Here is a 121896-nt window from a genome sequence, read left to right on the forward strand (position 1 = left end):
TACGTTCGTTCATATTGTCATTGAGGCTGCAAATATATCATATTGCGTTATGCTTTCCCATTCTTCTTTAAGGACCAAGCGAAGTTCATTTAATGAAGGTGGTACTGCTTCGCGACCTCTAACCCTTCTACCAAGCATGTCCCAAACGTCGAACATGATGGGCAGTTCATAGTAGCATATAGTTTACAATAATCACAAAAGCCGGCTTGTCATATTGAAAAATATTTCAAAAAGAAGTGACTGAAAAATTGGCAAATTGTTGGTGTAGTTCATTTCGCTCTTAAAAATTAACCAAGGCATATAATGACATGATCCAAAACAAAATTCTCTCAGGAGACATATGGTTCTGACCTTATTTATATTTTAAGCAAATTTACACACGAAATTATTGCGAAGGGTGGTTTAAAAGTAAAGGTTAAAAACAACTCCTCGATTAACCCTGTATAATATACCAAATACTAAAGTTTATAAAAACTGAGTTTACTAAATTAAAGTTGATATAATTATTACAGGTTGCTAAAAAACATGAAAATATAGCTAAAAATAACAAAAATATACCACTTTAAATTTGGCCAAAAATTTCTCCGTTGCGTTTTTTTGGCATCTGATATGTCTATCGTAGTCACATAGTGTATTCCGTCTTTTCATGAAGATCCTAGGTCACTTCATGAAGCGTCGCCGCGTCGGTTAGGTTAGCAGTTTAGTTATGTTATTAGGGTAGTTTTTTTCATTAAGTGACTAGGCTCTTCATGAAAAGACGGAATATACTATGAGACTACGACATATACATACATACATACCATTCAAAATACACACTTTTATGCAAATGACTAATAATGTTAACGCTTAAATTTATTTAAGAAGAACAAAAATTTTTAACCCAACCAACAATTTGTATTTAAATGGTTTACAGTAATTTTGTTAAATTATACGAATATTCTCGATGATTATCGGTTTGAAATAAATATAACGATGTCCTCCAATGAAAATGCGAGTTGCTGAACTATCAAGTTTTTATTAGAATACTTTTCTTAGCTTTAAATCAAATGTTTTTTGGTGTTTGCGCGATCCTTACCACTTTTTTTTCACTCGGGCGTCAAGACATGGTCAAGGTCAGTCATGTCGTGTCACGGCCTTGAACTTTTACTCCCATCGCGCGTAAAGAAGTTTCATTTCAAAAATCCTCTTGTAAAAACAATCCGGGGACATACTGCATAGTATGTAGGGATTTTTCATAACAAATAACTATGAAAAAAACCTTCTTCTTGTCCTTAGTTCTTGTTATCAGAAACACGCAGACGTTTAAAAAATGTTGACTTTATACTTCGTTGACGTATTAACTAGTATCAACACCCCTTTCACCGTATTAAAAAAAACGATTACAAAAAATTCCTCCATGTTTTTCGGTGGCATTTTTGACGAACGACGGCTCCGTCTACGACTTCTTAGAAACTGTCATCGAGTTATTCCGGGCACTCAACACCATGTTTCGTGTACCTAACAGTTTATTTAATGTGTTTTATGGCGTGCGGGGTTGTTCGTATCTATGTTCCCATGCCAAGGCTCCCGATTTGTTATTTTTACTTGTTTCTTTTTTCTATGTTAGACTATGGTAAGAAGATTAAATGAATCAAGTTGTTAACGTGTTAAGGAATATATGACAATATAGAGGGGGTCCCTTAAATAAATGCAGCTAGTATAAGTATAATAAAACACGATAATGATTTTTTAAAAAAACTGAAAATTTTCTGAGAAATTTAATAATGCTTTTTTCTATAAACGTCAGTAAAAATGTAATTTTTAACGCATGCTGTCAGTACCTTTTTTTTTGAAGGTGTAAAATACCTTACGTACGGAGTGTGGGACTCAATTTCTCCATAAGCTGCCTGGAGGACACTACCCACTAAACATCACCCCTCGCTCCTGCCACGTCTACCTGGACCCGCTGGACGCATCTCCTCAAGTAGACGCCGGACTGTTCCTTTTTCTTTTTCATTACCCCTGCTCTTCGCTGTATTTTGCCTCTAGTATATTTTGGGCCAGTTTTGAGATGGCTTCAAAGTTTTCTCTTCTTTCTGTTACCGATTTTAAGAAGGTATCTGCGGAGATGTTGTCACCAATCGTCATGCGTGCCTCACATCTTTCCTGTTCCCATCTTGGACAAGCAAACATTGTGTGGATGAGACGAGTATTGGCCTAAGATCAGATAACCATCGAATTCGGTTTCTCAGAGCTCCAGGAAGACGAACAAGACTTTAGGCTTGCGAATCTATAAAGATATAAAAGAGGAACTCTAATGTTCTGGGGTGGTATTATACTGGGAGCAAAAACTCCATTGTTACCACTTCAACAAACTTTTAACGGGTCGGAGATATGTTGATTTGGTGCTAGAACCAATTGTTAGTCTTTGGAGAGCTGCAATTGGGTATAATTTTAACTTCTTGTACGATATTGCACCTCCCCATACCAGCAGAGTGACTAGAGAATATCTTGAAACGGAAGGTGTCATAGTTTTGGACTGGCCTGCATGTTCACCAGATCTAAACCCTATCGAACACTTGTGGGACTAGCTCAAAAGAAGGAAAACTTTGTAGAGCTCGTCGAAACAATCCAGGAAGTCTTGCACAGCTTATTGATGCAGCATTAGCAGAATGGGAAAACATATCCCAAAAACAACATTGATAATTTAAAAAGAAGCATGCCAGCGCGGATAGAAGCTTGCATAACGGCTAGAGGTGGCAACAAGGAATATTAAAATTATCAATTTTCTTTTTGTTTTTGCTTTTTGGCCATTCAAAAACTCAGTCTTGATGCCTCAAGCGGCTTTATATAAAAAATTATCTACTATACTAATAAATACAAAACAGAAATAGGTAATTAAATTATGCCGTACCCTGACATCGAGCAGTACACAATAGATATCTAATATCTCTGATGAATCCAATAAATTCCTCGAAACGTAATACGAGACGTATTTTGGTGGTGGCTTTCCTCTCAAATGTATATTCGGCAAACAAGAGAAATCGTGTATTTGCATAGGATCGATGGCCGGCCCAAAGCAAGGCATTCCCGCTGGTTCCGAAGACGTTCGAAAAATTAAACAGATTCAAATGTATGCGTGTTCGGGGGCAGGGCTCTTAATTGTTTTAGGTGCCGATTCTGTTGAAGGTGTCGTTCGAGTGTTGGGACTGGATTTTTTGTTTAATCAGCCATATTAACTGACTGACTGTTTATTAACGAGGACGCTTATGGCGACGATAAAGTACCCACTTTGACTTCTGTGCTTTTAGGTGCGGTTTAAAGGCGGAATTACAGGATTCAGTTTGGTTGAATCATATACACTATGTCGCCGGATTGTCTTTACAAGAGGAAACCCTATTTTATTATTGACATTTTGAGAAAAATGTCTTCTTAAAAATAAATGCATTTATTGTCAAAAAAATTTACAAATTGTACACAAAGGTAAAGTAAACAAACAAAAGAGAATACAAAACAAGTATACAAATTACATTTTCAGTCTTATTGTTTAAAATAAACATTTATAAATGTCAAAGAATAAAAAAATTAAAATAAGATTCAAAAATATTTAAAAAAAAATATATTCAAAAATATTTAAAAAAAAATATATTCAAAAATATTTAAAAAAAAATATATTCAAAAATATATTTAGTAAGTTTATAGTAAATATAGTAATAGCAAAATATTAGACCAGTGTTTACAAGATCAAATTCGATAATCAAAATATAAGTCATTTACGGCGTAGAAAGCCTTGTCTAGTAAATAAGATGTCAATGCTTTGCGAAATGAATAAAATGATGTTATGGATTTGATTTCAAATGGCAGGTGATTGTGCATTTTTTTCGAGTTATATACTACTGAACTTTTAACTAACTCTGAGCGTGGTAAAGATCTTGCTCCGCGTTCCTGAGTGGATAAGTGTGAGATGGCCTTTCTTGAGAAGCTGATACAAATATAAATAAGGAAGGAAGAGTTAATATTTTTAATTTTTTAAAAAAAGTCCTGGCAATGAGTTCTGCTGTTTAGTCCCAGTGAATATCGAACAGCTCTCTTCTGAAGCTTGAAAATGCGGTCAAATTGAGTCGAACAACACGTACCCCAGAACGGAAGGGCATACCTGAGGTGTGCCTGAGGTGCGACTCAAAAAGTGCATAATAAACAGTTCTAGCCACTGACAAGTTAATCTCCTTAGAGACAGATCTTAATGCAAAACAGACAGAGCTCAATTTTTTCGACAAAACGTCGACATGCACGTCCCATTTTAGAGAATTGTCTACAACAAGCCCTAAGAATTTTACAGATTTTTTCGACGCCAATGGTGGTGTTGTTAAGTACAAAAGGCCGCAGCGAGTTTTATACGACAAAGCTTTAGTTTTAGAAATGTTGAGACTCAGGAGGTTCAAATCGCATCAAGATTTAATGTTGTCATTTGATATAATCCTATGAAGTGCCGTGACGTCCTTGTTGCTCCAAGCGAAGCTAGTGTCGTCCGCAAAAAGACATATTTTACCACTGATGTTTATGTTAGCAATGTCGTTAATAAAAAGAAGAAACAAAATAGGGCCTATATAGTACTGAGCCTTGAGGTACTCCACATTCTATTAGCTTGCTAGATTTTATTTTGCTATTTTTGGCGAAAATTGCCCGGCGAAAATTTCCCGCAGAATGTCTAAGTGACAATGACAAATCTCTGAATTCTGATAGTAAAGTATTAAATATTTGTTTTTTTAAATTACCAGAATTATTTAATGCTTTACTATCAGAATATAAACGAAAATAAAATTAAAAAAAAGTCTTTTCCCTGACCCGGATTCGAACTCTGAATCATCGGTTCGTGGTCGGAAACTCTACGCGCTGCGCTATGGAGACATGTTCGATTTATATTCAATACTAGAATTTATAGGACTAAATTAATAAAAAATATAGGATCTTCTTCCGATGCGCAGTAGTGAACGCAACGGGTATCGGCAGCCAGACGGGCCGCATGCTGTTCCAGAGAGCATAGTAAAAATTATATCAAAGAGCAGCCATATTAACTGACTGACTGTTTATTAACGAGGACGCTTATGGCGACGATAAAGTACCCACTTTGACTTCTGTGCTTTTAGGTGCGGTTTAAAGGCGGAATTACAGGATTCAGTTTGGTTGAATCATATACACTATGTCGCCGGATTGTCTTTACAAGAGGAAACCCTATTTTATTACTGACATTTTGAGGAAAATGTCTTCTTAAAAATAAATGCATTGATTGTCAAAAATGTTTACAAATTGTAGACAAAGGTAAAGTAAACAAACAAAAGAGAATACAAAACAAGTATACAAATTACATTTTCAGTCGTATTGTTTAAAATAAACATTTATAAATGTTTACAATGTCAAAGAATAAAAAAATAAAAATAAGATTCAAAAATATTTAAAAAAATATATATTCAAAAATATATTTGGTAAGTTTATAGTAAATATAGTAATAGCAAATATTAGACCAGTGTTTACAAGATCAAATTCGATAATCAAAATATAAGTCATTTACGGCGTAGAAAGCCTTGTCTAGTAAATAAGATGTCAATGCTTTGCGAAATGAATAAAATGATGTTATGGATTTGATTTCAAATGGCAGGTGATTGTGCATTTTTTTCGAGTTGTATACTACTTCTTGAGAAGCTGATACAAATATAAATAAGGAAGGAAGAGTTAATATTTTTAATTTTTTAAAAAAAGTCCTGGCAATGAGTTCTGCTGTTTAGTCCAAGTGAATATCGAACAGCTCTCTTCTGGAGCTTGAAAATGCGGTCAAATTGAGTCGAACAACACGTACCCCAGAATGGAAGGGCATACCTGATGTGTGCCTGAGGTGCGACTCAAAAAGTGCATAATAAACAGTTCTAGCCACTGACAAGTTAATCTCCTTAGAGACAGATCTTAATGCAAAACAGACAGAGCTCAATTTTTTCGACAAAACGTCGATATGCACGTCCCATTTTAGAGAATTGTCTACAACAAGCCCTAAGAATTTTACAGATTTTTTCGACGCCAATGGTGGTGTTGTTAAGTACAAAAGGCTGCAGCGAGTTTTTATACGACAAAGCTTTAGTTTTAGAAATGTTGAGACTCAGGAGGTTCGAATCGCACCAAGATTTAATGTTGTCATTTGATATAATCCTGACAGACAGAGAAATGTAGACATAAGAGAAAAGTGCCAAACAAACGACGTTGTCAGATGGATAAGGTAGAGAAGAAGAGAATGGAACCAGCATGTCAATAGAATGGGCCCCGACAGAATGGCCATAATAATTCGCAACAACGTACCCCATGGCAGAAGACCTACTGGACGATCCCCTAAACGTTGGCAAGACAGTTGGCAGTCAACCTCGCAAGAGTTGCTTAGACGAGGAGGAAACCGGAACTAAACAGGCGATACGCCTTCTAAAAGAAGAAGAAGAAGAAGAAGAAGAAACATTGTGAATGATCGTAAACTAAAAAGTATAAAGTGTAATTGAAACCACTAATTGCGAAGTTCTAAATGAAGCTCTGAATCCCAAGTACGTCTAATTTTTCAAAATGGAGAAAACTTATATTTAAAATTGAATAAATATACAAAAAACAAACTAAACAGACAAAAATAAATGCCAAAACATAAAAAAATATTTTTTTTTAATTTCCCCGACGCGAAAATACAACAATCCTATCGAAAATCTCTCTCTCGCCAGCCAGCCAGACCGATCTTTGCCGACATTTTCCAACATAGTTTCCCGCATTTTCCTCGTCGGGTTGCGACGCGATGTTTTCCGGCCCCGTTAATTTTCAATATGGCGGCGTCGCCCGTTTCACCGTCATTGCCCAGCGAGGTGTGAAGCGCCGATAGAAATATATAATAATTGACGTGAATAGTTTCGGGGGAGGCCAGTGTCGCCTCCGTCCCCTTTATAGTGTACCCCGAATGCCCCTGCTTTCCCTTCGAGCTCATTTTGTATAAGTCTTTAGACGGTTATGAGGATTAAACGCTATCGGGAGTATATAGGGTGATGCTTTGAAAAGTGGCAATCTGTAATGTTTCTCTAATACTGTCAAAAATCAGTAATGGGCAAACACCCAGTATACAGGATAGCGGCTCTCATATCTCATACGACGAGGAAGCTCCAAGGAGAACGGAAGTTTATACTGAAATTAAATTTTGGGGGCATATCTAGGTTAATTGAAAGCATTTTATAAAATTGTATAGAGTTATACAGGGTATCTTTATCATACAGAGAATTTTGACATATTTCACATTTTGTGAAAATGAAGAGTAAATTTGAAATTTCAATAACTGCTACCTAAATCTTAATTTACCCTGTATAGCCTGATATTTAATTACAGTAACCATTGTATGTTAAACCAAGTTAAAATTTGACCCAAAAAGTTATACAGGGTGAGACAAAATGAATATGGAACATTGGTCACTTTTAAAAGCAAGTTACTCCTTTATTTTAAATGGAACACCCAGTATATTATTCCGGTGTTCAATGCGGAATTAATATATCTTCAAAATATTATTAAGGTTGCCTGCTCCTCAGACAAAGATTCTCCTAGATATTTTAATTTTTATGATATGATTCTCTTTTTAAAAGATATTTTCATTTTAAAAGGTATAATATGTGGAGTTCTACTTCGAAAATCAGCTACAATTATTTCTCTCATATTGTCAACAATAGTTAGTCAAGTTTTGTAAACATTGTCTTTAACATATCCCCATAAAAAAACAAACTAGAAAAAAAAAATCAGGAACAGTTAAGTGTTCTATTAACTGGTGAATGCACAGTGCATTCACCAACTAATAGAATCATGTGAATTCTCTCTGATGTAGGATAAGCTTGCATTTTCGGCAAATTATCGAGATTTGTTTTCTTTTAACTGACACAAAATGATAACTAGTTATTAAAGTTGGACAAATTAAACAGCTATGTTGAAGTAACGTCAGACATATCACAGCCACCTATATTTTATCAAATAATAAAAATCCACTGACAATAAATGACAAAAATGAAAATATATTTGAAAATCTTTGTTTGAAGGGTAGGCAACCTTGATAGTACTTTGAAGAGATATGAATTCCCTGTTGAATATCGGAATAATATACTTGGGTGTTCCAGAGTAACTTGCTTTTAGGTGTGACCAATGTTCAATATTAATTTTGTCTCACCCTGTATAATTTTTTGGGTCAAGTTTTAATTTGATTTAAAGTACAATAGTTATTTTAACTACATATTAGGCTATACCGGGTACTAACTCCAATTTAGGTTAGTGATGACGCTTTGGAACAGGATCTGTTATTTTCGAAACAGGTTTGTTTTGGAACTGGCTTGGGACAGGTTTATGTGCTATCCTATACCGGTTCCAGTTCCAACTGTTCCAGCTGTTTCAAAACACTGCAACTTATATTAAATACTTAAAGAAATAAATTGTTGGAATTGTTTAAATTATGTTATCTACTATATTTGTGATACTAGATTCTTAATAGTGTATTTTTCAAAATGAGATAATTATATATTATATTGCATTTGGCAACATCGCCAGTACGTTTTTTTGATGGTAAGAAATTCTCTACACCTATTCTGTTTACATTAAAAAAAACTCGGCGTAAAAAATGTATACATACCGACAAAGGAACCGCTTGTTATGATAAAGGCGACGACCTTTTTTATAGGCATGATAATTTTCGAAATAGGTATAAGGAATTTACTTTAAATTTTTTTGTTTTGGCTAATTCGTGTTACCGAATTATTATCTAGAGTTACTTGGTGCAGTACACAACAATCATCAAAATTAAGCGAGAATTGTTTTAACCGATCGCCGAAGAAGACTTGTGCAAACAAATTAAAACAATTGTTATTTATAAACGTTAACAATTCCTTCCAAGATTCTTCGTGTTAATTTATAATTAGATGTTATAATACTATTTTGCTTGTCGGTACTCTTTGAGCAAACCAAAATATTTTAGTCTATCTCTGTTATTTGTTTAGTTGTTTAATTTAGAGTATAAATATTTATAGGTCTCTTGAATTTTTATTATTACAAGAATAGATTTTGATTTGTGTACTATCTAGGACTTTAAGTTTAATATCTAGGAATGTAAGTTGTTTTTATTTTATATATGTATTTTACTATTTTACATATAAAATAGTAAATATTAGATATTCTTTTTTTTCTGTATTTTTAAATAATGATTTCCTATTTAAAATTTATAATTTCGGCAGCATATTCTGCAGATAATTTTTTCTGCGAAAAAACAATGATTAAACAGTTTCTGTTGAACTTTTGGCACAAAAAGATTTCAAATTTATGATTTCAATCTAATAACGATTTTAGTTAACATGTTTAAATAATGTCAATGATGACAGGTATTGATAATTTCAATTCCAAATATCTCGAGAACCATTACTCATAGCGATTTTTACCAAGAGACCTTTCTTATGCAGAAAAAGTTGTAAATGTATATTTTTTTACTCACTAGTTTTATACAGGTATGGACGAAAAGTTATTACTCTTCAAACCAGTTAAAACATATGCAGGTGGCGCCCTCTACAAGTAGGAGTCACATTGACATGAAAATCAAATTTCTCATGTTAAAAAACTCCCATACACCAACTTCATCCAAATATTGACAATCAAAAAAATCTAAAGTTATTCTTTTAAATGTGGGTTTTAGTGCTCTTCAATAAACCTAAATAGAATTATTCTCTAAAATAATTAGGGAAGCCAATAATTGACCCCATTAAAATTTACATGGGATTTCCTATGTCCCGTCCGACGATGCAACACCCGGTATACACTCAGATGCAAAAAAAAACGCAACGGAGAAATTTTTGATCAAATTTAAAGTGTTATATTTTTGTTATTTTTAGCCCTATTTTCATGATTTTTTTAGAAAACTGTATATAATTATATCAACATTAATTTGTAAACTAAGTTTTTTATAATCTTTAGTATTTGGCATATTATACAGGGTTAATCGAGGGGTTGTTTTTTTACCTTAACTTTAAAACACCCTGTGCAATAATTTCGTGGGTAAATATTCCTAAAATATCATTTTACGGTCAGAACCATGACTCCTGAGCATTTTGTTTTTGGATTAATGTCAATACATCCTTTGGTTAATTTTTAAGAACGAAATAAACTGATCACGATCAATTTCCATTTTTTTCAGTTATCATTACTTTTTGATGTAATTTTTTAATATGACGAGATGGTTTTGGTTACTATTGTCGTAATATCATATTACGCTGCATTGGATATTTTATACTAAATAAAAAAACGTTTAAGACCAACGATATACTGCTAGTTTTAATAAACATTAATAACGATAACAGAACTAAAAAAAACTAAAGAAAACATCTGTAATACTTAAGTATACAAACAGAAAAGAAAATTGTAAAAAATACCCTAATACTTTGCATTGCTTCCCCTGGGTGCTATAACTGCCTGTATACTGTATACGTTCGTTCATATTGTCATTGAGGCTGCAAATATATCATATTGCGTTATGCTTTCCAATTCTTCTTTAAGGACCAAGAGAAGTTCATTTAATGAAGCTGGTACTGCTTCGCGACCTCTAACCCTTCTACCAAGCATGTCCCAAACGTCGAACATGATGGGCAGTTCATAGTAGCATATAGTTTACAATAATCACCAAAGCCGGCTTGTCATATTGAAAAATAATTTCAAAAAGAAGTGATAATTGAAAAAATTGCAAATTGTTGGTGTGAAGTTGATTTCGCTCTTAAAAATTAACCAAGGCATATATTGACATGATCCAAAAAACAAAATTCTCAGGAGACATATGGTTCTGACCTTATATTTATATTTTAAGAAAATTTACACACGAAATTATTGCGAGGGTGGTTTAAAGTAAAGGTTAAAAAACAACTCCTCGATTAACCCTGTATAATATACCAAATACTAAAGTTTATAAAAAAACTGAGTTTACAAATTAAAGTTGATATAATTATTTACAGGTTGCTAAAAAAATCATGAAAATATAGCTAAAAATAACAAAAATATACCACTTTAAATTTGGCCAAAAATTTCTCCGTTGCGTTTTTTTGGCATCTGATATGTCTATCGTAGTCACATAGTGTATTCCGTCTTTTCATGAAGATCCTAGGTCACTTCATGAAGCGTCGCCGCGTCGGTTAGGTTAGCAGTTTAGTTATGTTATTAGGGTAGTTTTTTTCATTAAGTGACTAGGCTCTTCATGAAAAGACGGAATACACTATGAGACTACGACATATACGTACAATTCAATAATACATACCATTCAAAATACACACTTTTATGCAAATGACTAATAATGTTAACGCTTAAATTTATTTAAGAAGAACAAAAATTTTGAACCCAACCATTTGTATTTAAATGGTTTACAGTAATTTTGTTAAATTATACGAATATTCTCGATGATTATCGGTTTGAAATAAATATAACGATGTCCTCCAATGAAAATGCGAGTTGCTGAACTATCAAGTTTTTTTATTATAATACTTTTCTTAGCTTTAAATCAAATGTTTTTTGGTGTTTGCGCGATCCTTACCACTTTTTTTTCACTCGGGCGTCAAGACATGGTCAAGGTTTGTCATGTCGTGTCAAGGCCTTGAACTTTTACTCCCATCGCGCATAAAGAAGTTTCATTTCAAAAATCCTCTTGTAAAAACAATCCGGGGACATACTGCATAGTATGTAGGGATTTTTCATAACAAATAACTATGAAAAAAATCTTCTTCTTGTCTTTATAAATCAGAAACACGCAGACGTTTAAAAAATGTTGACTTTATACTTCGTTGACGTATTAACTAGTATCAAACACCTCCTCACCGCATTAAAAAACGATTACAAAAATTCCTCCATACTTTTCGGTGGGATTTTGACGAACGACAGCTCCGTCTACGACTTCTTAGAAACTGTCATCGAGTTATTCCGGGCACTCAACACCATGTTTCGTGTACCTAACAGTTTATTTAATGTGTTTTATGGCGTGCGGGGTTGTTCGTATCTATGTTCCCATGCCAAGGCTCCCGATTTGTTATTTTTACTTGTTTCTTTTTTCTATGTTAGACTATGGTAAGAAGATTAAATGAATCAAGTTGTTAACGTGTTAAGGAATATATGACAATATAGAGGAGGTCCCTTAAATAAATGCAGGTAGTAGGTATAATAAAACGCGCCAATGATTTTTTTAAAAAACTGAACATTTTCTGAGAAATCTAATAATGCTTTTTTCTACAAACGTCAGTAAAAATGTAATTTTTAACGCATGCTGTCAGTACCTTTTTACCTTTTTTTTTTGAAGGTGTAAAATACCTTTACGTACGGAGTGTGGGACTCAATTTCTCCTTAAGCTGCCTGGAGGACACTACCCACTAAACATCACCCCCTCGCTCCTGCCACGTCTACCTGGACCCGCTGGACGCATCTCCTCAAGTAGACGCCGGACTCTTCCTTTTTCTTTTTCATTACCCCTGCTCTTCGCTGTATTTTGCCTCTAGTATATTTTGGGCCAGTTTTGAGATGGCTTCAAAGTTTTCTCTTCTTTCTGTTACCGATTTTAAGAAGGTATCTGCGGAGATGTTGTCACCAATCGTCATGCGTGCCTCACATCTTTCCTGTTCCCACTTGAGACAAGCAAACATTGTGTGGATGAGACGAGTATTGGCCTAAGATCAGATAAACCATCGAATTCCGTTTCTCAAGAGGCTTCAGGAAGATGAACAAGACTTTAGGCTTGCCGAATCTATAAGATATAAAGAGGAACTCTAATGTTCTGGGGTGTATTATACTGGAGACAAAAAACTCCATTGTTACCACTTCAACAAACTTTTAACGGGTCGGAGATATGTTGATTTGGTGCTAGAACCAATTGTTAGTCTTTGGAGAGCTGCAATTGGGTATAATTTTAACTTCTTGTACGATATTGCACCTCCCATACCAGCAGAGTGACTAGAGAATATCTTGAAACGGAAGGTGGTCATAGTTTTGGACTGGCCTGCATGTTCACCAAGATCTAAAACCCTATCGAACACTTGTGGGACTAGCTCAAAGAAGGAAAACTTTGTAGAAGCTCGTCAGAAACAATCCAGGAAGTCTTGCACACGCTTATTGATGCAGCATTAGCAGAATGGGAAAAACATATCCCAAAAACAACATTGATAATTTAAAAGAAGCGTGCCAGCGCGGATAGAAGCTTGCATAAGGGCTAAAGGTGGCAACAAAGGAATATTAAAATTATCAATTTTCTTTTGTTTTTGCTTTTTGGCCATTCAAAAATTCAGTCTTGATACCTCAAAGCGGCTTTATATAAAAAATTATCTACTATACTAATAAATACAAAACAGAAATAGGTAATTAAATTATGCAGTACCCTGATATCGAGCAGTTACACAATGAGATATCTAATATCTCTGATGAATCAATAAATTCCTCGAAACGTAATACGAGACGTATTTTGGTGGTGGCTTTCCTCTCAAATGTATATTCGGCAAACAAGAGAAATCGTGTATTTGCATAGGATCGATGGCCGGCCCAAAGCAAGGCATTCCCGCTGGTTCCGGAGACGTTCGAAAAATTAAACAGATTCAAATGTAATGCGTGTTCAGGGGGCAGGGCTCTTAATTGTTTTTAGGTGCCGATTCTGTTGAAGGTCGTTCGAGTGTTGGGACTGGATTTTTGTTTAATCAGCCATATTAACTGACGGACTGTTTATTAACGAGGACGCTTATGGCGACGATAAAGTACCCACTTTGACTTCTGTGCTTTTAGGTGCGGTTTAAAGGCGGAATTACGGGATTCAGTTTGGTTGAATCATATACACTATGGTCGCGGAGTTGTCTTCACAAGGAAACCCTATTTTATTACTGACATTTTTAGGGAAAATGTCTTCTTAAAAATAAATGCATTGATTGTCAAAAATGTTTACAAATTGTAGACAAGGTAAAGTAAACAAACAAAGAGAATACAAAACAAGTATACAAATTACATTTCCAGTCGTATTGTTTAAAATAAACATTTATAAATGTTTACAATGTCAAACAATAAAAAAATAAAAATAAGATTCAAAATATTTAAAAAAAATATATATTCAAAAATATATTTGGTAAGTTTATAGTAAATATAGTAATAGCAAATATTAGACCCAAAGTGTTTACAAGATCAAATTCGATAATCAAAATATAAGTCATTTACGGCGTAGAAAGCCTTGTCTAGTAAATAAGATGTCAATGCTTTGCGAGAAATGAATAAAATGATGTTATGGATTTGATTTCAAATGGCAGGTGATTGTGCATTTTTCGAGTTGTATACTACTTCTTGAGAAGCTGATACAAATATAAATAAGGAAGGAAGAGTTAATACATTTTAATTTTTAAAAAAGTCCACAGCAATGAGTTCTGCTGTTTAGTCCAAGTGAATATCGAACAGCTCTTCTGGAGCTTGAAAATGCAGTCAAATTGAGTCGAACAACACGTACCCCAGAATGGAAGGGCATACCTGATGTGTGCCTGAGGTGCGACTCAAAAAGTGCATAATAAAACAGTTCTAGCCACTGACAAGTTAATCTCCTTAGAGAGACAGATCTTAATGCAAAACAGACAGAGCTCAATTTTTTTTTTCGACAAAACGTCGATATGCACGTCCCATTTTAGAGAATTGTCTACAACAAGCCCTAAGAATTTACAAAGATTTTTTCGACGCCAATGGTGGTGTTGTTAAGTACAAAAGGCTGCAGCGAGTTTTATACGACAAAGCTTTAGTTTTAGAAATGTTGAGACTCAGGAGGTTCAGATCGCACCAAGATTTATGTTGTCATTTGATATAATCCTGACCAGACAGAAATGTAGACATAAGAGAAAAGTGCTGAAACAAACGACGTTTGTCAGATGGATAAGGTAGAGAAGAAAGAATGGAACCAGCATGTCAATAGAATGGGCCCCGACAAGAATGAAATGCATAATAATTCGCAACAACGTACCCCATGGCAGAAGACCTACTGGACGATCCCTAAACGTTGGCAAGACAGGTTGGCAGTCAACCTCGCAAGAGTTGCTTAGACGAGGAGAAACCGGAACTAAACAGGCGATACGCCTTCTAAAGAAAAGAAGAAGAAGAAGAAGAAGAAACATTGTGAATGATCGTAAACTAAAAAGTATAAAGTGTAATTGAAACCACTAATTGCGAAGTTCTAAATGGAAGCTCTCTGAATCCCAAGTACGTCTAATTTTTTCAAAATGGAGAAAACTTATATTTAAAATTGAATAAATATACAAAAACAAACTAAACAGACAAAATAAATGCCAAACATAAAAAAAATATTTTTTTAATTTCCCCGACGCGAAAATACAACAATCCTATCGAAAATCTCTCTCTCGCCAGCCAGCCAGACCGATCTTTGCCGACATTTTCCAACATAGTTTCCCGCATTTTCCTCGTCGGGTTGCGACGCGATGTTTTCCGGCCCCGTTAATTTTCAATATGGCGGCGTCGCCCGTTTCACCGTCATTGCCCAGCGAGGTGTGAAGCGCCGATAGAAATATATAATAATTGACGTGAATAGTTTCGGGGGAGGCCAATGTCGCCTCCGTCCCCTTTATAGTGTACCCCGAATGCCCCTGCTTTCCCTTCGAGCTCATTTTGTATAAGTCTTTAGACGGTTATGAGGATTAAACGGTATCGGGAGTATATAGGGTGATGCTTCGAAAAGTGGCAATCTGTAATGTTTCTCTAATACTGTCAAAAATCAGTAATGGGCAAACACCCAGTATACACGATAGCGGCTCTAATATCTCATACGACGCGGAAGCTCCAAGGAGAACGGAAGTTTACACTGAAATTAAATTTTGGGGGCATATCTAGGTTAATTGAAAGCATTTTATAAAAATGTATAGAGTTATACAGGGTATCTTTGTTATACAGGGGATTTTGACATATTTCACATTTTGTGAAAATGAAGAGTAAATTTGAAATTTCAATAACAGCTACCTAAATCTTAATTTACCCTGTATAGCCTGATATTTAATTACAATAACCATTGTATGTTAAACCAAGTTAAAATTTGACCCAAAAAGATATACAGGGTGAGACAAAATGAATATGGAACATTGGTCACTTTTAAAAGCAAGTTACTCCTTTATTTTAAATGGAACACTCAGTATATTATTCCGGTGTTCAATGGGGAATTAATATATCTTCAAAATATTATTAAGGTTGTGCTCAGACAAAGATTCTCGATATATTTTAATTTTTATGATATGTGATTCTCTTTTTAAAAGATATTTTCATTTTAAAAGGCATAATATGTGGAGTTCTACTTCGCAAATCAGCTACAATTATTTCTCTCATATTGTCGACAATAGTTAGTCAAGTTTTGTAAACATTGTCTTTAACATAACCCCATAAAAAACAGACTAGATAAAATAAGGAACAGTTAATAAGTGTTCTATTAATTGGTGAATGCACAGTGCATTCACCAACTAATAGAATCATGTGAATTCTCTCTGATGTAGGATAAGCTTGCATTTTCGGCAAATTTTTGAGATTTTTTTTTCTTTTAACTGACACAAAATGATAACTAGTTGTTCAAGTTGCACAAATTAAACAGCTATGTTGAAGTAACGTCAGACATATCACAGCCACCTATATTTTATCAAATAATGAATATCCACTGAAAATAAATAATAAAAATGAAAATATATAGGAAAATCTTTGTTTGAGGGGTACGCAAGCTTGATAGTAATCTGAAAAGATATGAATTCCCCATTGAATATCGGAATAATATACTGGGTTTTCCATTTAAAAAAGAGTAACTTGCTTTTAGGTGTGATCAATGTTCAATATTAATTTTGTCTCACCCTGTATAATTTTTTGGGTCAAGTTTTAATTTGATTTAAGGTACAATAGTTATTTTAACTACATATTAGGCTATACCGGGTACTAACTCCAATTTAGGTTAGTGATGACGCTTTGGAACAGGATCTGTTATTTTCGAAACAGGTTTGTTTTGAAACTGGCTTGGAACAGGTTTATGTGCTATCCTATACCGGTTCCAGTTCCAACTGTTCCAGCTGTTTCAAAACACTGCAACTTAAATTAAATACTTAAAGAAATAAATTGTTGGAATTGTTTAAATTATGTTATCTACTATATTTGTGATACTAGATTCTTAATAGTGTATTTTTCAAAATGAGATAATTATATATTATATTGCATTTGGCAACATCGCCAGTACGTTTTTTTGATGGTAAGAAATTCTCTACACCTATTCTGTTTACATTAAAAAAAACTCGGCGTAAAAATGTATGCTACATACCGACAAAGGAACCGCTTGTTATGATAAAGGCGACGACCTTTTATAGGCATGATAATTTTCGAAATAGGTATAAGGAATTTACTTTAAATTTTTTTGTTTTGGCTAATTCGTGCCACCGAATTATTATCTAGAGTTACTTGGTGCAGTACACAACAATCATAATTAAGTGAGAATTGTTTTAACTGATCGCCGAAGAAGACTTAGTGCAAACAAATTAAAAATCAATTGTTATTTATAAACGTTAACAATTCCTTCCAAGATTCTTCTTTGTTAATTTATAATTAGATGTTATAATACTCATTTTGCTTGTCGGTACTCTTTGAGCAAAACCAAAAAAAAAAACCAAAATTTTAGTCTATCTCTGTTATTATTTGTTTAGTTGTTTAATTTAGAGTATAAATATTTATAGGTCTGTTGAATTTTCTATTATTACAAGAATAGATTTTGATTTGTGTACTATCTAGGACTTTAAGTTTAATATCTAGGAATGTAAGTTGTTTTTATTTTATATATGTATTTTACTATTTTACATATAAAATAGTAAATATTAGATATTCTTTTCTTTCTGTATTTTTAAATAATGATTTCCTATTTAAAATTTATAATAAAAATTTAGTTGAATTTTAATTAAATATATCAAATATCGGCAACGCTGCGAAAACCGTCACCCATGTTTTTTTACGTCTATGCACTATATTAGTGCACTCGCACTCAATCTCGATAATATAACGCCAAGCGACCGCGTCGCTAAAGCGATATACTACCTCGTTTCTCAACTGGAACTAGTTCTTTTTACTTAACTGTTCCAACTCCCAAACTGTTCCACTAGCACTAGCGAAACCGATATACGACCTGGATTATCAACTCAAACCAGTTCGCGCTAAACTGTTCCAAGCCCTAAACTGTTTCGAGTCCCAACCTTAACAGTGGGACTTGGAACAGTTTGAGACTTGGAACAGTTTGAGACTTGGAACAGTTTAGGGCTTGGAACAGAAGTGTTTGAAAATTTAGGTAGCTTTTATTGAAATTTATAAATTGTTCTTTATTTTTAGAAAAAGTTAAATATGTCAAAAACCTTACATTTTAGTCATATCTCTCTCTTTCATATGCTCACAAAATTTAATTTCAACACAAACTGTCGTTCTCCCTGGAGCCTCCGCGTCGTATGAGAGACGCAAAACGCAAACCCTGTATATACATTTAAGTAAACGTAAACACCCAAGGTCTTACACACTCGGTATATACCTAATGAGTATATTAAAATCCGTAAATACCCGGTATATACCCAAGTCCTACTTTGTTAATTTAAGGTACTCTAACAATAATTTGTCACAAATAAAACACGACAATTTTGAATTTTCTTTTATTTTTTACACAAACTTGTAATAGGGATAAATAAGGATATTGGATATAAGGATAAATAAGTACAAAATATACAGGGTGGTCCGAACTGTATTCCGGAAACTTCGGCAGCATATTCTGCAGATAATTTTTTCTGCGAAAAAACAATGATTAAACAGTTTCTGTTGAACTTTTGGCACAAAAAGATTTCAAATTTATTATTTCAATCTAATAACGATTTTAGTTAACATGTTTAAATAATGTCAATGATGACAGGTATTGATAATTTCAATTGCTAATATCTCGAGAACCATTACTCGTAGCGATTTTTACCAAGAGACCTTTCTTATGTCGAAAAAGTTGTAAATGTATATTTTTTTACTCACTAGTTTTATACAGGTATGGACGAAAAGTTATTACTCTTCAAACCAGTTAAAACATATGCAGGTGGCGCCCTCTACAAGTAGGAGTCACATTGACATGAAAATCAAATTTCTCATGTTAAAAAACTCCCATACACCAACTTCATCCAAATATTGACGTTACTTCATAAATTATTTGGAAAATATCGAAATAAATATGAAACCTCTACACCCTGTATCTCCGAAACTAAGCATTTTAGAACACACATTTATACGAACTTTTTTACTTATTTTAATCTGCAGAATATGCTGCCAAAGTTTCTGGAATACAGTTCGGACCACACTGTATAATAATAATAATTATCTAATAGTTCCCAAAATTGTTTTTATTCAAATAAAACACGAAAATTTTGAAAATTCATTTAATTTACAGCCAAAATTACATCGTTTGAAATATAAAAAGAAATCAAAAATCGTGGCAGTACCAGGTCTCAGGTAAGCGATTCAGCTTGGTTTTCGCGTGTCGCTCGCGACAGGTTATGGTACAACCCCGGTACCAGGTAGGATTTCAGCGTGTTTTCGGCGCGACACAATAAAAATAAGCAAAGAATAAAAGGACCTCTTTTAGGTAGTACGAATTATACATCTTCAGAACGGTACCCGAGTTCACACTTCCCGTACGAACACTGCAAGAAAATAAAAAGAAAAAAATGAGAAAAAATATCCGGATTAAAGATGTTAAATGCTCTGGCGTATATATAAACGTCAATTTATAGTAGAATAAATATACAGGGTTTTCAGATATACACTCAGATGCAAAAAAAAATTTGTCAAGTTTGTAGTGTTATATTTTTTTACTTTTAGCCCTATTTTCATGATTTTTTTAGCAAACTATATATAAATCTATCAACTTTAATTCATACAGGGTCAGTTTTCTATGGGTATCTCGGAAACTAAGAGATAGAGAGTCGGTTTTATTGAATTCTACTCTAAAATAATTAAATTTGATTATTAAATCTTATTTTTTACACAAATTCAACAATACTAATAACAAGTATCGTTGTGAGGTGTAAAAAATAAGATTTAACAGTATAATTTATACAATAATTATTAAATAAAATTAAGTTTTTATTTATAAGTCAAATATTTAAACATCGTTTATTAAAATAAAACCAGACCAACGTAATACGCCCAAAGTTTTGTAAATGGAGTAAATATAAATAGGTACTTAAATGATGGCAAAAATAAAAGACTTACATTATAGTTTTAGGGCCACAAACAAAAGGAATTGTCTAATTAAAACACATATAACAAATTATAGTTAGAAAAACATTTTGATAATCATTTATTTGATAATATTATGATTGGCGCTATGACAACGACAATATTTTTTGAGAATTTGACAAGAATATGACAATGGCCGTTGGGAACTATGGAAACTACAAAAAAATTCTGATTTAACGCCATCTGGCAATAACTAGTAGCAACTTCTTAACCTAAAAATTAATTGCATTACCACCTAGTGGCTAGGGCTGGAACTATTTTATTTGAGATTTCCGTGGAAACGGTGGAACCGCTTTTACTATTTCACTTTCCCGCCCCTGAGCTGTCTCTTTAGTTGTCAGTTTTGAGTCAATATTTTTTAATTCTCTTTCGTGTCGATTGAATTGGAGCCAGAAATGGCTCAAAACGAAATAAGTAAATTACCAACAGATATTCGGGCTGAGGCGACAAACGCCATATCCAAACTACTTCCATTTAAATCCCGAATAACTTATGAAAAGGAATACAAAAATTTTCAAAAATCGAAGCTATTAAAAAACGTGGGAGAAAAAATAAAGTATTTAACCTATCCTCGCTGTTAAAGTATCATTTAATCTACCCTTGCGGTTAAAGTACTATTTTATCTACTATCTTTGATAGATATAAGGCAATTTTTACAGTTGCTATGGAAAATAATAAATGTAATGGATTGGTATATTTATTTAATCATCTATGGTATCTCTAGACCAAAACAGAAAAAAAACATGGTTGGGTTTGGTTATGGTAGACGACAAACACCGTCCATGTGATACTCGAGACTTGAAGTACCTACTGGGTGTTTAGCGCGGCCGTACCACAAGTACCCATCTCTCTAGTTAATTTATGCTGGCACCGAGTGCGGAATACGGGTACTCCCGAGCAAAATGCTTTTACTTTGGCACTTCGCTCGTGTTTGTTTAGGCAGATTTGCACTTTTTCCGTTAAAAATCGAATCGTTCAAGTGTGTTTTGATTGCTAATGGCGATGACAGCAAATAGAATCATTTTTCTTTTCGTATAAATAAGTGTAGAGTACCTTGGTACTTACTTCATATTATATTAAATATATATAGGTGGTTTCACAGACATATTTATGATGTTAAAAGGTGATGAATAATAATAAGTATGTTGGGTGTTTTTTTATAGTTAATGTTGATTTATTTTCGGCTAAATAAAAGATCTTGTATGTTATATTATATATAAAAAGTTATGCTTCAAACATTCAGCATGCAAAGATCGACAAATTTCTTGCAGAGGCTATTAATTATTGAAAAAAGTTACCGTAATTTTCGGCATATTTGGAGCGTGCCGTCGCGTCGTGAAGCACTATATGCAACTTGACATTAAATAATATCGAGGATGTAGGAACTTCATTAATCGTGCATATTCCAGATACAAAAACTAATGCGGAACGAACATTTGTTATTATTGGTACATTATATTTTAATTATTACAAAAAGTACATAGCTCTCCGTCCAGCGACCATCAACCATTCAAGAATATTTATAAAATATATTAAGAATAAATGTGCCACGACTAGTGATGTTGGTAGCGAATATTTCCATTCGAATTTTGCAGGAAATTTCAGAAATTTCCGAAATATTCGGTCCCAAAATCGCGAATATTCGCAAAAATCCGAATTTTGCAAAAATTCTCTTACAAATTCAAGACATTGAGCAAAAATTTAAATGAAAGTGTATTAGTATGCCTATTCTTAAATCAGAAGAAAATGAATGCCCGCCTTACAAAATAGAAAACGTATGGCTCTTAAACCAATGCATTTTGCAGCGAATTTCTTGGACCCCTCTGTTTCCTGGGAGCACCTTTAGGAAGAACACATGCTGTGAATTTATCAACAATATCACCAGCAAACATCCCTCAGTTTGTCAATAATAAAGATGCCATTTTACAGATGTAACAAATTATTGCGCCAAATCGGGTTTAAGGGCTCTCGACTACGCTTGGATGTCAGTTAAAAATGTAGACTGTCTAAGTTGGTGGCAAGCAATGTATAAAAATACTCAGTTGAAATATTTAGCTGTAGCTCTACTGTCTTTACCAACGTCATCTGCAGCCACTGAGAGAAGTTTCAGTACTTACAGTTTTATCCATACTAAAAAAAGGAATCGCTTAACTGCACAAAGGGCCGGCAAAATAATGTTCGTAGCTCATAACAATAAATTATTACTACAAAAGCAACAAGTGGATAGATATGGAGCATGATAGTCAACAACATAAAACTCCTTGAGAACCACTAGAGGTAGAGGTCCATCCTTCAGAATCAGAAGCAGATGATACATCAAATATATCTGATTTGGAAATAGAAACTGACGAAGACAGTGCTACTACTACCATAATATCTTATGAGATGGGACCAGCTCGGCGCCTGAAAGTATTCCGGAATAGAATAATTAAGTTATTATTTTTTACTTATTTGGGACACTCTGTATCTTGTAAAATTATTTTTAAATTGTACCTCTAATAGTCCTTCATCGAACCCAAAACTTACAATTTGTAAAAATCTCATCGTTTAACTACAATACTCCGTGTCGTATGTGGTGAACAACCCTGTATATGGTTTTTTTCGTTTTTTGTTTTATAAAAATTTCATTGTTCATAGATATTTGTTTAATGTTTTTTTTTCCAATTCACATCCTCAATGAACCCATGCTTACGTAATTTACTGGCAGTCTCGTTGTGAAAGGGATCATTAGAAGCCTTTTATATTTGATCTTTTACAGGTTACATGATTGGAAAACTCCAATTCCCCAATTCCCGATTTCCAGTAATCAAAACGAAATTTGCTGTATTTCAAAAACGGCAAGAGTGGCTGGTATAGGATTTGAAGCAGGATGAGGCAGGATTATAGCAAAGGCAGGAACTTGTCTCAGCTATCCTGCTTTTATTGTGTTGCTATGTGTGACGTCACCAATCAGACTTAAACTTGCTGTATCTTAAGAACAGCAAGTGTTGCTGGGATGAAATTTAGAACAAAATGCAACAGGGGTATAGCAGCGGTATATGGCGATCCTGCTTCTCATGTGTTGCCAACTGGGAAGTCAGCAACCAAAATAAAAGTAACTAGAGCTCAAAATTGGCAGGTGTGGCTGGGTTGGGATTTGAAGCAGGATAAAGCAGGATTGTAGCAGCCCAAGCAGGATCGTATTTTATAATTCCTGCTTTCAATGAGTTGCTAACTTTCCCGATCTCTCAATAATATGTATATTCGAGATAAACTGCTTTTGTTCGTCTTTCGGGCTACATAACGTAGTCGGGGATTCACTTGAAAGACAGACTCACTACGCACGCGTAACACGACAAATAATTAAAACCGGTTCCGAAAAACTATTATTTTATTTGCTAGTGGTATTGAATATTGAACATTGTTTTCTTTTCTTCTGCTGCTTGGCTGCCGCAACAGTTTAACAAAAAGAAATGCTTCTGTTAAAAATTTAAAATCAAAAATGACTTAAGTCATTAAAATGATTTAAATAAAAAAAGACTTACGCTTTCTATGAGCTTGCATCTCTGGAAACGCGTTTTGATTTTTGAGACTTCAGAAAAAATTCAACTATATTTTCATGTTTTTTATTTAATTTTCTCTAAAAGATTTTAGAACAAGCAAACATTTTTATGAAGAATGCATTTTTTTCAAAATGTCAATAATAAAAAAGTTGTTCCTCTTATAAAAACAATCCGGGGATATACTGTATGTATCCAGTCCCACATTAGACTTTTTATTCAAAAAAATATATTAAAAACAAGCAATATTGTCGTAACAAAATCCCTTAAGAAATCTCAATGAAATAGAAAAAAATAAATTAATTCCATTTCCAATAAGTACTAAAGTTGTATTTTAATAGTATTTGCTATTTTAAAATACCTACCTACTATATAGATATAGTTTCTTGTAAAATAATTTTGTGTCACATTATGCTGTCAAAGAATCATAACAAATCTGGGATTAGAATAAAAACAAAACACAAAGAACGAAAAAATTGTGCTAAATGAACACCGCAACTTGCGGCACAATTTACATATAGGTGAGAGCGTTTTGTTTGACCGCTTCATTTTTTACATCGATCCCCATCGCGTTCTTTTGTTCTCGTCGCGAATTTTCCACGGAAAACCTGACCCTTTTCATCGCTCCGCTAAAACTGCCGCCTAGCTAGGTACATTCAAAACACCAACCTTTCTTTTATGTACCCACATATAGCGCGCTCACAAAACAAACCCCCTAAAGGGGGCGAAACTCGCCCCCGCATCCCCTGAGTTTTCCGACAAATCAATAACAACCCCCCCGGGGGTGCAACTAATAAAAATAATGCATAAAGGTGACCGTAAAGTTCTCGTCTTTTACAACTTACCTATTGTGGCAGGTTGCGGACGCGCATTTTCACAAATTGGACACTGATAATGAGTGGAAAACACTAGCACAAGCGGCGTGACACGTCGGGAAGGGATTCACGCGTCGGCACGCACCATTTTCATTCAAAAACACGGCGATTTTCCGTTTCAAAACATCAGAAAATCGGAGCGCGAATTTACTCGGTAACCGAACATCCCAATGCCATTTTGTCACTGAATTGCGCCGTTGCCAAGTCGGGCGCACGTAATTCTTTATCGACACATCGCTTAACACTTTGACATCTCAATTATCACTAATGTGGCTATTAAACAATAATTTCTGACATAATTCAAGCAAAAATCATTTAAAATCAGTACCGCCTATACAAAAATACAGTAATTTTAATTTTTTTTTAAGAATTTTACAATGTAAAATACTATTTATTTTTAAAATAATAAATGTAATGCCATAGAATTATTAACATATCATTATTTAGGCAATAAATAGTCTATATTTTTAATGAAACCGTTTAAAAATGATTTTAAGTATCAGATAAACTTGACATTTAATAACATTTAATTTGAAATAATTTAAAAACAACCTGTCATCATTTTTATTGCAGACCAGTTTATTTATTATTTATTTAACACAGATTATATAATCAACACAAAAATTTGTAAGTGCTAGATTAATAACTATTTCAAATTTTTCACAGATAAAATTATGAAAAATAAATTTGGCAACAGGCGCAGAGCGATTCTGAGAGTTGCCTGACTTACTCGCCATCTATGATGAGGTGAATTAACCCTATTCCCTATTCTATTTTTAATTTTTCATGTAATAAATATTGATATTGATTCTTTGTAATCCAAAATTATTTTTTTCAATAAAAATAATCGATAAAAAAGAATGTGTTTATGATGATGGATGTGTTTATTTAGCGATATTTAAAAAAATAGAAGTAAAATAAACAGCTGTGTTGTGTTTTTGGATTTTTCTTCTGAAAATTTACCGATGTTTGTTTAATAATAAAATAAACAAGGGAGTTTGGATTTGTTAGTGTTTTAAATAAAGCGCGAGCATGTGTGGACTTTTAAACTAACACTGAAGCTTTTATTACTCATATTTTGCAAAGAAATGGTGCGATAATTCTTGTTGAAATGATCCTTGACTTTGCTGCAAGCTTACATTAATAAATAAAGAATTCTTTGAATGTAAACATCCAAGAATACTTCATTAAAATTTAAAATATTTAAAACGAGGGTAGACAACCAAACATACACAATAATTTTTAACATTTTATTAAAGATATTATTATTACTGAAGTAAAAAAAAACAATTAATTTTGATTGCAAATCATTTACTTTTTAATTTTTCCTTACAATGATGTATAAAAAGTCGTAATTTTAAATAAATTATAAAAATGTTTCGGTAATGATTCGAATGATTGATTAGAGATGCCGCTGAAGTACAAATTTCCATGAAATTCCTAATATAATATAGTAAAATAATATTTCTCTTTTTATTTTCACAGGAAAATAGTATATTGGTGTTTGGAAAAATACAATTAATATTATTTCAGATGTATATTTTCTCAATTCGATAAATATCGTAAATATATTTTAAAATGTTTCTGAAGAGCGCCATTTTACAAATGTCAAATTTGGCATTGACTGTGACATTAGATAAGACGTGTTTTCATCTGTTTTCATGTTTGTTGTGAAAAAAATGTGGATAGTTTGCGAATTTTAAGCTTGTTCTGATTTAAATCGCATTAAAACTGAAGAAAAACCCTTCCTTTATAATATACAATATTATTTCGCTTGTTCGTATATTGAAATATGCCGAGAAGAGGACGTGTTAAAAAGGAAGGACCCGAATCTGGCGAAGATTCAGACGAATATCGAAAAAGACGTGATCGCAACAACTTAGTAAGTTTAAATCTTTGCTTTATTCCTTCCCACATCGAATAGCAACCAACTACTTACCTTTTCTAGGCTGTCAAACGCAGCAGAGTCAAATCCAAACAGAAAACAATGGAGACAGTGTCCAGAGTGAATGAGCTTCGCAACGAGAATTCAGTATTAGAGGAAAAAGTAAAGACTTTAACTAAGGAGCTCAGTTTCCTCAAGGAATTGTTCTTGGCACACGCCTCGAATAACGTCGATCCCTCAAAATTTGAGGGAGTGAATTTACAAAAACTTTTTGAGGAAGATTCTACAGCAAGTACGAGCAGTGCTAAAAAGTAATTTTTTATGATTCTGTGCAAGAAGTTTACTATATTATAGAGACAGTGATATGGCCTGTTAGTTTGTAAGAAGTGTCTTTATTTTTGATAGCATCACACAAAGGGATTCCTTATGTTGATAGTATAGAGAAAAAAACATATTTACTTTTATTAAAGAAAAGAAATACTAGTAGAGAGGGTTTGAGGAATGGAATCCCTTTTTTATAAAAGTATTTTAGTTATTTTTGAAGAATATTACTGTTATATTATGTTTAAGTCTGTTTCAAGTGATCTTTTTTCATATAGGTTTATGTAGTCCAAATATTCTTAATGTTTAGGACCCTTCAATTCAAATGTTTATGTATTATGTTTAATGTTAAAAATAAAGAGCTTTATTTCCAAAAAAAAATAAATATATTAACTCTTAAAAAGTTTAGAATACCTAAAAATAAACAACATTCTCATTAAATAAAGGTTACTTAAACATGTTATTGATTTAACTCAATTCATTTTGTACAACTCGATGTAAACCTATGAACAATTACATCATAAAAAACTTTTTTATACAGTATAAACTATATAAACATACTCAATCAAGTTATACTGTATTTTTAGAAGTATTATCTTCAGTTTTATCAAAGTTATTCTTAATATACTGTAATATTTGATGTAAATATTCTCTGTTACTCTCTTCATCTAAAGTATTTAACTCTATATACACCTTATTTTTATCACAGTTTATGGCAAACAAGAATTTATAAAATACAGCTTCCTGATTCGAGTCACTTTCGGTACTCAATCTCAATTTTTTAGTTGTTGATTCACAAATATCATCTATGGTTCTCTTTCCTGGAGATTTTGGTGTGTTTTCAATTTCACATTCACTGTTATTATTTATAGTAAGTTTTTCTTCAGTTGACTGTCTCAATTTCTGTCGTCTTTTCCGTCTTTGATGCGACCAAGTATTAGAATATGCACTCACAAAAAATCTTTGATGAAGTTTGTTTCTTGTCACTTCCTCAATAGTCATTTGAAGTTTTTTGAATAATTCCAACATATTTTTAGTCATTTCAAGCACATTTTCAGGTGTGGATTCGGTATCTGATAGTTCAAAAATTAGAGGAGCCTTGTTTTTGATCGGTGACTTTGAAGCTAATTTTGCTATATCTGGTGCTTTCCTTAGGTCACAGTCTAAAAATGTCCATGCCAAACCCCAGCGTGTGGTATTTCCTTGACAAAATTCGGCTTCTTTAAAGCTATGAATGTTTATGTCACGCAAACTTTTCTTCAATGCAGGTAAATCACTTTTTTGACCTACCATAGTTGTGTAGAGTTTAACTCTGTCACCCAATACTTTGCTTTCAGCAATAAGTTTCTGTATAAATTCTACTTCACCACCCTTAGCAACAACTTCATTAACGCTGGCAACAAAAGCGTTCTTGGGATGAGGTCTATTTCTGGTTCTCGATTTAAAAAAAGGATGTAACTCTTGTGTGCTTGAAAAAAATGGAGGATTGCACATACAGAAATCGTATTCTTCGTCTTCCTTAATTATATCAGTAAGCAATGTGTCTCCTGTGGTTTCTAAAACTTTTATAAAAGAAGAAAGATTGTTTTTATCTACATTGCTTCGAGCACATGCAATACTGTCTTTATCAGTCTCTGTAGCCAACAGAAACCATTTATTCTTCTTCGCAGCCATTAAAGGATACACGCAAGAAGCCCCAGTACCAATATCAATACCTTTAATATCATTTTCACGTTCAACAAACTCTAATAAATCCTCAATCCATAAAATATAGTTCAGCCTCAAAGGAATGGTAGGAATTAGCTTCGTTTTCGGTATTTCCACGTCCAAATCGAAATCTTTCTTTAACAGAGCCCGTGAAAGGGCTCGAAGTGCTTCGGGGTCTTTAAAATCAAAAACTGTTTTACCCGCGATATCTAACTTCACGTGATTTTTAAACTCGGAAAATTCAACTGCCAAGGCTTTGAAGTCCGGGGGACTTTTATAAATATTACGGGGATGCATAAATTTATTCATAGACATTCTGTTGGAAATTAAACGCAAAAAATTGAAAAGAAAAACCGCTAAAAATTGAATTCAAAAATTTGGGTTATGTTTCTTTCTTCTTCTTGACGATAAGATGTACTTAGAAGTAGTTTGGTTTAACGGCCACAGCTCTAGGGCTATCCGGCTGCTAAGAAGTACTTTAATTTTTATGGCTTGAGCTGCCAGGGTTATTCGGCCAAACGGAGGTACTTTAGGTCATGGAGTCAACTCTATTTAATAGGAATGGGCCAGATAGAATGGAATTTGTTCAAAAGAACTATCATGGTTAGTAGGAATGGGTTTTTACTCGTGTCATAAAATAAATAAGTAATATAGCAAAATATTTATTTAAGGCAGTAAATTACAGTGTATATACAGAAAAAATGGTGATTTAATCTAAATATATCTCTACCACCGATTTAAATAGAAAAAGAAATATCTGAACACTCTGTTACAGAGTTGACCGATTTTCAAAATACTGGTTAACTTAAAACTATATTTACGAAGATGGCGAATAATATCGAATATAGTAAGTACTAGCATAAAATTTGCACATTTAAACAACAAGCAATAATATATAAACACATCATACTTTACAATAAACAGGAAAAACTAAAAATATAGTCGCCGAGTACGAGTAAATGTTAATATTGCAATTATAAAAATAAGTTAGTTTTAAAAAATATAAAAATAGTTAAAAATATGTCAAAATTAAATAAAAAAAATAAAGGTACCTAGTTCTAGAATAAAAGTTTTAAGTTTGTCTTGCAGGCGCTCAATTTGGTGTTGGGATCCTGTCTGGAGGGGCTATGGCTGGTGATCCGTAATAGTGGTGTTCTGAGGTTGGTCGGCGTTCTTTTGGGTGTTCTTAATCTGGAGGACGTAGCTGCCGGAGTTCTCAAGAGAATTTCATCGTGGATTATCGTGCTGCGGCACCCATCCCTACTCGACAAATCGTTCTGTAAAGAATTAACGCGGATATTATACCAGGGTGGATGAAAAAATAGTTTTTATCGAAAAAAATATACATACATGTTACAGGCAAAGTTTTAATTCCGGCATTGTATATAATTCCTAAGAACTATATAAAATTACTAAAACTATCATCAGGCATTGTATAAAATAAATATATTATACAGGGTGGCACACCTCATTCGCCTCGGTTAATTATGTAAAAACGGGAAGACTTAGAAATAAAATATTTTTTATATATTCTCTTATACTATATTAGAAACAAAATATTTTTTATATATTCTTCTATATTTTTTTTTCTTATAATAACACCCAGTATTTTATTCGATTTTTGGATCCTTGGAAACAAAATAAGGCATTTATTATAAGGGTTAAGTATGTTTAAACGCTCTGGTTTTTGAGATATTTAAAGATATTTTTGTCAACACCCTGTACATTTTACTTTTCAGAATTAATTCTTGTGCTGACATTCAAGCCAGAGAAATAAACTTTATAAAAAAATTTGATTGCTTCCTTAAATGTATACAGGGGTGCCAAAAATTGCTGGTTTATTTTAAATATTTATTTTACATAAAAACTTCGTTATTTCAAATGCAACACTTTCTATTTTTTAAAATCAATCGAAGCAGTTCAAACTATATTAGGGTTTCTTATACCTGACTGGCTCAGATTTTGAATAAAGAGCGATTTTTCAATAAAATGGCAACCAAGAGGGCTAGTGTCGTCATGGCAATTATGTAGTGACAATTAGTAGCTATTTTCAAAATCGAAATTAGCTTATGTACATTATTAATACCTAAGTTTTATACAGAATGCCTTAATTTAATACTTTGCCAGTAACATACATACAAGGAAGGTTTGAAATGTTATTAACTATCAACAGCGAAAGGAATGCAGACAAAAAAAATCTCGTTTAACAACACAAAAGCAAAATTTGCTAGATATTACCTATAAATTTAATATATTTTTAATTCATTCCGACATACATAAATATCAAAATTCTAAAGATGCTTTGCCTGAAAACTTTTCAGATCGCCCTTGTAATAATATTTTAATTTACGATGGATGTCAAAAATATGGATAAAAAAAACTTTGTTAGATATCCCTAATGTAAGTAATTGAATGAAGACGAAATTATTGGTACTAAACACTATTAAATTAATTTAATATTAAATATAATAACTTGAAACATGCAAAATCTAAATAGATGAAATATGTTAAAAATAAGATAAAGTTATTTAAACAATTTAAATAAATTATTAGATTAGTGTGACGTCACTGAATATTCAACCAACAATACGTCACGACCTAAAGGTAATTTATTCAAAAACCGCCAGAGAATAGCCTTTATGTATTCTATATTTAAAGGCTATATTCTTCATATACCATATTTTTCATCTCAAAACGCTGCAATTTATTTGTTTATTGTACTTTGAGGAGAAACATTTAAGATACGTGAATAATAATTTATTTTTTCATTCATTCGTTCTGCCTGTTATAAGAGGTAAATATTTCTGAAAGATATCATAAAGAAGCATACAAGCCGGCAACGCTGTCAAAATGCATCATGGCGTCCCGGATTCAACGTTGCCAGGCGATAGCCAGGCGCATAACGATTTCCTATTGGCCAGTGCTACATATAATTTTATGTCCCTCTCTGGAAATTGTGGAAATGTTGAATGCTATTGGATATTAAAGCATATTGGACCTAGAGCATGTTCGAAATCAATAAACAAATGTTAATTACAGATAGGTAATACGCCTATAAGGCTAGTATAAAGAGATTAAACATCTGTCGAGAGAGTGCGACGGCAAATGCTATAAATAAGAATAAATAGAGGATATCAAATCAATTCCATCACTATGGAATGTAAAAATATGTTTTTTTTCTGCGATTTATAAATTGATATTGTTAATTTTAAATTTCGACCCTGACAGATAAAATGCTAGATATGGCCATTTTATTTTCAATCCTATATCAGTTATGCCAAGGGTTGAAATTAAAAGTATAAACTAAGATGAAAAGCCAATAAAAATCAATGTATTGTTAGCTGAACAATATGTGACGTCATTACTAATAGAGAGAAATTCTTAGAGTAAAAGAATTTTAGACGCTCTGAATCAAATCAGTGAACGTTTTTTTTTCTTCTTCGGAACACAAACGAAATAATTTACCTAGTCTATTATTATGACTAAAATCACAATTGTACAGGGTGTCCCATTACCATGGGATTTCTCGTTGATTAGTAGAGATACAAAGATGCGGTTTTCACATCACTGTGTTACTTTTTTATGAAACTCAAGATGTTACTCACAGATTTGCCCTAGCCTTCTTAGTTCCTAGAGTAAGGAGGAGAATCTTTAGTTTCATAAAAAAGTAGCTCAGTAATAATGTGAAAACCGCATCTTCGGACCTCTACTCATAAGCGAGAAAAACTGTACAAAAAATGGGACACCCTGTACAAAGAAGTTTTATGAAAACACACAGCATACAAGAAATAATTAAACAAAAGCAAGTACATTAAAATAGTCTCAGAGTTTGTGACATTTGTACAGTCTGTGTTTTGATTTATTTAAATCAACTATTATTTATAATATGACAGTTTTACTTACGATGTCTATAAAAAATTAGTTAATATAGTCTATAAAATGAATAACTTTGAATTTTGACCGTTATTTTTTACCAACACGGCAAATATAAAAAACACGTTACCTATCAGATAGGATAACTCTTTTTACTTTCGTGAGATAGAAAAGGAAAATAATAAAACAAGTGACAGTTTTTCCTCTTCTTGCAAAAATTAACACGAAATGTCATAATTATCAAAAGTAAAATGTCAACAGCTTTTGACATTTCTAAATATCACAGCAATGCCGTCTCTAATAGAACAGCCTCGGAGCGAGATTTATGAAGTCACGCTAGTTAGATACAGTTAATAAATACAATATTTATATATACCGATTTATAGTAATACATACTTTGGCAAATAAACTATTAACCATACAAATGCAGCAAACGTTTTACAATATACAAATAATGAATAGGTACATAAGATAATGGGTAAAATGTAAAATATATTTTAAATTTTGGGGTTTGAAAATCGACCTAATTTAACAAAAAACATTCAATATCTACTAATCTACTAATAGTGATGTATTATTATTTGCATTCACAAAATTTATATGTATGTTTTGCAAGTATCAATGTTCGAAAAATTATATTTGCAAATAATACAATATCGTAGAAAAAAAGGCGCCAGCGATGGCTATGAAATAAAGATCGCTGTCATTTTATATATAAAAAAAATTATTCTAAAATTTTTGATTTTCTTGGGATTTAGATTTGGAAAAAACGCTGATTAAGTTTTCATTTCGGTTTTCATTATTTTTATTTGGCTTAAAAAAACGTTTCGGCTAACATTATATTCATCAGTGTTGTGTCAATTCATCAGTGTTGTGTCAATTCATCAGTGTTGTGTCATATGATAAAAATAGTGTCGAATATAATCCAAAAAATTACATATAAAATATTCACACCACACAGCACATAATGTTTACTGCAATTAATAAACTAATATAAACGTGTTAAAAGATGACCACATATTTTTTAAAATTATTATTCTTAACACTAAAACTATCTACATTGACTATGAAGTACGATTTCAGCCACATTGTAAAACATTTGCTGCATTTGTATGGTTCATAATGTATTTGCCTAAGTATTTATTTCTATAAATAGGTATATATGTATATATATATATATATATATATATATATATATATATATATATATATATATATATATATATATATATATATATATATATATATATATATATATATATATATATATATATATAAATAGGTATATATGTATTTATTAACTGTATATGTATATTTCATGTAAACTATATCATTTTTAAAATACAAACCAAAAATACGAGAGATAATTATGTTTTCCATGTATTCTACAACATATTTATTAATCCGTAGTACCTAACTAGCGTGACGTCATAAATCTCGCCCGAGGCTGTTCTTTTAGAGACGGCATTGCGTCAGCATGGCCGCAAGTTGCTAACCTAATAAAATTAACACTAGAAAAGCCCGCGGGAACTATCAAATTCAAAGTTATTCGTTTCACAGGGTTTTCTTTATACCATCTGTATTTTACTACAGTTATAAATAATATAGGTATGGCATGTTTACAATTTTTTTAAAGATTTACTTAAAACCAATTAATTCATATTAATAATGATTTTAAAAATGATGTTGGAAATTCTAAAATAAGACCACAATGATTATATTATTTGATCAATTTTCTTTAGTCTTTGCCTATAAAAAAGGGTTTCTTATAAAAAAAAAATCAAATAAGGGAGGCTTGTCATCTTATAAAAAGTCGACGGTATATGATAATCTATATCTAGGTAAAACTCTGAGAATATTTTAAGGGGTTTTAGCAAGCTCAAAACAGCAAAATAATATGTCGTACTGACCCTCTTCAATGGGGGAGCATAAAGAACTAAATGCCAACGGCGAGCTCTGCAAATAAATTCAATATTTAACTCAAAATTCCACCCGTCTCCTCAACAAACAACATTGTAGTCTAATAAATTAGTATCGAGTAGGCATTTGAAAGTAATAATGAAAAAAAAAACTGTTCTGATGACAGTAATATTGATGATTGTCACAAATATCTACCAGACCTAATTTTTTAGTTATACAGTGTTTCAAAAAACATGTGCCATCTCCCGTGGGGAGATTCGTCATGTAAAAATAAGATTTATTTTCCATTAGCATAGGTCCGATTCTGCTTTGTTTCGTAGCTACAGGGTGTTAGTCTTAATAATTTTTTGATTTATTATAATTTTCTTCCAAGTACTTTTAGTGATTCGAACGAAATTTTGAGGGTAAAAGTTACTATAAGTGCTACACATTTTAATGCTAAAAAAAGTGTCGATAAATTCATCAGGAACTTGCATATGGGTAATCACTGGAATATTTTTCAAAAAATAAAATGTGCGCCACTGACTTTTCTTTTGATATCAAAATTGTCTAGGCCGTTTAATGCCAATTAAAAGTTATCTCCTGATATTTTGTCGAATTCGGCCTCCTTGATAAGATAAACGCAATTTTATTAATCACCAATAAAATTAAATTAAAAATAAAATTAATAAACTACCTTTCCATATATTTTAAATATTATTACTCTTAGTTATTATTACTATTAGTTCAACATAAAGCAATTTCAGATAAAAAAATAATGGTATTTAAGATAATTACAAAAAACCCAATTTTAAAAAGTTTTAACATCTATTTTCTATTAGACTTGGATCAACGCAAATTAAAATATTTTCGTTTATCTCATCAAGGAGGCCGAAACCGGCAAAATATCAAGAGACAACGTTTAATCAACATTAAACGGCTTACACTATTTCGCTAACAAGAGAAAAAAAAGTCAGTGCCATACATACTTTTTTTTAAAAAAATATTCCAGTGATAACCCATATATACGTCCCTGGTGAATACGTCAACATTTTTTTAGCATTAAAATATGTCGCACTTATAGGTAACTTTTACCCTCAAAATTTCGTTCGAATCGCCAAAAGTACTTGAAAGAAAATTATAACAAATCGAAAAAATATTAAGACTTTAAAGCCCTGTAGCTACAAAACAAAGCAGAATCGGACCTATGTTGATATGAAAAATAAATCTTATTTTTACGTGAGGAATCTCCCCACGAGAGATGGCACTTTTTTTTGTAACACCCTGTATATCAGATTTAGTAAGGAAAATACAAGAATATAATTAGTGGTTTGTTAATAATAATAGAAATAGCGAAAATAATAGAGTAGTAAAATAGAAAAAAAGAAAAGAAAATCGAATAACTAAAAATTTCTATTAAAAGAGGTAGCTCTATCAGCTCTAATCTTTGAATAAGAAGACTAAGGAAGGAGCATATCAAAAGTCTTAGGTACACCGCGATGGGCCTCAAATATGGCCGACTTAAATTCCGGTTTATCAGTGTCCTTCTAATTTTATTTAAAAAATGTAAAACTATGATGTGTAATAATATATGTAATGTTACACATCTTTTTTTCTTCAATAAAGACGATTATTATTATTATTATTATTATTATGTAGGGTAGACGTGGGGTAGACTCAATAATTTGCTGTTTTATATTACGTTATGAATAAATGTTGGTAGTTATTAAAATTGTTATAAAAATATATAATTCTAATAAAAATAGATAAGTTATAATAAGTATTTATTAACACAAACATCTGATACGCTACTGAAGCAGGTAAGTCAAATTAACGTATCTAAATTCTTTGACATCTAATCTTTGACAAGTAATAAATAAAAGCTAAAATGCAAGAAAAATATATAATTTAGTTAATTTAAGTGAATTTCATAAATGATCGGTTTACTACACGTATGTATATTATATAGTCACTTAGTAGCGAAAAGTTATTCCATTATTTCACTCAATTTTTGCCGAGATCTACCGCACGCTACACAATCTACTATTTTAGAGTCTTTTTCGATAAATCGCGATAGTGTCAATGTTAATTTAAGTTCTGCCACAATTTCCATCTAGATTTACTACCTTTATACAACTATCAGTAGTAGAATAAATAATAAATAACATAAAATAAGCTCCGTAAAGACTGACTAATCCACAAAATTTCAAATCAAATTCAAATGTGTCAAATGAATCGTCAAATAGAACTGTCAAGGATCCCCACCTTAGAGTGCTTTTTCCGCCCACCATGCATGAATACATGGATAGCATTATGCTCCTTCCTTAGTCTTCTTATTCAAAGGCTCTAATACAAATAGAAAATGTTGAAATGTAAATAGATCAAATATTTTTAATGTGCGATTTTAGCAGAGATATAGAGGTAGGGATAATGTTCCATTCTTAACCGTCTGTATGAACCAGCCACAAATAGAACAAAAATGATTGAAACTTAATAAAAAAAAATTAAAAAAATGTAAATACAACAGACCATGTCCTATAGTCATTCATATGATTTGATTTAGTTACATTTTGTCAAGTCTGTGCAAGCCAAAGTCCCTCTCACCTGAAAGTCAGTATATGTGGTGTTCTTCGTGGCGTCCAACGCTTTATCCTCGACCTTGTGCTTGCTCAGTCTCGACCTCCTCTTCTTGCGCCTCTCCATCGAGGCTCCCGACCTCCGCTTCTGGCTGGGCAGGGTCAAGGTCGCGTGCGTGAGCTTGATCTTGGGCACCGTGCTCGGCGTCGCGCACCCTAGGGGAGAATACTGGGTATTAATAAGGCAGCCAGAGGATTATCGTATGTATTTAGTTTATATGTTTACAATAAATTAAGGTAAATATAGATTGCACAAGATACAAAAAAAGCTATATTTGACATCAATTAAACTTTTAGTTACATAATCGAGGGCGCGATATTTAAATCCATTGTTGCCAACCATGGACATATTCGGCGCCGTGCTGACTAACTGGAATTTAAATTTCGCGCTGGGGATTCAGGTGATAGCTCTGCTATAAAAAATGTCAAGTTGTCGCATTAAAAAGAAATAAAAGCAAATGTGAATTGAATAACAGGTTTTCTAAGGTTCCTGTTGTAATATTAATGAATTAAGATATGAGAATTAAAAATGAAATAAATAGTTTGTTTTAAAAAGTTTTATTTATTTTTTACCTACTTTAGAGCTTTATTAAGTACGTAATGGTTTTTAATTATTAATTATTTTGTATAAATTGCCGTTGAGTTATATTTTTACTCGGTAATTGTACATATTTCATCACTATTATCCTGACTTAATGCATTCTCTTCGTTCTGATGCTCTAACAGAGGCTCCTTTTATTTTGTAACACTCCTTATAAAGTCCGACACCAGCAACAATAGTTTTTTGCACCATTTCAATGTGTTTATTAGTGTTTATACCTCATACGTTCTAAAATGGTTATAGTCTACATACTCAGAATAGGTAAGTCTTTTCGAAATAATCTAAAATCGAATTGATTGAAATAAACGAAATCTGCAATAGTAACAATGTCTTAGGTTATGTTAAGCAATTTTATTAAATTAAATCAAAATCTCCTCATGTGTCAAATTTTTATCCGACAAATAAAGCGATGTTTGGCAGTTCAGGTCCCAAACAGAATATCTGACGGATAAGGTTATTTTATCTAATAGATATTGGTATCTATAGGGTGAAGATACACTTTTTTCTGCTATCCATCAAATAAAATATATCTGGCGGATTATAACGCGCTATCTATACCTGAAAACACTGGGGGTAAATCCTTTATTTTTTTGTTAAATTAACGTTAGTCATATCACAGCCACCTAGATTTTATCAAATATAATAAAAATATACTGACACTAAATCATAAAAATGAATATATCTATGAAAATCCATGTCCGAGGGGTAGACAACCAATAGTATTTTAAAGAGACATAAATTCTCCATTCAATATCGGAATAATATACTGGGTGTTCTATTTAAAATAAAAGAGTAACTTACTTCTAAAAGTGACTAATGTTCAATATTAGTTTTGTCACACCCTGTATAACTTTATGAGTAAAGTTTTAATTTGTTTTAACGTACCTACAATGGTTATTTTAACTACATATATGGATATACAGGGTAAATTGCAATTTGGGCAGCGTTTATAAAAATTTAAAATTTATTCTTCATTTTTAAAAAATTAAATATGTAGGTATGTCAAAGACCTTAAATTTTAGTCATATGCTTCCGTAATGAAACTTTTTCCTAAAATCCAAAACCCTCAATTAATATACAGGGTGTTCCATAACAAAAAACAACTTTTGTTACTGGAAATATACTGAAGAACCCCCGCGTAAAGTTGAAAGAAATTAGTAAGAAATGACCACCTGAAGAAATCTGGGAAAATATGGGAAAAATAAAGATATTCTTGGTTTGAATGAGCAACAACCCCCGTCTGAACTAAAAAAAACATTTTTTTTGGAAAAATTCAATACAAAAAAAATTTATACTATTTTTAACTACTCTGTAAACAAATAATGGTCAATTTCTTGTTTGTTTTTTATTGGTATGTACAATACATAAATAAATAACCTAAGAGGGTTCAATTACATGGTAAAATACGTAAAACGCGCCGTTTTAATGGATACCTGGGCAAATTAATTCCAATAATCGTTAAACAATTAACAGAAAAAAAATAATGCCCATTATCCCACAAGTGCATTTTAACAAATTTTCTTAAAGCTTTGAAGTATAGCTCACTATTTTTATTGTTTAAAAAGTGACGTTATTAGTGGATTCTAAATTCTTTTTTAATAAAAAAAAAAACAGTAAGTAAATAATAAAAAAATGGGACAACTGAACATGGTTATTGCAGAAACTTTTGACAACTTTCTGAATATACTGTAAGTATTATTTTTGGTTTATAAATAAATCACGGAAAATGATTAAATTACTGAAATACTTTTTGAAAATATTATTTTTCATGGTATTTTCTAAGAAACTAATCAATGATTATTCACTTAAAAGTCGCTTATTAAAAATGCAGTAATATATCAAGTATTTTTTTTCACAAAAAAAATCCTGTTTTGGTATTTTTGTAAGACCGAAATAAGCTACCAATATTTGTACCTATTTAAGATATACCCTGTATAAAATATATCGTAGCCGAAACTACAGATTTTTTGATCCAAATTAAAATTAACAAAATTAACCTCCGTCCACGTTGTATACAGGGTGGTTCGAACTGTATTCCGGAAACTTCGGCAGCATATTCGGTAGATAAAAATAAGTAAAAAAATTCGTATAAATGTATGTCCTAAAATGCTTAGTTTCAGAGATACAGGGTGTTGGAAGTTTCATTTTTATTTAAATTTTTTTCCAAGTAATATCTGATGCAACAAAAATATTTGAATGAAAATTGGTGTCTGGTAGTTTTTTGGCATGAGAAATTTGATTTTTATGTCAATATGACTCCTACTTGTAGAGGGCGTCACCTACATGTGTTTTAACTGTTTTTAAAAGTAATAATTTTTCGTCCGTACCTGTATAAAACTACTAATTAAAAAAATATACATTTCCGTGATTTTTTACGTTAAAAATATCTCTTGGTAAAAATGGCTATGAGCAACCGTTCTCGAGATATTTAGAATGGAAATAGTCAATACATGTCATTTTTGACAAAAAATAAACATGTTGAGTAGATACTTACTTACATTTGTTTTTTAACTGGTTTGAAGGTTTGAAGAGTAATAAAACTTTTCGTCCGTACCTGTATAAAACTACTAAGTAAAAAAATATGCATTTTCGATATTTTTAATGTTGGTAAAATTCGGTCTTGGTAAAAATCGCTAAGAGTAATAATAGTTCTCGAGATATTTGGAATTGAAATTATCAATGCCTGTCATCATTAACATAAATTAAACATGTTAACTAAATAGTTATTAGACTGAAATCATAAATTTGAAATGTTTTTGTGCCAAAAGTTCAACAGAAACTGTTTTATCATCATTTTTTCGCAGAAAAATTTATGATTAATTTAAAAAATTAAAAATTTCTTAAATTTATTATTTCATTCAAATAAGTATCTGCTCAACCTGTTTATTTTTTTTGTCATTAATGACATGTATTGACTATTTCCATTCTAAATATATTGAGAACGGTTGCTCGTAGCGATTTTTACCAAGAGACATTTTTTACGTAAGAAGTCACGGAAATGTATATTTTTTCACTCAGTAGTTTTACACAGGTACGGATGAACAGTTATTACTCTTCAAAGCAGTTAAAACATGTTATGTAGGTGGCGCCCCCTACAAATAAGGGTCATATTGGCATCAAAATCAAATTTGTCATGTCAAACAACTCCCAGACACCAATTTTAAAAATTAAATACTGACGTTACTTCAGAAATTATTTGAAAAAAATCGAAATAAAAATGAAACTTCTACACCTTGTATTGACATATATTTTTACGAACTTTTTTACTTACTTTTATCTGTAGAATATGCTGCCGAAGTTTCCGGAATACAGTTCGAACCACCCTGTATAAAAAATTTACCAAAACTTCGTATTTCAAGGCATGTTTTCTTGGACTATACTGTTAACCAGGAAGTAACAAAGGAAGATGGAACAATATGATAAGCCCATATAAAGGCACATTTTGTTTTTTAAATTTATAAATATATTTAGAACTTCTTTCCTACTAATTTTAAAAAGTATTTTTTTTTTCGGAATAAAACCTTAATATTATGCCTTACCAAAATTTATAAAGAGCAAGTAACCTAACTTTTATTTTTAATGCACTTATTCTACAATTGAATTAGAAAACCTTCAGATTAAGTTATCTATTTCTCATCTTCTTTTGATTATTCTCACATTATTATGAAAACTGAATTATAATATCGTCAAAAAATTAATCACATCCTTTAATTTTTGGTTTGTTTTGACGCTAGGTGGCAACAACCAATAAAAATTCGAATTTTTTGAATTCATTGCCGACCAAAATGAACATAATCAGAACAGCCAACCTTTTCAATCATTGTAGATGGCTCCCTCTGTATAACCGAACGAGATATGACACATCCTATGACCAGTTGACCTCTGTCCTTACCGTATCGATCGCGAAACAGCATAAAAAACAACACGCAACTCCAGAGTATCCCAGTCACATCACCGGCCTCACAGAAATTAGTTCAAATCGTTTACATTTATTATTAATTAAAAAAACACGATGAAATCCTTCACAATTCTTATCTTATACTATTTTCTACTTAATTTCGACTCTACACACACCAGAGTAATAAAAAAACGTTCGATTTTCTCGTCCAAATGGTTCAAATTCAGTTTTTACCCAAGACTTAACATCCCCGACAATTTGCAAGGGCTTCGAAGGGATAGCCAGCGGGAAGGACGATTGTCAATTCGATCCGGATGAGGTACTGGACGTACCGCAGATAGTTAGGAGGCACGGGTACCCTGTAGAGACGCATACGATTGTGACTGAGGATGGGTACTTGTTGGGAGTGCACAGGATACCCGGGAACAAGGAGGGACAGCCTGGGAATCAACCTGTTTTGTTGCAGCATGGTCTGATGGGTTCCAGTGCCGATTGGGTACTGAACGGAGACACTACTTTGGGTAAATATTATTTTAAATAGATCACAAGTAGAAACAGCAAAATCATGTACAGGGTGGCTCGAATTCGACGCTCATCATTGGGATTTCGGAAACCGTAAGAGATACAGGATCGGTTAAATGGAGACAAAGTGGCGCAATTTGATGCTCAATAAAATGCCGTATTGCATTTTGAAAAATTCCAAATACTTCCGAATGTATTCTAAAAAAAAACGGAATTTTCAATTTTGTTGTCTATTGTTTCCTGTGTGATTAAATATTGACTCTGACGTTTCGGCTTCTGGCGCCCATCATCAACTTAATTTTTTTAAATACGGACCCGATTTTTTTTTTTCAATTTAATTAAACCCTTTCATCACTCAAACACACTTTCATCACAAAACACTATATATAGTCACTTTGATATTTGCCGACGTTTCGTACAGAAAATTCCATCTCCAGAATATTTTATGCAAAAAAATAAAAATGTAATACAGCATTTTATTGAGCATCAAATTGCGCAACTTGGCCTCCATTTAACCGATCCTGTATCTCTTACGGTTTCCGAAATCCCAATGATGAGCGTCGAATTCGAGCCACCCTGTACAGTATGTCCCTAGATCGTATTTATAAGAGAAAAAACTTTTTTATTATCAACTTTTATAGAAAAATGCACTCTTCACAAAAGTTTTTGCTTGTTCTAAAATGGCTAATCCGGCTTATACTTTTCCAAATTTCCATACAGTTTTAGAGAAAAATAAAAAAATTTGATAATATAATTGATTTTTTTTAATATACCCTTCACCGCTATATCAAGCATACTGTCTTTAATGGTCAGCTATTATTTTTCTTACACTGCATATTTTGTATTTTTTTTTTTTTGAAAAATTGTTCAAATTGACTATACCGGGTGCGTCTCAAAAGTGGCTCACCCCTGTAATTTTTTTGTTTTTTCAGATAAAGAAACGAAATTTGGTATGTCAGTATTTGACATAAATGACTACAACTTTTGATTTTTAAATGGCAACCTTGGTATTTTTTCACTTTATTCGATAGAAAATGACACTCTGAATAGAATGACATATCATATGCCAACTTCTGATATTTCCGCTTAAAACGAAATTGTATTTTAAATTTTAATCTAGAGTGCCATGGCTGTGTTAAAAACACTAATTTTCAATCAAGGAGCCTTGGTTAAATAGATTTGATCGTCTAATGTTTTTCGTATTTTGTTCTGGCCGGTTAAAAGATGCCCAAAGCGTATTTTTAATCATATCTCAATTTTTCAATTGGAACGAGGCTGGCTCATTAGCATATTTGGAAAAAGCATATTTTTACGAATAATTTCGTACCATACACTTGGAATTTCGGGCCAAATTCTCGTTATGAACCGCATGTTGCAATTTCAAATAAACTATTCGTGTCATTTTCTATCAAATAAGGTAAAAAAATACAATTGTACCAGTGAAACAGGAAGTGACCAAAAACAATTGAATATGTACGTCAATAAATCCTAATTTATGTCATATACTAACGTACCAAATCTCGTTTTTTTTTAACTGAAAAAATAAAAAAAGTTATAGGGATGAGCCACTTTTAAGACGCACCCGGTATTTACACCCTTTCAGAAATACGCCTACGATTTTTTATTTCAAAATAAAATTGTTGAAAATTTTACATTTTCCTTCAACACCCTGTATTTTTAAAACAAACCAGTGTTTTGAACCTATTTCGGTATAAAAATTTGGCGGTAAAAGATTATTTTCTATCGACTGTTCAGGTCAGTTTTGTACCACCCTGTATATTGCATATTTAGGATTTTTTTTAGGAAAAATGGTTGAAAATCATTTATGAAAAATAAGCATGTTGTAGATTAATAGAAATCGATTAAATGACTAACAAAATTAAATTTGGTTATTAAAATAAACATATTTCTCATTAATAATAAAAATTGGTGAAACACTATCATATTATCAGCATCCTACGCATATGACCTTGATATATATTTAAATTTTTTTATATTTAAATTTAACTTTCTTTGACTGATAACAACAACAACATAATGTTTTGGTATGAGTAATGATTAATTTATTGCAATTAATGAATATGAGTAATAAAGCTTTGAAGAACAATTTTTAGTAAAAAAAAACAAAAACACTGACCCTATTCTTTAAAAACTTAACGTTAATTTATAAATATATCAACTGATTCATAAAGCCAATTATTTAACTTACAGGCAAAATAAGTACAGTTTACCGGGTGTCCCAATATTCCGTGAACAATCTACATAATGTATTTTGGAATCAAAATAAGTTCAGGTTAAAATAAAGGTTTAAATATTTTTTTGCGATCATATTGTATGTCCACGGAATATGGGTACACCCTATATATCGTAAATTAGTTGATAACAGAACCAGAATAAAAAATAATATAATTAAAATAAAATATACGAAAAATATTGTTACCAAACACGTAAACTTTGGTGCAATTAAATTAAATTTATTCGTAATGACATATAATTTTATTACCAGTCATTACAATTAAATTTTATATGTTTTAAAACCTGTCTTCTAATAATAAGTACTTCAACTTTAAAATAAATGTACTACTAGAACAGTTACAGTTAAATTATAAAATAAAAAAGTCTCTTCAAAGTGGGACAAAATAAATTACTTTCTACACTTCATGAACTGTTTAACTTAAACGATCTTTTGCCGTGAAGTGACGTCACTATTTACTAACGATGTTGGCTACAAAAAGAACAACCGAAAAGATGTGTCTAGTCTTATAATGGTCTAACATATTGAAACGTATTTTTTTGTAAAAATATATACTACTAGCGTGTACCTTTCGTATTGGCCGACTTCGTTCGCGTCGAATTAATCATTTGTAATGGTGATGATAAAGCAAAGCAAGAATTTTCATTAACATACAAACTGGATAAAATTTTCTCACATTTATGTCAGCATGAGAAAAAACAATATGGCGATATTATTATAAAACTTGGTAATATTTGAGGGGTAGTTTCATCTCGTTGGAATTTGACTTTCGAAAAATCCGTTTGCCAAAAATAAGCTTTTACGTCAAGCAGTTTAAGCAGAATCGTGGTTAAGAAATTACCGAAATTTTTGGAACACCCTGTATGATTTTTGTAAAAAATTTCAAAATATGTAAAAAAACCAAATAAATTATGCTTGTCCAAGCGTTTTCCCGGAAGAATAACCGTTTTTAAATAACAAATATTTAATATTTGAGGGGCGTTTTCACCCTCTTGGAATTTGAGATTCGAGAAACCCCTCCTTATCGAACCTCTACTACATCCCACAGTCAATCCGTTTGCCAAAAATCAGCTTTAAACGTCAAGCAGTTTAAGCAGAATCGTGATCACTCAATGGTCATATTTTATGAAACACACCCTGATACACTCTGTATAAATTTATAAAAAATCTTAAAATATTTAAAACAACAAACTAAAATATACGTGTTTAAGAGTTTTTCCGAAAAACTCACCGGTTTTTAAATAAAAAATATTTTAATATTTGAGGGATAGTTTCACCCCCTTAGAATTCGAGTTTCGAAAAATCCCTTCTTATCGAACCTCTACACCCTAAAGTCAATCTGTTTTCCAAAAATCAGCTTTTTACGTCAAGCGCTTTAAGCAGGATCGTGATTAATCAATGACCAGATTTTTCCAAACACCCTGTATACATTTTTAAAAAATCTTAAAATATGTAAAAAACAGAATAAAATATACGTCTTTAAGCGCTTTTCGGAAACTTGACCGTTTTTTAAATAAAAAATATTGTAATATTTGAGGGGTGGTTTCACCCTCTTGGAACTGGAATTTCGAAAAATCCCTTCTTATCGAATCTCTACACCCTAGAATCAACCTGTATGCCAAAATTGAGCTTCTTACGTTGAGTGGTTTGGGCAGGATCGTGATTAATCAGCAGTCACTTAAGGATTTTATATATTAGTATAGATTTCCTTTTTTTTTTCAGCTTTCCTATTGGCCGACAATGGTTATGACGTATGGCTGAACAACGCCCGTGGAAACGTCTACTCCAAAGCCCATACAACTCTCCCTCCTTACAGCAGTCAGTTTTGGAACTTCAGCTGGCACGAAATGGGTACCAGAGACCTACCGGCAGTTCTCTACCATATCGGCAACGAAACTCAAAAGCCTGGAGAAATAATTTACATAGGCCACTCCATGGGTACCACTATGGCTTTCGTTTTAACCAGTACTTTACCCTCTGTAGCCAAAACTGTCAAACTATTCGTCGCGCTGGCTCCTACGGTTTATATGACACATGTCACATCTCCAGTGAGGTACTTAACTCCCTTTACCAGCGACATAAGTTGGTTGGCAAGGAACCTTGGTATAAACCAACTGAAACCAAGTAATAAATTACTTAAATTCCTTTCGTACGGTTGTGAAAAGAAATATACCAAAAAAATATGCGAAAATATATTTTTCATCGTAATAGGGTACGACGATTCAGAGTTCGACTTGAGAATGTTGCCCAAAGTACTGAGTCATGACCCGGCAGGGTCCTCAACGAAAACCGTACTACACTATTCACAGGAAATAAGAAGCGAGGGTAAATTCCAAAGGTACGACTATGGAACAAAGGAAAACATGCAGATATATGGTACTCCCCAACCGCCTGAATACAAACTGGACAAAATTACCAGACCGTTCTACATGTTCTTCGCGGAAAACGACATATTTGCTAATCCGATCGATGTAGAACGGTTAATACAGGCAGTACCAACGGTTGTAGGTACTACCAAGGTTCCGGGTACGACTTTCGGGCATATCGATTATATATTCGGCAAGAACGCGTACGATTATGTGTACAAGCCTTTACTAGGGGTACTGCAAAATTATACCATGGAGCAGGAAAGTTACTGAGATGTGATATTATTTAAGTTTTTACATATACATTTAGTTTTTTATGAGGCTTTAAAATAATGTTACCAGTGAGTAAAATAATAATAAAAAGTATTTATAATAATATAAGTAACCTATTTGAATTTATAAAAAAAAACGAAAGAAAAGCTTTTTGGATTCTACATGATGTTTAAACATATTTTATGTATGAATAATAAAAAAAATGAAATTAGAAAAACTATTAGTTTTAGGTTAGTTTTAGATATACAATTTTATACAGAGTCTTATAATAAAAAAATAAAAAGTGTTATATTTAAACAAAAACGTATGATATATCCGCCACCCTTTTTGAAGCACCCTGTATACACAAAAATAATATGAATGGTATATTAACATTCCCTAGAATTATTGTATTTAACATTCTTTCACAAAAAATGTCTATACCTATATACCTATATGGCGGATTCATCTATCCAAAAAAATCCTTTATGGGTATTTCGCCAGTGCACTGCAAGAAAAATCTACAAAATAAAATAGTTATTTTTTGTAAACACTTCTGCGTTAAACCTAAACGGACGCTGCTTGTCAGAAGTTGTGTTTAGAGTAATAAAAATTTGCCTGACAAAGAAAAAAAATGCTTAACGTTTCCTGAAAGTTTTCTTTTCCGTCGTCGGAAGAAAAAAATATAAAGAATCAAGAAAAAAACAATTTAAAATATTTAAATTGAACTATTCGAGAACACTTTACTTTTTAAAACAGATACGTCTACAAGAAATCGTTGAAGTTCTGTTAAAATGACATTATATTAAGTTAAACTTCAAAATTAACAATTACTACCTGATAACAATTACTTAATAAGGTAAAACCAAAAAGCCCAAATTTCTGTATGATTATTTTTAAATTTTACGTATGTTATGTTTATTTATGTTATGTTCTTTAAAATCAAAGAAGCGATTGCCATACTAACATCTACAGATGCATGAGCAATACATTTATTTTTATTAGATTGAATTAAAAAAGCCTCTTTTATTTTTCTTTTAGGGGCTATCGCTTCTTTCATTATAATTTTGGCGTTATTAAAATTTATTCTGTGCCCTGTGTCCCATGAATGCTGACAAATCTTAGATTTGTGAAAATCTCCCTTTCTTAAATAATCTTTATGTTCTTTAATTCTAACATTTAAGGGTCTAGATGTTTCACCAATGTAAAATTTATCGCATTCACAGGGTATTTGGTATATTACATTTTTTGTAATGTTGTTCTGTATTGATTGGTTTAGTATGTGATAAAATGGATCTAAGTGTATTTTGTGTTTTGAAAGATGTTCAATATTAAGAAATAAATAAATAAATGTGGCAACTTGACATTTTTTACAGCAGAGCTACCGCCTGAATCGCCAGCGGGAGATTTAAATTCCAGTTAGTCAGCCCGGCGCCGAATATGTCCATGGTTGGCAACAATGAATTTAAAAATCGCGAACTCGATGACGCAACTAAAAGTTTAATTGGTATCGCCTATAGTTATTAGATTGCAATGGTAACCATCTTTTCAATTGATAGATAAGGCACTTATCGACGTTTTTAACACACACACACACAAGACATGTCAAATTTGACAAGTAAAACTAAGTCAGTAATAATAACCTAAAACAGTCATTACTCAATTTTGTCTGTCTATAACAAAAATACCTCCGATGCAAACATTTTTGCAAATACAAAGATACCGTATGAACGAAAAAAACGGCGTCCAGTTGGCTGGGAAATGACGATCGATGACATTTCCCGTATAAATTTACATATAAAATGAAAGCGATCGTCATTTCATAGCCATCGCTGATGCCGTTATTTTTTCGATCATACGGTATAATAATGTCACGTCAAAGTCACTTACTTGTTTTGATCAATGATCTTGGCGTGTTCGCTTTCAGCCTTTTATTATCCATTGCTGGCGTTCCCAAAATCTTCCTCTTGGTCGCCGACAGCAATGTAGGAGTAGCAGCAGTGCTGGTAGAGGGAAACAGTGCTATTGCTGACTTTCCCGGTGTATACGCCATTGTGTTGTCCCTTTGCTGCTTCCTAGCGCTCAATTTTAGTTTTTTTGTCTAAAATTAACAAATAAAAACAGATAACTTTAAACCTATCGAATATGAGAGATTTATTTTATGTTATTTCATGGTTTTGTTTATAAAAAGATATAATTCTAATAAAAATAGATAAGTTATAATAATAATTATTTATTAACACAAACATCCGATACGCTACTGAAGCAGGTAAGTCAAATTTGCTGTCCTCCTTTCACGCAGTTGAGCAGCTCTGAACTGTTCAAGAACGCGATACTCTCACTCCATTCAATTGAGTCATAAAGTTCCAGAACTGTTCCGCGCCATATGGAGGCACCAGGCTATCGCGCACCGCTCCTTTCAGAACCGTTCTCGAGTAGCCCCAGGGCGTAAAGCCCGGAACTCGAAGTTCGCGAATGGAGGACAGCAATTGAGGTATCTAAATTCTTTGACATCTAATCTTTGACAAGTAGTAAATAAAAGCAAAAATGCAAGAAAAAATATATAATTAGTTAATTTTAAGTGAATTTCTTAGGTGAATTTCATAAATGATCGGTTTACTACACCTATGTATAGTATTTAGTCACTTACTAGCGAAAAGTTATTCCATTATTTACCACAGCCAACTATTTTACAGTCTTTTTCGATAAATCGCGATAATGTCACTGTTAATTTAAGTTCTGCCCCAAAAAAACCCTTCTAGATTTAGTACCTCCAAACAACTACCAGTTGCAGAATAAACAATAAATAACATAGAATAAGCTCAGTAAAGACTTGACAAATCCGCAAAATTTCAAATCAAATTCAAATGTGTCAAATGAATCGTCAAACAGAATTGTCAAGGATCCCTACCCTAGAGATCTTTGACAAGGAAAGAGAGGGGACAGGTAACACGGCAGCTGAAAGTGAGGCAAGTTGTCACCACGCGAAATTCTCCAATGGCGTAGCATCAGAAATTAGCTTGTACCTAGACGGTACAAAATATTTATTAAAACGTAAACTAATATATCGTTCATTTTTGAGTAATGCATATACAATTTTATATTTTATAGTCTCACCTTTATAATATTAGAATATCTAAGTCGATAATGCAAAATTTATTTAACAGTCACAGTGGACTGATTATCAAGACAATTATTTATTTATTAACGTGTGTATAATGTATAATTAAATAAAAATTAACGTAATAACATATATTTTAAACGTGTATATACATATATACTGTATGATCGAAAAAAACGGCGCCTTGTTTGTTTTGAAATGACAATTTCACAAATGAATATTAAAAATTACATTATTCATTGAATCTGTAAGCAAGTGCGAAGGGAATTGGTTAGATTCATTATTATACCGCTTAATCAAAAAAAAAACGACGTCCAGTTGGCTTGTAAATTACGATCGATGACATTCCCCATATAATTCTACATATAAAATTACATTAAAACTATACAAAACGACATCGAAAAAAGACGGCGTCAGCGATGGCTATGAAATGAAGATCGCTGTCCTTTTATATGTAAAATTATATGGGGAATGTCGTCGATCGTCATTTACAAGCCAACTGGACGTCGTTTTTTTTTCGACCATACGGTATAATAATGAATCTAGCCATTACCCTTCACACTTGCGTACGAATTCAATGAATAATGTAATTTTTAATATTTGTTACCTTCAATCATAAGAATATCCTATTTTTAAGAATATCCGAATTTATTCACAAAAAAATAAAACAATTCAAGAAGCTTTGTGTTATTTTATTTATTTTTAAATGTTTATTAATTACTCACTGAAACTATTATTATACACTTAAATTAGCAAATTTTTTGAAAGAATATTTAAAAAATATATGTATGTAGTAACAAGTAGCCCACCACAAGTTTGTCCACCCCCAACAAATCTTGGCAGGTAAATTTAATTTTTATATAATTATACATATAGATTTTTTATCACCAGAATTTTTCATTTTTTTATAGTTTACAATTATTTTACATATTTGATAACAATACTTTATACAAAATGTTTATTGCAGAAATTGTATTTCTCTGATTATAATTCCCTACGCCACTGCTGAAATCCGGTCTGAGTAGCAATATTTATAGTTTCAAACATTAATTATAATACAGGATATTGAAAATACTACATGGAATTATTAAAAATAGTTTGGTTTGGATGTGGTACAAGACATATTAAAAGCATTTCACATATTTTTACTGCTATAATGAAAAAAATGTACATTTTATGACCACATAACAAAAGTTGTGTATCGATTTTTACCTGTGAAATGTAATTCCAGCCACTTTTTTCTCGCTTCGGCCTTTGCAGCCATACTCTGAACATCTCACCATACTAAACAACACAGTTTATAAATTTTAAGCAAAACAGTTGTCACAAAAAACATAAAAATTCGCTCGGTGTCACCTCGAAATATTGTCACCAAAGAATGGCCGCCGATCGAATTTTGGCCTCACTATCCGATCACGGGAGAATATGCGTGTTAAGCCCCGTTCTCAGAACTGCGACTGTCGCCAGCGACACGACAAAAGAACCAATCAGATTTGTACAAAATTCAAACAGCTGTCAATTTTAAATTTAGTCAGCTCCCATTGGTTGTTTGAAATGTCAAACTGTGTCGCCCGCGACACGACGTTGTTCTGAAGCCCCGTTCTCAGAACAGCGACTGTCGCCAGCGACACATCAGAAGAGCCAATCGGATTTCTACAAAATTCAAACAGCTGTCAATTTTAAATTTAGTACAGCTCCCATTGGTTGTTTGAAATGTCAAACTGTGTCGCCAACGACACGACGCAGTTCTGAGGACGGGGCTTGAGAACAAAGGCTTTACCCGTCCCCTCTCTTTCCTTGTTTAAGCTAGAGATAGAGAGCATTATACTCCTTCCTTAATCTTTTTTTTATTCAAAGATTGTAATAGAAATTACAGAACGTAAAGAGAAAGAAATAAAGAAAATATCATTAAATAAAAAAAAGTTAAAAAAACCAACAGGACTTACATTTTCTCTTCGGCATACTTGTTGCTAATGTAATCTTTCGGGTCATACCAAAAACTAAACAAGGATCTGCCGTCATTTGAACTTCTGAACTCTTCAGACAGAGCCAGGATTTCCTCCTCAATCTTCGGTATCATTTTTGACAGCTTATTTCTCTTTTTCCTCCTGTAATAAACACCCCTATTTTTATACCTATTCGGACCAGTGGCATTCTCCTCCAATTCAATCATCCTCTCCCACAACTCCTTGTGTTTTTCCAGCAATTCAGAAGCTTCCCGTTCTCCCGGTAGTAGTCCTTCCATTTCTGGATCTCCATCTCGTGCAGGTCCAGAAGGTCTTCAGTGTAACAATCGGATTTGTAATAAGGGAATAGCTTTTTTCTCTGGAGTCAGTTTTGTGACATTTTAGCCAGATTTCTTCCAGTTGCTGTCTGAGTTTTTCTACAAACACCTAGACAAAATAATAAAATTATAAATTTAATCCAGTCCACCGGCAATAGTGCGTGGGATAGTGATGACGCTTTGGAACAGGATCTGTTATTTTCGAAACAGGTTTGTTTTGGAACTGGCTTGGAACAGAGTTTATGTGCTATCCTATACCAGTTCCAGTTCCAACTGTTTTCCAAACACTGCAACTTAAATTAAATACTTAAAAGAAATAAATTCTTGGAATTGTTTAAATTATGTTATCTATATTTGTGATACTAGATTCTTAATAGTGTATTTTTTTTCAAAATTAGATATTTATATATTATATTGCATTTGGCAACATCGTCAGTACACGTTTTTTTTGGTGGTAAGAAATTCTCTTCGCTTATTCTGTTTACATTAAGAAAAACTGTGCAAAAATGTATACATACCGACAAAGGAGAACCGCTTGTTTTTATTATCTGGCAATGTAAATTGTTTTATTTTATATATGTATTTTACTATTTTATATATATAAAATAGTAAATATTAAGATAATCTTTTTCTTTTTGTTATTTTTAAATATTGATTTCTTATTTAAAATTTATAATAAAAATTTAGTTGAATTTTAATTAAATATATCAAATATCGGCTTAACGCTGCGAAAACCGTCACCCTTGTTTTTTACGTCTATGCACTACGTTAGTGCACTCGCAGCCTCAATCTCGATAATATAACGTCAAGCGACCGCGTCGCTAAAGTGATATACTACCTCGTTTCTCAACTTTGAAACTAGTTTTTTTACTTAACTGTTCCAAGTCCCAAACTGTTCCAAGTCCCAAACAGTTCCGAGTCCCTAACTGTTCCAAGCGCTAAATTGTTCCAAGCCGTATTAAACTGTTTCAAGTCCCAACCTGAACAGTGGGACTTGGAACAGTTGAGACTGGAACAGTTTCTGACCTGGAACAGTTTGGGAACTGGAACAGTTTAGCGCCTGGAACTGTTAGGGACTTGGAACTGTTTGAGACTTGGAACAGTTTAGGGCTTGGAACAGTTAGGAACTTGGAACTGTTTGGAAACAGTTAAGTAAAAAGAACTGGTTTGAGTTGATAATCGAGGGTCATTATATAGGTTTCGCTAGTCTAGCCAAATCTAGCGGACGCGTTATCTGTTATCGGGATACAGGGGCGTAAAAACAAGTGTGGCTGTTGCAGTTATTTAAAATATAAAATTAAAATTCTGCTAAATAATTATTATAAATTTTAAATTTATAATATTTTTTAAATATTTTATTTTTTTAATGTAAACAGAAATAGAATAGGTAAGGAATATTTTTTATTATAAAAATGCTGGCGATGTTGCCAAATGCAATATAATTATCGCATTATATTATTTTTTTTTTGAAAAATACAGTGTAAGAACTTATTTATCATTGTTTTGATTTTCTCCATTCTATCACTGTGCAAAATGCAAATACTACAACTCATTGAACTAAACATACCTACTAGATTCTAAATCAGTATTATTATTTTTTTTGTACCTTTATATTAGCTTTACGAATCTCCTCACATCTTTTTAACTTCAACCCTCAAAGCCTCCAAAGTATCCAAAGAGTTTCCAACATAATGAGTTCTAAACTCATCCCTATCAAACAGATCAATCTCCAGCATTTTCCATAGATCCTCGACTCGCATTCTCAGATCGCGATACTTGCTTCCTCTTCTTCGATGCTTTAATCTCCTTCAAACTCTTACAGAAGAACTCCTAGTTTATTCATATTTTCATTTGTTACGGTGAAGTTGTCAGAAGACAAAAACTTTGCACTCAAAGTCCGTGTTTGGTTTGTATTTTAATTTCCTTAACAATTCTTGCTATATCTTCTTTCAGAATGCAATATTTCTCTTCTCTTTCAATTTCTCATGTTCTAACCTCTCAATGTATTTTGAAAACTCTTCCAGTTGGGCAGGAGTAGGTAATGGGGGGCAGGAGTAAGTTATACTTTGGTTCTTTACCTAAATGCTTGCAATAAATAATCTGTTTCTCGTTAAGGACTTCAATCTCTTTCTTCTTAGCATTGATAATTGCTTCACATCTATAAAAAAACAATATTAATTCATAAAATATAAAACTAAACCAAACCTTACTCTTGAATTCTCTTGGTTAGCCTCGAGATGAATGTTCTTCAAATAGAGGCACAGTTTGTCTTGACCGATCTTTAAAGGCATTTTCTGATGTAGGTCTGTGCATAATTTTTCCAATTTTTGTCAACAGTTCCTGTATCTTATCGATGGTTTTTGTGTGAAGGTTGTCCAGGTCCATAACTAAGTCGTAGCATGTTTCATCTGAAACTCAGGATTATTAAGAAAATTTGTTTGGTTTTAGATAATAAAACGTACCTATCAGTTTCAAGTACTCATCGGCCCAATCTTTGACAGGTTCCGGTTTGGTTCAGCCAATTTTTTTCAACGATTCGGCACCAATTTTAAAAGCCTTTTTTATGCGTTCTTGTATATTCGTCCATAGCTCTTGAGCCCAAGGGAAGATTCTCTATGCTACAACAGGATATTAGTATATCAACTTTAAATTAGTTGTTTATAATACTACAATAATAAAAACTGAATAGAAAAGGTTTACAGTATCTTTATAATCTGGAAAATAGACTTACATACTAAAATCCAAATCCTCCAACGAATTCCACTGTTCCTACATGAACTACTGATTTCTCATTATCTGTTTCCATTTTATTGATAATTTACTAATTTATTCTACAAAAGCCGAGGTTTTTGTTAATTTTTTCAACGGTTTCACATAGAGCAACAAAACTTTTTATCGTTGAACAAATTTTAAATAAAACCGTCATTTATGTCAAATGTCAATTGGACAGGTGCGTTTGTTGGGTAAGAAGATCCCTAATAATACTTTACTTTGGCTACTGGATAATAGAGGGAAGTACGGTTTACAAAATTGTTAACGACGTTGCCAATATATTATAAAAGTAGGTGGTTTTAGGGAAAATAAAAATTGTACAAAAATTTTATTAGAATTTATTTCTATCTAAAATTAACACAGATATATCTTTTAATCGAACATTTTTGTAACGTAAGAAAACGTAATTGACTTCAAACGTATTGTATTAATAAATACACAGTGTCAAATAAAAGGAGTATTTCTTATAAAGGAACGTTAACAATCAATCACGTAGTAGCTCTCTATCTATAAACTTTTCACCTAAACATCAACTACATTGTCGGCGCGAATTCAAATATAACAAGCGATATTTCAATCCATATACAATCTTATTCAGTTCTAAGCTACGTTTTATAAATGTTTGCAGTTTGAAAATAAGATTTTTGTAAAGAAAGCGCAACATTGATCAGAAATTAAACGATGTAACGTGAAACAAAAGACGTGCTGTAAAAATTACGTGTGTTTTTGTGTATGTATACTGTGTTCCTTATGAATTTTCGTGAAAATTATTTTAATACGATATAATATGAGCAATTGCAATTTTTTATGTATTTGTATATAGTATAAAAGTTTACTTCAACAGCAAAACATAAAAAGGATCTTGAATCAGGTTGGTTTAGAAAATAAAAACAATTTATTTAATAAATGTAACGTATGATCGAAGAAAACGGCATCCATTCCAGTTGGCTTGGAAATGAACATCGATGACATTCTCCATATACTTAATTTTACATATAAAATGACAGCGTACCGTCCATTTTCATCGCATTGAAATAATATTAATCGTGGCTTTGTCATATAAGTGTTTTAGTTTTTACTAGTGCAGTTATTGAAACTATGAAATTCTCAGGAACGAAGTTTGTGCGATGTAACGCTGTTTCGGGTAGTAAAAATAAGTGAAAAAGAATTCGAACTAGGTGTCGCGCAAGGGCGTCGCGTTGTGTTATGACAATTTCAAATGTTAATAAAACTGCCGAAAAAATGTTAACGCATGAAGGAGAGAGTAATAAGGGCGTTGTGGGGTGCAATAACGTTCAATAACTCAACTTTTCCGGATATTCAACTCTCCCGAAACAACATTTTACAGCTTCATAGTTTCTCACACCGATTTGATCAAAAGCAAAAATGGATTCAAGCAGTTCGACGAAACAAGTGAGTAAACAAAGTGCACATTACATAATCAAAAAAATAAATAGGCATATACTATGAGAGGATAAAATATAATGAGCAATATTATCGGTATACTTTTTTTAATCAACTATAGTGCTTAATTCTTTTATGAACATCTTCCAAAATTATAATTATATACCTTTAAAAAATTTCCTTATTTGAACCCACTAGCAAAAAAGGTCGTAAAACTATGCTCGCTACCGTAGTTGAACTCATCTAAAAAGTTTTTTTAGCTTGAATAATACATTATAATACAAGTTAGACCTTCTGGAGATATCAAAATATTTCCTTTTTTATTTTTTTTTCGAATGTCCACAAATTATACATACTTCATAACATGTTTAGAATAATTATATAACCTTTTTTTCGTATACTCGCTAGTTAAACCCATGTATTTGTATATGACGGTTGTTTACGATATTCTCCGATGGTGGCAGCACCGGCGGAGAATGCATCAATGCTTAAACCAACTTGAATCAAATTTAAATCGATCATACCCAATACTTAGACAAATTTAATCACCAATAAAGCACAGTAACGAATTGCTCTTCTGCTTAATTTGTGTTGTTTGTGTGTTCGATACGCTATCAAAAAGAAATATAACGTTTTTGTAGAGTTTTTTTGTACATTTCATCATTTCGTTGTGGAATGTAAAGTTCGTCCAGCAAGAGAACAGACGATTTGGAGAGACGACATCCAAAAGATTACAGAAAAAAACGTTTACTTTTGAACTAAAATGACGCACGATACCTGTCAGTGTCATTCTCTCGCTAGACGGACTATACCATGTAACATGTGGTGTTCTTTTACAAGGCAAAGATTTTGTTCTACAAAGGTAAGAGGTATATTATTATTCTTAGCGATACTATCACAAGAAAAAGTTTATTCTCACAAGGAATTTAAATATACCAGACGATCAAAAAAAGACTTATAATCTAGAAAGCTTTGGAGGAACTATGAGTGAATCTCACAATGTAGACCGTCCACTGCAATAGCAAACGTTAATAGTAGTTAGTGCAGGCGTAGTACTGTGGTACTACCGGGTGCGTCTCACCCCCATAATTTTTTTATTTTTTCGGATAAAAAAACGAGATTTGGTATGTTAGTACCTGACAAAAATTGGGATTGATTGACGTATTCAATTGTTTTCGGTCACTTCCTGTTTCACCGGAAATGACTACAACTTTTGATTTTTAAATAGCACCCTCGGTATTTTTTTTCTTTATTAGATAGAAAATGATATTCTGAATAGAATGACATACCATATGTCAACTTTTGACATTCTCGCTTAATAAAAAATCGTATTTTAAATTTCAATCTAGAGTAGCATGTTAAAAACACTAATTCTTAATCAAGGACCCTTGGAAAAATAGATTTGATCGTCTAATGTTTTTAGAGTCTTGTCCTGGCCGATTAAAAAATGCCCAAATCGTATTTTTGATCATATCTCAATTTTTTCAAATGGAACGAAGGTGGCTCATTAGCATATTTGAAAAAAGCATTTTTTACGAATAATTTGATACCACACACTTTCAAATATATATAATTATATTATTATAATTTCAAATAAACCGTATGCGAAAATGTCAAAAGTTGACATTTGATATGTCACTTTATTCAGAATGTCATTTTCTATCGAATGAAGTAAAAAAATACCGAGGGTACCATTTAAATATTAAAAATTGTAGTAAATCAATCCTAATTTATGTCATATACTAACATACAAAACTTGTTTTTTTAACTGAAAAAATAAAAAAGTTATAGGGGGTGAGCCACAAATCTTGAACACCAGTATCTATCTATATCACCTGTAACTTTTACTTTTAATTTTTTTTTGATTGTATGGTATCAAATACTAGATACAGGGTATTTTTACTTTTTTATATTATTCAGCTAATATAAAATAATACAGTTACTTAATAGTATGATAAAAGAAAGTCCAAATTTATAAATTATTTCCTTACACTAAAATCCGTTACAATATAATATAATTATTACTTTACTTTTTTTTTAATTTCGTAGGTAGGTATACAGGGTGTTTCAAAACAAATGCGAAAAACTTCAGGGGGTGATTCCTTGTTCAAAATAAAGGGTCGTTTGCTTTATAAACGTTGGGTCAAAAGTCAACCATTAGGGAGATATCGCGGTACAAAGATGGCGGAAAAATAATGTTTTTATTTTTTATCTTGAAAACGAAAAGACATAGACTAATGAAATTTTACGGAAGCATTACTGTTATGAAAACACACTTTCTGGTAATTTTTTCACTTTTTTAAAATGAGTGGAAGGGGTTGAAATAAACTACCCCTATCATTTTTGTTAATGAAATTTAAAGAAAAATCTTATCAAACACATGCAAAAAAAATTAATTTTGATAGTTTAGTTTATTTAGAAACTTTTTTATCTCTTGTGTTTTTGATAAAACTCCGTTTGAAATTAAAAAATAAAATGTAAAGCAGTACATGTCAGGACAAAAACATTTTAATAGATAAAAGAATCTAGTGTGCAGCTGTAATTTTTAGGAAAAAATCTAGTCAGCCAGTGTCACTTTTTAGGATGTTTCTAATATTGTTTTATTTGACATTACCCTACTGCAATACGTTATTATCTAGATTATTATTATTATTATCTTAAACATCTTAGATTCTTAATCTAAACATATTTTTAGTCCTGACATGTAATGCTTTACATTTTATTTTTAATTTCAAATCGGTGAGTTTTATCAAAAATACAGATAAAAGACTCGCTAAACTTAAACTATCAAACCATTTTTTGCATGTGTTTGATAAGATTTTCTTTTAAATTTCGTTAACAAATGATAGGGGTAGTTATTTCAACCTTCATTTTAAAAAGTGAAAAAACACCAGAAGAAATGTGTTTTTCGCAGTAATGCTTTCTGCATTCATTAGTCTCGTTTTCAAGATAAAAATAAAAATGTTCACCATCACGTATCCCAATGATTGACTGACAACTTTGCTCTACTGCTATTTTAAACGAAAAATTTCTAATAAATTAAATATGTCTTTTGATGCTTATTATGTGTATCTTAAGTCTTGAATGTAAGAAAAAATAATACCCTGTATAAAATTAAAAAGGTAAGAGCAGAATTATAAAACCTCTTAAGGATAAACTAATATATACCGGGTGCGTCTTGAAAGTGACTCACTCCTATAACTTTTTTATTTGGCTGTACTTAAACTGCCGTTAAACGGTAGCTTACTAAAACGCCGTTAATAGGTATGACGTCGTTGATGTGACGCACTTGACGGCTTTATGAAATATAAAAATTTTATAAGGACTAACCAACGCTATCCACCCCACTAAATAACCAGCAACCAAGCAGACTAACCTCGACACTGATAAAAAATATAGAAAACAAATACTCAATTAGTCAAGAGCCAACCAACCCAAATAACCAACTAACCAATGAATTAACACCCCCAAATAACCACGCTAACCAACCCGCCAAATAACTAAACCAATCCAACCAAAAGGTGAAACCAATGCAATAAGATCACGCTATAAACAAAAAATATATAAAAATGTTGGTCGGCGTGAGATTTGGACTCTGGACCATTCGCTCACGAAGCGATAGCCTTAGCCACGGAGCCACAGATGCTCTTGCAAAATGCTTATAGCCAGGTATTACTTTCCGCCGACATGAACGACGTCACAATATCTATTAACGGCATTTTAGTAGACTACCGACGGCTGTTTAAGTACATCGTTTTTTTTTCAGATAAAAAATAGGGATTTGGTATGTTAGTATAGGACATAAATTAGGATTAATTGACATATTCAATTGTTTTCGGTCACTTCCTGTTTCACCAGAGTATTAAAAAAATGTTTTTCGTGTTTTATCTTGGCCCGTTAAAAGATGTCCATATAGTATTTTTAATCATATCTCGATTTTTTCAAATGGAATAATTTTTCATTAGCATATTCGGAGAAAACATTTTTTACGAATAATTTGGTATTTCTAGTCAAATTGCCGTTATGAACCGCATGTTACAATTTCAAATAACAATATGCCAAAATGTCAAAAGTTGACATATGATACGTCATTCTACTCAGAGTGTTATTTTCTATCGCATAAAGTAGAAATATACCAAGGGTGCCGTTTAAAAATCAAAAGTTGTAGTCATTTCCGGTGAAACAGGAAGTGACAAAAAACAATTGAATATGTCAATTAACCCTAATTTAAGTCACATACTAATATACCAAATCTCGTTTTTTATCTAAAAAAAATTAAAAAGTTATAGGGGTGAGCCACTTTTGAGACGAACACAGTATACAGCATGTCCCTGAATTGTCTTTACAAGAGGAACATAACTTTATTATTAACTTCTTGTGAAAAATGCATTCTTCATAAAAAAATTTCATTCTTCGATAGACGGCTATTATTAGATAATTTTTTATTAAAGTGATTGATGTTCCTTTTTTAAAATTTATACTGTTCATAGGACATAATATAATTATGCTTAGACGTTTGACAGAAAACCCTTTATCTGAAAATAGCCTTGAAAAAGACTAGATTATACGTCAAAACGTCGGCGATTTTTTCAAAATAAAGGGTTTTTCATTTCCCGGTCCTAAGTCTGCAAACGTTGTTTCATATTATGTTAGATCTTATAATTCTGTTATAACCTTCGAAAAATTTGGAATTTTATATACAAACTTAAGCAGGAATAGGAATTAAATTAATATTTAATTTTGTGGTGAGCATTCATCAACTTCTTCTATGACAGAGTCTTGTTCGTACCTCTGACGTTGCAGCACTAACTCGTGGTACTTCTAAAAAATACATAATTACATGCATAAATACAGTAGTAGCAATTTGGAAAAAAATACTATAGTTATTTTCTAATACCTATAAATATACAGGGTGTTTCAAATAACATGTGCCAGAAGAAATAAAGTTTTTAATCTATCCTCGCTGTTAAAGTATCATTTAATCACCCTTGCGGTTAAAGTACTATTTTATCTACTATTTTTGATAGATATAAGGCAATTTTAACAGTTGCTATGGAAAAAACAAAATTTTATTAATTTATTTTAATCCAATTCTTAAATTTTTAGTGTCATTAACTTGCCAAAGTGTTAAATAAGTAATAAGTACTCATTGATTCCTCATTAAAAAAATATGAAAAACAGTTCCTATAAGAAGGGTGCGGAAAAGCATAGTTTTAAAGTTACAGGGTGTTAAATTTTTAACAAAACAAAATAGATTTAAGTACCATTATTTTTTATTGAATTTGCTGTAGGTAGCACTGCACATCATTGTTATAAATTTTAATACAACTTAATAATAAAATAGATTAAATAAATAATTTATTAATTTTTATTTTAATTTTATTAATTGTGATTAATGTAACTACGAAACAAAGTAGCGTTGGACCTATATGTTGATAAAAAAAATAAATCTTATTTTTACGTGAGGAATTTCCCTACGAGAGATGGCACACGTTTTTTGAAACACCCTGTAGACATATTATTTGAAGGGTAGAAAATATAAAAACACAAAAACAATATATTAAAGCCAGTTTTATTTGCAAAACAAAAATAGAAAACAAACAAACAACATAACAAACAGTGGTTAAATATTATTTAATACTGGGTAAAAAATAATACTGAAAAATAAACAAAAAACAGTGGTGCGGTGATACTATCACAGAAAAAATGTAATATGATTTGGGGATTTATTTTTCAGTCAATTTTTTATAGCATATGATTTAAGATAAATACCTTTTTTGTTTAGGTAATTTTAAAAATAATTTTTTTTTTTATATCCAAATGTCATTCTTTTAAAATAAAACAGTATAAATATTTTTAGCAAAAAAACAAGTAGCTAAAGACAAATAACATCAGTAATAAAAACTAAAATAACGATAAAAGCTTAAAAAATATACTGTCTTTTTGTTCATGTGGCTTCAAAAAAAAATCAAATGTTTTTCGCGTTCAAATGTTTTTTTTTACAACAAAACAGAATAATAATTAGTAAAAAAAAGCAGCTAAAGACAATTTACATCAATAATAAAATAAAACTAAAATATCTATTAAAAGTTTTAAAAAGTAAATCAAAAGTGTGAGAGGATTACCCTGTATATTGTGGTTAAAAAATCGAAAATTCTTATTATTATTAAGCGTATTTAAATTCGAAATTTTCCAATTAAATCAAGCAAAAAACAAAATAAAAAAAAACAGTTAAAAAAACATGTCTGAAAAAATAAAAACACTCAAAAATAAAAACAATAGAAAAATGAACAACGCATCACGAATCTAACGATTTGTGGTTACCATTTACCTCTTCGCTGTTAATCACGACGATCCTGTGGTCGATTTTCGGTATTAATTGACAGGTTTCTTGTTCAAGATCATCTAAGGAAGCCCTACGTGTCAGTTTAGTGACGTGGTGAATGTTGTTGTGGGAGGAGGTCTCTATTGTGCTGGCCCTCCTTAAAGGGGGAGGACCATCAAGCTCTGTGCTGTCCAGCATTTTCACTAAACTATGTCTGTAAATTCAAGAAACAACGTAAAAAAATATTTATAGTATCAATCTAGAGCATTTATTTTTTGTAGTTTTGTGTTTTTTTTAATCAATTTAGTTATTCCCTCATATAAAACATATATACAACACATAAATAATGTACAGCATATACATATCATAGAAGATCTGGGTATCGTCCTTCTTCATCTGTCGCAGCATCAGTGACCTGCTGGTACCAGATCCTGGCCAGATGGTATCGAAGGCATTCTTTTCTTAATTATTTCTGTCGTCGATTTCTGCATTTAGTGTATGGTTCTATTTAATATTAACCATTTGATCCTCTTTTTGAATTGTATAAATTTCAATTTTTTTACCTCCTCTGCTAAACTATTGAATGTTTGAATTGTTTTTGTTGTTAGTCTTTGTGTTAATGTCTTATTTCTTACTTTCTGGCATCTAATATGTGACTTTCTCCTTGTTTGGTACTTGTGAACTTCCTTGTTTGTATTTAATTTAATATTTAGCAAGCTATTAAAAAGTATTAATTGTTTTATATCTAGTTCTTGCACTGTATCAAATAATATGTGTGTTGGTGTTCTTTTGTGTAATTTATATATTAATTTTAAAATTTTATTTTGTTGACGTTGCAATGCGTTGAAATTCTTTTCGGTCGTATTACTCCATATATTCATTAAATAGTTCATCCTTCAGGTAAACAGTGCGTGATATGAAGGTTTTCTCATTTTTATTAAAGCTGCAATTGTGCGTATATTTTCATTTTTCAGCTTTACTACATGAGCATCCCATTTCAAATTATTTTGTATTTTTAACCCTAAATAGTTGATTGTTGATGTTTCTCGTAGAATATGGTTTTGTAGTTTTATTTGTAAGTTTAAGTTTTGTTTTGTGGTTTTAAATATCATCTTATTCTGTTTTTAGCTCGTTATATGGTTAGGAGATTATTGTAATTTATGTTTGCACTTTTGCAGATTTTATTTTGTTGACGTTGCAATGCGTTGAAATCTGTTCCTGTATATACTAAATATGTATCATCGGCATATCCATATATGTCGCCATTTAATGCTAGTTCGCAGAGATCGTTTGTATAAAGGATATACAGAAGAGGTGGTAGATTTCCTTCTCGCGGTATCTCATATGGCGCCATAGTAGTTTTACTTTCAATATTTTCCATGCAAATTTTTTGTGGTCGATTTTTTAAATCTTTCCGTTAGTTCTAGTATGTATTGATTCAGTTTGTATTTTTGTAATTTTTCATTTAATTTGTTTATGTGTGGTATGTGAGAAACATAGAAGTACAGATAGGTAATCCCATGGTATCCCACAAAACTGTATTTTCCTCGTATATACTTATCAAAGTATCGTCTTTTGACCACTCTTTGCGAGTAACTGCCATTTTAAATTAATAATTCTCTGCTAGAACTATCACAATACGAAACGTAATCGTATTTCAGAAGTAACTATCCGCTATTAAAAATAATATGTATACACTTGACAGCAAATCGTTGCGAGTAAACTATCGATATTAACTGACAATAAAGATTTTAAAAAAATCTAATACGTATCTCAATACCTTAAACATACTGTATACATAATAGATATTAAAAATTTACCAATAAATCATTACTGACGAAATAAAATCTAAATGAACGTCAAAAATGAACAGTCGTAAAAATAGTCTTTGAACTATACAGTCAGTGCCTGGGACTAAATAACTATTGATGTCGATATCTGTGTGCAGTTTGGTTTAAAAATATTCATATTTATATATTTGGTATTGGGAATTTAGTACCTATCAAGTAAGTACAATAATAATTTTTTTATATTCCTTGGGCACCAAAATAGCTTGGCAAATATGCTTTTTATAGAATATTTAGTTATATTTATCTTTAATCAACACTGTACAATACAATCTCGGAACATGGAACATTTTTTGAACGATTTCTACCATTTTCATTAAATTGATATACTTAGGAAAGTCCTCAAATATTATTTATAAAAGTAACCTTCAACTGCCCGATGATAGATTTATTACAGTTTAAACTAAAAAAATATAATTTACTATTTCATGCTTCACTAAATTCATTATTCAGTTTTAAATTTATATCTATAGACATCTACAGGGTCCGGCAATAGTGCGTCGGGCATCTGTAGCTCCTAGAATGAAAAACTTGGGAATTTGGCATTAGAGGTGTGTAGTTCGTGAACGAACTAGTTCCAATGAACTATTCCGACCCCGGAATGAAAGGAACTAGTTCCTGGTTTCTCAAAGAACTAGTTCCTCAGGACCTATTCCGGGATCGAGACTGTGACCGATATAGAATAATATGCGACGGATCGGCTAGCGCGCGTAGCCCGATGGTAGGCAGGATTGGGGAGTGCCAGCCGTACGTTATCGGATCCGGACCTAGAGGAACTAAACTAAATAAAACACTAGTTTACGTAGGTACGGATCGGGCCAGCGCGATCGATGCTAGGCAGGACCGGGGAGTGCCAGCTGTACGCCGTATGTTATCGGATCCGGACCTAAAGGAACTAGAGGAACTAAATAAAAGACTAGTTTACGTATGGATCAGCCAGCGCGATTGATGCTAGGCAGGCGTGGGGAGTGCCAGCCGTATGTTATCGGATCCGGACATAGAGGAACTATTAAAAGACTAGTTCACGGGAATCTATTCAGTCGGCAGATCCGAGATATAATACAAGGCGACGACGATGGATTCGGCCTTGTCTATTGCCACAGCCGGCGCGGGGTAATTGCCACAGAAAATTGACGTGGATACTGTTTTTGATTTTTAGTTTGTTTTTTAAATATTTTATGGGAATGTTTCACTTTAGGTCCCTAAAATTAAGAAATATCTTATAAAACGAAGTAGATATGCTGAATTTTCAGACAAAAACAAAAGCTTGAAGTGAGGTAAAATTCAATTTTTCGTAAAATTTTGTAATATTTGCACCAATTGATTTGTGATATAGTTTTTAAATTCTAATTTGAGTTTTTTAATTTTTTTTTATCTGCAATAAAACTTACCTATATGTTTTTAACATACACAATTACACGTCTCGTTATATCTCCGTACATTATAAAAATTATACAGATCATACTGTGAATAGTTCTGACTGACAACGAAACGCATTAGCAAGCAAGGGGGATGTCAATGTTAGTCGGGAACTATTGTGAACTAAGTTCAAGGAACTATTCCTCTGGAGGAACTAGACCTAAGGAACTAGTTCCTCCCAAGGAACTAGAACTCTCACCTCTATTTGGTATAAGTGCAAACCTAAAGTATGTACTAGGATGTAGGATGTATTTCAGGAAAATATTTTAACTTCAATAGGGTGTCTCAAAAAAGTGTGAGTGGATCTGGATGATTTTTTTAAATGGAACACCCTGTGTATTGTTGTATTTTTGGCTCCATTTCAGACCACTTTACATAATCTTAAGATATGAGTAAATATAGAAATTTGATAAGATTATATACACAGTGAATTTCCAGAACCTACTGGAAGGTCTATTATTAATTATTAGACATCACCAACAATTTTAGCGTTTAAGGTTGATTCTCACTATACCTTCCGTATCAGCTACCTTCCGTTTACATAAAATATTATATCAGGTAAATCAATAGGACAATGCACACTATCCGTTCCGTTTCCCTTCCGTTCCATATCCTTTCCTTCCATACATTTTTTTTGGCGAACGGGCTAAAGCGTATCGGTAACAGCGTTGTCAAGTTCGTACATTTTTACCAGCTCTGTGAACATTTTGCTAATATTTATTTATTCTTTCACCTCTTAATTAAATCTATTACCTTTTTCAAAAGATACAAATTTTAAAAATAAAACCACAGATTATACAGATTATAATCTTTGTTTTTTCTTTATTGTTTTTCGTGGTTCCAATTTTCGGAATCGGGCACTAGTTAGGTGACTAGTTTGCGCACACAGCACGCCCACTTATGGCCTCTAAAATTGTGCACAGCGCTTGACCGGCACAGTTATTAGAGAGATATCGGAAAACCGAATAGCGTCATCCAGTATTTACGCGTACCTTATCATGGTTACGATATGCGCGAGTCAACGCAACACCCGCTAATAACGTTACCGCCTGACGTAATTTGCGGATCAATTACACCAAGCGCTCTTTCTAAATAACCTCTGATAACGTTTAAAAATTGCTTATATGGGCATGTGCGGGTATTTGACAACCGGAGCCGGCCGGCGGATCTTTTATTTTAGGTTATGTTTGAATTGTTTTGAATTATTGCTTTAGTTTTATTAGGTAATTTGATATTTAAGTAGCTGGGATTAGTTTTAATTAAATAAATATGGCCCAAAATATGGATTCCACCTCTTCCAATACTAAAGAACCTATAAAGAGTCTTAGGTTTACAACAGATGACGACTTAGCCCTTCTAAGAGAATTTGTTGCTTGTTGTCCTAAACCCATTGGCCGACGTTGAACAATAAAGCACTGGAAATAAGCACTTTAGCCCTTTAATTTTAAAATACCTAGTAAACAAAATAATGTCAAAGCTTTAAATTCAAAGTTAGGTTAAGTTTAAATAGCGGAAGCGACGCGATCAGAATTCTTTCCGATCCGATAACTATAAATGAAGAGAGTTAATATCACCTCACGTAAAGGAAATAACACCTGGCCTTATTAACGTCCATGCACGCTATTCGGTTTAGCGATATCTCTCTATTACGCTGTTTATTGTTATTTTACGCGAGTTTATTTTTGCGCACAGGAAATTTGACTCGTTTGCACATCGTCATAAAAAACAATTTTCGTACCACGAATTAGGGACAAGATTTTTATCTGTATACTTATAGGATACCTAATCTGTGATAAAACTATATAGATATTGTACAATAAAAATAATGGAACTGATAAGGAACGGAAGCTTACTTATAGCGTCAATATAATAAAAAATACGGAACGGATATGGAATGAAAACGCAAGGTATAGTGAAAATCAACCTTTACTCGTCAATTGTTCTATATGATCATCGGTCCATAAGAAAAAGCGGTGTTTCAAGAATAATTATATCAAACTCACCTTCTAGATAGAGTAACTAATGATTGTCTATGTTTGGACTGTTTTTTAGTCTTTCCTAACCTCATGTTAATGGCTTGAAAGTGATTCTGGATGGCCAAACCTAATTCTGGAGTTTCCCCTTCGTTTACCTAGAAAAAATTGAAAATAATTTTACTTCAAGCTTGTCCAATTAGTCAGGGAACCACATCCAATAAGTTAGTTAAATACTTTATCTATAAGCGATGCCAATTAAACTTTTAGTTACGTAATCGGGGGCCCGATTTTTAAATTCATTGTTACCAACCGTGGACATATTCGGCGCCGGGCTGACTAACACTTATTAGTGCGAAGTGTACAAGATAGCTTAATATCCGTTGCAAAAGTTACGTTTAATATATTTATTATAATATATTATATAATATTATATTTTACAATATTGTTACGTTTTTCGTCGGTTCCGTGTGGATAGAATTGCGCTGAAAGTACTGGATCAGTATATGAGCAAGAAGGGGTGACCGATTCGCTGTTGGAATTGCGGACAGATGGGAAATCGTTGCAAAGAAGAGAAAGAAGGACGACTGTGGTTGGTGATAGTTGGCAAACCGAAGATCTTGCAAATGACCAAATCAGTGATCCAGAGTTGGGTTTGGTGATTAACTGGAAAAATGCGGACCAGAGACCAACATGGGAGGAAGTTTGCAGATATTCGCCGAACGTGAAGTCGTACTGGTCCCCGTGGAATTCATTGGTAATAGATAACGGATTACTTCGCCGTGTGATTGAGAGATCAGAGGGACAAGAAGAGAGAAGGCAGATCGTCATTTCAAAGAAGAGGGTCCCAGAAGTCTTGGCGGAAGTTCACAATGGAACCAGCGGTGGACATCTTGGTGTTACCAAGACCCTTGGCAAGCTGCGTGAACGGTTCTATTGGGTGAACTGCACAGAAGACGTGAGGGCCTGATGTAAGAAATGTGACGTTTGCGCCGCCATCAATGGGCCACAAAGGTGCGGTAAAGCTCCAATGCGCCACTACAATGTAGGCAGTCCCTTTGCACGAATAGCGATCGACGTGGCTGGTCCTTTCCCAGAGACGAACGGTGGCAACAAATACATTGTGGTAGTAATGGATTACTTCAGCAAATGGGTCGACGCCTACGCGTTGCCTAATCAAGAAGCGTCCACCATTGCTGATGCCCTTGTTAAGGAATGTATCTGCAGGTTTGGTGTTCCCATGGAACTGCATTCAGATCAGGGAAGAAACTATGGGTCCAATCTGTTCCAAGGCGTCTGTGAAGTCCTTAACATCCGCAAGACCAGGACGACTGCTCTGCATCCACAATCCGATGGAATGATTGAACGCATGAACAGAACCATCAACCGTTATTTGGCCAAAGTAGTCTCTGACCACCAAAGAGACTGGGACAAATTTCTTCACCTGTTCCTGTTTGTCTATCGTTCATCCGTCCAAGAATCCACAGGGCAAACTCCAGCCAGTATCGTTATGGAACGGGAAGTGCGCCTACCCTGTGATCTGAAGTTTGGTTGCCGACCGGGAGAAGAAGTCGCCGGAGAAGATTATGTCCACACACTACGTCAAAGGATGGACGACATCCATCAGCGAGTCCGCCTAAATATTCAAAGCGCTAGTGACCGAATGAAGGAACATTACGACATTCAAGCTGAGCATGGAGGGTACCAACCAGGGAAGTTGGTGTGGCTATATAATCCGCAGAGACGTCGTGGGTTATCTCCGAAGCTACAGTCCTCGTGGGAAGGGCCATACGAAGTTATGGATAGAATTAATGACGTCGTATACCGTATTAGAAAATTGCCAAAAGGAAAACCCAGGATAGTCCATTTCAATCGTTTGAGCCCCTACCCAGGCGAAATAGAAGATCGTTCTGGGACCGTGAGAGCCTGCAGCTTTGATCCCCCTGATTCGGAGATGTCCTTTGACGACTTCATGGCCCGATACAACAGCAGTGAGAAGGCTCGCTATGGTGTGACCAAAGAAGAACAACGAGATCTCTTTTCCGTGCCTTCTGATTATTCGCTCGCTCACTGTGTGGCCCGAGATCTGCGAATTTCTAGAGGCATCGCTGCGACGTTCAATAAGTTTGGGCGTATCGGAGAACTACGCCGACAGGATCCAGAAGTTGGAAGCGTCTTGGGGCTAACCGACAATGCACATGGTCAGGCAACTGAGAGAAGCCCTGCTAAACAACAACATTACACGATTAGCCATTCCGAAGCTGGCGCGTGGACTCGATGGTTTGAGTTGGCGTACAATCCGGAACATGATTGAAGTCTTGTTTAGATTTACGGGAATCGAGATCCTCGTTTGCTGCTACAACCCAAAGCTGAGATCGGGCGAGAAAACTGTAGACTGCTATTTCTACCAGACTTCTCAATGTACCAGGGGCCAGTTTGCAAATACCTTCATTCGCCGTATACATCTCGGGACGAGCATGCATCTAAGAATTGTTGCGGACCCGTGTGAACCCGGTCTAAGCTGACTAATACGCTTGGCGTCGTTCAAGGACGAATGGACAAATCTCGGCTGTTCCGGATTATTCGGGAACTCTTTAGCTGTGGGTATAAAAGCCGGCGGCTGGGGCCTAAAGAGGGCAGACATAAATAAGACGAGTACAGTTGATGCGCTAAGTTCAAAATAAATTCTTTCTAGATAAATAGTTGTAAATCGTTTGTAAATAATTCTTTAAGTCTTTTACCGTTATTGTTTTTGTTAATTAGTGTTAAATAAATTGTGTTTAAATAAATTGTGACTTTCTATCCCCACGGAACCGACGAAAAACGTAACAATATTTTGAACGGGAAAACGGTATTAATGGCCCTTTATGTCCCTTAAGTGCTGCTAAGGAGGTGAGTTTTGTTGATGTAAATAGCAAATGTTTATATATTTATAATTAATTTATTTTTGTTTCCTAAAATATTTTGATTAAAAGAAAATATGTAAAAGTGGTAACGCTGTGCCGGTCAAGCTTAATCACGTCACTAAAAGTTTATTTGGTATTATCTATATGTACTACTAATTTAACTCACCAAAATTTCGGCGTTTTTGAGCATGGTGTACCCATCACAGCCATTGTTCATGTAACTCTTCGTGGCTAGTCTGTAAAATTGGTCCAATTTGAGGTATTCATCCCCAATTCTTATCAAATTTGGTTCTATTCGTTTCCCAGGCGGTTTGCTAGGATTGAAGGCAAAACTAACACCGGCCACTTGGGGAAACCTACCTCTAACTTAGGATACATTGACACTCCATTTTCTAGAGTCTCTAAAATCTGCTGACCTGAAAAAAATCAGCTTTTCACATTTAAAAACAAACAAAGTATTCTAATAGGATTCATATTCAGATAAAAAAAAAACTTACCAGAAACCTTCAAAACTACCAAAGGATCCCTCATAGGAATAATACTGATTAAATCTCTCATTGTAAAATCTCCCGCAGGATGAACTTGATCAGATCTAAACGTTCCAGAATTCAAAATCACCAAATCCACGCCTGTTGCCGCTAAAATGACGTCACAAACCTGAAAAATTAAACATTTACTGGTTAGGAGGGCGTGTCGAGATGTGTAGACGTGACAAAAGGGTGTGGCTAGGGGCGTGACTTACCCAATTGCCGAGATTCGATTCGAGGAGCGGATTGAAGTGAAACGCCCATCCAGAGGAACAGGAAAAGCAGCCTAAAATGTCATCTAGTTTGGATTCTATAACGCCTACAGTGAAAAAAGATCAAAATTAAAAATAATAAAAGAATACGAATATGGGAAGTCAATATTTGAAAAGTTCAAAATATTTTTTATGAATTTTAGGCATATAAGTCATACAGTAATCGCAAAACATTTTCCGATGCACGTCATCAATATTATATCGAAATTGACACTAAGGCGTATAAACCTGATTAAACGAACTAAAAAGTCAAAAATAATAAACAATTCTCTTGTCAATTGTCAATTTTCTCCAGGCACCGAACATTATCGATAACGCACGATCTACGACGATTACTCCTTTGATCTGATTGGACGGTTCAATGACGGTTGGTTGCGTATTTTAATGTATCCGGGGGGGGGGCTAACTCAAGTTTCGCGGAGGGGCCCATAATTTGTCGCTACGCCACTGGATATGGATACCTTTGTACCGAGCTTTGTACCTTAACCTTATATCGGGAAAATCTGTTTTTTTACGTAAAAAAAATTATTTTATTTACGTGTTTTTTAAACATTGTATCTAGTAACTTTTGATATTAAACATTAAAGCAGGTCATATCTATAGCACGTCTATGTCACAATTTAAAACGTAATATTTTTATTTGTTTAAAATTATAATAAAATTGGCATTTTCATTGCATTCAAAATGTTACGACATCTGCTAAGCGACCTGACCTAAAAAAATAAAACTTAGCAAATAAGCGATCGGGCCGATCTCTACTGGCCGCATAACTGAGAACTTAAATTTATTATGAAAATAATAATTAATGGTAAAGTTGAACGATTGCATTTCAAGTCCGTTTTAAATCAGAGAGTCACACCTACCTGTCCTGTCATTTTACAAGGCAGCGTAATTCTTTAACTGTTACGTTTTTGGTATAAAAAATTATATTTTAATGTCATATGTATCGTATATCACAGCTTTTGTTCAAAAATAATACGTAGAAATAAAAATGATTTCCGTAAGTGTCAACGAGCCCAGAGTCCCGTTTTTCTAGAGATTGTTATTTTTCTCTATTTTATCTATTAATTTTCTTTTTTCTGTTTATATTTTTTTTATATACCGGATGCGTCTAAAACGTGGCTCACCCCTATGCCTTTTTTATTTCTTCAGATAACAAAACGAGATTTGGTATGTTAGTATATGACATAAAAAAATATGATTGACGTATTAAATTGTTTTTGACTTGCTGTTTCACCGAAAATGACTACAACTTTTGATTTTTAAATGTCACCCCCCGTATATTTTTACTTTATTCGATAGAAAATGACGGTCTGAATAGAATGACATATCATATGTCAGCTTTTGTTTTTTTTTCGCTTCGAAATTTTTCGCTTAAAAACTAGTCGTATTTTAAATTTCAATCTAGAGTGCCATGGCTACGTTAAAAACACTATTTTTTAAATAAGGAGTCTTGGAAAATAGATTTGATCTAGGTTGGAAGACGTTGGAACAGAGGTTGGAAGCGTCTTGAGGCTAACCGACAATGCACATGGTCAGGCAAGACACATTTTCTACCTGGTCGAAATGGTCGCCGAGTAAGCCAAATTATCTCAATCTATGGAAGACCCCGATTGAACTGAGAGAAGCCCTGCTAAACAACAGCATTACATGATTAGCCATTCCGAAGCTGGCGTGTGGACTCGATGGTTTGAGTTGGCGTACAATCCGGAACATGATTGAAGTCTTGTTTAGATTTACGGGAATCGAGATCCTCGTTTGCTGCTACAACCCAAAGCTGAGATCGGGCGAGAAAACTGTAGACTGCTATTTCTACCAGACTTCTCAATGTACCAGGGGCCAGCTTTGCAAATACCTTCATTCGCCGTATACATCTCGGGACGAGCATGCATCTAAGAATTGTTGCGGACCCGTGTGAACCCGGTCTAAGCTGACTAATACGCTTGGCGTCGTTCAACGACGAATGGACAAATCTCGGCTGTTCCGGATTATTCGGGAACTCTTTAGCTGTGGGTATAAAAGCCGGCGGCTGGGGCCTAAAGAGGGCAGACATAAATAAGACGAGTACCGTTGACGCGCTAAGTTCAAAATAAATTCTTTCTAGATAAATAGTTATAAATCGTTTGTAAATAATTCTTTAAGTCTTTTATCGTTATTGTTTTTGTTAATTAGTGTTAAATAAATTGTGTTTAAATAAATTGTGACTTTCTATCCCCACGGAACCGACGAAAAACGTAACAATATTTTGAACGGGAAAACGGTATTAATGGCCCTTTATGTCCCTTAAGTGCTGCTAAGGAGATGAGTTTTGTTGATGTAAATAGCAAATGTTTATATATTTATAATTAATTTATTTTTGTTTCCTAAAATATTTTGATTAAAAGAAAATATGTAAAAGTGGTAACGCTGTGCCGGTCAAGCTTAATCACGTCACTAAAAGTTTATTTGGTATTATCTATATGTACTACTAATTTAACTCACCAAAATTTCGGCGTTTTTGAGCATGGTGTACCCATCACAGCCATTGTTCATGTAACTCTTCGTGGCCAGTCTGTAAAATTGGTCCAATTTGAGGTATTCATCCCCAATTCTTATCAAATTTGGTTCTATTCGTTTCCCAGGCGGTTTGCTAGGATTGAAGGCAAAACTAACACCGGCCACTTGGGGAAACCTACCCTCTAACTTAGGATACATTGACACTCCATTTTCTAGAGTCTCTAAAATCTGCTGACCTGAAAAAAATCAGCTTTTCACATTTAAAAACAAACAACGTATTCTAATAGGATTCATGTTCAGATAAAAAAAAACTTACCAGAAACCTTCAAAACTACCAAAGGATCCCTCATAGGAATAATACTGATTAAATCTCTCATTGTAAAATCTCCCGCAGGATGAACTTGATCAGATCTAAACGTTCCAGAATTCAAAATCACCAAATCCACGCCTGTTGCCGCTAAAATGACGTCACAAACCTGAAAAATTAAACATTTACTGGTTAGGAGGGCGTGTCGAGTTGTGTAGACGTGACAAAAGGGTGTGGCTAGGGGCGTGACTTACCCAATTGCCGAGATTCGATTCGGAGGAGCGGATTGAAGTGAAACGCCCATCCAGAGGAACAGGAAAGCAGCCTAAAATGTCATCTAGTTTGGATTCTATAACGCCTACAGTGAAAAAGATCAAAATTAAAAATAATAAAAGAATACGAATATGGGAAGTCAATATTTGAAAAGTTCAAAATATTTTTTTATGAATTTTAGGCATATAAGTCATACAGTAATCGCAAAACATTTTCCGATGCACGTCATCAATATTATATCGAAATTGACACTAAGGCGTATAAACCTGACTAAATGAAATTTTGTCAAAAATGTTTAAATTTGTTGTATAATTTAAGATACCGAGCAGCTCTTCATTTTACTTTATAGAGCAAATTATTGTGACATTATTTATTTAGATTAAAGCTACAAAAATTAGTTTAAAGTGACTCTTATTATCGTCATGTTGGTCACATTGCGCCGCGATCAGCAACGTTGTCGTTTATTATTTGACATTTATCATAATGTCAGTCATTATTTTGTATAAAATCGTGTTGTTGAATCTTTTGAAGTAATTCTCGTTTTTTGCCGATTTTCATAGTCTAGTATTTTTAAAAATTGTACTTTTAAGCACAAACAGTTCTTTTAAGAACTAAATTTTCGAGTTTTTGTATTGCATTTCTTGAAATTGTGTGTTGAAAATATGCCGAAACATGTAAGCAAACGAAGCAAAAAGCTTGTAGTTTTCCTGATAAACTATTTTGAACGAGAACGTAACAATAAAGGTCCTTAATTACCCTTGACTGCAGTCAGAGAAGTAAGTTTGATTAGTAAGCACATTATACCACTTTCACCACTTCAAAGTTATTTCTACTTATTTCGATTTGTAATGAGTAGCTGCTGTTAATAAATAAATTAATTACAAAAATATTAATAATTATTAAATTAAAAATAAAACGTAAAAATCTTTAAAAAATGATATAATAAATATACTGTTTCCCAATTTTACATTAAGATTCATCTCATAAATCCATCACAATCTGGCAGCGCTGTTTGTCACTCAGAGTTGATCACGTGCATCGGAAATTGTTTTGCGATTACTTTACATTCTCACCTGTATATTTATCCAACTTCTCTTTCAACTTCGGATCTTCATGATACTGTGACGTCACGTTCACTTCTTCGATAGTTACTTCCGGTTTACCTCCATGCTTCGCCTTGTTCTCGAAGTCGATGGTTATCTTGCTGAACTGTCTGAAGTCCGTGCCACTTTTGACAACGTATCTGTCATTGATCAAGTGCGTTTCGTACACGTGATCGTGTCCACCCAAGATAAGGTCGATTTCGTCACAGTTCTCCGCTAGTTTGACGTCGTTAGGTGTGCGCATGTGCGTTAAAGCTATCACGTAATCACAGCCCTGAAATAGAGCCAATTGATTGATTAAATAACTAAAATCCAATGACTAAAGAATATAAGGACCACTAACACCCGAGACCTAATTGTTACTATACCTCTAAACAGTGCCGTGCTACATATTTTTCTTAACTTAGCTGCTTGAAGAGATATTTATATTTTTGATAAATGTTTTGACTACGCCTATGTACGCTGCTTATTTAGTTGGTATACTAATTAATTACAAAAAAATACTATTAAAATGTTAACAAAATGTACAAAACTAGTATCGACGTTAGCACGTATAAAGTACGTAGTAAGTAAAAGGTGGAGGGTACTGTTTATTTACCTATGAAACGTAACTCCTGGCTCTTTCTTATCGTTGCGGGTTTTACACTTGAAATCTGACCAAATCACCGTTGTAATAAAGTTTATACAAAGTTCACTACACACAACAAGCTATTAAAAATCGCTAAAATTGTCGCTGGTGACGCTTCAGCCTGTATATGGGTGTTACCTGTCCTTGTGTGCTTTAGTCATTGCGAAAAACCGACAAAATGTATTCAGAAACTGTCTATGACCGTCACTGAAGGGGGAGGAGTTAAGAGTTTACCTCGTGCTTCAATTGGGCGGCTAGCTTTTGCCCCGCCTCTACAAAGTCCAAAAACGTCACTTCCTCGGGGTTGATAGTGGCCAGGGTGTCGAGCCACTCCCTCTCGACCAATCCCACAAGGCCTATGCGGTGCCCCGCCCAGTGGACGACGTGTGTGATACGCCCCTCGCCTAGGGGACGACCTGTTTCGTTATCTACCACATTTGACATTAGCCAAGGGAAGTCGGTTTGGGCTACCCATTGGGATAGGACTTCTAGACCATGGTCTGTGAAAGGAATTGGTATATAATATTAAATATGTAGACATTTATTGATTTATTTGGTATACAGGGTGTTTCAGGCTGTGCGTGCATGAGCCTTTAGCATTATTTATTAAGTTTCTAGAGAGAAATACAATATCTAGATCAGAGATTTTTTACAACGTGATCTATCGATTAAAAATATTTTCAATATGGCGGCACTTCCGGAAATACCGGAAGTTGACAACTTCCTTATTTTAAATTTATTTTAAATAAATTTAAATTTTATAAATTTTGATATTATTTCTCTCTATAGACACTCTATACCTAACACTAACCGTTTTTGAGAAAAAAAAATATTTAAAATTTTTGCACAAAAAAACTGCCTGTTAAAAAAAAATTAAGCAATTTTATTGTTTTCTTTTAACCGCAGGATTTTACAAACTAAACACCATACGTTGTCTATTTGAAAATATCTATTCCAGAATCAACCAACAAGAGTTCATCATTTATGCAGAACCAGAAAATTATGAATTATTACCTACACAAATTTCGCGCTGCATCTCAAACCCTCAGCTACGACAAAGCTACGGCAACTAAAACTAATTTTTTTCCATATTAAAAATTTAAATATTGATTTATATTGACTAAACCAAACATTATACGCGATACGCGATAAACGATACAAAAACCTAGGTTGTTTTATAATTTGGGTTTTTATAAACATCCAAACTGCCCAAATGAAATCCTGTAATACACACACCGGAAAAATCTAGGGATATCATTTTATTAAAGTTAAAAATAAATGTTTTGAATAAACAACCACATATTTGTAGGCCGATTCTTTCTACTTCGATTGAAACGAAGTAGTCACACTAGTTATTTCTAAATTTGGGATATTTGCAGAAGTGTTTGTGCATTTTTTGTCAAATGTATAAAAAGCAACTAGCATCAATTGTTCGAATTTAACCTGTACTGGCTATGTTTTTATGATAACTGGCCAGAATTCATTCAAATAACTCTGTTTAGTATTAAACGACATTATGGAGCGTAGACATCTTAACAGAGACGAAATGCTAAGGGCCATGGGTATGCTCGAAGCTGGAATGCGCCAAATCGATGTAGCTAGAGCATTAAATACAACGCAAAGTGTAATATCGCGATTAAGTACACGGTACCGTGAAAGTGGTGATGTTGCTGAAAGGCACACAGGGCGACATCGCATTACTACCCCTCAGCAAGATCATTTTTTACAATTAAATGCTCGACGCCGACCGACTCTTACAGCACCATAGCTTAGTTTAATTCTCCAGGAAACACATAATGTAACCGTTAGTCCTGACACTGTTGGCAATAGATTAAGAGAGGTTAACTTAAGAAGCAGACGCCCCTGGAGAGCTCAACCCTTAACGAGAGAAATCGAGAGGTACGATATTTGTGGGCTCAAGATCATGTTCAGTGATCGAATGAACAATGGGCAAATGTTCTTTTCACGGATGAGTCACGCTTTGGAATTCATCCAGATTCGAGAAGGCTTAGGGTATGGAGAGAACCGGGAAATCTTATTCGGTTGGATCATGTTCAGGAAGTGCACCCTTATCAAGGTGGAACAGTTATGGTCTGGGGAGGAGTTCAGTTAGGCCGAAAAACCGATCTTGTTTTTCTTGAAAGGTTTCTAACAGGAATCACATATCGTGATTTAATTCTTGAGCCTGTCGTGTTACCATATGCCATTGATTTTGGGAGAAACTTCATTCTCATGCATGACAATGCACGGCCTCATACAGCCAGAGTGGTAAGTGAGTTTATCAATGCTCATCAATTAATCTTACCCTGGCCGGCACAATCTCCTGACCTCAACCCCATCGAGCACGTATGGGACGCGGTCCAAAGAAGAATTTTGAGAATGGGTATGCCTCGTGAAACTCGTAGGGATCTGGTTCGGGCCGTGAATGCAGCGTGGCAGGCTGTATCTCAAGAAGAGATCGACAACCTGATCAGGAGCATGGAGAGACGATGTAGGGCTGTAATGACAGTAGAGGAGGCCATAGCCTTTATGAAGTAAAATTGGTTTTATCTTTTTTTTAATTCACAGTTTAGAATAAAAAAAAGTGTGTATTTTTTGAGTTCAATAAAAATCAAGGTAAATTTGAAAAATTCGGTAAATTTCGCATTTTTATTTCCAATACGTCCTGTAAACTATTTGTTTATTTTAATTTTATTATATCAGAAATGCAAATAATAAAATTACTGACGATGGCTGGATAAAATTGTAATATCCCTAGACTTTTCCGGTGTGTGTATATATTTATAAAGAAATAAAATGGCACTCGATATTTCTTAATCAACCTTATATTGTGGATCAACTAACAAACAATATTACAAATTACAATAATAAGTAGCTCTGCTGTAAAAAATGCCAAGTTGCCGAATTTATTTTTTTTCCTGGCATTGTCATTCGTTTTGACACTTTAGTTTTATATTACAAGTTTTTGGTTTAAACAAATAGTGTTGTGATACTTTAAGCGTGAAAATGTTTACTAGCAGTCGAACATTGTCCTTTATAGAGTCTCTTTTAGAGCGAAGTGGTACAAGATAGATTAATAGCCGTAAAAAACTCATAGCAACTTTATTAAAATATTTTGAACGGGACCGTGCTAGTAATGGTCCTTTTTTTTTCCCTTAAGTGCTGTTAAGAAGGTGAGTTTTGTTGATGTAAATAATAACTGTTTATATATTTATAATTAATTTATTTTTGTTTCCCAAAATATTTTGATTAAAAGAAAATATATAAAAGTGGGCAACGCTGTACCTGTCAAGATTAATCACGTGACTAAAAGTTTATTTGGTATGAACTGTAGCTACTAACTAAGCTATATTGCTGCTTACCAAAATCATGATTCCCTAATACAGCACAATGTGTTCCTATTTCGTTTAATACTGGTACCATCTGTTCTCCCCTGGTAAAGGTACTTACTACAAAACAAAATAAAATATATCATGTTATATAAAATACATACAATATACAGGGTGTCTCCAAAATAAGTGAAAGTATTTTAACTGATAGTACCTATAGTTCGGTATTATAAATACGCCTATGAAGTGTTTTTAATCATAGCTCCCGTATATAGCGTTTAACGCCTTGGGAGTAGCAAGGTACAGCCTGCCATGCTAGAGCCGTTCGGTATACAAGGAAGGTAATGTGGCTAGCACTACGCTTCAACCGCCTATTATTACCTCAGGATTGTGAATCCCAAGTACTCATTTAAGGCTGAGTCGACCTAGGTACCCAAACTATTTTTATTTTAATAAAAATAGTCGGCTGATGGGTGTAGGAGTCGAACCCACTACCTTGAGATTGGTAGACGAGAGCCTGTACCTCTACGCCACCGGGCACCTTGAAGTGTTTTTACAAAATGATTTTTTTTGTCACTTATTGTGTAGAAAATTAAAATTACTGTGTACTTATAAATACACATGCATATACAGGGTGAGTCTTAAATAAGTGCAAATATTTTTAGAGATATCTAGTACAATAAATTTTTCAACAATATTTTTTTGCAAAAAAAAATCATAGGCGTGTTGACACCCTGTATATAAACATACTTACGCATGCTGGGCGAGAACGCATCCCCGCTAAACAAAATCAGAGGGTTCAAATGTTGAAAACTTTTGATGGCTGTACAAAATCTCGCAGCTCCACCCACTGGCTCCAACCCTGGCCTGGATTCAACGTTGTACACATCGTTGAAATGTAAAATAACTACGTTCTCTGACATGTTCGAACCTGCCAAGCTGTTTACAGCCCTACGACCAGCTGCTCTCACTTCCAGAGAAGCCTGAAAAAGAAAATTAATTTAAAAAATAATTCGTGATTTTTTTAACGATTTACATGCAACATGCACTAGGATAATTATTATTAACTACAGTATATCGATTTGTTCTGTGGCTACTGGACATCTCGTAAGGGGGGAAACGAAATTATCTGTTAGTGAGGAATTCATGGACGTGCTATAATAGTTATTTACAGTGCAAGTGTGTTCCAGTTCCAAGAGGTGTGAAACCACCCCTCAAATATTACAATATTTTTTTATTTAAAAAACGGTCAAGTTTCCGAAAAAACGCTTAAACACGTATATTTTATTTTGTTTTTTTACATATTTTAAGATTTTTTAAAAATGTATACAGGGTGTTTCGAAAAATCTGGTCATTGATTAATCACGATCCTGCTTAAAGCGCTTGACGTAAAAAGCTTCCAACGAGAAGAAACTACCCCTCCAATATTACCAAGTTATATAATAATATCGGCATATCGTTTTTTCTTATGCTGACATAAATGTGAGAAAATTTTATCCAGTTTGTATGTTAATGGAAATTCTTGCTTTGCTTTATCACCACAATTACAAATGATCGAGGCGAACGAAGTCGCTGGTACACGCTAGTTAATTATAAATATATAAATAGTTATTATTTACGCGTTGGACAACAAAACTCACCTCCTTAACAGCACTTAAAGGACATAAAGGGCCATTACTACATGATTACTAGTGCTTTCCCGTTCAAAATATTCTAATAAAGTTACGATGAATTTTTTTACGTCTACTAAGCTATCTTGTACACTTCGTACCAACGATATTACTTTTCTTTTAAACACAAACAAAAAGATTTTTTAAAAATTTAATTTTTACATTGTTATTTCGAGCTCGATCAAACAGTGACTGTCACACAGTTCAGAGTTGTTACACACAATTTTTAAAAACTCTTTTTGTTTGTGTTTAAAAGAAAAGTAATATCGTTGGATATGTATTTTAATGTTTTATAAAGGAAATGTCCTTGTAGTCCAATGTCATACGATGCTAGTTTTTGAGGCCTTTTTGTGCAAAGGATGTTTTTTTGCTAATTGACTCAGTCAAACTGTCCTGATGATGGGAATAAAATTCTCGAAAGCTTAACAAATTTGAAAAAGTAGTTTTATTAGCCTATATGGTGATTATTGACTGCATCTTCACTTAAATTTTGAGTTTTTTCTTATAGGATACCTAATCTGTGATACTACTGTGGTAAATATCTATATATCTATAAAATATATTGCAGTTTAAATATACTTTACAGTAAATTGATCACATTGCAATATTGTGATTGCTGTCTATGGACGCCAACTTATTATTTTTGCATCCCTCATGAATGATTAATACAAAAATAGTTATTAGATTTCTACCTGGTTTGAGGTTTTAAACATTTTCTCCTTATAACTATAAATAATTCTCAGTCTCAGAAAAATCACATTCATCATTTTAAAAAACTGAAAAAAAACTGCACTACCTACTAAAACTTATATAAAAAATAAATAAACACAGACTATTAGCAAACCGACAGTAAAACAACTAAACATATCTGATGTAACTCTTGACCATGTACATAATATTCATTTAATGTATTTTTTTTTTAGAAATTAAGTAACTACATTTAAAGTTGTTATAGTAACAAAACAATTTAAAATGGTTCTAATCAGTAGCGGTTCAACAGACGTTAGGAAGTAAAATTAGCCGAAATATCAGCAAAATAAGTAAACATAGATCTCGTAACATATAAATAACATCACCTATCTACTACATATATATTACTTACTTGCTACTACTACTACTACTACTACTTACAAACCAAGAAAATAACATTTATACACAGAATTGACAGTAATTTTCTTTTAACATGTTCCTTGCTTAGCGATAATTCAATGACGGTATATAAACAAAAAAAACAGGTTTATAACAATATCTTGACGATTTGAACTGGCGCGCGGAGCGTGCTGACCAATAGCGCCTGTTATCACCTGTGACGTAGCGACCAACCTGCGCAATATCATACCTTGTATTCTTTGTACCATGGGTAGAACTTGTGTTTTTTTAATATCCTTTAGACATTTGTACGATTCACGCCGTCTCATTGGTCAATTTTCTTGTACTCAGCGTACTATCCATGATATCTTGGCCCAATACGAATACCTCCATAGCTTCATTTACTACAGGATTTTCCCTCTGCCTCTTTTTATTCATAACGGAACCAGTTTCGCGAAATTTGCTACTAACTCGCGAACAATTTTGCCATAAAGGTGTTTGTCAGGATGGCGTTCATTGAATATCTGCGCAACCTTTGCCAGATATTGGCAAATAACAACCCCGATTGCCACATTCATTATTTTTAAAATAAAGTTTGATTATTTCCACTTTTTCTGCAAGTGAGTACACCATAATAATTGTTAAAAAGTTTAACGATATTGGGAAGAAGTTCAACGCATAAGTCACAGAACAGCTATCTAGCAACTACCGCACCTGAGCGTTCAACCTTGCGGCAAGTGAAAAAATGCGTAAACATCTAGAAATAATAAGAAAAAACAGCAAATTGGTCGAAGGAATTTACCCTTATCATTTACTCTGATAAATGTTTAAATAAACTTTTCAAATTTAAATCCTTTATAATTTCTCAATGACTCCAGCGATTTTCAAAAACGAAGCCGGAAAATATAGAGAATAGAAAGCCCTTTTTCAATTCGGTACCACTTGACCCCCCTTTCCATTTGAAAAAATTTGGGGGATGACACCCCCGCTTAGAGGGTTGAAGATTTTGCAATCATTTTTCCCCCTCGCAAACAAAATTGACGTGTTTTTGAATTTTCTGAAAAAAAAATTTCCCTGGCCGTTATGCCTTGCGGAACGTTTTCGATGGGCCACCCTGTATATATAAGGAAACATCTATCTACTTTGTCTAACATTGTATAACGTTTAGTAAAAAGTACCGAAGGTCAAAACAATTTCGTTTTGAATCACTAACTATACAAAGCGTTAAAAAATTAAGTTAATTACATATCATCATTACATCACATATAAGTTTGCACCAAAATTTCCAGTATATTTATTATATTTTTTAGTGTGTTGTATACCTTAATTAACATTAGTATATTTTAAAAAATATCAAATATTATTAATCTAAATGATAACAATAATAATAACCGACAAATAATTATCTTGACCCCCTCCCAACGGATGCCCAAGTTGCCACAAAAAACCGTGTCCATTTGGCTTGGAAATGACGATTCATTTGGAGAATCTGTCATATAAAATGACAGCGATCTTCATTTCATAGCCATCGCTGACGCCTTTTTTTTTCGATATTGATAGTACAATAAAAAAGGGATGCTGGAGGCCTATCAACGTACTAATAGGTACTTCATAAAAATTAGCTAGTATGTGATAAATTATTATTAACAATAATTGACAAAATGGATCTATACAGGGTGGACAATTTTGGTTGTTTCTATAGGGTATCTAGGAAACCGTAAGAAATATTCAAATTTTGATACTGCAGTCTCGGGTTCTTTTTTTGAAAAAATCACAATGCCGCAAACCGATCGTGGCTATCTTGATCGGTTTCGAAGCTACAGGGGAATTCTCAAATTTTGTAGTTTGTTTATTTCAGCCAATTACGCAAAAATGAATTATACATTCTAAAGGCATTTTTCTGTGTAGAATGCAGTGGCGTAGTCAGACTTTTTTCGAAAAAAATATTTATTTAGATATTAACTATACTTCTATTTTTTTTAAATAGATATTTTTGTATATTTTTAAATTTCCTGATTCGGCTTGGCATGGGCTTCTCAAAAATATATAACACTCTATATTTATTTACACTATTAACCTCAACATTTCAAATTTTTCTTAAAATATCCAGTTAGTATAGTAGGCCGCGCGGAGTAACAAAGTAAACGGTTGTCATGGTGATCTGCACATACCTTTAATAGATGCGTGACATTTCATTTCAACAGATTGATGTGTGTGTATTTTATATAATAAAAAAATGAGTAAATTTGAAAATTTTGAGAAATATATATGTTAGAATGTTATATCGAGTCTAAGAAACATAAGCAAATAGCAGCTGATTTATATTTTGAGCGCGAGCAACCAAACCCAGCCATTTTTAAAAGGTCAGAAAATAGTTTAATCCTAGCCACCTAGGTCACGTGATATCACTCTCTTAGACTTCTTTCTCTGGGGATTTCTGAAAAACGAAATTTATATCGAAATGCAAATTTATTTATATAGTCTTATATTTTTTTTATATAGTCTTATATATTTTCGAGAAACCCATGGCAAACTGAATCAGGAAATTTAAAAATATACAGGGGGTTGTATTTAAAAAAACATAAGTATAATTAATATCTAAAAAAATATTTTTTTCGAAAAAAGTCTGACTACGTCACTGCATTCTACACAGAAAAGTGCCTTTAGAATGAATTCATTTTTGCCTAGTTGTTGAAATAAACAAACTATCGAACATTTTTAAAAAGTACAAAATTTGAAAATCCCCCTGTAGCTTCGAAACCGATCAAGATAGCCACGATCCGTTTGCGGCATTGTGATTTTTTCAAAAATAGAACCCGAGACTGCAGTATCAAAATTTGAATATTTCTCACGGGGTTTCCTAGATACCCTATGGAAACAACCAAAATGGTCCACCCTGTACATATTATAAACATTTTATTGTGCTCTTTTGATCCCACAATCACAAATCACAAATCACATTAGTAACATTAAGATAACAACTGATTATACAAAAATTACTTTAATTATAATTTAATAATAGAGATAAAAAAAATAATTAATTATGGATTGTAATATTTTTTATAATATACAGTATGTCCCCGAATTGTCTTTTTTTTATTATTGACATATTGAGAAAAATGCATTCTTCATAATAGCTGTGATAATAGTTAATCTCGTTTATACTTTTCCAAATTTCCATACCGTTTTAGAGAAAATTAAAACAAAAAAATGAAAATATTTAATTTTTTCCTAAAAATCAAAACGCGTTTCTATGGTAATATAATTTCGTTTTCATTCTTTGATGGAATGTTATTAATAGAATTTTAATTAACGCGATATTTTTTGCTGTTTTAAAATGTTAAGGCGCATTCTCACGACTCGTCTACTTGGCAAGTATTTTTTTATTAGCATACAGGGTCTGGCGGGAATACGGCGTAGTTCCTATATTAAATAACTCAGAAATTCTGTCTAGATACCCGACGCACCATATATACCCTGTATACCAATTACAAATGTATGTCAAGTAGGTACACAAGTCGTGAGAATGCGCCTTTAAAGAAGCACAAAATTTATTTAGTTTAATGCTACGGAAAGGGTGATGATAGTTATCTGAAAGTGTGATACTTTAACAGCAAAAAATATTAGGTTAATCAAAATTAATAATAACCGTCTATAAAAGAATGAAATCGAAATTATATTACCATAAAAAAGCCTTTTCAATAGGACTGTCCAAAATCAGTTGTCGGTGAAGCTAGAAAATATTTCTCCAAAAAAATCCTTTATGGATATTTCGCCACTGCACTGAAAGAAAAATCTACAAAATAAAATAGTTATTTTTTGTAAACACTTCTGCGTTAAACCTAAACGGACACTGCTTGTCAGAAGTTATGTTTACAGTAATAAAAATTTGCCTAACAAAGAAAAAAAACGCTTAACGTTTCGGAAAGTTTATCCTTTTTATATTATTATTGATATAATGTCGTTTTAACAGAACGTCAACGGTTTCTTGTAGACGTATCTGTTTTAAAAAAAGTAAAGTGTTCTCGAATAGTTGAATTTAAATGATTTAAATAGTTTTTTTTCTTTATTCTTTGTATTTTTTTGCTTCCGACGACGGAAAGAAACGTTAAAGCATTTTTTTCTTTGTTAGGCAAATTGTTATTACTGTAAACCTAACTTCTGACAAGCAGTGTCCGTTTATGTTTAACGCAGAAGTGTTTACAAAAAATAACTATTTTATTTTGTAGATTTTTCTTGCAGTGCAGTGGCGAAATACCCATAAAGGATTTTTTTGGAGAGATGGATCCGCCACATTGGTATAGACATTTTTTAGAAAATATTTCTACTAACATTTTTGTAATGGTGGGGGTAGTTTTCACTCTTCCCATACATTTACTTGTTTTTTGTAACAGTCAAATGTTAAAGCGCATATCCACCCGAAATCTCATTCACATCGGAATATAGGTTCTTCTTAAAATATTTTAAAAAATGCGTTTATTTTTTTAAAGTTTGATGCCTTCTAACGGACAAACGAAGCACTTTTACATAGAGGTAAATTGTGTCCAATGGACTTATTCTGATTCCAAAAATACGTAGTAGTTCTATGTCCCCGGAATATTGGGACACGCTGTATGTCTCTATCTATGGTCTCTGTAATTCAGTTTTTTTTTTCTTAGAATAGGTCCAAGAATCACCCCCTTAAATGCTAGCATATCATTCAGGCAAACTTGGAGAAATTATACCATTAATCTTTTCAACGACGAAAGATCAGAAAACCCTGCAACTGAGATTCCCATGCCATCCGGACCAAGCATATTGGAAAGTGAAATTATTCATGCGATTAGATTAATGAAAAACGACAAAACTCCAGGGCCTGATGATATGTATTCGGAAACGTTCCACTTAATTAATGAACAAAACTTAAAAACTATAGTACAGCTTTTCAATAACATCTATGACACCGGTCCCATCCCTGAAGACTGGCTTCGTTCTACGTTTATCACGCTGCCCAAGTCAAGTAACGCAACTTCGTGTAAAGAGTATCGTCTTATTGGTCTAATGAGCCACTTTCTTAAGCTCTTTCTACGGGTGCTGCATACAAGACTCTATAAAAAATGTGAGGAAGTAAGTGGAGAAAGTCAATTCGAATTTAAGAACGGCTTTGGTACTAGAGAAGCCATATTCAGTCTTCAAACTTTAGTACAGAATTGCCAAGATCAGAGAAAAGATGTCTTCATGTGCTTTATAGACTAAGCAAAGGCGTTCGATAACGTTAAACATAACCTACTTATATCATACCTCAGAGACTTGTGACTTGATGGAAAAGTAATAAATAAAAAAATAAATTTGTATTGGAACCAAAAAGCTGAAATTCGTATACATAGCGTGGGAGTAACTGAAGATTTTGAAATAAAAAAGGGGCTAAGGCTGTCTCCAATGTTGTTCAATTTATATGTGGAAAGAGTATATTCACTGAGTCAATCTCCGATAGTCCCATTGGTTTGAAAATAAATGGCATTCCAATTAATAATATCCGATATGCGGATGACACAGTGATATTGGCAGACAATGCAAATGATCTCCAAATCCTTCTAAATAAGGTCAACAATGAAAGCCAAAGACTGGGTTTAAACATAAATACTACAAAAACTAAATTTATGGCTGTTAGCAGAAACAATATTCCGAACACCAGAATTTACTTAAATGGAGAGGTCATCAAGCAGGTCACACAATTTAAATATTTGGGATGCATAGTTAACGAAACGTGGGATCCAGATCAGGAGATCAAATACAGAATCGAACAAGCAAGATCTACTTTTCTGAGACTGCGAAGATTTCTCACAGATAGGAACTTGAACTTCGGCCTTAGATACAGAATGGTGAAGTGATATGTCAGGTCCGTTTTGTTATATGATGTGGAAGCATGGACACTGAAGGTAGCAACAATAAACCGAATTGAAGCCTTCGAAATGTGGAGCCTACGACGAATGCTAAGAGTGCCCTGGGTCGACCGTGTGAGGAATGAAGACATTCTCAGAAGAGCTGGTCTAGAAGAACGTGAACTCTTCGAAATCATCAAGAAGAGGAAAATAGCCTATTTGGGACACATACTATGTGGAGAACGCTATCACTTTCAGCGTCTGATTCTCCAGGGTAAAATAGAGGGGGGAATAGGCCGAAGGAAGCTATCCTGGCTGAGAAATATTCGTCATTGGACAGGCATACAGGACTTCCAAGCACTCCAAGTCGCTGCAGTTAATAGAACCATTTGATGAGGAAGAAAAAGATGAACGCCTACGCAGGAATCTGCACGGCACTTTAAGAAGAAGATATCATTCTGGAGCACCCTGTATTTTGATGAGTGACCCACCCTGAGATGAAAAAAAAATCAAATAAATAACCCTTTTATAAATAAATCCGAACAACAATGATGGTCTGACCGTATAATATTGATTATTTACATAAATATATTTAAGCCCAGACAGTAATAATATATTTAACATAGTAGGTACAAAAATATTTACTCTATTTTTAAATTGCCGGTATAATATTTATTAAAAGATCTTACCTTGACTATAAAAAGTCCAATATAAGACTGGATATCCCACTCAAGTGTTATAAAGAAAAATAAATCACTCACGAATGCTTTTTGTTGTATTATTTTTAAAAATTAAAGAATATTGTCTCTATAAAGCGCAATTTTTTAAACTTCTAAATGGTAAACGTTTAAAAAAACCTCTTTATGTTGACACTCTTCGCAATAGCGCCAGTACTGTCTGGTACTGTGGTACTGGTTTGATAATGAGTAAAATTGTTGGGGGGACAGACTGAATATGGCATCCACTGGCATCCATTTTTAGATGGATGTAATCGCTTTAGCAGGAATATTGACCCTACTTTTGATCTTGTCATCATATTTTTCTATTAAGAGTGCCAATACTTGTCTTAAAGATCCATAAATAAAATTCATTGGATAACACGACTAAGAAACGTGTCTTAATACTACAATACGATCGAAAAAAAAACGGCGTCAGCGATGGCTATGAAATGAAGATCGAGGTCGCTCTCATTTTATATACCTATGTAAAATTATATGGGAACTGTCATTGATCGTCATTTCCAAGTAGGGTTACCACCTTTCACAGTCCTTTTTTTTTGGAACAAATTGTCCTTTTGACTTTTTCTGACTTAAAAAGTCCTTTTTATTTACGTATTTTCATTTGGACGAGTTGTAAACATAATTTCTCGATATATAATTACCTCCAAGGTATTACCACAGTATTACTTTTAAATCTTTTTATACAGGGTGAGTTTCCTACGATGTTCTCTATGGGTATCTCGGAAGCTACTGGAGATAGAGAGTCGGTTAAATGAGGAAAGAATTGCCGTTTTGTGGGGTCATAAATATGCGCTTTATTATAAAATGTCAATATTCCATGGGTATATTGATAAGTGAGGTCTAAATTACAAGAAAATGCATTTTCTACGAAAACTTGATGGGATAGGTAAAAAATGGTATAATACAATTGGAGAGACAATTAAATTGTGCACCTGATTCTCGTAAAATACATAGAGTGTTCCATTTAAATTAAACAAGTTAAACAAGAATTGCCGTTTAAAGCTAGTAATTATTTGAAATAGATTTTTAGACACTGTATAAGGGAGTATTATTATTTTTATTATTGCAACACAAAATTTAGTAAATTGGAAAACTTCAGTACAATATTTGGTTTTAAAAACTTAAAAAAGCCTACAGAAATGAAGCATTAAAATTATTGTTAATGTATTTTCACAAAAACGTAAATATTTCAGAAACGATAAGTTTAAAGTGCGGTAAACCTTAATTAAATTTACCTTTATTTTAATCGTAGAAACTAAAAATGTAATAATATACAGGATATTCCATTTAAAAAAATACAACTTTGATATGTTTTATTTATTTGAGACACTCTGTACCTTTTGAAAATAATTTTAAATTGTAGCTTAGTGGTCATCCAACGATCCCATCACTCACAATTTCTAAAAATCTCCGTGTCGAATAAGGTGAATAACCCTGTATATTTATCAAATATACAGGGTGTCCCAAGCTGAGCGTGCATTAGAAGTTTCTAGAGAACCACAATATACAGATCGGAGATTTTTTGCACATCATTGTTTTACAACGAGATCTATCAATTAAAAATATTTTTATAGATAACGGCACGGAAATACCGGAAGTTGACCGCAACTTTCTTATTTTAATAATATTCCTTGTATACCTATGTCACACCCTGTATACCTATTTCATGAATATATAGTATATTTGACAAAAAAATTGTGGTCTTGGGGCTCTTAATTTATATCCTAGCTATAAAAAACTCTTTCATTTGTTTCTGGTGTGACATTCCAAACACACAAAAAACAAATGAATAAAAATTATATTAGATAATTGGCTCAAAATTGATACTATAACAATGTTATTTAATGTTGTTTCTATTTCAATCAAAGCATATAGAAATTTAAAAATGTCTGTGGTTCAGCATAAATTATTTTTATCTAAAAAACGATCTTGCATACTAAAATAATTGTCACACTAATGAAGGAAAGTGGAGTATTATATTGATCGATTCATTAGTTTGCTGTTGATGTTAGTTGATGTAACATTTTAATAAAATAGTCATAATATGTAGGTGGACTGAAGTATGATGTGAATTCATAATAATATACAGGGTATTTCTAATAGAAAAATTGATATGGGTACATTAAAACCACTAAAACACTTAAAAATTCAACTAAAAAAACAACAAAAACAAAAAATCAACTAAAAAACACTTAAAGTAGTGCAATACTAAATTTTTAGCACATGTAGTTCTAAAAAATACAAAAAATGAATCTAAGATGATCTAATTTAAGCAACAACCTACAGATGAAAGGCTTCTTCATAGGGTAGGTATCTCTAGGACAAAGAAAACTACTAAAATACTTAAAAAATCAACTAAAAAACACCTAAAGCAGTGCATTACTAAATTTCTAGCAAATGTTGTTCTAATCTACAGATCTACAGATGTAGATGTAAATCTACAGATTACAGATGAAACACTTTTTCACCTGTTTGAGCCAGCCAACCACACTGGTGACTTTATTAGTGACTTCACTAGGGACATCAATTGAATGCTCCTCAACCAGAGAGCTCCACTTAGCCCTCAGAGCTGCTTGTGAAGCAAAACTAGCCATTTCTTGTCTCTCTGTTATTAAAGCAACCTTAAAACATATATGATTTTGTATAAAATCTATATAATTTAAAGGTTTTCGATTAGAATTTTTAATAAAACTGTTTTCTCTCTGTCTAAACTTTTCGGGTGTAGGTTTTTATTAAAGTTAATTCAAATCTAACTAGGTTTATTAGTAATTAATGAATAATTAATGAAAATGATGTGATAGACCTACACAACTGAATATATTATGACTGTGGCAACTTACGCAAACGATAATTGTATAAATTTGTCTTCGAAACAAGATAAACCTCTTCTCTAATGGGTAAAATTTAAATTTTACTGGTCATTTCACTCTGAAATCCACTTTTGTCACAGGTATTGATCATTTTAAACGAGATGGGTGAATGGCGCAAAGGTTACCTGTGTTAGTATGCGATTTGGACTGTTAATAAGTACGTACACACGACAAAAATAAAGATTTTCTGCCCTAAGGGGGGAAACAATTTTATTTCGGGTATTTAATTTTAAAAGGACACCGTACAAGGACAAGGACTTCTATTTATGAATGAACGAAAATGCCAAAGTGTCAAATGTTGCCGCATGCAACATTGCCAGATTGTATGCTTTTCGAATTTAGGATTTCGACTATTTAAATTCTATAATTATTTTGATTTTAAATCAAAAAACAAATGTTATATCTTGTATTACCGTTGTTTTATAATTATACAATAGGTTTTTACGCAGTTACTTTTTACGCTATTATACGGAATTCTTAAGTGCTTAAACACAGATATTTTAATATTTCTTATCAATAAATCTGTACCCATAATCTGTACCAAATGCCATGTCATTTAAATCTGTCAAATCACATTTGATGTCATGATAATATCATATCATAATATTGTAATGTAATTTTAAAAGATTCAATTTGGAATACTTGTGAAAGTTTTTAACATTCCTCAGCATTAGGAAGTGAAATTTTGGAATGTTAATATTAATAAGTTTCTTGACTTACTACCTGACCAAAACTAAGATAGTCTGTATTCACATAAAAACTAGTCTTATTTTAACTTCTTCAATTTTAAGGTATGTTTAACTACAGGAATGTTATATATTACATTTTCTTATTATTTCTAGGTGCTAAAACAAAGATGTTCGTCTCAGTTTTGAGAAATGTGGCTAGTCAATATGTTAAGCGATCTTTTACCAGTGCACCTGCTGCAAATAACAAAATAGATTTGCAACAAGAGGCTATGCTGAAGGAAAAATGCTTTCTAGTCGATGATAATGATAATATTACTGGTGCGGCGAGTAAAAGGGACTGTCATCTAGTTCAGGAAGATGGTCATATTCCTTTACATCGAGCCTTTAGTGTGTTTTTATTTAATAATCATGGAGACCTACTTTTACAGAAAAGGTCATCAGAGAAGGTGAATGGAGAAACTATTATATTTTGTTATTTAAGTAATTGTAATATTTGTTTTTAGATAACTTACCCAGATTGTTACACAAATTCATGCTGTAGCCATCCTTTAGCAGATTACCCTGAAGAAGCAGAAGGGGCTGTTGGTATAAAAAAGGCGGCAAAAAGAAGACTAATTCATGAGTTAGGTATTAAACCGGATACAATCTCTTTGGAGAATATGCATTACATTACAAGGATACATTACAAAGATCCTGGTAATGGTAAATACGGAGAACACGAAATAGATTATGTTCTATTCATACAGCAAGATGTTAAACTTAAGCCCAACCCTGACGAAGTGTCAGAGATAAGTTTTGTACCCAGAACGGAGTTCGATGATTTTGTTCCCACTTTAACCGGCCAATGGACCCCTTGGTTCAGTTTGATTTTGAAGCACAGATTAAAGTACTGGTGGGATAATTTAGATAAGCTTGAAGAAATTAAGGATCATAAGAAAATATTAAAATTAAAAAGTGAATAGTATTCGAGATTAGGTATATTTAAAGGATTTTTATTTTGCATGTGTTTATATTTTTGTCTTTATAAAAGTGCATATAAATTAAATTATTAAAAAGTTTATTAAGTAAGTTTTTTACCTTGAATTTTAAATTAAAGCGCTATATTACTGGTCTATTTAACCACGGAACAATATATTTTATTTTTGTGTTGTGTTGTGGGCGTTGTGGTTGTGGCTTCTTGGTTCTTTTTTTTTATTGGTTTTACGGCCTAAACTACTAGGACTATACGGCTCTTCGGCAAATGTAATAGGTGGTAAGCTTTTTGAAAAGAAGAAGAATCTCTATTATTAACAGACCGGATAGTCCTAATAGATTAGGCCTGAAAATTGAATTAAAAAAGACGAAGAATTCATAACATAACCACATATTAAGAATGGGCACGTTTAAAAATAATCGATATTGTTTTAAAAAACATATCGATTTGATAAATCTTTCGACATATTTCCGCCAACCCTACTGTTGACATAACCTCAAAAATTTCTTATCGAAGACAAGTTTTTAATTGTGGTTTTTAAATTCTTATAAAATTTTCGAGATTATATATATCCGAAATGCGTAAAACTCCCTGTTTATTCAGGCAACATATCGGTTGGCATTTTCAGAACCACTGGAAAGTGCAGGGTCGAAGAAGACCGCTCGATACAGGTATCGAAAATATTCTCAATGAAAAAGGCATTCAAGTTGAAAACCCTAGGGAATTTTTAAAGGAAAAAGTAATACACGAGAGGTAAGAAACGTTTATGCAAACGTTTAAAGTGATTTAAATGTTCTATTTCCTATACAGAGTCGAAGTTGTGGGCTACAAAAATAAAGTTACACCTCAGGACAAAACTCATCCGAACTGGCACGACCAACCGCTTTTGACTTTCAAAGATAACAATGTCCTGTTAGAGGGACTTCCCCAAGCTAAAATGCTAACAAATTCCGTTGAGATAAAAGAGGGACTGCCTGAAACAGTACAATTACCCGAAATTACAAAAGAACTGAACAGAAGGATCAAAAAAGTGATTTTAGGAAGTAAAATTTTCGATGCTGAGCAAGTCAAGTTGCCTAAGGTAAAAGACCCAGAAAGACCAGCCTGGAACTTTCCAAGATCCTATGGAATCAGTCAGAATAGAGCTTAGTACGGTTATAAATGTTTAAAATTATAAATTTGTTACATATAATTTTTTTTTTCAGTAACTTGTTGTTTAGTAAGCTTTTGAGTGTTATTGAAAGCTCTTCAGATCTGGAATTAGTCAAGCAACGTTATTTGACAAATAACGTTAATTTTTCATATTCCTTTGAAAAAAATGGAGATCTTGTACAATTTCAGTTAACTGGAGATTTTGTTTTGTTATCAAAAACACCGTTAAATCCTGTTACAACACAAAGCACGAAAGAATTTGATCTCCCTGATTTATACCCTATTAAGCCCACAATTACATTGAATGAAGAGAATATTTATGTGGTTGAAGATACTTATCGTAAGTAAAGATGTTTTATACAGGGTGTCTATTAAATAAGTACAAGTATTTTAATTGGTTGTATAGTTTGATCCAAAAAACTAACTAGAAAATTTTTTTCTTGACATTTTTTGGGAATTTAATAAAATTTTAGTGCTGTAGATTCATTCTCTGAAAAACACCCATAAGGATATTTTGTCAAAAAAAATGTGGAAATTTTTATTTTTGTTAACGTTTTCTAGAATTTAAAGAAAATCTTTTAGTACTGTGCATTCATTCTTGTAGTAAGTGCATTTTTTTGACGTTTTTCAGGATTTTAAATAAGAACTATTTAGTGCTGCAGGTTCATACTCAAAAAACAACCATGATATTTTGCCAAAAAATGTAGAAAATTTCATTTTTATTACATTTACAATTTAGTACTTTGGATTATTTTTTTTTGGCAAATTTTATTTTTTCTTTGCCATTTTCCTGGAATTTAAAGAAAAACATTTTAGTGCTGCACCTTCATCCTCTATAAATATAAAAAACAAACCCATGATGACCTTTTGCCAAAAAAAAAACGTAGAGAATTTTATTTTTTTCTTGATATTTTTTGGGAATTTAGAAAACTTTTTAGTGCTGCAGATTCATTTTCTGAAAACTTAAAAAACACCCATAAGGATATTTTGTGGGCACAAAAATATGGAAATTTTTATTTTTGTTGACGTTTTCCAAGAATTTAAAGAAAATCTTTTAGTACTGCATTCATTCTTGTAGTAAATTTTTTGTGATGTTTTTCAGGATTTTAATCTTTGCCATTTTCCGGGGAATTTAAAGAAAAACTGTTTTGTGCCACACGTTCATTGAAAATATAAAAAACACGCCCATGACATTTTGCCATAAAAAATGTGATGATATATTGGCAAAAAAATCTAGAAAATTTATTTTTTTTTCTTGCCGTTTTTCGGGAAATTAAAGAAAAACTTTTTAGTACTGCAGGTTCATTGTAAAAAAATTTTATTTTTCTCTTGGCGCTTTTCCGAGAATTAAAAAAAAACTTTTTAGTACTGCAGGTTTATTCTCTGATTTTTTTTGACAGTGTAGCACTGCAATGTTGCCACCTTACCCACATTTTCAATTTATTCTAAAAATATTAAATAGAAAATTTGTTGTTTTTGTCCAGATCTATCACACCTTAAAATAAAATATAATCGAAAAAAAAACGGCGTCAGCGATGGCCCTGAAATGAAGATCGCTGTCATTTTATATGTAAAATTATATGGGGAATGTCATCGATTGTTATTTCCAAGCCAACTGGACGCCGTTTTTATTCGATCATACGGTACTTGCACATATCGTATGATCAAAAAAAACGGCGTCAAAAACGGCTGGGGAATGACAATCGATAATTTTGACGAGGCCACTCTCTAGACAAAAATTAACACTAGTTATGAAAAAATATAAAATAATTCTATTTTAAATATTAAAAAATAAAAAAGGATACGGTAATCAAGTAACTGACGTCTAGGGCTTGACCTCGCCAAAATTATCATCGATTGCCATTTCCCAGCTGTCTTTGACGCCGTTTTTTTTATTGTATTTTTTAAATAACTTATTTTATCAGCTGTAAAAAAAGGCTCTCCTGTATACCATCCACACACAATATTTATTAATTTTGACAAGGAAGTAGTGAAGAATCTATTTGAGGAAGAAGTAACACAAAGTCAAATTTACGCAAGAAATTTGATCAAAACCTTCACAGCTGCCGCTTCATATGCTAAGGCTTTATACGGGGTAGTACAAAAACAACTAACTATCATGAAAATGTAATTAAATTTCGTGTTTTAATTATTCACAGTCGAATGTTAAGAATCTTCCAACGCCTGTAACGTTACAAGCTATCCAGACTGATGGAAAGACATTTCATTTTGGAATTCTTCAGCTAAATACCTTGGATGTTGATAGTAAAGAAACTAAGAATGTATGGTATCAAACTCCAGGCTTGCCTCTGTTTGAAAAGTGCGGTTATGACCTGGGAAAGCCGGTTTTAGCAGGTTACAACAAGGATGTAGTAAGGCATATTTTGGCTTTTTATAATAGCAAGTAAACAAGAGGTATTGTAGAGTTTTTTTTTTAATAAAAATGTATATTTGTTTGTTTAATAGTAATATTTTTGGATATTCCAAAGTTTATAATAACAACACTATAAAAAATGTCGGTAATTATTGGGATATATCCAACTGGAAATCGTCCGGTTTTCACCAAAATTGGCGTACACCCTATTTTGAGGTCGTAGATTACGAATCTGAACTTTTTTCTGGCGGTCTCTTACCGTTTTTCAGAAAAACGAAAAATTATTTCAGCATCGAATTTTTCTTAATTTCTTATATTTTTAAGGTTTTCTAGCACATATTTTGTTAGGTTCGCGTTTTTTTCGCTCATTCTGGGATTACGAAAGGCGGTCGCCAGAGGAACGGCTCCTTCCCATAACTGCCATTTTACCAACGAGATCTAACTATTTATAACCACGAAGTTGCACGAAATAGTTTTGATTGCATTAGTTACAACTTCTCTGTGGAGAGGGTTAATCTTTTTTTTTTGTTATATTATATCAAAAAAAGATTAAACCCCTACGCAAAGAAGTTAAACCAATGCAATCAAAACTCTTTCGTGCAACTTAGTGGTTATAAATAGTCTCTATATAACTTCTTTGCGGAGGGGTTAATCTTTTTTTAATATAATATAACAAAAAAAGATTAACCCCCTCCGCATAGTTGAAACCAATGCAATCAAAACTCTTTCGCGCAACTTGTGGATATAGGCAAGATATAGGTATATGTAATTATGTTTTGTAGATTTTCTTACAGTGGCGAAATACCCATAGGACTTTTTTTGAAGAGATTTTAATGATAGTCACATTTTTTTATTTTAGTCTATAATAAAAAAAATAATCAAATTGTAATATTTGAAATTCAGTATTCGCTTTTGACATGACATCCTATTTAGAGAAACTTAATAAAATTAAAAAAAATACGTGAATTCTATTGGTAGTGATAGATACGCTAAAAATATTATTCTTTAGTGACGCCATCTATTGCTTATCACGTTAAATGCGCATAAGTGACGTCATAATTTTTTGGCGCTTGTTTAAACGGGTGAAAAATAATTTTGGAGATTCCAACTTAAATTGAACTTCACACAGTCTAAGGATGTATCTGTAAAAAACTTAAAATTTTAAAATGACATCAAGTCAGATAAAAAAATCCTCTTAAATTTTGAAGTATTTCATTTTATTTATAACATATCAATACAAAATAATTAGATAATTTTGATATTTAGCTTATTTATAATTTTTGGGGATAATGTCACACTGATGCGCGTTTTGTAGACAATGTTGAGTTTAATACAATGTTTGATGGGTGATAACAACCTTCGAAAAGTAACCTATAAATGAAAAGTGAATTAGTAGTGATTATTTCCAAGAATATACGGTACAGGGAGGGTCAAATTCGACGCTTTTAAAGGGAAACACCTATTTCTATAGGAGATAGACGAAAACTAATATCGGTGTCTGGAGCTCAATTTTTATCAAAAACATGATGGTGAAAACCGCACATCGATATCTGTTATCGTTTCGGAGTTAGGGGGTGTTTTTCAAAAATGCGCATTTTTAACAAATCGCTGTAACTTTTTTTCTATGGAAAATTTTGTATTTTTATGAAAACATTTCCAATGCACCTTTTTACGTAGAATTTAATGGTTTAAGTATAACTTTTTTAAAATTAATAATTTAAGAATTATCAACAGAAAAATTTATTTTTTATAAGGGACAGCCTGTATATTTTTAATTCATTGACAAGAACATAATTACCTTTCCAAAAATATAGTACACTTGATATTTTGTTATAGTCGCCTTCGAAATACAGAATTTTTAAAAGTTCACCACTTTTAACTAGTAGGCTTTGGACCCCTTATTTATGGTAATACCCCCAATAGAACTCGAAAACAAATTTTTCCAGCAAGACAAGGTACCGCCTCAGATCGCGGAAGTTATCAGAAATTTTTTGCAGCCAATTTAGAGAATAAGCTGTCGACATGTCGAACATCTATAGCAAAATCTCATGTCTTGGTTTGCTATGAATTTTTATTGTTATTGATATACTTTAAATGTGTTGATGTTGTTAAATATCGTTTAAATTGTTATAAAATTCTGAATCTCTCATTGCAAATATTATTTTCATTTTAATTGCTGCCCACAGCTAATTTTTTTTTGCATTACAGCCGGCGCCGTTCGAAGCCTACTTATTCAAAGTGAGCGAATTTTTAAAAATCTATATCTCGAAGAGCAATCAAGCAAAATATCAAGTGTGATATATTTCTGGAAAAGTAATTTTAAATTCTTTTCAATGAATTAAAAATATACAGGATGTCCCTTATAAAAAATAATTTTTTCTGTTGATAATTCTTAAATTATTAATTTTGAAAAAAATATACTTAAACCATTAAATTCTACGTAAAAACGTGCTTTGGAAATGTTTTCATAAAAATACAAAATTTTCTATAGTTTTTGATAAAAATTGAGCTCCAGACACCGATATTAGTTTTCATCTATCTCCTATAGAAAAGGGTGTTTCCATTTAAAAGCGTCCAATTTGACCCACCCTGTACAACTGTCACAAAAGACAATTCTTATCAATGTGATTGGTTATTTTGTTTTACCTTTCATTATCTGGGTGATTCAATCCGAGGCAGTTACAAGAACAGACAGACGTTTGATCAAAATCGTCTTCAATGAACGTATGTCCTGCCAATAGCTTTCCATTAACGTTCATCATTTCACCCTCTAAAGCAAAAACGTGATGCGAGGATGATTGCAGATCTTGATCGTCTTTCCTACTTTCTTCTGGACCTCTGTAAAAAGTTTACATCATATATTAATAATTTTATTATTTAACATACGTTATGATATAACTATGGTAATAGCAAAACAATTTCCGATGCACGTGATCAATTTTGAGTGACAAGGGATGGCGACAGCGCTGACAGATTGTGATGGATTTATGAGATGAATCTTAATTTAAAAGTGACTTTGTTTTATAGCTTATTTTACTTATTAGAAATTGGCAAAAACTAGTCCATTATGAAGATTATTCTAAGCGTTATTATGGGTTATTTATTTATTTATTGATGTACATTTTACAGCGCCATAAGTAGTAATAACAAGTAAGAGGGACATTAATGCACAAACTAATAATCACAGAGTTTAATAAAAACTAACTTTGAAAGTGGTATAATGTGCGTATCAATCAAACTTACTTTTCTGACTGCAGTTAAGAGTAATAAAGCCTGGAAATTTATATGAAAAAAGAGTAATAAGCCTGGAAACTTATATGGTGAAATTTTGATAAAATAATTTAGTTCTCACTAAAAACACGGCATGTCTCTAGTGGTAGGAAAAATAATTTTTAGAGGTTACTAGTTTATTTGGTTGCCTTTGATATGCATATACAGGGTGTTTCCTAATTAATCTAAAAAATAAAAAATCGTTAGAAAACGGCTTAAGGTGGGTTCTTAATAAGTATATTTATTTTTTTCTCGGCATCCGTTTGATGAACAAGAAAAACTCAAAAGATCAATTTTGTTGAAAAAGGATAGCCAGTCAAGAAAAAAATATATTTTCTTTAAAAAAGCTTTAGTGTACCATTTATGTTAAGCAAAATATCGATTTTTTTTTAATTTTTAACACCCTGTAGATCAGAAAGGAAGTACTTTAGACCTAATGGTTATATAAAAATTGTTTTAAGAACACATGAGGAATCACACCACATTTTTTTAGACTAATTAGAAAACACCCTGTATATTGTCAATTTGACAATGATTGTTGATAAATCAAAAAATACCTTTTCTGTGAAAAATTTTGGTTTTTATTGAATTTGGGCCTGCGTCTGCAAATACCGGTATGTTTTTTAATATTCTATCTATCTAAATTTTAAATATCATGGTCAGAAATAGTTTTATTATTTATTAACTGTAAAAATGGTATACTTATAAGTTTTATGAAATCTTGTGATTTACTTTCTAACTTGTAGTCAAAATTTATATTTAATAAACTGTAAAATATATATATTCTTATGTTTTATTAAAGTTACTCTGATATACTAATATATCAGTGTAACTTTAAAACTAAATCCTTTGAAATCAAATGTAAACATAAAAAATATTTACAGCAGAAAAGGCGAAGGCGCTGGGTTAAACGTAGTCTCTACTAAGAACACGGAGGGGCGCTTTGACCCAAAATTTTACTATTAAGTTTCATATCTATCTTAAGAGAAGATTATTTTCTTTTATCTATTGTAATAAAGGACCTTTATTGTCATGTTCTCGTTCAAAATAGTTTATCGGGGAAGGTAAAAGCTCTTTGCTTCGACGGTTTCAATGTTTCGGCATATTTTCAACCCACAGTTTCAAGAAATGCAATACAAAAACTTGAAAATTTAGTTCTTAAAAGAACTGTTTGTGCTTAAAAGTACGATTTTTAAAAAAAGACTATGAAAATAACCAAAAAACGAGAATTACTCCCAAAGATTCAACAACACGATATTGTACAAAATAATGACTGACACTAGGATAATTGTCAAATAATAATGGACAACATTTACTGTCCTCCATTCACGCAGTTGTGCAGCTCTGAACTGTTCAAGAACGCCATACTCTCACTCCATTCAATTGAGTCTAAAGTTCAGAACTGTTCCGCGCCATATGGAGGCACCAAGCTAACGCGCACAGCTCCTTTCAGAACCGTTCTGAGTAGCCCAGGGGCGTAAAGCCATTCTCCCGTGCAGTACAACACAACATCGCGCTGTAATGCACTTGACAATGTCTTGAGATACGCGTTTTTAAATAGGACATTCCCAAGTGCAATTCAACACGCGTCGCGAAAAATTATATTACATCAAAAATGCTTAAACTTAATATGGTGTGTATTAAATCTGTATGCATTATCGGAGTAAATGACAACGTCGCAACGCACTCATAATTCTGCTGTCATTTTTCTCGTAGGTTAATTTCCGTTTTCTTTTAATGATTTTTGTGTAATGTTTTTTTCCAGAACAAGGGGCCGTCCTCTGCCGGAAACACTGCGACCTGTGAGGCCTATTGTGTTTGTCTCCTTGTCCGTATATCTGCACCCATTCTCCTATCCCTGTAACCTGCACTAACTTATGCAGAACCTTGATAGGATGGGGGAGCATAGTTCCTTCCGTTCTAGTCTAGCTTTCTCAAATAAAAAGTGTCGCTTGCGATCCAGAGCCTCGCAGTGACATATTATGTGCTCCGCTGTTTCAGGATCATTTTCGCAGAATCTGCAGCAAAGATTTCCTTGATACAGTTTGAGCTTGTTCAGGTAATACCTGACAGCCATGTGTCCTGTCAAGAGGCCTGTTGTAATCCGCACTTTATTCCTGCTCAGCATTAGCAGTTCTTTTGCGGTTTTAGAGCTAGGTCATTGGATAAAAGCCTTGCTGTGCCTGTGCCCCTGTCTGTTTGTGTAATTGTTTGATAGTTTTAAGTATTTTTATATACTACCTAGTTGTTGATTAGGGTGTACGAATATACCAAACTGAGCATCTTTTGGTAAGTGGATTATTCTTATCGTGGTTCTCAGGCAAACATTAGAGAATTTCTAAAATAAAAACTTCTTTTGGCATGTCAGGCACAACATTTTTTTTTTCAAAAAATATTAACAACATGGTTTTCATTTCAGGCCTTGACGATCGAGTAGAGGGCTATTTTATACAAGATACCTACATTTATATTATAGTCGTATTTGATATTACATTTTGATCAAAAACATTATGTTTTAATACAAAATCAAACACGCCCCTCTGAATAACTTTAATGTTCGGATCTCGACAAATGAGGTCTAAAGTTAACCCCGTATCTGATAAACTAAGACGGCAACGACGAACTGAGAAACTAACAGCAACGACGACGAGGCATTGTTTTTTTTATCAAAAAAAGTACCCAGCAATAATTATATTATTATGTTTATGTTTCTATTTATAAACCGCGAAAATGTAGGATCTTGATAAAATCCGTATTGCAATTAGGTAAAAGTTCACCAACCATTTGATAAGCGAGTAGCAAATAAAAAATATTAGCAATTTTCCTCGAAAAAGGTAAGATATTTTTAAAACTTTATCCTAGACCAAACACAATCCCAATTTTTTCATTTAACATAAAACATAACGACCGCGTTGTACTGTACTTGGTTTTGTCTCAGCCTAGAGTATTTTTAATATGTCTTTCTCCATACCGGCACAACACCGGTCATAAGAACCAGGCGTTGTACTGCACGGGGAAATGGCTTTACGCGCCCAGGGCGTAAAGCTCTGGAACTTGAAATTCGCGAATGGAGGACAGCAATTGCTGATCGCGGCGCAATGTGACCAACATAATAGCGATAATAAAATTCGGTTAAAAATAATTTTTGCAGCTTTAATCTAAATATAATATCTGTTACAATAATTTGTTCTATAAAGTAAAATGAAGAGCTGCTCGGTATCTTAAATTATACAACAAATTAAAAAACATTTTCGCTAAAATTTCATTTAGTCAGGTTTATAGACTTTAGTGTCAATGACGATATGATTGATGACGTGCATCGGAAAATGTTTTGCGATTACAATAGTGGATTATTTCTGCGTATTTTATGTTTTTTTTATGTATAAAAATTCGAATTATTTTTCTTACTTACATTGTCATGAATTTCAATACGAGCAAGTTGATACTGGCCGCAACCACTGCTAAACCAAACAGTATAAAGACCAAACTAAGTGTGACGTATCCAGGTTTGTTGATTAGAGCATTGTCGTTCTGAAAATATATGTACAGTTGGTTTAAGTCATTCATACGAGTATTATCGCCCTATGCACAATGATACAGGTAGCTATCTGTCCAACAATAGGATCCATGACAGTGGAATAAACGGAATTTTGTGTGTTTTGTTGGATGTTGTCTGTCGAAATCTTCCTTGATTCGTTGGACAGACTTTAGATAGTTTGTGTCTTGTGTCCTAGCAATAATAATATAAAATAAGTTTTATTTTTACCTGTAACGCTACATAATCTCCGAATCCTATGGTAGTCAACGTGACGAAGCAATAGTAAAAACTGTCAAAATATGTCCATCCCTCGTATCGAGAAAAAACGGCTGCTCCAGTGGTGATGATGATAGTTGATAGCATTCCTGTGGCGAACATCAAGTTCATTTCAGTGGCTTCTACCTTGTGACACTTCATATATTTCTTAATTTGTCTGATTATGATTGACGCCGCTTTGTTCAAACGCTCACCGATACTTTGAAACATGATCAGACCCAAAGGAATACCTATCTGAAAATGGAAGAATTTTTAGTATTCTTATGAAATGTATGTTCTTTTTGTTGAAAGGACAAAAATGATCACATTGGAAGAATATGTAAAGAGTTGGAAGACCATGCAAACAATAATAAAACGCGTGAGCTATATGACAAGGTTAGGTACCTCGCTAGGGAATTCAAACCACGGACACAGATAATAAGAAATAATAAAACTGAGACGGTGACAAATCCAGAAGGTATAGCTGAAGTATGGAAACAATATTGGTCGAGAGAAGCTATATAAAAACCTTGAACCAGCTAATTCGCATACACTCGCCCTTAATATAGAAAAAGAACCAGCCATAATGAAGACTGAAATAAAAAAAAAGCTATTAAATCATTAAAGAGCTCAAAGGCACCTGGTGTGGATAATATTACAGGCGAAATTATAAAGGCGATGGGAGAGCTAGATACAGAAATCATCCACAAACTATGCTCTATCATAAGGGAATCTGGTAGATGGCCGTTAGAATGGTGTGAATCACTGTTTATACCACTTTTCAAGAAAGGCTGCCCACTGACTGCGCTAATTATAGAACGAGAGCGCTTATCAATCACACTAGCAAAGTACTGCTACACATGATCAATAGCCGTCTAAAATACTTTATTCTAAAAGAAATATCTGAAGAGCAAACAGGTTTCATGCCCGGCAAAGGTACTAAAGAGCAAATATTAAACGTCCGACAAATTATCGAGAAAGCGTATGAGTTTAACATCCCGACTCATCTGTGTTTCGTGGACTACAGCAAAGCATTTGATTGAATTAAGCGGAGCAAACTTTGGTCTGTACTAGAAAACATGGGAGTCCCTCAACACCTTATCCAGCTGATCCGAGGTCTGTATGAGAACAGCAGAGGAAAAGTAAGAGTAAATAACACCATTTCAGATGCATTTGACTTGGAGGCGGGAGTGCGCCATGGATACATTTTATCTCCCTTACTCTTCAATATATGTGGCGAATCTATAATGAGGGAAGTTATGGAAGACTACAACGGCGGTATCACTATTGGCGGTAAACAAGTAACGAATTTAAGGTACGCAGATGATACACTTATACTCGCATCCTCCGCTAATGAATTAAAATCGATTATGCACAAATTAGAGGTGATCAGCGAGAGATATGGGTTAAAACTAAATTAATGATTATCGATCGAGAACCCACGAATACAACAGAAGTGGCAGGTTTCGAAGTTGTAGATCAATATAGGAGGATGTGACGCAGAAATCAAGAGAAGACTGTGTATAGCACGTAATTCCATTACCAAACTCAATAAAATATAGAAAGATTCAGCCATTTCAATTAGCAACAAACTCAGACTACTAAGAGCCCTAATTTTCCCCATTGCCACTTATGCCTCAGAGACCTGGACATTGAAGTTGGCAATGAAACGTAAAATCCATGCTTGTGGAATGTGGTGATATAAACGGATGCTGCGAATACCGTACACAGTTCACCGTACAAATATTTCAATACTAGAACAACTGAATATCGAATCTAGACTATCTATATCAATAATACGTCATACTTTGGCCATATATCCAGGAACACCGATGGCCTAGAAAAACTAATTGTGGAGGGAAAAGTGAACGGGAAACGTCTTAGAGGGAGATCTCCAAACCGTTGGGTGGACCAAATGAAAACAATAATAGGTCATAGTCTTCACGAGGCCAGTACTGCTGCGCAAGACAGAACAACATGGAGAGACACAATAAATGCGATATCATAATGTCACCGTACTCTTATAGAGTAATAGGAAGGAGGAGGAGGATGTTATTTTTGAAGTCTATCTAGATGCTCTAATATATCAATTTCTGTCGAGATTAGTGTGGGAATGTCCGAATGAACTTGGAACTCCAGCAGAAAGATACACAACTAAATTATAGGTTAAGATGGGAAGCAGTGCTTCAACTTAATTTTTTGTGATTCCTAATTTATGTATGGATTACAATAAAGACTGGTTATTATTATACTATTAAGGCAAGGCAATGAAAAGCCCGATGAACTAGCAAGGCAAGGATCATAAGAATCCTATCCTAGTCCAGAGCCAGTACTGGCATACTGGGAACTACTTTCTATAAAACCGTCTCATATACTGGCTTTTGTAAAAGCCCTGGGACTATATGATGAGTTGTGTGTTAGAAAGAACACAGATCTGTAATCCACACGGAATCCAGAATCCAGTAAGAACGTAAAATATTGAGAGAGAAAAACGGGTATAAGATCTAAGAACTCTCTCTTACCATGGCATATGCCATACAAAATGCTTTCCCACCAGCTGTAACAGGAGTAGAATGGCCGTAACCAATCATAGCCAAGACTACAGTGGCAAAATAGAAAGATCCGGCGAATTTCCATTGGGGTCCCGCTTTGTGGGGCTTGTACTCTATTATCATCAGCTCTATCATCTTGTAATCTTCCTCCGTGATGTTGTATTTTGCTTTGAGCGAGTTTGAAGAAACTGAAATTAATAATTTGTGAATTTAGTAAATGTCTTTGTTGTATTTTTTGCTTCAAATATGATGTACAGGGTGGGTCAAATTGGACGCTTTTAAAGGGAAACACCCTTTTCTATAGGAAATAGACAAAAACTAATATCGGTGTCTGGACCTCAATTTTTATCAAAAACATGTTGGTGAAAACTGTATATCGATATCTGTTACTGTTTCAGAGCTACGGGGTGTTTTTCAAAAATGTGCATTTTTAACAAATCGCTGTAACTTTTTTGCTATGGAAAAGTTTGTATTTTTATGAAAACATTTCCAAAGCACCTTTTTACGTAGAATTTAATGGTTTGAGTATAATTTTTTTAAAATTAACAATTTAAGAATTATCAACAAAAAATTATTTTTTTATATGGGACACCCTGTATATTTTTAATTCATTGAAAAGAATTTAAAATTACCTTTCCAAAACTATAGCATACTTGATATTTTGCTTGATTCCCTTTCGAGATATAGAGTTTTTAAAAATTCGCCCACTTTGAATAAGTAGGCTTTGAACTGCGCCGGCTGTAATACAAAAAAAATCTTCCTTGTGGTAGCTGTTAAAACAAAAATAATATTTACAGTGAGAGATGCAAAATTTTATAACAATTTAAATTATATTTAACAACATCATCACATTTAAACTATATCTAATAACAATAAAAATTAATAGCAAACCAAGACATGAGATTTTGCTACACTTGTTCGACATGTCGACCGTCTTTGTTATGGACAGATGGGACCCCGTTTTGGAACATTTCTCGCGGAATTCATTAAGTCAGTGGGGATAAAAGTTACCCTCGCATAACCGAGAAGCTCTGCCGAGAAGAATTAGAAGTACTTAGCACTTCTAATTCTTGTCTAGATTATACGGGCAATTTTAAAATAAAAACCTTTATTCTTCCGCAAAGGTAAAAATCTATAGGCACCGAGCTCGGCGGCCTCGATGGCCAACGGCTGGGATCTTGGTTAGCTATTCAATTATTCTCGAAATTGGCTGCAAAAATTTGCTGATAACTTCAGCGTTCTGAGGCGATACCTCATCTTGCTGAAAAAATATGTTTTCGAGTTCCATTAGGGGCCGATCATCAAAAACAAATCCAAAGTAAGTCCAAAGCCTACTAGTTAGAAGTGGCGAACTTTAAAAAATTCTGTATTTCTAAGAGGAGTATAGCAAAATATCAAGTGTGCTATATTTTTGGAAAGGTAATTTTAAGTTCTTCTTATTTAATTAAAAATATACAGGGTATCCCAATTAAAAAATAAATTTTTCTGTTGATAACTCTTGGATTACTAATTTTAAAAAAATTATACTTAAACTATTAAATTCTACGTAAAAAGATGCTTCGGAAATGTTTGCATAAAAATACAAAATTTTCCATAGCAAAAAAGTTACAGCGATTTGTTAAAAATGCACATTTTTGAAAAACATCCCGTAACTCCGAAACGGTAACAGATATCGATATGCGGTTTTCATCATGTTTTTGATAAAAATTGAGCTCCAGACACCGATATTAGTTTTCGTGTGTTTTGCAGAGTTTCTCGTTTATGAGTAGAGGTACAAAGATGCGGTTTTATATGACTATGCTACTTTTTTATGAAACTAAAGATGATACACACAGATTTGTCCTAACCCTCTTAGTTCCTGATATACAGGGCGAATTTGAAATTTTTGCATTTTTTTGACTCCCCTCGATCTCGCTTATCTTATAACTTATTGAAAAGGTGAAAACTGAATCTTATAAAGTTTCTTACGTAGAATACAGTAACGTAACTAGATCATTCTTATTATTAGATATCATTCTTATTAACTCCCAAGGCGTTAAACACTATTTACGGGAGCTATTATTATTATTATTAGATATCATTCTTGAAATATGACTGAAACTTATGATTTTTTTAAATGGTATACCCATTATCAATATAATTTTTTTATGTTATATGCCTAAAACTAATTAGTTTCGGAGATACAGGGTGTAAAAATTTCATTTTGATTTCGATTTTTTTCAAATAATTTCTGAAGTAACATCAATATTTGGATGAAAATTGGTGTCTGGGAGTTTTTTGACATGAGAAATTTGATTTTGATGTGAATATGAATCCTATTTGTGGGGGGCGCTACCTACTTGTGTTTTAGCTGTTTTGAAGAGTAATAACTTTTCGCCCGTACCTGTATAAAACTACTGAGTGAAAAAATATAAATTTCCGTGATTTTTGACGTAAAAAATGTCTCTTGGTAAAAATCGCTACGATCAACCTTTCCCAAGATATTTAGAATGGAAACAGTCAATACATATCATTATTGACAAAAAATAAACGTGTTGATTAGATAGTTATTTGATTGAAATGATAAATTTGGGAACTTTTTATTTTTTTAAATTAATCATAAATTTTTCTGCGAAAAAATGATGATAAAACAGTTTCTGTTGAACTTTTGGCTCAAAAACATTTCAAAATTATGATTTCAGTCTAATAACTATTTAGTCAACATGTTTAATTCATAGATAAAAGAAAATAATCTTCTATTAAGATAGATATGAAACTTAATAGTAAAATTTTGGGTCAAAGCGCCCCTCCGTGTTCTTAGTAGAGACTACGTTTAACCCAGCGCCTTCGCCTTTTCTGCTGTAAATATTTTTTATGTTTATATTTGATTTCAAAGGATTTAGTTTTAAAGTTACACTGATATATTAGTATATCAAAGTAACTTTAATAAAACATAAGAATATATATATTTTACAGTTTATTAAATATAAATTTTGACTACAAGGTAAAAAGTAAATCACAATATTTGGCAAAACTTATAAGTATACCATTTTTACAGTTAATAAATAATAAAACTATTTCTGACTATGATATTTAAAATTTAGATAGATAAGAATATTAAAAAACATACCGGTATATGCAGACGTAGGCCGAAATTCAATAAAAACCAAAATTTTTCCTGCGAAAATCGGGCTTTTTTCACAGAAAAGGTATTTTTTGATTTATCAACAATCATTGTCAAGTTGACAATATACAGGGTTTTTTCTAATTAGTCTAAAAAATTGTGGTGTGATTCCTCATGTCTTCTTAAAACAATTTTTATATAACCATTGGGTCTAAAGTACTTCCTTTCTGATCTACAGGGTGTTAAAAATTAAAAAAAATCGATATTTTGCTTAACATAAATGGTACACTACTGCTTTTTTAAAGAAAATATATTTTTTTCTTGACTGGCCATCCTTTTTCAACAAAATTGATCTTTTGAGTTTTTCTTGTTCATCAAACGGTTGCTGAGAAAAAAATAAATATACTTATTAAGAGCCCGTCTTAAGCCGTTTTCTAACGATTTTTTATTTTTTAGATTAATTAGGAAACACCCTGTATATGCATATCCCAGGCAACCAAATAAACTAGTAACCTCTAAAAATTATTTTTCCTACCACTAGCGACGTACCGTGTTTTTAGTGAGTACTAAATTATTTTATCAAAATTTCACCATATAAGTTTCCAGGCAATGGTTTAATTTATGTCAATGATGACAGGTATTGATAATTTCGATTCCAAATATCTCGAGAACCATTACTCGTGGCGATTTTTACCAAGAGACATTTTTACGTACAAAATCACGGAAAGTTATATTTTTACTGCGGAATATGCTGCCGAAGTTCCAAAATACAGTTCGGACCACCCCGTATACTATCTACTTATTTCTTTGTAAAATATTTCCTGGTATATTTTAGCTAATACGGCTAATAGCTATCTCGGTAAAATAACTATTGTTATTTTCATTTAAGCGTGTAAGTAGATTTATAACTGATATATTTTTATGTAGGTAATTCTCCTTTTTTAATAGTGACTTACACATAATATTTCCACAAAAATAAATAAAAGTACCTCTTAAGAGCATATCCCTTTTTTCTTCTTCTTTGGACTCCAAAGCATCAAAAACAGCAGCTCCGATCAGCAAATAGGTAAATGTAGTCACAACCAGGGACAGCGTCCTCACATTTTGTCTTTTCATTATATTTATTTAAAAAATAAAGTTAAAATAAATCTCTTGGATAAAAATCTGGATACTGTTTACGTCCAGATTCCGGAAAATCGATACAGCTGCGCAGTGGAGGCTGGATGTTGCATCCAGATTAATATACAGGGTGCGTTTAAAGAGTAAATATTTCGTCTAAATGAAAATCGAGTTAAATAAAAATGGCTTGCATGAAAATTTGTTAAAATCTGCTTTATGAGTATGAACTTGGTGACATAATTGGATCACTAAGGTGACTTAATTGAGTTAAGAGGGTGAAATGAGGGGTGAATGCTGTACAGGAATAATCTAAATCTATCCAATAAGTTTAAAATTGTGCGCAGAGGTCATTAAGCGATGAAAGTGAGTACTTAGAGGCAACTTTTGGAAATTCTAGTAAAGAGAATATAAGAAATTTCAATTTTATGAGGACGCAGCCGCTTGCTAAGGCTATTTCATAATAAAAATATAGGAAAAACAGGATTGGGTAAAAAAGGAGAAGCAATCAAGATTTTTTTTAAATAAATAAAACTACAAAAATAACCTTTTTTCATATTATATTAGTACCTTTATTTTCGCCATTTATTTTACATAATTTTCACCTAAGTATATAGAAGTAAACATGAATACAAAAAAAAAACTCTTAGATGTTATTAGAGACTTTGGGCTTACTATTCTTCTCCATTCACCTTCACTCAAATATACTTTCCAAAAAATATTACTTGCATTACATCAGTTTTAGTATTAATTTTATTTTATTTTTTCGAAAAAAGAACAAAAATATTTGAGACTTAATATTTAATGGGACATTTCTGAGGATATTGGTGGTTACATAACTAGCATATTATACAGACTGTTTTCTGGGTTGCCCGCTTACAAAGCTGAGGCACCAGAGATGATTTCAATCAACTCCCTGGTAATGACAGCTTGTCTGGTTCTGTTAAATGTCAACGTCAGTTTGTCGATCATCTCTCCAGCGTTCTTGCTGGCGTTATCCATAGCTGTCATCCTGGACGACTGTTCGGAGCATGCGCCCTCTTTCATCGAGTAGAACAGCAAAGAGGCCAGAGAAAATTCAAGGTAGGACTGGATCACTTCGTCGTCCAGAGAATCGTAGATGGACAGTTTTGGGGCAGCCTAAAGGAGAATAAAAATACCTCAGTATCCTTTATACTGTACAATAGGAAGAAAACGGCGTAAAAGAGGCTGGGAAATAACAATCGCTGATAATTTTGGCGAGGTCAATGTCTAGACGTCGTTTATTAAAATCATCGAAAGGAAAAAAACGCCGTCAAGTTGACTTGAAATTAAGTATTGATGATATTTACCATAATATACAGTAGGGCCGAAAAAAAGTACGCGTCCAGTTGGCTTCGAAATAACGATCGACGACATTCCCCATATAATTTTACATACAAAATGACAGTGATCCTCGTTTCAAAGCCATCTGTGACACCGTTCTTTTTCGATCTTATGATATGTATAAAATGAAGGTGATTTTGATATCCTAGCAAACTCTGACGCCGTTTTTTTCGGTCGAAGATTCTTCATTATTGACAGGAATTGTTACTAACGACGGAAATTGTCATTAGTGACAGTCGAACTGTCATTACTGTCGTTAGGAACTGTCACTAATGACAGGAATTGTTCCTGTTACTTATGACAGAAAAAAAAAACAATTGCAGTTTCATCTAAGTGAAAGCATAAATTAAGAGATCATTCAAATTTTAAGAGTTTGACAGACTACACCAAGAAGTGACAGAAAATATAGTCTACTTTTGAATTAAACTGATAGATAACGACAGTCTCATCTGTCATATCTTCTCTTTTTTGTGCAAACTATATTATTAATTCATGAAAAAAGTTAAAATATCTTTTACAATGAAATAAAAAGAAAAATATGAATAGTTCCTCAAAATTTTATGAACAATTTTAATAAAAAAGTTGATATTTTGCAAATAGTACTTACTGAAACTGATTCCAAGCTAAAAACAGGCAGAGTACTAGTAGTGTATGACACAACCGACTTGAAACGGTTGTAAATGATCTCTCCAGAACCAAACTTGTAACCACTTTTCAAAATGGCATCGGCCAACTTGGCAGCATCTAAGAAAGTAGGTGGCAAACGTCCTACTTCGTTACCAGCCAAAATAATGTTCTTTCCATAAATACGGGACAAGATAGCACGAGACTTGTCTCCTACACACACAACTTTGATGTTTTGGTCGTCCTTGGCCAGTTCGTTACGAATATAACGGGCAATGGATGTATGGACAGCACCACAAAGACCTATTTTACAATAAATTACATATTAGAGAACTTATAAATGTATATGACATGAAATACCTCTGTCAGAAGTCATGGCAATAACCAGCTTTTCTGGAATTGCTTCTGGTGGACCAACTTCAGCTTTTTCATAGAATTGTTTGGCTCCATCTCCGATAGGTCTTACCTGGAATACAGAGACTCACTTTATTTGTCTTTAAATCACAAGGAAAATGTATTACTTGTTTCAATTCACGTTCAGCACGGGCATATTTGGCTGCTGACACCATCTTCATGGACTGAGTGATTTTTTGAATGTTTTTAACAGACTTTAGACGAATGGAGATGGCCTTTAATGTGGCCATGCCCCTCTGTTGTTGCTGGATGGGAGCATTTTGGGCCACCACAGTGACCACTGTACCGAATCGACCCAACATTTTCGGTTACCCTCTGAAAATAAATCACTATTAATCTCCTTTTACAGTAAATAAGCGTATATCAAGTTCAAATTATCCATGGAATGTGGAATTTTATGTAAGTTATGTAATGGATTATGTATCCATCAGATGAACTTTAGAAGCTCGGGTAAAACGCAAATACCCACGTTATTTTATTGGCTATAAAATGAAATGAATAATAAATAAGCAGACACCTTTTAGAAATAAAAACAAGCAGTAATATTTAAGAAAATTAAACACAAACTAAACTAACCTTTTGCCACTTCACGGACTGGCTGACCGAAAGTGCACCAGTGTTGCCAGGTGGTCAAATGTCAAAGGCTTCGATTTATGTAATTTATTTTTATTATTCAATAAATAATTAAATAGTTTTCTAGAATATCCCTGTCGTACATATTCTTTAGGTTTTATATAACAAATAACTTGAAAGAAACAATATTCTTTTTAGTTAATTTTTCGATTACGAAACAAAATTTGGCAACGCTGGTAAAATCAGGCGCAGGCGTTAAGAAGATTGTTGTAAAAAATGTTATAATTTTTATTTAAGTTTAATAAGGTTTTACCTTTAAGAATATTGGAAAAATGCCTTCGGTGAGTTTAATCCGGACCCTAGGACTCGCAATTTCTCAACAACAAAAATTAATCTTGACGGAGAACAAAAAATTATCATCCTTTTGTCAGGTTTGTCAAAAAGCGCGACATAACCTCGCATTTTCTCGCGAAATCAAACCAGTTGCGGCAAATTTAAAAAGGTATTATGGAAAAGAGGCCCCAAAACTAGCTCAGAAAGAAGGTGGCGATAAGAAACACGTTAATATAGGGACAATAGGACATGTTGATCATGGTAAAACAACTCTCACTGCGGCCATAACGAAATATTTAGAAAAAGAAGGATTAGCTAAATATATATCATACGATGAGATTGATAGAGCCCCAGAAGAAAAAGCAAGAGGTATGAAACGATTTGTTTCGAATAAATAGCTATAATAACGTTGTTTTAATCGTAGGAATAACAATAAATGCATGCCATGTTGGTTACAGTACAAAAACTCGTCACTATGCTCACACAGACTGTCCAGGTCATGCTGATTATATCAAGAACATGATCTCTGGGGCCTCGCAAATGGATGGAGCTATTCTAGTTGTTGCAGCCACTGATGGACAGATGCCTCAAACTAGGGAACACTTATTGTTAGCCAAACAAGTAGGAATTACAAAGATAGTTGTTTATGTTAATAAAGCAGACTTGGTGGATATGGAGGTAAGTTTTATTTGTTTTTTGAATACCAAACGAGCTGTTTATAAAAATGAACAGATTTTAGAGCTTGTAGAGTTGGAAATAAGGGAACTTCTTGAAGATTTTGGATTTGATGGTAGTAATTGCCCTGTTATCTTTGGTTCAGCCTTAGAGGCGCTGAAAGGTGTTGATACTGATATAGGAAGCAAATCTATACAGAAATTATTAGATACAATCGATTCATATATCCCGTTCCCGGAAAGGGACTATAAATCACCATTTATTTTACCAATTGATAATGCATTTCTTGTACCAGGTCGAGGAACAGTTCTTGTCGGTACTATTAGTAGAGGTGTAATTCACAAAAATAAAGAGGCAGAGTTATTGGGTTTTGATGTGAAATTAAAAACTACCATGATTGATATACAGGTGTTTAAAAAAAGTGTGCCAGAAGTAAGTAGGTGTATGTGACTAAAAAATACAAGGACCAAGACTTTTTTTATATACTGGATACATAATCTAAAACTGTTTTTTTTTTCATAGGCAAAAGCTGGAGAGAATGTCGGTACTTTGGTTCGTGGTATAAAGCTCAAAGATGTGCGAAAAGGCATGCTACTATGCGCTCCAGGTAGTCAACAGCTAACCAACAGGTTTAAAGCTAGCATTTACTTTTTAACCAGAGCAGAAGGAGGCAGGTCCAAACCAATACTAGGCAAATACTGTCAACAGTTATTTAGCAAAACATGGAGCATAGCTTGTAGAATTGATATGGGTAAGCATCCGTGAATGTAATTAAACTTGAAAAGTCGCCTAACAATATTTAAAATGATATTATTGTTGTATCCTGAAGTTATTGAGGAATAATTTTCTAATTCTCTCATCATTTGTTTATCAGATGATGGAATCAGTATGATAATGCCTGGAGAACATGGGAAAGTAAAATTAACACTTTTAAACAAAATGGTTATGACCTCTGGTCAGCAATTTACAATTAGGGAGAATAATATAACTGTGGCTACTGGAATTGTAACTGAGACATTGCCAGATGTCAATATGACCACTAGTTTAGGGAAATTAGTATTAGATTAAAATAAAAGATTTTATTAAAACACAGTATTTCATTTTTACATTCTCATATAGAGAACCCTAAATAACACTGCAGGCATTGACTTGTTTGGCATTAAGTTCAATTTCTTCCAAACAAACCTGTAAAATTTCAGCTATTTTGTTGATCTAAATATACAGCTAATATTAAAAACTCTGAAACAGCTAAAACTATTCATATTTGTGTTCTATTCTTTTAAATTTGTTATATATCTTAGTCTAGAAACAAGAAATTACATTATTTGACCATATTAAGTTATTTTGTAAGTATTATGAGATTTCGTACATGTTCTGTCTGTATAAATCAGTAAGAGCGTTTTTCATACAACATTCCATTTTGGGGCATTGTGATTCAATATTTCCAATCATATCCTCTATACAACAAAGAGTACATTTTACCTGGTGCAATGATAAATCGGTTTATTTTTAAAAACTGTTGAAATTCTCTATTTTTTTCCTGTAAAAGACAACTATAAAATTCAGCATTAGTGTATACAGGATATAATAAAACTAGTGTGAATACTTTTTCTTGAATCCTGAGCGTTTTTGATATAAACGGTTGGATTCTTTAGCATAAAATTCATTTTTGTTTCTTAAAAATTAACGTCCTTTGCTAATTTTTGTATATTTTAATATTTAATATTGCTCTACTGGTGGGTTCATACAGCCAAATAAAATAAAATATATCATTTAAGGGTATAAAAAATATATAACTACCTATTCTCAGACCTACTGAATATACATATAAAATTTCATCAAAATCGGTTAAGCCGTTTCGGAGGAGTACGGTAACCAAAACTGTAACACGGGAATTATATAAGATAATATTATATGTAAACTGCGGAGTGCGGAGAACGGAAAGACTGATTATGGTAATAGATAAAATTTAAAACTATAATTTAAAACTATTCAAGAAAGTACACACAAAACAAGGCAACGCCGCGCGTCTATTCGTTCAATTCCGAGCAAAATAGCGAGGCTCCACGAAGTTGGGGCCTCGCTCGCCAAAGCGAGGCCCCATCGACAGGTCAGATTTTGATGCCAAACGAGACTTCTAGGGTATTAAGATATTCTTTGCTATGGAGTCCTGAAACTAATCTAAATCAATATTTTTGTCAGTCTAAAATCAGTTGGATCGTTACAAAATCATGATAAATCTAACAAACATTTAATACAAACTAGGGTTTCAGTAAAATAAATAATATATTTTCTTTTAGACGCAGTATTATTTATGCAGCAAAAAATGGCCATTTTACATATGTTCAATCTGACAACATTGACAGTAGACATTTTCCGTTCTTATTATTAGGGTGAAGTTATATCGCTCTTAAATATTACTGATATTTTGATAGAAAAAGTGCTTTTTCTGTGTACTATTTGAGTTTATTCTGTTCCTTAAGGCCTGTTTAATCCCCTGAAAATGTAAGTACTCATTACTTTGTCTGTTTTCTATAGATTTTTTCACTTTCAAATATTTCAATTACATCATCATTCAAAGCTGATATATTTTCTTATTTTCATAATTTCCTTTTTCAAAATCGAGTATATGGAAATATATATACATTCCGTGATGTCTCTATTGTACAATGAAATTAAAGTTACTTAGAATATTGCTTCATATTTAGAAATATTTAAGTATTATTTCCGCCATTATTTCTTTGGTAGAGTTTCATGTTTTTATTCCTAAAGATAATTTTTTTGGTGTTTGTTTGTACAGGCAATCAAGTATTTTCTATGTCTTTTAGAACAAATCAGTGTTTATACTCAAAGGTGTCCCCCATTCTCTACAGTTACATAATACTTTCAGACTAAAAAAACGTTTTATAGTTTTTTAATTGTTATACGCTGTCGTCATATGTCAAATTTGCATTGTTTTAATATAATGCTATAATTATAATTTTCTTTTTTAGGAGCGTTATTAATAATACACATCAGCACATAAACAGCACCTACAAGAAGAGATCTGGGTCATCCCTTGTATAATCCTGATGTTTGGCCATCATTCTGGTTTACGAGTTGTTCTTCGACTATGTGAGTAAAAGTAAGTTTAATTTATTATTTAAAAATAATTTTAATAAACTATTAATAAATAGTTTATTAACAGACTGACCTTATTTTTTTAGATATATTAAATCTTAATATGAAATAAAAAAAAATTATTATAGCATTTATATTTTTTTACGGACTTGCTACAACAAATTATTTTTCATTTAGGCTAATTTTTGTCTTTTGGTCACTTCCTTTTTTATTGGTAGAATACTATCTACTTAGAACTTTAATTAATGTTGATTTTGGTTTACTTGCCTGATTTGTCTCCCATATTTTTTTATTGTGGAAATAATACCATCATGTACCAATTTTAGAAAATATCTTCAAGATCCCCATCAGGCTGATTAAATTCAACATTCAACAGTGGAATGAGGATGAAATTCATAATTGAAGAGGAACTAAATAATTTTAGGTAAATATTATACTAAATTTTTTTTTTAATCGAATATATAAATACCTAATAAATATTTTTGAATTTTTTAAAGATATGTTGATATAAATTATGATGAAATGGTAATACTATTTATTTATTTATTTTTTTATAGATTTTGTGCAACACATTAATGGATGCAGACAATTCCAGGGCAGTACATTTATCCATTTCACAAATAATACAAACAATTCATCAGGTATTAAGTATATTTAACATTTTATTTCTTTTGGGTAAATATGTTTATACTGGTTTTTAATGTTCATCAGTGGATTTCATGATTTCTAAATTTAATTAAGTAGAAAAATTCGTATTCCAATGATTCTCTGAGTTACATTTTTATGATTCCTTATTATCATAGTCAAATTCAGACCATCTATTTTAATTTAGGCCAATTTGACTTTTGGCCGCTTCATTTTTTTTGATAAAATATCTACTTAGAATTCTACTTCATGTTATTTTTGGTTAACTTTAATCCCATATTTTCTCCATTGTGGAAATAATAACATGATTCTTAATTTTATAAAATAGTCTATTGCCTGTATTTCAATGAGTTTCTTTTATTTGCATTATTTCTTATGCTTTTATTTTTCTAATACATTTTTGCTTGTGTAATTCCTTGTAGATAATTTTGATGGATACATTTTTATGTCATTTTTTCACACTTAAAAATCTCAAAATAAGGATTAATTATCGGTCATTTCCTGGCGCATCCGCCATTTATTCAAAAACCTGACTTGTCCACAGACGATGTCACTTCTGTTTTTCCTAGCCTTTTTTCCAATGAATTTTCCTGATTGACATCGACTTCAGAGCATCATAGCTAGCCTCCCCGCAAAAGAGGAGGCCCGGGTCACCCCCTAACCCTGATGTTCGGCCATCGATGACCTATGTAGCATGCATAGGTACCCAAGGGAGTCACCACCCTCTGGTTTACGAGCTAGGTGTTCTAACGCTAGAGGCTTCGGCCGGATACGACCTGGCACCCAAGCTCCGAGACTTCTTCGTGCACGTATTCCGTGACCCTCGAAGAGGCAGGGGACGGGATATCGGACACATTGAAGATGATGAGGGGGGTCCGCCTGTAGGGGGTCCCGGTGGATGTCCGCTCGATGGGTGACGAGGGTGACCCGAGACGAGGCTGCTTAGCTGGGATGGGAACTGACTGGTGAGGCTTAATCGTCGGCCAAGGGTTAAATCGGATGAGGGGTGGCGAACTTGATGCTCTGGGGGATTTTTCTTTATGTGCTTGATGTCATATTTTGACAAGATATTCGTTAGAGGAGGCATTAGAGGAAGTATAATTTTTTGTCAGTTTTCTTGTTCTTATTGACCAGATACTTCTTTATTTTTTTTCTCTTGCTTTTGGTCTACCTGTTATACAATTTTTGTCAGCCATATTTTTTTTATTACTGGAATATCATCGTTCATCACTTATCTAATGATTGTCTTATTCAGACATTTGTATAATTTTTTGGTGTCATTGGTGCCTTCTCAGACTTTTATTCCAACATTTCTATTGCCTGTATAGAATTATCGTTTTTCTTATTTATTTTCATGCCATTTTTTCCAGTGTATCATATTTCTATTTCACCTTATGGGAATGTCATGATTCATCAATTCTATAAACTCTTTCATCGATTTTATTTCTTACTTTTCTTATTGTATATAATTGTGTGTGTATAATTTTTTGTGTCATTCTTCTGAGGCTTTTCTAGATGCGTCAGTTATTTTCATGCATTTTTTTAATTCGGGAGATATAATTGAATGGGATATTGTGCTATGGATATACTGCTTTGGAACAATGATTTTTTGGAACAGCTGCACTTCAATTCAACCACCATTTTTAAGATGCCATTAGGTTGATTAAATTCAACATTCAAGAGTGGATTGAAGCTAAATAATTTTAGGTAAATTATCCTAAAAGATGTATTTTTAAATTGAATATAACGTTAATTAACGTTATATCCTCGTTAATTAACGTTAAGAACCCAATATTATTGTATTTTGTAAAATATATGTAGCTATAAATGATTAATTTCAAATAAAATATTTTGGCGCACAATTTACGTTAGGTTAGGCAACTAAACATACATTATTTACATAATTTTTAATTTTAGACAACTATAAATACCTCTAACTGTATATAGAGTTGCCTATAATATGCGTCTTATTTTTTTAATTTAACTTTTAACACTTTCTTAACAATTATTTTAATTAATATAACTTAGTTACAGGTACATCTCACTTAACCATGTTTTTTCCTTGTATTACTATCAAAAAAGTTCTCTACATTACGAAAATTTCTATAGGTCTTATAATATTTTATATGCCCCATTAAATGAAAATAAATTTATAGAAACTATAGTTTTTAGTAAAGCTTGTCAGTGAACAAATATTTAATTATTTCTTTATATTTTCCTTACAGAACCAAGACTTTCCAGAAGGGTAGCCAGAAGATTTATTTACCTCAACATAGACATCAGCATGCCCATCAACACCTTGGATTTTAATATGCTTTTTATATTACTCTTTGTTAATAAAATATAATATGTACATAAATAAAAAATAATTAATAATAAATGAGTTTTATTAAACCAAAATATACATACTAGGAATACTGTCTAATCCTGAACAAAAAGTAAGTATTTTAATTATCACAAAAATAATATATTTTAATACTAAACAGCTTAATAAGTTGTTCAGAAATAGGCAGTATTTTATATAAAATACCTACGATTACCTCTTCGCTTTTATGTACTCCTGATACAAATCCGAGAAAATTCAGCTTTTAACAAAAATTAAACAAAAATTTTTAATCCGTGTCCAAAATCATTGATTTTTATCAGGAGCACATAAGTGTGAAGAGGTAAGGAGTAAATTGAGTACCAATATTTACCTAGTCGCTCTTATGTGCTCCTGATACATATCCGAGAAAATTCAATTTTTGTCAAAGACCGCATGAAAATTTTTAAACCGAGTTAAAATCGCCGATTCCTATCAGGAACACATAAGGGCGAAGAGGTAAGGAGTAAATTTAGTACCACATGTAAATATAGCATTAAACAACGGTATTTTTGCTATCTCTAGCACTTTGACCTCGTTTCCAAACTTCAACCCTTAATATCTCGGAAACTATAAGGGTTAGAGAGG

The 121896-nt window shown here is 32.8% G+C and overlaps 9 protein-coding genes, 1 long non-coding RNA gene and 1 pseudogene across 13 annotated transcripts; 6 read left to right on the forward strand and 5 right to left on the reverse strand.

The window, feature by feature from the left end:
- Nucleotides 1–26361: 26361 nt before the first annotated feature.
- LOC115884916 (CCAAT/enhancer-binding protein gamma-like) lies at nucleotides 26362–27332 on the forward strand. The gene is made up of 2 exons (XM_030903641.1): nucleotides 26362–26627; nucleotides 26694–27332. The coding sequence occupies exons 1-2, from the start codon at nucleotides 26538–26540 to the stop codon at nucleotides 26943–26945; spliced, it is 342 nt and encodes a 113-aa protein (XP_030759501.1). The 5' UTR covers nucleotides 26362–26537; the 3' UTR covers nucleotides 26946–27332.
- Nucleotides 27326–29045, reverse strand: LOC115884915 (U6 small nuclear RNA (adenine-(43)-N(6))-methyltransferase). Its single transcript, XM_030903640.1, has one exon. The coding sequence runs from the start codon at nucleotides 28971–28973 to the stop codon at nucleotides 27522–27524; it is 1452 nt and encodes a 483-aa protein (XP_030759500.1). The 5' UTR covers nucleotides 28974–29045; the 3' UTR covers nucleotides 27326–27521.
- Nucleotides 29046–29307: 262 nt separating this feature from the next.
- LOC115884828 lies at nucleotides 29308–54878 on the reverse strand (annotated as a pseudogene).
- On the forward strand, nucleotides 39183–47344 carry LOC115884846 (lipase 3-like). Its single transcript, XM_030903551.1, has 3 exons — nucleotides 39183–39356; nucleotides 41825–42086; nucleotides 46064–47344. The coding sequence occupies exons 1-3, from the start codon at nucleotides 39300–39302 to the stop codon at nucleotides 46978–46980; spliced, it is 1236 nt and encodes a 411-aa protein (XP_030759411.1). The 5' UTR covers nucleotides 39183–39299; the 3' UTR covers nucleotides 46981–47344.
- Nucleotides 54879–60781: 5903 nt separating the features above from the next.
- On the reverse strand, nucleotides 60782–92438 carry LOC115884833 (protein 5NUC). The gene is made up of 12 exons (XM_030903532.1): nucleotides 92146–92438; nucleotides 91774–91926; nucleotides 80700–80928; nucleotides 79979–80065; nucleotides 76851–77116; nucleotides 75959–76262; nucleotides 74867–74970; nucleotides 74622–74781; nucleotides 74291–74541; nucleotides 68135–68262; nucleotides 62872–63079; nucleotides 60782–61358 (listed from the first exon to the last, which is right to left on the reverse strand). Exons 2-12 carry the CDS (start codon nucleotides 91897–91899, stop codon nucleotides 61275–61277), a joined length of 1947 nt encoding a protein of 648 aa, XP_030759392.1. The 5' UTR covers nucleotides 91900–91926; nucleotides 92146–92438; the 3' UTR covers nucleotides 60782–61274.
- LOC115884832 (isopentenyl-diphosphate Delta-isomerase 1-like) lies at nucleotides 64734–93932 on the forward strand. Of its 2 annotated transcripts, none has more exons than XM_030903531.1 (3): nucleotides 64734–64871; nucleotides 93018–93310; nucleotides 93368–93932. In XM_030903531.1, the coding sequence occupies exons 2-3, from the start codon at nucleotides 93032–93034 to the stop codon at nucleotides 93824–93826; spliced, it is 738 nt and encodes a 245-aa protein (XP_030759391.1). In that variant the 5' UTR covers nucleotides 64734–64871; nucleotides 93018–93031; the 3' UTR covers nucleotides 93827–93932. The 2 variants fall into 2 exon arrangements, with proteins under 2 accessions (XP_030759391.1, XP_030759390.1); XM_030903530.1 differs by lacking the exon at nucleotides 64734–64871 and adding an exon at nucleotides 92725–92966.
- Nucleotides 93933–94308: 376 nt separating this feature from the next.
- On the forward strand, nucleotides 94309–97454 carry LOC115884834 (39S ribosomal protein L37, mitochondrial). Its single transcript, XM_030903533.1, has 5 exons — nucleotides 94309–94590; nucleotides 94648–94986; nucleotides 95043–95329; nucleotides 96915–97084; nucleotides 97149–97454. The coding sequence occupies exons 1-5, from the start codon at nucleotides 94415–94417 to the stop codon at nucleotides 97395–97397; spliced, it is 1221 nt and encodes a 406-aa protein (XP_030759393.1). The 5' UTR covers nucleotides 94309–94414; the 3' UTR covers nucleotides 97398–97454.
- A 1148-nt stretch (nucleotides 97455–98602) lies between these two features.
- On the reverse strand, nucleotides 98603–111284 carry LOC115884951 (two pore potassium channel protein sup-9-like). The gene is made up of 6 exons (XM_030903670.1): nucleotides 111071–111284; nucleotides 106949–107166; nucleotides 104400–104681; nucleotides 104046–104164; nucleotides 100010–100201; nucleotides 98603–98734 (listed from the first exon to the last, which is right to left on the reverse strand). Exons 1-6 carry the CDS (start codon nucleotides 111195–111197, stop codon nucleotides 98656–98658), a joined length of 1017 nt encoding a protein of 338 aa, XP_030759530.1. The 5' UTR covers nucleotides 111198–111284; the 3' UTR covers nucleotides 98603–98655.
- Nucleotides 111285–111740: 456 nt separating this feature from the next.
- Nucleotides 111741–114613, reverse strand: LOC115884836 (ATP synthase subunit gamma, mitochondrial). Of its 3 annotated transcripts, none has more exons than XM_030903538.1 (5): nucleotides 114487–114613; nucleotides 113708–113915; nucleotides 113547–113652; nucleotides 113170–113489; nucleotides 111741–112337 (listed from the first exon to the last, which is right to left on the reverse strand). In XM_030903538.1, the coding sequence occupies exons 2-5, from the start codon at nucleotides 113900–113902 to the stop codon at nucleotides 112074–112076; spliced, it is 885 nt and encodes a 294-aa protein (XP_030759398.1). In that variant the 5' UTR covers nucleotides 113903–113915; nucleotides 114487–114613; the 3' UTR covers nucleotides 111741–112073. The 3 variants fall into 3 exon arrangements, with proteins under 3 accessions (XP_030759398.1, XP_030759395.1, XP_030759397.1); XM_030903535.1 differs by lacking the exon at nucleotides 114487–114613 and adding an exon at nucleotides 114177–114293; XM_030903537.1 differs by lacking the exon at nucleotides 114487–114613 and adding an exon at nucleotides 114118–114209.
- On the forward strand, nucleotides 114405–116262 carry LOC115884835 (elongation factor Tu-like). Its single transcript, XM_030903534.1, has 5 exons — nucleotides 114405–114875; nucleotides 114931–115184; nucleotides 115239–115613; nucleotides 115704–115932; nucleotides 116056–116262. The coding sequence occupies exons 1-5, from the start codon at nucleotides 114506–114508 to the stop codon at nucleotides 116247–116249; spliced, it is 1422 nt and encodes a 473-aa protein (XP_030759394.1). The 5' UTR covers nucleotides 114405–114505; the 3' UTR covers nucleotides 116250–116262.
- A 1069-nt stretch (nucleotides 116263–117331) lies between these two features.
- LOC115884950 lies at nucleotides 117332–121322 on the forward strand. Its single transcript, XR_004050651.1, has 5 exons — nucleotides 117332–117686; nucleotides 118175–118305; nucleotides 118628–118725; nucleotides 118859–120653; nucleotides 121172–121322. It is a non-coding gene; the product is annotated as an uncharacterized LOC115884950 (long non-coding RNA).
- Nucleotides 121323–121896: the final 574 nt, after the last annotated feature.

The sequence above is a fragment of the Sitophilus oryzae genome, unplaced genomic scaffold (assembly GCF_002938485.1).
Source record: "Sitophilus oryzae breed Bouriz unplaced genomic scaffold, Soryzae_2.0 scaffold_358_pilon_pilon, whole genome shotgun sequence".
NCBI classification, from domain to species: Eukaryota; Metazoa; Arthropoda; class Insecta; order Coleoptera; family Curculionidae; genus Sitophilus; species Sitophilus oryzae.

Coding starts and splice junctions, on each gene's coding strand:
- LOC115884916 (XM_030903641.1), top strand. CDS start 26,538: ATGCCGAGAAGAGGACGTGTTAAAAAGGAAGGACCCGAATCTGGCGAA. Junction 26,628..26,693: donor GACGTGATCGCAACAACTTA/GTAAGTTTAAAT, acceptor TACCTTTTCTAG/GCTGTCAAACGCAGCAGAGT.
- LOC115884915 (XM_030903640.1), bottom strand. CDS start 28,973: ATGTCTATGAATAAATTTATGCATCCCCGTAATATTTATAAAAGTCCC.
- LOC115884846 (XM_030903551.1), top strand. CDS start 39,300: ATGGGACAACTGAACATGGTTATTGCAGAAACTTTTGACAACTTTCTG. Junction 39,357..41,824: donor ACAACTTTCTGAATATACTG/TAAGTATTATTT, acceptor TCCCCGACAATT/TGCAAGGGCTTCGAAGGGAT. Junction 42,087..46,063: donor GAACGGAGACACTACTTTGG/GTAAATATTATT, acceptor TTTTTTTTTCAG/CTTTCCTATTGGCCGACAAT.
- LOC115884833 (XM_030903532.1), bottom strand. CDS start 91,899: ATGGCTAGTTTTGCTTCACAAGCAGCTCTGAGGGCTAAGTGGAGCTCT. Junction 76,263..76,850: donor CCGCCCAATTGAAGCACGAG/GTAAACTCTTAA, acceptor GCTCTATTTCAG/GGCTGTGATTACGTGATAGC. Junction 74,971..75,958: donor GAAGTTGGATAAATATACAG/GTGAGAATGTAA, acceptor TTTTCACTGTAG/GCGTTATAGAATCCAAACTA.
- LOC115884832 (XM_030903531.1), top strand. CDS start 93,032: ATGTTCGTCTCAGTTTTGAGAAATGTGGCTAGTCAATATGTTAAGCGA. Junction 93,311..93,367: donor AGAAAAGGTCATCAGAGAAG/GTGAATGGAGAA, acceptor ATTTGTTTTTAG/ATAACTTACCCAGATTGTTA.
- LOC115884834 (XM_030903533.1), top strand. CDS start 94,415: ATGCGTAAAACTCCCTGTTTATTCAGGCAACATATCGGTTGGCATTTT. Junction 95,330..96,914: donor TGTGGTTGAAGATACTTATC/GTAAGTAAAGAT, acceptor TTATTTTATCAG/CTGTAAAAAAAGGCTCTCCT. Junction 97,085..97,148: donor ATGCTAAGGCTTTATACGGG/GTAGTACAAAAA, acceptor AATTATTCACAG/TCGAATGTTAAGAATCTTCC.
- LOC115884951 (XM_030903670.1), bottom strand. CDS start 111,197: ATGAAAAGACAAAATGTGAGGACGCTGTCCCTGGTTGTGACTACATTT. Junction 107,167..111,070: donor AAGGGATATGCTCTTAAGAG/GTACTTTTATTT, acceptor TATTAATTTCAG/TTTCTTCAAACTCGCTCAAA. Junction 104,165..104,399: donor GAGATTATGTAGCGTTACAG/GTAAAAATAAAA, acceptor ATATATTTTCAG/AACGACAATGCTCTAATCAA.
- LOC115884836 (XM_030903538.1), bottom strand. CDS start 113,902: ATGTTGGGTCGATTCGGTACAGTGGTCACTGTGGTGGCCCAAAATGCT. Junction 113,653..113,707: donor CTGAACGTGAATTGAAACAA/GTAATACATTTT, acceptor TCTGTATTCCAG/GTAAGACCTATCGGAGATGG. Junction 113,490..113,546: donor TGCCATGACTTCTGACAGAG/GTATTTCATGTC, acceptor ATTGTAAAATAG/GTCTTTGTGGTGCTGTCCAT.
- LOC115884835 (XM_030903534.1), top strand. CDS start 114,506: ATGCCTTCGGTGAGTTTAATCCGGACCCTAGGACTCGCAATTTCTCAA. Junction 115,614..115,703: donor TTAAAAAAAGTGTGCCAGAA/GTAAGTAGGTGT, acceptor TTTTTTTCATAG/GCAAAAGCTGGAGAGAATGT. Junction 115,933..116,055: donor AGCTTGTAGAATTGATATGG/GTAAGCATCCGT, acceptor TTTGTTTATCAG/ATGATGGAATCAGTATGATA.